At 39.0% G+C, this 121,896-nt stretch overlaps 1 protein-coding gene and 1 non-coding gene across 2 annotated transcripts; one reads left to right on the forward strand and one right to left on the reverse strand.

Moving 5' to 3' along the window:
* The first annotated feature begins 25,909 nt into the window (after positions 1 to 25,909).
* On the forward strand, positions 25,910 to 105,872 carry GALNT1 (polypeptide N-acetylgalactosaminyltransferase 1). Its single transcript, XM_047828111.1, has 12 exons — positions 25,910 to 25,964; positions 41,730 to 41,989; positions 50,358 to 50,532; positions 79,642 to 79,808; positions 85,197 to 85,404; positions 89,376 to 89,546; positions 92,005 to 92,122; positions 93,852 to 94,032; positions 94,903 to 95,042; positions 99,668 to 99,766; positions 100,453 to 100,587; positions 103,667 to 105,872. Exons 2-12 carry the CDS (start codon positions 41,851 to 41,853, stop codon positions 103,811 to 103,813), a joined length of 1,680 nt encoding a protein of 559 aa, XP_047684067.1. The 5' UTR covers positions 25,910 to 25,964; positions 41,730 to 41,850; the 3' UTR covers positions 103,814 to 105,872.
* LOC125149758 (U2 spliceosomal RNA) lies at positions 29,063 to 29,253 on the reverse strand. The gene has a single exon (XR_007146052.1). It is a non-coding gene; the product is annotated as a U2 spliceosomal RNA (small nuclear RNA).
* Positions 105,873 to 121,896: the final 16,024 nt, after the last annotated feature.

Consider the following 121,896-nt stretch of genomic DNA (forward strand, 5'->3'; position numbering starts at 1 on the left):
TTCTACCTCTTTTCTTTCTTCAAGTCATAGGAAATGAAGACCCACGCCTGGCAGGGGCAATGTCAGTCCAAATTCAGAGATTCTTTCTTATAAGAACTTCCCAATTCTACCCTATCAGTGGACAGAATAAAAGCTTTTTAAAAATAAATCTCCAGACTAATCACAGTAAAGAGCAATATACATATAACTGTATGTACAATGCTTTATGTCCTAGAAAATTCTTCTCATTACAAACCCCAGTTTCCAGATAATCCAGTTACCTAGTTTGATCAAAACCAAGTTTGGGGTGCCAGGGTGGTTCTGTCGGTTAAGCGTCCAACTTTAGCTCAGGTCATGATCTCACGGTTTTTGGGTTCAGGCCCTGCGTCAGGCTCTGTGCTCCCTGCTCAGAGCCTGGAGCCTGCTTCAGAATCTGTGTCTCCCTCTCTCTCTGCCCCTACCATGCTCATACTCAGTCTCTCTCTCTCAATAATAAATAAATGTTAAAAAAACAAAAACAAAAATACCAAGTTCTCCTTTGAAAATTTCTTTACGTGACCATCTTTTCATGGACTGACTTAACCAGTGGTGTTTTGTTTTACTTTAAATTCTTTTTTAATGTTTATTTTTGAAAGGGGGGAGGGAGGGAGACGGAGACAATCTGAAGCAGGCTCCAGGCTTCGAGCTGTCAGCACAGAGCCCTACACAGGACAGGGCTCAAACCCACCAGCTGTGAGATCATGACCTGAACTGAAGTCTGACACTTAACCAACTGAGCCACCCAGGCATCCCTGTTTTACTTTAAATCTCATCCTCATTTACTCTTCTTATTGTGTGTCTTTAACAAATTGATCTTTGGGGCGCCTGGGTGGCTCAGTTGGTTAAGCATCTGACTTCGGCTCACTCAGGTCATGATCTCACGGTTGGTGAGTTTGAGCCCCGTGTTGGGCTCTGTGCTTGACAGCTCAGAGCCTGGAGTCTGCTTCGTATTCTGTGTCTCCCTCTCTGTCTCTGCTTCAACCCCCCCTAGCACTCTGTCTCTCTCAAAAATAAATAAACAACAACAACAAAAAAAACCTAAAAAGTTGATCTTTGGTATAGTAGTGCTTTAGGGGATATCTATATAATAAGCTTAGAGTGAAATGAATTTTTATACAAAAAAGTTCATGTCAAAGTGCTATCAGTTTATGCAGAATATATGGAATAAAATGAGATTAATAAAGCATTGCTCCTATAGCCCATCTCCTGGTATGTGGAAATAGCTTTGTTTTTCAGACCTCTTCTTTGAAATGGTGTTTTTATTTTACCTGGAGCCCATTACTACCATTGGGCCTCTTCTCTGTTTGCTCTGTCAGATTTTGTGTTCATTGTATGAGTTGAAACCATTTTATTTTCCATAGTAGATTATTGGATTAATTATAGCTCTTTTTTTTTTTTTTTTTTTTTTTTTTTTTAAAGAGAGCGTGTGTGCTTATGCTTGCTGGGGAGGGGCAGAGGGAGAGAGAATCTTAAGCAGGTTCAATGCTCAGTGTGGAGCCCAGTGAGGGCGGGACTCAGTCCCACGTTCCTGGGATCAAGACCTGAGCCGAAATCTGGGGCACCTGGGTGGCTCAATCGGTTAAGTCTCCAACTTCAGCTCAGGTCATGATCTCACGGTTTGTGAGTTTGAGCCCCACATCGGGCTCTGGGCTCACAACTTGGAGCCTGGATGGAGCCTGCTTCAGATTCTTTGTCTCCCTCTCTCTCTTTCTACCCCTCTCCCATTCATTCTCTCTGTCAAAAATAAATTGAAAAAAAAAGACCTGAGCTGAAACCAAGAGTCAGATGCTCAATCACCTGAGCCCCCCTTGCTGCCCCTATAGCCACCTACATTTTATTTTATTTTATTATTTTTTTTTCAATATATGAAATTTATTGTCAAATTGGTTTCCATACAACACCCAGTGCTCATCCCAAAAGCCACCTACATTTTAATTTTAATTCTTTACTGTCTTGATATCATAATACTATTGGGACTGTCCCCCCTAAAAGTTTTCCTGTAGGAGAATTATAGTTGGCCCGTGAACAATGGATTTGAACTGTGGGGGTCCACTTATGTGTGAATTTTCTTCAAAAAACACAGTACTGTAAATGTGTTTTCCTTAAGATTTTAACATTTTCTTTTTTCTAGCTTACATTGTTGTAAGAATACAATATATAATACATGTACAAAATATGTGTTAATAGACTGTTTCTGTTATTGGTCCATAGTTAAGTGTTTGCGGAATCAAGTTATATGCTGATTTTTGACTGTGTGGGGGATGGTACCTCTAATTCCCATGCTGTTCAAGAGTCAACTGTATTTTCAAAAGTGGGGGGTAGGAAAGACAGATTATCAGAAGCATTTTGGAGAAAGCAGTGACTAGGAGACAAAGAGAATTATTTTTTTATACTGATTATGATGAGCTCTGTGCTTAGTATTAATTCCTTTAGATTCTTGGCTTTGAATGACATATGTTATAATAATGATATCCCAAATAATATTTAGTATTTTTTATGTTTAAAAGTGAAATTAGCTCCTAGGATTTGAATTGTCTTCCATGTACAATTGTTGTTTTTCAAAGACATAGAATGTAGTTCTAAAAGTCATTCTGAAACAAATGGAACATTGGTCACCTCAGTTCTGTTTTTTGGAGGTGTACTTTTACAGAATAATAGAGTGTTAGAATTTCAGGGAATAGAGCAACTATATAATGTAAGTCCAGTGCAAAATGAAAATGTGGGGCCCTCACTAAAAAACTGTTCAGTACTTCAAGACAGTGATGGCAGAGCATTAAACCCAGTGCCAGGGCCCTTTTGGTGCCTGTGTGATGGCATAGGTCATGGGTCCATGAAACGCACTGCAAGGAACTCTGAGAATTCATTTAGTGCTGAGGCGCCTGCATGGCTCAGTCGGTTAAGCGTCTGAATCTTGGTTTCAGCTCAGGTCATGATCTCATGGTTTGTGAGTTTGAGCCCCACATCGGGTTCTGCACTGACAGTGTGTAGCCTGCTTGGGATTCTCTGTGCCTCTCCCACTCTGTCTCTTTCTCTCTCTCAAAACAAAACAAAAACCACTTTAAAATTATTATTAGTTATTCTCAGTGGTCATAAAAATAATGACAAGAATTGAAATAAATCCCAAAGAATTTTATCTGGAACTGTTTGCTAATTCTCCATCCGACAAGGATTTTTGTTTTTAAAATCTATTTTGCCCTGGTGCAGAATTTGTTGGCTTAGATTTAAATTTCTTTGTTTTCTTATAAATTCTTTGAGAGCTCTGATGGGCCTTGAAAGGACCCACAGGAAGGGGAGTGAAAAGAAGCAAAGGGGCTTTATAATCGACAATGTAGATTAACAAACTCTTTATAACTGAGAGTGGTGCTCGTGTCAGTGTGGCCGAAGTCCTGTTGCTCATAGGACACACGGAAGAATAGGCAGCATGTGTTTGTTGTGGAAAATCTGTGTACATCCTTTGTCACTATAGTTTTAGCCATTAATCACAGTTTCTGTTTTGCTTTTGCAGGATCACGTTAATTGTGGCTGCTGATAGAAATAAATGGAAGCAACCAGCTATTTACGCATGATTCATGGTTAAATCACTTTAAAATGTGAATATTGACCCTGTGATAGCTACTTTTGGGGTGTATTTTTGTATGTTATTAGCTGACAAGATTTTGTGTGATGTATTTTGGTTTTTGTGTGTGGTTTTTGTTTTGTTTTTGTTTTTGCTAAATACCATTTATTTAGATACTTAGATATTTATTAAGGCTTATATTCTCCCGAGGAAGAGTTATCTGGTGTTGTCCTTGACTCCATAAACAGTTCAGAGAAAGTGACACATTCTAATGTTCTAAATACAAGTCTAAATAATACAGCTTAAACTTTAACTCACAGGGTCTTTTGGAGTAAATCATTTTCATTTTATGTTTTAACTCACAGACGATAAAATGAAAATAAGACCTGGTCTTCTAGCATTGTAGGCTCAGATGAATGCAGTAGGTAGCCAACTGAAGAGAACTTTTAGAAGAGTTTATGAGGAAACAAGCTTGTTCATAGCATGTGAGAATTAAGAACATGGTAAGGTTAAGGGATTGGTAATGTAAATAGCTACCATGTGGTAGTTCTGCCTCCACATAACAAATCAGTTCAGCTGATGAGCAACAAACAGTAAGAATAGACACGCTTCTAAGTGAAATAATTTCACTGTTTTGCTTTCTGTGTGAAGTTGCCCCCTAGAACACTAAATCCACTTTACTTAACCTTCAGTTTTCAACTGACTTTTACAACAGTCCAGTATCTGTCTAATGAGGATTTGCTTCTCTGCAAGCTGAGACCTATGATGTAGATACTGGCCACCTCCTACACCATTAGGGTAAACCAAACAGGACGTATTCCTGTTTGAGAATGTTGCCCTTTGCAAAAAGGCTTTCGAATTTATTAAGTACTTTAGAGATGACATTCAATAATGTTAATGTGACAAACATTTATGGAATATGTGTGATGTAAAAGGCACAGTGGTGGACTGAGTGGGTGATAGAAAGATAAGCCATAATTCCCACTTTTAAGAGATTAGACATAAAAATAGCTGTAGTTAGAATAACAACTGTGATTCAGTGACTTAGTCATGGTTTGATAGTTATTAAGCACCTACCACTATGAATCAGGCACTGTGCTCGATGCTGCATTCAGAAGTGCCTTCAAGGACTCACCATCAAATGGGTGGACTTGGCATGCAAAAATACAACTGATGACATCAGTACAGGTGGTACAGAGGGGGAAGTCTGCGGAGGTGAGAACCCATTCTTTTGAGTCCCAGCAGTGCGTCAGCAGGCACAGCCGTAGGTCCAGGGAATGTGAGAGCTCTGCCTTCATGGACCTTTGGCCCGAATCTTGTGTGAGTTTAACAAGTGAGGACAAGCAGAGGCCATATGAAACAGTGGGAACAGCACGTGTGGAGACATGGAAGCGAGAGGCAGCAGGGCTTATTTGGGGAACTAGGAGTTGTTGGATGTGACTGAAGGGCAGGGCACCTGAAGAAGGTGCAGAGCAGAACTGAAGTGTGGTCGGGGTATGGTGGACAGAATCCCAAAGGCTCTGCTTGAGATGCTGTTCTGGCTGGCTGCTGGCCCTTCTTTCCAGTCTCCTCCTCCTCCATGACGCTGTCTCAGAGAAGCCTCTCCTGATCACCCAGTGTAAAGGACCTGCCTAGTCACCTACCAACATGCTCCTTCCTCTTTATTTATAGAGCATTCCTTATTAGCTGACACTTTTTGTTTATTTTTGCTTATTGTCTATATTCCAACACATCATTACATTCAATGAGAGCAGGAACCTGGTCTGTCCTGTTGATTGCTGTGTCCTCAGCACCTAGAACCTAGCATAAAGCTGGTATTTAACAAATGTTTGTGGAGCAAATGTAGGTATGGATTTTTTTTTACTATGAATTTTGTTGTATTGAAGACCTCAAAACAAAATTTTGTTTTGTGGGTTATGTCTATTAATATTTATGATATTAAAGATAAAAACCTAGACACTTCAAAAAACATTAATTCATTTAAAATAATAAGCCCATTACCTGTTAACATAAATACATTTTTATGAAAATAACTGCTTTCAAAACAAAATTAGTGAGGAATGTGTCCTTGTTTTATATTTGTGTAAATCTCATTGATGTCTGGCTTCTCATAGCTAGATTCTTGCATCTTCTTTTGCCTTCCTTCTGTTGTGATATCACATGTCGTGTATCCTCTGGACCTCAACTACTCATGACAGAACAAGAGGAAACAGACAAATAATAACTTGGTTTACAAATAGTTTAAGGAGACCTTGCAGCCTCCTTAAAAGGATGTTGAGGACCCTGGCGTTGGTTCCTGCTGCGACAGGTGGATGGTTTTGAATCTTTTTAGTGGCAGGAGTACATTTTCAGACATCTTCTACCAAGTTCCAGTGTATAAAACACATAAAGGTACATATGTATTGGAGGTTAGGGAGGAGGAGGTCCCTGGGGCCCTGCTTTTCCTTTCTCATTTCCTTGGCCTTGCTGCTGAATTGACCATGGGTTTGATGCCTCCAGCATGAGAATACTGTGTGTGAGAGAGTGAGGCAGGTGAGCATGCTGTGCAGATTTTGCACTCTACCATAGCGTAGCTGTCAGTGACTTCTTTCATGGCTCTTTATATCATAGCAGGCATCGGAATACTTGTATTAATATGTTATCGAGGCCATTTTCCTTTAAGTGTGTTATCATTGGTTTGTTTTCATAAAAAGATTTAATTGGGGTGCCTGGATGACTCGGTCAGTTTAGCATCCAACTCTTGATTTCAGCTCAGGACATGATCTCATGGTTCATGAGGTCTAGTCCTGCTGCTAGCCAGCGCTGAGCCTGCTGGAGATTCCCTATTGCCCTCCCTCTCAGCCCCTCCCCCGCTTGTGCTGTCTCAAAAACAAACAAGAACAAACACAGTTAAAAAAGATAAATGAGGGGCGCCTGGGTGGCGCAGTCGGTTAAGCGTCCGACTTCAGCCAGGTCACGATCTCGCGGTCCGGGAGTTCGAGCCCCGCGTCGGGCTCTGGGCTGATGGCTCAGAGCCTGGAGCCTGTTTCCGATTCTGTGTCTCCCTCTGTCTCTGCCCCTCCCCCGTTCATGCTCTGTCTCTTTCTGTCCCAAAAATAAATAAAACGTTGAAAAAAAAAATTAAAAAAAAAAAAAAGATAAATGAAAAGATGTAATTGCAAGGCGCCTGGGTGGCTCAATTGGGTAAGCCTTTGACTTTTTTTTTAATGTTTTAATGTTTATTTATTTTGGAGAGAGAGACAGAGCGCAAGCAAGGGAAGGGCAGAGAGAGAGACGGAGACACAGAATCCAAAGCAGGCTTCAGGCTCTGAGCCGTCAGCACAGAGCCCAACGCAGGGCTCAAACTCATGAGCTGTGAGATCATGACCTGAGCTGAAGTCAGGCGCTTAACGGACTGAGCCACCCAGGCTCCCAGGTAAGCCTCTGACTCTTGAACTTGACTTAGATCATGAGCTCAAGGTTTGTGAGATTGAGCCCTGCTTCAGGCTCCGCAGCCAAAAAAAAAAAAAAGCCTTCTTGGGATTCTCTTTCTCCCTCTCTCTCTGCTCCTCCCCCACTCTCTCTCTCTCTCTCTCTCTCTCTCTCATTCTCTCTCTCAAATAAATAAAAAGATTTAATTGCAACCAGAGACTTAATTTTGTTTCAGAGGTTTACTTTTCCAGCTTTGTAAGAAAATTTAACTGAAATTTGCAGCAACCTTGTAGAAGTATTTATGTCATCAGACATCATCTAACTCAGGTTTTTTAGACAATTTTCTGTCTTTCATGTCTGAGAATATGTAAAATAAAATATAGTCAAGGCCCAGTACATAACCAAGATGAAAGTAAGGAGCTAGAGGAAGTCTAATTCTAGTTGCCAAATAGAGGAAGAATTCTCACTGTCTGGAAAACGGAGTAGAAAGTAGCTAGCAGAGGACAGGAGGTTGGACGGTGCTGAAGCATTCTTACCTCTAGCTGATTTTAGTATGTTACTATTGTCTGTCTCAGGCAGCATTCTCAAGACAGTCTGTTTGTTACATGGAACCATTTCTTTTTTTTTTTTCAACTTTTTTTTTTTTTGGGGGGGGGGACAGAGAGAGACAGAGCATGAACGGGGGAGGGGCAGAGAGAGAGGGAGACACAGAATCGGAAACAGGCTCCAGGCTCTGAGCCATCAGCCCAGAGCCTGACGCGGGGCTCGAACTCCTGGACTGCGAGATCATGACCTGGCTGAAGTCGGACGCTTAACCGACTGTGCCACCCAGGCGCCCCTACCATTTCTAATTTTTTGTCTTGAAAAAGGGTCACAAGTTTCCTATAAAGCTTCTGCTGTTGCATGTAAATCTTGTCTTTAAGTTTTATAGGTTCTGTCCTTAGGGAGTCTTCTTTGCCATACAACATAAAGTGGCTGTGCTGGAACATTTGTTCATTACATTATTACGTTATTTATTACCTGCATCATTAAAAAAGATTGTTGTATATAATTATGACACAGTGTTTGTAATATAACCTCTAGCTTTATTGTCTACCTTATAAGACACGGAAGGAAAAATTGAGTAATACAGAGAAAAGCAATGACAATAATTATAGGACTTAAAAGTACGGTCTTGGATTTGGAGCTAAATATTTTAAGGCATGATTTAATAACTCAACTTCATACATGATTCTTCTTATGAAAAGAGAAAATCCTGTTTTAAGTAGTTTAAATAGGGTAGTAGAGCTCCATAAAAGATAGAATGAAATATAATGGGACTAATTGCCTTCTAGATTAGGTTCAGCATTCGTAAGAACCGCCTAATAGTGATAATTAAATTCTAAATATCTTTAGAAATATAAAAGATAGTGCACATTTAACTATTTTTTCAGTAAATATTTAAGTGCCTACTTTGATCCCAATCATAAGTTTATTTTTATTTTTCTAACATTTTTTTAAAAGTTCAAGTAATCTCTACACCTATTGTGGGGCTCGAACCCACCACCCTGAGATCACGAGTCGCATACTTGGGGCACCTGGTAGAGCATGCGACTCTTGGTCTCAGGGTTGTGAGTTCAAGCCCTCCACTGGGCATAAAGCCTACTTAAAAAAAAAAAAAAAAAAAAGTCGTATGTTCTTCTGACTCAGCTAGCCAGGCACCGTCATAAATTTATTTTTAAATTCCATTTATTTGAGTTTTAGTTTTTGAATAGGTAATGTCATAACTTTTTGAGCATCATCTCCAATTATTGATATTAAAATGTGTTCCTATTTCATTGAGGTGTGTGGAGTCATATAATATTAACAGGCCTATAGATTGCTTGCCATCCTACTTCACATCAAGAGAAGAAAACTCATAGTTTCTTATGATTTTGTTTAAAAAAATAATTGGTATAATCTTGTGTGGAAATACTAGGTGCCTTACCTTTGATCCTTCTACCTGACCAATTTCTTCTTTCTTACCATTGCTCTTAACTGCCTTCTGTGATACAGGTCAGTTTTACTTATGTTTTTTTGTTTGCTGTCTGTGCACCTCTCCTTCCACATAGAGTTTTTGAATGCATTAATCTTTGTTTAGTTTACTGATATAAGCCAAGTGCATAGAACAGTGTTTGGCAGATATTTGTTAATTGAATGAATTATTTTTCCTTTGGCTTTTAGAAGTAGAGATACATTTCTTCTAGGGAAAAATACTCAGGTAGCAGACTATTCAAATATTTAGAGGCTTCAGTTTCTGGAAATGTGGCAGACTACAGATTTTTTTTTTAAAAGTTTCCCTTTGTATAAGATTAAAAATACTGGACCAGATATTCAAAATAGTTTTTAAAATGCATAGTTGAGCTGACAAACAGGTAAGGAAACGCCTCAGTGGTCAAAAACAAGAAATCTTGAATCCAGAGAAGTAGACTAATGTTGACACTGGCTGCTATGCTGGGGCTTCTGGTATCTGTCTATCCCTGGAAGCCTAGAGCTTTGAATTTTGCAGGGTGACAATGGGGTACTAGGTAGAGTGTAGGGATCAAGCAAGATGAGAAGATGCACAGTCTGTGTATAAAGCTGAAACTCCATGAAAGGTGTTGGTGGGTAACTTGGAAAAAAAATTAGACACTTGTCCCACAGTGAGGGGTGGGGCAAGTAGGAGTAGGGGAAGGAGGGTTACTTGTCTCAGCCTGTCTTTCATCGGAGAGGGGAGTCTTCCTTGAGAAATGGTAACTGCAAGTCCACTCTCATTGGGTTTGGACTTGGAGATCCTACTGCTTGAATGGAGCAAAAAAACAAAAACAAAAATCCAAGCCACAATAAAAAAAAAAAGGGATACTTGACCGCAGTTAAAAAAAAAAAAAAGCTACCTAGGAATAAATATAACATATTGTCATATAAATATGACAAGTTATATAGAAAGTTATAAAAGTTACATTAGAAGACCTAAATAAATTTGGGGGCCAGCTATGTTCATAGGGAGAAAAACTATGTGTTATAAACATATCAATTAATCTGTCATTAATGTATAAATTCATTGCTATTTCAATAAAAACCCTGCAGGGTATGGCTTTATTTGTTTTTGTGGGACTTGACAAATTAATTCTAAAATTTATTTGGAAAAGCAAACTACCAGGAATAGCCAAGATATTTTCTGAAGACCACTTGTCTTGCTAGATTTTAAGACTACTGTGAAACTATAGTAATTGAGATCATGTAGTAATAGGGCAAGGATAGACACTGGGGAATGGAGGAAAATTGAGGTGAAATACAGAACTGTACATACTTGGAAATCTGATACATAACGGAGCTAGTGTTACAAATCAAATAAGGAAATGGAATACTCTGTAAGTGGTGTTGGTATTATTTATCCACATTGGGGGAAAAAAAGATTTCAACCTCACACCATATTAAAAAAAACTAATTCCAGATGGATTAAAAATGTAATTGTGAAATGATAAACGTAAGCTTTCAGAATAAAATATTAGAGAATTTTATGACCTCAGACTTTCTTTTTTTTTTTTATTTAAAAAAAAAATTTTTTTTAAACATTTATTTATTTTTGAGACAGAGAGAGAGCATGAACGGGGGGAGGGCCAGAGAGAGAGGGAGACACAGAATCTGAAGCAGGCTCCAGGCTCTGAGCTGTCAGCACAGAGCCTGATGCAGGGCTCGAACTCATGGACCGTGAGATCATGACCTGAGCGAAGTCGGATGCTCAACCGACTGAGCCACCCAGGCGCCCCTGACCTCAGACTTTCTTAAGAAGATGCTAAAAGGAAAACAGTTGCAGGAAAAGGTTAATAAATGTGGCTGTATTAAAGTTACGATCTTTTATTTCTTCTTTACAACAGAGTGTAGAGACTAGTCACAAGTACAGAAGTAGAAGATATTTTTTGAAGAGGTTTCTAATACATACAATTGACAAATTTTTATCACAGTGATATACACACGTATGTATATATATCCACACACATATATGACAGTGAGAAAGGTAAATGGACAATAGAAAAGAAAAGCCATTTCGTAGAAGAAAAATGTTAGGCATTAAATATTTGTCAACCAGGAAATGCACAGGAAAACTATATCGAATATAAAACTTGGACAATATCAGGTATGCCACTGCAGTGCTCTGTGGCAGAAGTCAACAAACTGTAAAGCTCCAGATAGTAAATATTTTAGGCTTTGCAGGCCATACAGTCTTTGTTGCAGTTCCTCAGCTTTGGTGTTATAGTGCAAAAGCATCCATAAACCATTCATAAAGAAATAGAATGGGTGTGGTTGTGTTCGCATAAAATTTTGTTTATAAAAATAGCAATTTGCCAACCCTCTGCTCTATGGCACCAAAGAACAGTTAGTCAGCTATTAATACAGCAATGTGGACAAATCGTAAAAACGTGCTGGAGTAAAAAGGTAGCAAAAGACTGTATTCTATTATGATTCCATTTCTGTAAACTCTGGAGGTAGATGATAAAGGCTACAGATTTATGGGTTTTATCATGATTACTGGAACTTGGCTGATTTTGAATTCCGGTCTTTAGAAATTCTGTGTGACTTTGGCCAAATTACCCAACCTTTTAAAGTGTCTGTTTTCTTATCTGTAAGGTGAAGAGCATAACAGTACCTAGCTCACTGCTCAGTGGGAGGCTTATGTAACATAGTGCCTCTGAGAGTGCTTAGCTCTCAGTAAGTGCAGTAGCCTTTGCTGTGCTTTCATTCTCCTTCTTTAACTTCTCTACCCCCATTAAAGGAAGGAGTAGTCTTTCTAGCTTTAGGAACTGTAGATTTTTTTTTTTTTTTTATCCGTAGCCTTCCACTACATATGGCTAATGGGATTAGTAGTAAGGTTTGAGTAGTGTTTCATTTCTTTTACTTAGCACAGTTTAGGAGACCCTCTGGTGTTTTTTAGTGTCATGTTTAAATCACCAAACTCCCTGCAGCTTGCTAAATATTGACAAAAACAGCTTCCAGTGTCACTTAACCTTCCTCTGTAGCATTTCGTCTTGTGGAGAACTCCTTTCTGAGAACTTGGTTCTTTTTTGGTTTTATGTGTCACTCTCCAGATTCTTCTTTGACCTCTTAGACCTTCCGGTTCTCTAAATGTGGATGTTCTGCTTACTCCTAAAACATGACTCTTGAGCTTCCTCAGCTGAAACATGAAGATAAACCCACTTGAAAGGTTTGTTGTTAGTCTGAAATTTTCTCATGCACAGTCATCTATAAAGGAACCCTCTACCCATAGATTCTTTTATGCTGAGGTGGAGTCTTGTATGAAGACAGACAGAACTAATGAGTTCTATTAGTATAGAACTCTCTTCTATTTGAGAGTAGCAGGGATACATGGATGTAATGTACATGGCACATCGCAGGCAGTCTGACAGTTTTCCGCTCAGTCTTTTGTCTGTGGCTGCTATTCTCTGTGCCTTCTTTCTGACCACCTGGAATCCTTTATCACAGGTATTCATGGTGACTGTGTCCTCCCTAAGGACAGTGACATTGTCTAACTCTTTGCTCTCCCAGGGTCTAATAAAATGTGTGGCATATAGTAAGTGTGCATTATTAAATTGAAGTTAAGTGAATGAGTGTATTCATGCCTTGATATTGTTCACAAAATGCTAATGTTTGTAGTATTTGGCTTGCCACAGTGGAATGTTAAATCCATTCGTAATTCTAACTTAGCTTTGAGCTATCTAGAACAAGCTTAAAAGTTATTTTTTTTTGTATTTCAAAAAATTCTAAATATATAAAAGAAATAGTAAAATGAATCTCCTTAAACCTGTATCCATCTTCCATATTCAACTAAGGTTAAGATTTGCCACATGTGCTTTACTTCTCAATCCCTGCTACTCTTGACCCCCAAGCCCAAGTATTTTAAAGTAATTCAAGACATCATGTCATTTTACCCGTAACATTCTTCAGTATGGATCTTTAATAATGAGAATGTTCTCAAATCTAGCCTTATTGCTGTTGTTACTCCTGATAAAACTAACATTAATTCCCTAATGTCATCTTATACCCAGATTTCCCCAGTGATCTTTAAAATGTCTGAGTTGGTTTGTAGAGTCGAAAGTCAAACAAATCCACACGTTACGATTGGTTTTTGTGAAAAAACTCTTCTGTGGAGAAATAAAACGATACCTAATTTTTATTATTTCTCTCTCCTTCTCCTTTGCTCTTTTTAAAATAACTCTCCCTCCAGATTAAGGTTCTTTATCATAAAACCATAAACTTTGCTGTATCAGGTAACTCTTTCATCTTCTCCTTTAAGACTACTTTGCTGTTCTTTTTTTGGTAATCAAGCACTTCATGTATATAGGGCAGTACTACAGTTAACAGCACAGCAAAATGCAAAACTGAAAGTTATAGTTAAATTTAACTGTTCTCTGCAGTGGTGTTAGGACTTCTCATTAAAGCTGTAAAATTATTTTATATTCATTAAAAAGTATATGCTCTCGAGGCGCCAGGGTGGCTCATTTGGTTAAGCGTCTGACTTCGGCTCAGGTCGTGATCTCACCATTCGTGAGTTTGAGGCCTGCGTTGGGCTCTGAGCTGACAGCTGGGAGCCTGGAGCCTGCTTCAGATTCTGTCTCCCTTTCTCTCTGCCCCTCCCCCGTTCACGCTCTGTCTCTCTCTGTCTCTTAAAACTGAATAAAAGTTGGGCGCCTGGGTGGCTTGGTCGGTTAAGCATCCGACTTCGGCTCAGGTCATGATCTCACAGTCCGTGAGTTCGAGCCCCGCGTCGGGCTCTGTGCTGACAGCTCAGAGCCTGGAGCCTGTTTCAGATTCTGTGTCTCCCTCTCTCTCTGCTCCTCCCCTGTTCATGCTCTGTCTCTCTCTGTCTCGAAAATAAATAAACGTTAAAAAAATTTTTTTTAAAAAACTGAATAAAAGTTAAAAAAAATTTTAAATAAAAAAAAAGTATATGCTCTTTGATAATGTTTAAATGTATCTTAACTATTTTAATTATTTTTGAACTTATAGTTAAGGAAGCTAAATCCAGGCTGGAACATAGTAGGTATGTTTGAAAAACGCTGGTCATGTGTGAACTTAATTCTTAAATTCTCTAAAGCTAAAGTAGAGAAATGTCATCTGCAAAAAAAACCTATCTTAGTTACATTTTTATTAGTGATAAAAACATGTGCAACTGTTAAGTGTTAAGTAGGAAGCAAAGAGAACCCTAGTGTTCAGAGGTTTTAGTAGAATTGGGAGAATTCAGTGGAACTGAAAAAAATAATGCAGAAGAAGTGTTTTGAGCTATTGATGTGAATATAGCAGGATTCTTTCAGGGATTTTTTTTTCCAGTAATTTTCCTGTTAACTTTGTACTACATTCTTAAATGTAAACATACTGATCTCAGAGGTTGTTGTCTTGTTTTGTTTTGTTTCTTGGTTCTGAGATCAGGAAGCAAATCCTATTATCTGCCCCCAAAGGACTGAAAAAAATTCCAAGAAAAGGCACTTGGGATGCTGGGGCCTAGTATGGATCTCAGCTAGTGTCAGTGCAGAAGCCATCTGAGACTGGGGGAAAACCACATTGAGGGAGTGAGGTGGGGAATAGCTATTCACAGAAACACAAGGCAGGGGGCCAGAAAGTTGAATAAAATCAGCAGCAGAGAATGCAGAACAACCACTAACGTTATAAGCTAAGAAGCAAATTTAAGTGGCATTAGAGAGAAACCAAATAAGTGAGAAATCAAATTAGGGAAAAAAAACCCACGCAAAAACGAATGTACCAAATTGCTGACTAGGTAAGGAAAGAAGATGAAGGGTATGTTTTGCATTGTGTGGTACTTGTGGTAAGTCATGACCACTTAGATTATCGTCTTTCTGTAACAGGCCAATAAGTACACAAGGACTTTGTTGTTGTTTTCTTTTGTTCTTTTTCATGTGGTTACCTAAATATTTCAGACCATTATCTTGCACCAAAATCTAAAATCTACCTTCATTCCAAACTTGTGTTTTCGTCTGGTCTGTTGAGCAAATTTAAAAAGCTTTTAGATCTGAAAAGGTCACTTAAGTTAGTAACGTCACACAGTGTTTTGGATGAAGTAGTTCTGAAAAGAACCTTCCTGTTTGCAGTTGTAAGAGACAGCTAAATTTTATCTGAAGGTACCGTTGTCCTGTGATATTTTTGCTTCTCAGATGATCCAGTTGTGGAAGCAGAAAACTGTGGCACCAGCTCTGGGGAATGCATGGAGAAGGAAAAATAGGGAAAAGGGAATGACAACAGAGATTTCCATTTAGTCTGCAAATTGTTTTTGGTGTTTCTCATCCCTAGCCCGAGCCAAGAGACTGTGGGATTGTTTTGTTATCCAAACTGGCGGTAGCAGTGCTGGTGGCAATAGCATAGTAGCGGTCTGCGCTCTCCAAGTGTGGTTGGCCCGTGTCTGTCGAATTCTTTATCCACTCTGGTTGGCCACCTCATAAAGTATACATGTTGCCTTTGTAGTTTTTCTTGGTCTGTGGGCCAGCAGTTGTCTGTGGTTAACATTTGAGAATCTCTATTTCAAATCTGAGGGATAAAAGATTTTTTTAATAAAAAATTAAAAACAGAAAAGTACAGTAGCACAATCTGCCTTATCTTCACACTTTCCCCCTGTTTTCTTCTGTGTCAGTTAGCCTAGCCGTAGGTTTGGTTGCATTTAAAAGATCCCTGCAACCTTTCTTCCCTCTGGAAAAAGTGCTTTAAAAGGGACTTTTTTCCTCTCTGGCTGTGGCAGTTGTTTGGTTCAAGGACCGGACATCTCACTTCTGCTTTCCAGTCCTTACCTCGTAGCTTTCTTTTTTTCTCAAGGTCATCATCTCACAGTTGCGGCTCCATCCTTCATGTCCCTATTCCAGGCAGGAGAATAAATGAAGGAGTAAGGGCAAAGGGTCCCTGTCCCCGTGAAGTCCTCATCCTTTCAGTATCTTTCCCATAGTCCCACCCGGTGATTGCTGATTTTATCTTGTTGGCTACCTTCAGCTTGCTGGCAGGCCAAGAGAGGTAAATTGCCACTGTTATCAATACAGCAGTTTGATGTATAAGACGGAGGAAGAAAATTGGTATTTGGTGAGAAACTAGCAGTCTGCCACAATTTAGATCTTTTGTATAAAAAAAGTTCCAGTATTATTGAAGCCCTTCCTTCCCTCCTCAGAAATACCCATAATGTGAATTTGGCATATTGTATTCCTGCATGTTATGCTGTTTTTACAATATATGTTTGTGTCCATGGGATGTTTTATTTTAATATGCTTTAAAACTGTGTATATAAATGGAACATACTATACATACATTGCTTTTTTTATTCAATAGTGTTTACCAATATTGATGCACATGGTTCTAGTTTAATTTTAATTGCTATATATTATTCTGTCACAGTTTATTCATTTTCCTCTTGCTGTACATCTAGGTTGTTACCTCTCCCCCCCCCCCCCCCCCCCCCTTATAAACCATGCTGTAGTCTTTGTTCATGTCTCCTTGTAAGTATGTGAGAGAGAGTTTCTCCCGGGTATATACCTGAAGTGGAATTACTGAATAATGGGGTAGTGTTTTCTTCAGGTATTCTGGATAATGCCGGACTGCTCTCCAGAGTGGCTGTGCCTCATTACACTTAGAACAACATTGTATGAGTGTCCCATTTATTCCTTATTAACATTTGTGTTTTGCCAGTTTGATGAGGTCACATTCATTTCTCTGAATACTATTGAAGTTGAGCATATTTTCATGTTCATTGGCTTTTTATGGTTCCTTGCCTGTGATTTACCCATTACCATGGCAATTTTCATTCCACCTTGTTGCTTGTTTTAAGTTGAAGGTTTTTTTTTTTAAGTTTATTTATTTTTATGTATTAAAAAAAATTTTTTTTAAGTGTATTTATTTTGAGGCAGGGGGTGGGGGAGAGAATCCCAAGCAGGCTCCACGCTATCAGCACAGAGCCCAATGTGGGGCTTGATCACATGAACTGTGAGATCATGACCCGAGCTGAGATCAAGAGTTGGATGCTTAAGCAATTGAGCCACCCAGGTGCCCCTGTTTATTTATTTATTCATTTGAGAGAGAGAGAGAGAGAGAGAATGAATGAATCCCAAGCAGGCTCCATGCTGTCAGCAGAGAGCCCACACATGATCTGAGCCTAAACCAAGAGTTGGACTCTTAACTGACTGAGCCACCAGGTGCCCTGGAGAAATTATTAATACATTCTTATATTAATCTTTTCTTATAATTTCTCTTGTGGATATTTCCCCCCTAGTCTTTGGCTTATCATTTAACTGTCTATGATGATATCTTTGGTTATATTTAAAAAATTAATTTTCGTGTAGTAGAAATTACTTTTTCCTTTTGTGGTTTGTGCTTTTGGGGATTGTTTAAGAAATTCTTCATACCCAAAGATACAAAGATACTTATATTTTATTTAAAAATTTTAGAACTGTATATCCTCAAATCTTTAATTCACCTAGAATTAGGGTTTTTTTTAATGATGTGAGGTGGGAGTTTTATTTTTACACGTGGATGAACATTTATTAAACAGTCTATCTTTTTCACACCGGTGTATAGTGACACCTGTTGTGTATCAAGTTTGTATGATCATTTGGGTCTGATTCTGTACTCTTCATTCTCTTCTATGGTCCTTTAATCTGTCTCTGCCCATGTATCACACTGACTTAACTACTGCAGCTTGATATATGGTAGAGTTCTCTCATCCTGTTCAAACTTTTATTTGCTTCCATGGCTTTGCTCTCCCATGTGATTTTACCCTGCTTTTAAAGTTCTATATATAAAAAAAAAACGTATTGAGATTTTGATGGGAACTGTATTAAATGTATAGATTAATATTGAGAGGATTTATTTCTTTAATAAACCATCCATATTTGAGCATGCTATTTTTATTTTTTAAAGAGACTTTCTAAGCAATTTTCTAGTTATTATCAGCAAAAATAGTTTATTGAATTTTGCATGTTGAACTTGTATCCAGCAGGCTTGCCAAAGTTCTCATTAGTTCTAAATGTCTTTATTTGCTTGGATTTCTCTATCATTTCTCTCTCCCTCTCTCTGTCTCTGTTTTTTTCTTCTGCTTTCCAATTCTTAAATCTTTTGTTTCATATTCTTGTTTTACTCTTCTGGGTATGACTTCTAGTATGTCGTTGAGAGGAAGAAGTGATAGAAGACATTTTTATCCTTTTACTAACTTTAAAGAGAATGCTTCCAGGACTTTACCAGTAACTGTTTTGTTTACTGTAGATTTGGGGCAGATATTCTTTATCAGGTTAACAAAGTTTATTCTTCATTTCAGTCTCCTGGGATTTCTTTTGTTTGTTTTAAATACCATGAATGGGTACTAGGTTGTACTATTTCCTGTAAAATGTAAGTCTCTTGCAACTATGTAGTTCCACTTACTCCCACCTCTATTGTTTGCTCTAATTTTTGCATATATTACATCTTCATACTTACAGATCTGGTGTCACTTCCCTTCTGCCTGAAGAACTTCCTTTATATCATTGCATGTAGTGCAGGTCTGCAAGAGACGAGTTGTTTTGGCTTCTCTTTACCTGAAAATTGTTTTGTGTAATAAGAAGTCAACTGTTATTTTTTCCTCTGTGTATAATATGTCTTTTTCCTCTGGTTGCTTTCAGGATTTTCTCTGTATCTTTAGTGTTCAGCACTTTTTTTTTTTTTTATTATAAGGTGTTTTTTTTTTAAGTTTATTCACTTATTTTGAGAGAAAAAGAGAGAGCATGAGTGAGGGAGAAGCAGAGAGAGAGTGAAAGAGGGAGAGAGAGAATCCCAGGCAGGCTCTGCGCTGTCAGTACAGAGCCCGACTCAGGGCTTGAACCCACGAAACCACCCAGGTGCCCCTAGTGTTCAGCACTTTGAATATGATGTGCTGTAGTTGGGATTTTCCTTGTATTTATCTTGCTTAGGGTTCACTGGACTTAGATTTGAAATTTTATGTTTTCTCCAAATTGTGTACATTTTCAGCTGTTATTTTTGCATATACTTTTCTGTATAATTTTCTATAGGATTTTTGTATAATCTCCTTTTGCGACTCTGATTTCATATATACTAAACTCTGTGATATTGTACCATAATTCACTGAAGCTTTGTTCATTAAAAGATTGTTCTTTCTTCTCAGATCTTCAGATTGGATCAGATTGGATACTTGCTTTTTTTTGTTTTTTGTTTTTTAGAGAGAGACTGGGCAGTGGAGTGGCAGAGGGGGGGGGGGGGGTGGGGGGGGAGAATCCTAAGCAGGCTCTTTGTTGTCAGTGCAGAGCCCAGTGTGGGGCCCGATCCCACAAACGTGAGATCATGAACTGATCAGGAGTCAGACACTTCACCAACTGAGCCATCCGCGTACCCCAGATACTTGCTTTTTGATGTATCTTTAAATTGATCCTTTACAAGCATACCTCATTTTATTGCACTTTGCAGGTGCTGTGTTTTACACACTGAAGGTCTGTGGCAGCCCTGTGTTGAACAAGTGTATTGGCACCATTTTCCAATGGCATCTGTTCACTTTGTGTCTCTGGGTCATATTTTGGTAATTCTTTAAGTATTTCAAACTTTTTCGTTATATTATTATGTTTGTTATGGTGACCTTGAACCAGTGAGCTTTGATGTTACTATCATAATTGTTCCAGGGTGCCATAGACTGTACTCATGGAAGACAGTGAACTTAGTTGGTAAATGTTGTGTGTGTTCTGACTGCTTCACCTCTCTCCCTTTCTCGGGCCTCCCTATTCACCAAGACACAAAAGAAATGAAGTTAGGACAATTTTAACCCTACAGTGGCCTCTCAGTGTTCAAGTAAAAGGAAGCGTCACCTGTCTCTTACTTTAAATCAAAAGCTAGAAATGATTAAGCTTAGTGAGGAAAACATGTTGAAAACTGAGATAGGCTGAAAGCTAGGTGTATTCCACCAAACAGCCAAGTTGTGAATGCAAAGGCAGAGTCCTTGAAGGAAATTAAAAGTGCAACTCCAGTGGAGAATGAGAAGAAAGCCAAACACCCTTATTGCTGATACAGAGGAAGTTTTAGTGGTATGAATATTATGTCAAGCCAGCCACAACATTCCCTTAAGTCAGAGCCTAATCCAGAGCAAGACCCTAACTCTCTTCAATTCTGTGAAGGCTGAGAGAGGTGAGGAAGCTGCAGAAGAAAAGTTTGAGGCTGGCAGAGGTTCATGAGGTTTAAGGAAATAAGCCGTCTCTACAAAAGTACAAGGTGAAGCAGCAGGTACTGGTGTAGAAGCTGCAGCAGTTGATCCAGAAGATGTAGCGAAGCTAATGAAGGTGGCCACGCCAAACAACCGATTTTCAGTGTAGATGAGACAGCCTTCTATTGAATGAGAATGCCATCTAGGAATTTTATAGCTAGAGAGAAGTCAGTGCCTGGTTTCAAAGCTTCAAAGGACAGCCTGACTACCTTATTGGGGGCTAACACGGCCGGTGACTTTAAGTTGAAACCAGTGTTCGTTGACCATTCTGAAAATTCTAGGGCCATTAAGAATTATGCTGCCTGTGCTCTAGAAATGGAACAACAAAGCTTGGATGGCAGCACATCTGTTTACAGCATGGTTTACTGAATATTTTAAGCCCACTGCTGAGACCTACTGCTCAGGAAAAAAAACCTTTCAAAATATTACTGCTCATTGACAATGCGCCTGGTCACCCAAGAGCTCTGATGGAGATGTACAATGAGATTAATGTTGTTTTCATGTCTGTGACCACAACATCCATTTTTAGCTCATGGATCAAAGAATATTTTTTTACTTCTAAGTCTAATTATTTAAGAAATACGTTTTGGGGCACCTCGGTGACTCAGTCGGTTAAGCATCTTGTCTCTTTCTGCTCAGGTCATGATCTCTGGGTTCGTGAGATTGAGCCCTGTGTTGGGCTCTGTGCTGATGGTGTGGAGCCTCCTTGGGATACAGAATGTTTTAAATGTGTTTTTGTGTTTTTTTTTTTTTTAATTTTTTTTCAACGTTTTTATTTTATTTTTGGGACAGAGAGAGACAGAGCATGAACGGAGGAGGGGCAGAGAGAGAGGGAGACACAGAAGTGGAAACAGGCTCCAGGCTCTGAGCCATCAGCCCAGAGCCTGATGCGGGGCTCGAACTCCCGGACCGCGAGATCATGACCTGGCTGAAGTCGGACGCTTAACCGACTGCGCCACCCAGGCGCCCCTAAATGTGTTTTTGTGATGTATAATTCTGTTTTCTCCTAAAGAGTGTTGATTCTTTCTTGTTCTAGCAGGCTGGCTGGACTTAAATTCCAAACTCTGTTTCTTCTGCATTGGGCAGTACACCTGATACCTTGCTCAGTTCTTTCATCCATTTTAGCTGTTGCTCTTTTGGGAGACCTCTGGAGTCTCCTGTGTTGTGTGTTCAGGGCTCAGCTAAGGATTGTGGCGGAGTTTACATATATTAACATATCTAGGATTTTCTTCCTCACTTTCTAATTGCTCTACTAGCCCCAGACTTCATTAGTTGTTGCCAAGAGCCAGTGAATGACTTTCCTCTAGTTTGACCTACTCTATGCTATGCAGGCTTGTATCTGCCCGTAGGCAAGCAGCAATATAAAGGCAAATCTCAGTTCTCCTATTTCAAGGATTGGCTTCTCTTTTCTGTCTTTTGGTTGCTATCCAGTGCTTCTCTAATTGCTTTAATTTCTTTTTTTTAATGAATTACAGTTAACATACAGTGTAATATTAGTGTTACGTATACAATATAGTGATTCAACACTTCTATACAACACGGGGTGCTCATCACAAGTGCAGTCCTTAATCCCGATAACCTATTTAACCTATCCAGTGCTTTTCAATAGTGGTTTTTACATTTTGGCCAGAGTTTATAATTGTTGTTTGTGGGAAGGTTAGTCCAGTATAAGCTATTTCACCTTTCTGTGTGTCTTTCACGCTTTCTTTTTTTTTAAAGACTTTTTTAAGATCAGTTTTAGGTTTACAATAAAATTGAGGGGAAGGTATAGAGATTTCCCATATGCCTCCTGCCTTCACATGCTCATAGCTCCCCTGTTATCAGCATTACTCACCATAGTGGTACATGTTTTCACCAAGGATAAACTTGCACTGACATATCATAACCACCCTAAGAGTTCACTTTTCGTGGTATACACTGTATGGGTTTGAACCAATGTATAAGGACATTATGTACAATAGACAGGATTTTCACTGCCTAAAAATCCTCTCTGATCTGTCTATCTCAACCCCCACCCCTGCAACCATCGATCTTTTTTTGTCTCCATAGTTTTGCTTTTTCTAGAATGTTATATAGTTGAGATCATACAGTGCGTGATTGGTTTCTTTCACTTGGCAATATACATTTAAGATTCCTTCATGCCTTTTCATGGCTTGATAGCTCATTTATATATATATATATATATATATATATATATATATATATATATGTGTGTGTGTGTGTATGTGTATATATATATGTATATATATGTATATCATGGGTATATATATGTGTGTGTATATATATATATGTATATATATATATACATATATATATATATAGTTTATTTTGAGAGAGAGCACGTGCGTGCAAGGTAAGGGCAGAGAGAGGAGAGAGAGAGAGAATCCCTGACACAGGGCTTGATCCCGTGAACCGTGAGTTCGTGACCTGAGCCAAAATCAAGAATTGGGTGCTTAACCGGCAGCCACCCAGTTGCCCCTCCTGTTTTATTTTTAATTGATTGATATTCTTTCTTTCAACTTTGGTTTTTAAGTTGTACATTCTGTTTTTACTTTACTAATTGTTACCTTTAAATTTTCAATAATGTTTAATCTTAAAACGTCTAAAATTAATCACCTATCTTTATCCTGTACCTGAACATAACAACCTTAAAATGCTTTAATTTTAGCTACCTTTTTTCTTACACAGTATTGCTTTCTGGTTTTTCACTTATTTAACAAATGATGATTGAACTCTTATGTGCTAGGTATTATTACAGATGTTATAGTAAAATCATTAAACAGAATTTCTACCCTCATGAAGTTTGTGACACAAGTAATAAATTAATCAATATATATTTTGCTGTAAATTAGTGTTTGGTGCTAGAATGGAAAGTAGAGCCTAAATGTCCATCAACTGATGAATGGATAAAGAAATTGTGGTTTATATACACAATGGAGTACTACAGGGCAATGAGAAAGAACGAAATATGACCCTTTGTAGCAACGTGGATGGAACTGGAGAGTGTGATGCTAAGTGAAATAAGCCATACAGAGAAAGATACCATATGGTTTCACTCTTATGTGGATCCTGAGAAACTTAACAGAAGCCCATGGGGGAGGGGAAGGAAAAAAAAAAAAAAGGTTAGAGTGGGAGAGAGCCAAAGCATAAGAGACTCTTAAAAACTGAGAACAAACTGAGGGTTGATGGGGGGTGGGAGGGAGGGGGGAGTGGGTGATGGGTATTGAGGAGGGCACCTTTTGGGATGAGCACTGGGTGTTGTATGGAAACCAATTTGACAATAAATTTCATATATTGAAAAAAAAGAATGGAAAGTAAAACATTAGAAAAGGATAAAGAATGACATTGGGGCAGAAATGCTTTATCACATATTCCTTTCTGCTGTCTTCAGACATTTTATAAGATTTTTAGGGCTCAGGTGTGAAAAAGTAATTATCATGCTGGAGGAGCTTGCAGGCTAATGAGAGAGTCCCAGGAAGAAGACACAGATACGGGACCCACTGGCACACCAGGGGTGAATCTTTACACTTGGCAAATTTCCCAAGGAGGGTGTGTGGAGTGACAGTCAGCCTGGGGACAGATCCAAGGCAGAGTGGGAGGAACTAGTAAAGAAGACTGCAGAGGATGATCAGAAAAGGAGGAGAACAAGGAATGACCCCGGGAGACAAGAAAAGAAGATGTTTTAGAAATTATGAATGATTCGGAGAAAGAGACCTGTTTTGGTAGTTAGAATACTAGAGTAACTTGATCAAACTGTTTCACTGAAGCGAAGTCAGACCACACTGGGTTGAGGAGTTGAGAAATTAGAGAATAAAGACAACATGCACAGAGATGATAATCTGGGGGAGGAGGGCAGATTATGGAGCCCAGGGCTATGGTTGGTATTTGGGCAGAAATACACCTTTGGAGACTTTGGGGACTTCATAGCCAGAAAATAGGATGAGCCCCTGGCCTGGAGGAAGTTCCTGCCAGATCCTTCCCAAAAACTACTTCCCACTATCTGAGGGGTTTGTCGTTGTTGATGGTGGCCGTGTTCTATTTCCTAGTATCTTGAGTTCATGGTGGGAGGAAAGGTGTACATTTTCTGAAACGGCAGTGTTCTGAGGTAATGACTTGGCATTTGTATAAAAGGGATAAAAACATGGGAACACTATGGTCAACATTGCTCTTCGAACTCCTTAGCTTGCTAATCAAGATTTTTCTTGTTCTGAACATACTCCTTCAGCCATGTCTTCCAGTTTTTCTTTGCTGTCCCCTAGACATCCCCTGTATTTTCCTGCCTCTCTTATTTTAGCTCAGACCGTTTTGTCTCCTTGAAATATCCTTCTTCCCTTTCCTAACTCAAACTGGTTCCTCCATCATTCTCCCCCACCAGTTTCTCTCCTTTGTGCACTACAGCCCCTTGTGACGTGGGACCTGTTGCAAATATGTAAAAGCATTTTATAAACCGTGAAGTGCCACGCAGACTTACCTTGTTCTCTCTCCCCCGTGAACTGCAAGCTCATTGAGGACAGGCACTGAGCCTTTTTCATATTCATATGCATCAGACTACTTATGTGCCTTGCACTTATTTGATATTTATTAAAGTTTGAATGAATTAGGGACATGTGAGTCTGTGGTAGATTAAATAATGCTGTGTCTAAGATGAGCATGTTATACACCAAGTTCTGTTTTGTAGCTATTAAATTTATGCTGAAATTCTGCTTCTTTGCAATCTCCTGTAAAAGTAGACTCCTTAATTTGGACCCTTCACTGATTCGCATCTTGTTTTTTTCTTCATAGCATACGTACCTGTGTAAATCAATAACTGTAGGTTGCGGCGTGGTGTATTGGGGTGCTTTCAACTGTAGTAGCAGAGTACCCGGTTAAACAATGAGGGTTTTATCATCTCAGGTAACAGTAAGTCCAGACATAGATTTCAGGGTTGGTCTGTTCAGTGGCTCTGTGATATTGTCAGGTTCCTATGTGCTTTCCATATTTTAACTTTGTCACCCTAAACATGTTGATGTTGGCTTCCCTCATGAGTCAAGATGGCTGCTATAAATACACTTCTAAATATACTATACACACAATATCCAAAGGTAGAAAAGTATAGTTTCTCCTTCAACATCTTTGAGAGAGGATAACTTTTCCTGAATGCACCCAACAGATTTCCTCTCAGGTGCTCTTGGTTGGGATTTGGTCACTTGCACCAGCAAGAGGAATAGAACAGCCATGGCTGGCTTGAATGAAACGAAAATACAAGAATAGGTAGTCTCGCAGAGAATGATCAGTTGAATTCAGTTGGTAGTCTAATGCAGTGAAAAACATGGTGGGTTGGGGTGGGATGAGGAATAAACAGGACCTGCTCCAGGCGCTATTTGTCTTTGGACTTCCCACCTGGTAAGTTAATATCCTGTTAGATTTCTAAGAGGAGGAATGACTCTTTTATAGTCTTTCCACTGAGCTTGAGGTTGGATCTCAGTGATATTTTATTCATTGACTCACTCATGCACTAGACATTAACTAAATACCTACTGTGTGCAAGGTTTGGAGAAATACCTATTATGTGCCTGTGCTCAGCATTGGGGACGTAGCTGAATAAGCATGGTTTTTGCCCTCAGATGCGGCTGACCTAAAGTCAGTGGAATAGCATGGCTGAAGTAATAAGGGGGGAGGATAGAGTTATTCTGTAATAATCTGATTTTAGGAAATTTATTTTTCAACAGGACATGTGGGACATGTGGATTTGGGATATGAATTCATTTGAAAAACCACTTTGGGGTAAGTTGATAGCTGGGAGTGAATGACTTCAGGGTTTCACTTCCCTTACCTTGGGGTTTGCTTTTACAGCTATGTAGGTTTCACACTTGTGTTGATTGGACTTTATGCCTCATATATACATAAGTTAATGGTTTGTACTAAAATCCAAGTTTAGTTATTTCAGAAATGTAACCATCAAGCATAGTCCTGGTACTAATTAGTGCATTCATATTTCATTAGGGAGGTCATTTTGAAGACTAGATGAATGTAAAGTTTAGAAATAAAAGGTTCTTATTATTTAGGTTTAACCTGCTTGAGCTCACCCAATAATCGTGTCAAGTGGGCTGGAAATCACTCATAGAATCAGTGTTGAAGATTCAGGGTTGAGAGTGCTTAGGTTCTTCAGTCGGTTAAGCATGAGACTCTTGATTTCAGCTCAGGTCATGATCTTGTGGGTCATGGGTTTAAGCCCCGCATCAGGCTGTGCACTGAGAGTGCAGAGTCTGCTTGGGATTCTCTCCTCTCCCCCTTTCTCTCTGCCCCTCCCCAGTCACATAACACTCACGAATAACACTCACGAGGCGTGCACGTGTGCTCTCTCAAAATAAATAAACAAAAAAAGATTCAGGGTTAAAGTTTATCTCTGAGCTTTGCAGTACTGTGGCCATTTGAATAATCATTATATCAGTACAAATATAAAAGCTTCCTGATTTTTTGTTTTCTCTAAGAAGGTGCCTCTAGAAATACTATTCAATATTTACCGAGCGTGTACTATAATATTTAAGTGTTGTACATGACCTCATTTAATTTAGTGAAATGGAATTATAAGGTGGGCATGTTTTTCTCAGAGGAATAAAGAGCTCCTGGTTTATGCAAATAAGGAATAACATTGCTAGGATTGTTTGTTTTAAAAAATTTTTTTTTTCAACGTTTATTTATTTTTTTTGGGACAGAGAGAGACAGAGCATGAACGGGGGAGGGGCAGAGAGAGAGGCAGACACAGAATCAGAAACAGGCTCCAGGCTCTGAGCCATCAGCCCAGAGCCCGACGCGGGGCTCGAACTCACGGACCGTGAGATCGTGACCTGGCTGAAGTCGGACGCTTAACCGACTGCGCCACCCAGGCGCCCCTAGGATTGTTTGTTTTATTTATTTGCTTATTTCATTTATTTATTTATTGAGAGGGAGAGAGAGAGTGAGCATGAGCAGGGGAGGGGCCTGATGTGGGGCTCTAACTCAGGAACCCTGAGATCATGGCTTGAGGCAAAATCACCAGTTGGCCACTAAATGACTGATCCACCCAGGAGCCCCTGCTAGGATTGTTTAACTAGTAAGTGTTGGAATTGAAATTTGAACCCAAATTTGAGTTTTAGCATTTGGCCTAATAGACACTTCTTTTTTCATATGCTGATTGTGTTGCGGGTTCCCAAGGCCTTCCCCAGGTTTAGTGATTGGCTAGGAGGACTCATAGGATTCAGCATATAGTTATAATAACAGCTAACATTACAGTGAAAGGATACAGAGCAGTATTGGCAAAGGGAAAAAGTACATAGGGTGAAGTCTGGAGGAAACAAGGCACAAGCCTTCAAGAACCTCTCCCAGTGGAGTCACATAAGCTGTGCTCCATTAATAAATTGTGACAACATATGTGAAGTGTTATCAGTTGGGGAAACTCATTAGACTCAATGTCACTCTATTTATTCTGGGCTGGTCATGGAGGCACCCTCTGCCTAGCATGTACCAAAATTTCAGTCTCCCAGAAGAAAATCAGGTGTTTTGCACAAACCATATTGTTTGTACAAACAGTTAGACACAGACACTTATCACTTGAGCTAAGTGTTTTAACAGTATAGGGAACTGTTTGTCATTCAAATTCCCAGTTGCCAACCAAGGGCCAACTTTGCAAGCCAACCTTTCTAAGGATAAGAATCTTACGCCTGCCTTGTTAACTTTTCTCCTGTACATTGATTTATTCATTTAAGTAGATTATGATCATTTAGCTTCTGAAAAATAATGAGAGAAGTGGGTATTGTGTCAAACCAAATGCTTTAATGGTGTTTGTTTTGTGTGTGTGTGTGTGTGTGGGGGGGGGGGTGTCCCATGAATGACTGTCCATTAGTTTGGTTTGCTAGAAGGACTCCCCCAATATAACGTTGTCCTCATGGCTAAGGTTTATTATAACAAAGGATACAGTACAGGAACAGCAGGAAAAAGATACATACAGGTGAATGCCAGGAAGATCAGGCACAAACGTCCATGTCTTTCCTCTGTGAGGATCCCAAGGACATGACTTTCTGTGGCCAGCCCTGGTAACTAAAATTTAGGACCCGACCAGACACCAGGTGCACATCATAAATCTTGGTGATTACTTTAAACAATGCTGACAGCCTGATACATCCTGACCCATTGCCTTTAACATCCTTACCCAGTGACTGTGAAAATTCCAGGAGTTTAGTTCTCAGAGTTTGGCCAGGGGTTATTGCCATGGCTCCAGGAATGCCCCAGAGATTAGCATGGACTGAGTGAAACAGACCTGGTATGTTAACTCTTTCCTCACAGTATCCTATGTGGAATAATGTTGCATTTGTTGAATGTACCGTTTAAATGCTGATATATTCTTCAGTACATGATATTCTAAACTTAGAAAAAACAATTGATAGTAAATAGTTGCTAAATTTCACTTCTTTAGAATTCTTTTCATTTCTTCTAGATTCTTTTCTTTTAAGGATATATAATAATGGTGACTTCTAGATTTACCATTTTTGTTTACAACTATTTGTGCCATATATGTTATATTAAATAATAGTACAGAAGGGTGTCTGGGCGCTCAGTCAATTGAGCATCCAACTTCAGTTCATGGGTCGTGAGTTGAAGTCCCACGTCGGGCTCCCTATCATCAGTGCCAAGCCCTCTTCAGATATCTTTCCCCCTCTCTCTTTGCCCCTCCCCTGCTTACGCTCTCTCAAAAATAAATGAACATTTATTTAAAAAAAAAAAGATGGTACAGAAATATGAACTTTAAACAGTTCAATTCAGATATTACAAAATTAACCTTTGCTTTATGAAGATCTTCCTTGTGAACATGGTAAGGTCTCTTTTTTTTGACGTTGTCCCCCGAGCGGGGGTGCACCGTTCCTGGAAGTACTGCAATACCAGGTCGATGCGTGGAGTGGACGGAGCAAGCTCCTATTCCATCTCCCAGCTCCAAAAATCCATTTAATATATTGTCCTCGGATAGAGGACGTATCAGATATTAAACTGATAAGAACAGATACTACACTTGATCTTAGCCAAAAGGCCGAGAAGCGATCGGTAAGGTCTCTTTAATGGAATTTGCAGGTGCACAGAAAAACCATTTTTGCTGGAAAAGAATAACCCATACTTTAAAAACTGGCTGATTGCAGGATTTGAAACCAATCCGTTACTTAATCTATTGCTATTTGAAACCTGTTTTGTGTTATGCAAAAAAGACAAAATGGATGGGGAAAGTTCCATGCTTGAAAGTGAGAGGTTCTGAGTTAACTAAATGAAATAGGTTTCTTTATTGCAGAACTTCATAGAACCTTTAGGGCAGTCAGTAGTAGTATGAATCTCCCAGGGCGTATAGAGTATATAACATTTTCCTAACTTATTTGACCATGGAATTTCTTTAGTGACAACTTGCAGGTATGAGTCGTGCAGTAACAGTAAGAAAAGTAAGAAGCCATTAAACGGTTTTAGGTAAAGGAAAGACAGAAACAAAACAACTACAGAAAAAAAATTAAAGAAAACCTTGTTGCAGAAAAGTTTAGTATCTTGCACTGCCTTCTGATAAAACCTGTTCAGAAACTTCCCTATCTGTCTGTCTTTTTCCTGTCAGGTTTCCTGAGTTGATGTTTGTCTTTTGTGATGTGAATGGCGTATCTCTTAGATTGGTGTTTGACAGCATGATAAGTTTCCAGGGTGTGATTTGTTTCAGGCTAGTACCATCTGCAGTACCTGACATGGTATCAAGAACATGGTTGGCCAAGACTCAGTAAGTATCAGAGAGTATAGAATTGACTCTAAAATACCGAAACTTTTTTTTTTTTTTTTTTTTTTTAAGGAACAACAGTATAGTAGACATAAAAGTTGGACGCTATACATTTATTTTAACAATGATGTCATTTTATAAGACATTTTTGGGTTTTTCTTTTCTTTTTTTCTTCTTTTTTTAATGTTTATTTATTATTGAGAGACACAGCATGGGCATGGGAGGGGCAGAGAGAGGAGGAGACACAGAATCCGAAGCAGGCTCCAGGCTCCGAGCTGTCAGCACAGAGCCCGACACGGGGCTCGAACTCACAAACTGCGAGATCATGACCTGAGCCAAAGTTGGACACTGAACTGACTGAGCCACCCAAGCGCCCCTGAAATTTTTATTTTAAATGGCTCTTAAGTTGAACTCATCACCAACTTCTTTTTTATGACTTGTATCATTATTTATTTACTATTATTTTTAAAAATTATATCCAAGTTAGTTAGTGTATAGTGCCATAATGTTTTCAGTAGATTCCAGTGATTCGTCCCTTATGTATAACACCCAGTGTCTATCCCAACAAGTGTCTTCCTTAATGCCCTTTACCCATTTAGCCCATCCTTCCACCAACAGCCCTTCCAGCAACCCTCAGTTTGTTCTCTGTGTTTAAGAGTCTCCTATGTTTTGTCCTCCTCCCTGTTGTTATATTATTTTTGCTTCCCTTCCCTTATGTTCATCTGTTTTGTATCTTTAATTCCTCATATGAATGACATCATATGATTGTGTTTCTCTGACTTATTTCGCTTAGCATAGTACTCTCGTTCTATCCACGTTGTTGCAAATGATGAGATTTCATTCTTTTTGATTGCTGAGTAACACTCCATTGTATGTATATACCACATCTTGTTTATCCATTCATCAGTTAATGGACATTTGGGCTCTTTCCATGATTTGACTATTGTTGATAGCACTGCTATAACAGTGCCCCTTTGAAACAGCACACCTATATCCCTTGGATAAATACCTAGTAGTACAATTGCTGGGTTGTGGGGTAGTTCTGTTTTTATGACTTGTATCATTTTTAATTTGTTTTCTCAGAACAGTAGAATTGATCCACCGTAGACATGTAAATTCTTTTAACTACTAGATTTTTTTTTTTCAGTATGTGGAATGGTTTTTTTTGTTCATGGGAGTTAAATGGTTGTCATAGCTAAGGAAGGCCAGTGGGTCAAGGCCCTCCTTAAGAAGTGGTACAAGGTGAGAAGGCTTCTTTAGCATCTATTAAGAATTATTATAAAGCTGTAATAAGTAAGACAGCAATGTGGTGTAGGGGTAGACGAAACAGTGGAACAGAACGTAGAAACCTGGAAATCAGGTTTATGACAAAGTTTGCATTGCACACCTTTAGTAAGGGGATGAACTTTCCATACATTGTACTGGGACAGTTGGTTATCCACATGGCAGAAAGTGACATTGAATCTCTACTTAAACCTGAAAGGTAAAACTTAAAAATTTTTAGACATTAGAACAGTATCTTTAATGATCTCTAGATAGAGAAGAATTTCTTAAGACATACAAAATGTGAACCACAAAAGACACCTCTTATTAAGAAGATAAGGTATAAACTGGGAAAATATTCTTGCAGTGCATGTAATCGACACAAGATTAGAATCCAGACTGCAACAAACATCTTTACAGACTAACAGAAAAAAGAAAACAACCCAGGGGTGCCCAACTCTTTATCTCAGCTCAAGTCTTGATCTCCAGATTGTGAGTTCGAGCCCCATGTTGTGCTCTGTGCTGGGCATGGAGCCTACTTTAAAAAAAAAAAAAAAAAAAAAAAAAAAGACAAAACAACCCACTGAATGGAATAGTGGACTAGACTTTGTAGGCACATTAGAGAAGAGGAAATGGAATGACCAGTGGAAATGGAATGACCAGTAATGGCAGAGACCGTGGGGAGATGCAACTACATTAAGATACCAACTACACGCACCAGATTGTCAAAAAATAAGAAAGTCTGATATCAGTAAGTGTTGCCAGGGATATAACACATCCAGAGCTCTCATTTTGCTTACTATTTTGCTTCAACCACCTGGGAAAACAAATTGGTCATATTTAGTCATATTGAAAATATGCGTACCCTATGACCTAATACCCTTATGTATGGACTCTAGATCAGGGGTTGGTGACAACTCATGAGTTAAAAATGGTTATTAACATTTCTAAATGATGAAAAAAAATTGTGTAATTTGTAATGTGAAGATTATATAAAATTCAAATTTCAGTCACCATAAATAAAGTTCTGTTGGAATACTATCATGCTTATTTATATATCATTATGGCTGCTTCTGTGGTGTGGCACCAGAGTTGAATGGTTACACCAGAGATCTTCTGTCTAGTAAAGCCTAAAATGCTTACCACCTTACTCTTTGCAGAAGTAGTTTAGGACCCCCTGCCCTAAATAAATACTTGTGTGTGTGTGTGTGTGTGTGTGTGTGTGTGTGTGTGTGTGTGTGCGCGCGCGCCAGGAAACATGTTTAGGAATGTTCATAACTACTGTTTTTGATAATAGAAACCTAGAAAGAATCACATGTTCGTTAACTATCGAATGGATAAGCCGTGGTATGCTAAGCCAGTAGAGTACTGTTCAGTAGTGTAATGGACTGTAATCATATGCAACATATGGATGGGTCTCAGAACTCAGTATTTAAAAAAAAACACAAGTCTCAGATTTTTCCATGTATAAGCAGTTCAGAAACAGACAAATAAATGTAAAAAGGCATTGCTAAGGATACCTGCGAGGTAAAACTATCAGGAAAAGAGAGAATGGTAAGTTTGGAATAGAGGTTGCCTTGGAGGAGCTGGGGAATAGATAGTATTAGAGAGGGCACTTTAAAGATTATGCTCTTCTTCCTTTTTAAAGTCTCATTTTAAGTGTTTTTATTTTTGAGAGAGAGAGAGAGAGAGAGAGAGAGAGAGAGAGAGAGCGAGCGAGCACACACGAGCAGAGAAGGGGCAGAGAGAGAGGGAGACAGAATCCCAAGCAGGCTCTGCACAAGTAGTGCAGAGTCCCGTGCGGGGCTCAAACTCACGAACCGTGAGATACGACTTGAGCTGAAATCGAGAATGACACTTAATTGACTGAGCCACCTAGGCTCCCCAGATTATGTTCTTATTCTTAAACTGGGTGGTGGGTATACATGTGTGTTGTATTGTGATACTTTATTTCAGTGCTGTGTTTTATACATACTTTGATATTTGATAAGTTTTTGTGATTTGGAGCATTAAAAGGTATCTTTTCAAATAGTGTAATTTGCCTCATAATGTACAGTTATTTATAACTACCAGAAGGGAACCTCATCAGTGGGCCAGAATCTGCTTGATTTCACCTATAGGTCACTTCCTCTCGCCACACCGCCCGCCCGCGCCCCCCCCCCCCCCCCCCCCCCCCCGCCAACATCCCAGGTGTTCTGGTTGTGTCAGGAACCGATTTCAAACTCTTAAGCAGAAAAGGTGATTAGTAGAAGGATTGCTGATGTTTCTAGAAGCCAAGGAAGAGTCAGGGACTTGGTCTCCATCAGGACCCTCTGCCTCTTGTTCTGTATGCCTCTGCTTGGGCTCATTCTCTTGGGCTACAGGTGGGCTTTCTCCATGTGTTGGGCATTGTGGTTGACTGCAGAACTACATGCATAGCCTCAAGCTCTGTGACTTAAGAAGCCAAGGAAAGAGATCTTGTGGTTGGCCTGGCCAGATCATTTGACTGTGGCCAAGGGGCTGGGTCTATTACCAGAAGAAACCTTTGGGAGAAGGCAAGGAGAGCAAGGGTCAGAATCATGAACCTGGAAGCCCTCTCAGTTTGCATTTATTTTATGTCTGTTCTTTAAGTGTAAATCAGTATGTGGCATTCAACATAGCTTGGTGAATATCGAAGCTATTTTGAAATGACAAGACATTTGTTATTGCCTAGGACTTGATATTCAGTGGTTGGGGGGGGAGGGGTGTTAGAAATGTCTGTTGTGCGTATTACTCAAAATCAAAATACAGCATTACCACAGAGATCTCTCTTGCTATCCCCTTTATAGTCATACCCATTTCTTTCTTTTCCCCCTAATAAGGACATTTAAAGATATTAAAATGTTTGAGTCAAAATAGACATTATGAACTTGCTTTAAGACATTTGCTATATTCCAAATGACTGGGAGGACACTTGGCCCATTGGTGGTATTGTTTAACTGGGATTAGTAGTGTTTAAGTGGTTTTGTATCTTTTACTTTTTTGTGTTTGCCAAATTCCTTGCATTGAGCATATATTAGTTTATAATATTTTAATAAAAATATTAACTTTTAAAGGTATTGCTACAGGTTAAGTCAGTTTATTACCTTGGAAACTGAGATTCCATTCAGGATACTAGTAAATTTTATAGGAGTCTATACTGTGAGAACCCCAAATGATAAACTTGTTCCCCAACCTGTAAACTTGTTAACACCTGGGAAACAGAGAAAGAGAATATCCAAATTCGTATGGAATGTGGACATCATTTTATACAGAATTTTTAGACTGGTTCTTAACTAGTCTTTGTTCAATACTCAGAATGAGAGTATGCTAATACCTAAAAATTGGTTTGCATTTTTGTCTGGTGAATGAGCCTTCTTAGTGCCAAATTTTAGTCAGTAATCACTTGACAACTCAAAGACAGTGGGAGAAATGTTGGCCTAAACACTGCTTCCCAGGAAGCAGAAACCATAAAATTAAAAACTAAAGAACCAGAGGCCATACTTACCTTAGGCAGTAGGTAATAGGCCAGAATAGCTGCTCTTTGTTTTGACAACTTTGGCTTCAGTTATTATCTATTCACAGATTTACTTTTGTTACTGGTATAAGGTAGGATCTAAATTTATTTTTTACCATATGGAAAGCCATTTGTCCCTGTACCAGTTTTCTACTCTGATTTGTAGTAGCACCTGTCCAGTTTTCCACACATGTACAGGTTTGTTTTGGAGAACTACATGGTTTTGGATTCTTTTGTTTTGTTATAAATCCAGTCTCCAACAGCTTACTTTGTGTTTGGATTAGAATTATATTAAATTTATAGATTAATTTGGGGAAAAGACTTGTTTTTCTTTACTGAACATAGTATATCTATCCATTAGTCAGGTGTTCTCTTATATCTCTCAATAAAGCGCCACATTTTTTTTATGTCTTACACATATTTTTTTAAGTTCATCCTCAAATACCTTAGGGTTTTTATAGCTATTTTGAATGTAATTTGTTTTCTCTTGCATATTTTAATTAGTTTTACTATACAAGAAGTTGATTGATGTTACATGTTCATCTTGTATTCAGCAACCTTGATGAAACCATGATTAGCTCTAATGGCTTATCTATTGATTTCTTTTAGAGTTTTGGTGTAGAAATCATGCTGTCTGCAGATAGTTTTGTCTCCCCCCCTGCTCATCTTTTTTCCTTTTCTTGTCTTATTGCTTAGATTCTAGTATGGTGTCAAATTGAAGTAAAGATGCATAAGTCATGTTACAGAAATGCATGAAAAGTTCTGTCATTAAATATGTTTACTATGGGTTGAAGAATTTTCTTTCTAGGCCTATTTTGTTGTTGAAATCTTATAATTGATGAATAATGAATTATCTCCAAAGTTAATGACTCCAAACAACAGACATTTATCGTATTTGCTTTGGGTCAGGAATGCAGGAGCAGCTTAGCAGGGTGGTGTTGATTCAGGATCTTTCTGGATGTTGCAGTCAATGTCAGCAGGAGCTACAGCCATCTGAAGGGCTAATTGGGACTGCTTCCAAAGGGTTCACTTCCGTGCCTGGTGGTCTGTTGGTAGGAGGCTTCAGTTTCTTTCTATGTGACCCTCTTTATATGGATGCTTGAGTATCCTTCTGACATTAGTGCTGGCTTTTCCCAGAGTGTGATCTGAGAGAAAGCTAGGAGGAAATGTGTTTTATGACTAGCCTTGAAACCACACACCATTACTTCCACCATATTCTGTTGGTTAGAAGCAAGTCACTAAGTCCAGCCCCACTCTAGGAGGGAAATTACAGTCCACAGAAATTATTTTTCATCTTAATTTTTTAAAAGTCTGTCTGCCCTAACAAAGTTGCATAAGATCAAAGGCTTCTCTCTGTATATCTTTACCTTAGACACCTCCTTTGAGCCTCAAACTTTTGTATCCTAGCTGTGGTTAATATCTCTTCTTGAAGGTATCAGGGTTACCTCGTACTTAACATGTCCAAAGTCAAACTTGAGTTTCTTCCCATCTTGCTTCTCCTTCTTTTCCTCTTTTGTTGGTCCCTGTTTTCTGTGACTGGCACCATCCTGCATCCAGTTGCATAAGCTAGTATTTCCTCCTGTCTAATTCATCCTTAAATCCCATTGAATTTGTTTCTGAATACCTCTTGAATCTGCCCACTTTTATCCAGCTTCCAGCTTTATCTTAATCACAGGTTTCCTCTTCTTTTGTCTTTGATCCTCTGACCTTTCAGTGTTGGGCTCCTTTCTGCTACAGACCCCTTGCTACTCACCGCCTCAAATTTTTCATCTCAAATCATGTCTTCCTCAGGGAAGCCTTTTTGACAGTCAGATATTTGTTTATATTGCTGTGTACCTCCCCTCAAAAAGTTACCACCATTGAAACTTTATGTATATGTGACTGTTTGATTAATGCTTGCTTTCCTGGAGCCAACTCTAAATTTCATAAGGGTAGGGAGTGTGCATTTTGTCTATTTTTGTATTCCCTACATTTGACACATTCCCTATATTTACCGAATTTGTGTGCATTGAATGAATTAATAAGCGAATGAATATGTTTGATTATAGCTCTGAGAAATAGAGTAAATGGAATATATAACCAGTAAATAAAATAATTTAGCTTTCCCTTACTATGTTAGAGGATAACTATCATGTTTTTAAGTCTTTAGTGTTTCTGACAAGTTCCAGCTACAAATTAAGTGAATAGATCTGTCGAAAGGGCCCATCTCTCCTACCTCTGTTGGGTCAGTATGATGCCAAGCTAGTGATCCGAGGTGCCTGAGAATACTGTGTTCTTGTTAGAGGAGAGAGATACACTGCGATGTACCCAGAAGTCAAAAGCTTTAGGTCTAAGAGAATGAAACTTCCATTTTTTTGTAAAGGTACTATTGAGCCGAGACTCTCTTCTTAGGCTTGAAACTTCTGGAGAGCCTTGATTAGAAGTATGAACTGTAGGAGAGAATAATTAGTTCTAGGGGCGCCTGGGTGGCTCAGTCGGTTAAGTGTCTGACTCTTGGTTTCGGCTCAGGTCATAATCTCACAGTTTGTGGGTTCAAGCCTTGTGTCAGGCCCTGCACTGACAGTGCAGAGCTTGCTTGGGATTCTCTCTCTCTCTCCCTTTCTCTCTGCACTTCCTGTGCATGTGTGTGTGCACACTCTCTCTCTCTCTCTCTGTCTCTCTCTCTCAAAACATTATAAACTTTAAAAAGAATAATTATTTAGCCCTAGAAAATGCTGATGAATCTTTGGAGGAACTTGACAGTATGACATAGAGTAGGATCAGAAGTTTGCTGATACATGCTTTCAACAATAGCCAAATTATGGAAAGAGCTTAAATGTCCATCAGCTGATGAATGGATAAAGAAGATGTGGTTTGTATATACAATGGAATACTACTTGGCAATGAGAAAGAATGAAATTATGCCATTTTGCAGCAATGTGGATGGAACTGGAAGGTATTATGCTGAGTGAAATAAGTCAGAGAAGGACAGATACCATGTTTTCACTCATAGGTAGATCTTGAGAAACTTAACAGAAGACCATGGGGGAAGCGAAGGGGAAAAAATAGTTACAGAGAAGGGAGGCAATCCATAAGAGACTCAAATACAGAGAACAAACTGAGGGGGGATATGGGGGTGGGGGAGAGTGGAAAATGGGTGATGGGCATTGAGGAGGGCACTTGTTGGGATGAGCCCTGGGTGTTGTATGTCAGTGATGAAGCATGGGAATCTACCCCAAAAACCAAGAGCACACTTTACACACTGTATATTATCCAATTTGACAATAAATTATATTTAATATATATATATATATATAAATAATTAAATAAAAAGAACTCTGCTGATATAATTGATCACTGTACTTTGATATTAATTATGATTTTATAACTTAAAAAAATTAGGTATTCAAATACATTTCAAATGGAAAGTTTTAATTTATCATTGTTGGGACAAAAACTGTGAGCTTTAAGTGACTTCCAAGATAAATTCTGGTGTGTGTCATTTGAGGAAATGTACACCGTTTGTCTGCTTCTGAAATTGGCATTGTTTCTTTGAAGTATTCCCCCCATATTTATCTTTCTTTTTTTTAAGGGAATTGAGGTTGAATTCAGCTTGCCCTTTTAGATGTAGTTTTATGAGTTTGGACAAATGGACAGAGTCATCTGACCACCACCACAAGCAAGATCCTGGAATGTTTTCATTATCACAAGTTCCTTCATGCCCCTTTTGAGGCAGTTCTCTCCTTCCTCCACAGCCCCTGGCAACCGCTGATTGATTTCTGTGTCCATAGTTTTGCCTTTGCTGGATTGCCCTATAAATGGAATCATGCAGTATACAGTATGCAGCATTTTTGTGACTTCTTTCACTTAGCATAATGCTTTTGAGATTCACCCAAATGATTGCATATATATCAAGAGTTTGTTCTTTTTTTGGGGCGCCTGGGTGGCGCAGTCGGTTAAGCGTCCGACTTCAGCCAGGTCACGATCTCGCGGTCCGTGAGTTCGAGCCCCGCGTCAGGCTCTGGGCTGATGGCTCAGAGCCTGGAGCCTGTTTCCGATTTTGTGTCTCCCTCTTTCTCTGCCCCTCCCCCGTTCATGCTCTGTCTCTCTCTGTCCCAAAAATAAATAAACGTTGAAAAAAAAAATTTAAAAAAAAAGAGTTTGTTCTTTTTAGTTGCTAGGTTAGTATTTCACTGGTGTGGTACAGTTTGTTTATCCATTTACCAGGTGATGGGCATTCGGATTGTGTCCAGATTTTGATGATTACGATTAAGCTGCTGTAAAGATTTATGTACAGGTCTTTGTGTAGACATATGTTTTCCTTTCTCTTAAGTAAATAGCTAGGGACGGAATTGCCAGATTCTTATAGGAAGAAACTGCCAGTTTTCCAGAGAGGCTGTACCCTTGTGCATTCCCCTGGCAGCATTATTACAGTTGCAGTTGCAGCAATTCCTAGCTAGCACTTGGTAATTTTCTTCTTCCCTTTAGCCATATATATTGGCACATAGTGGTGTTTCATTGTGGTCTCAATTAGCAGTTCCCTAAAAGCTAATGATATTGAACATCTTTTCACGTGCTCATTTACCATCTGTATTGCTTTTTTGATGATAAAATTGATGAAACCTTTTGCCTATTTTACTGGATTGTTTTGTGTCTTTTTAAGTTTATTTATTTTGAGAGAGGGAGGGAAGAAGGGAGAGAGAGAGCGAGCACGCAGAAGCAGGGGAGGAGCAGAGAAAGAGAGAGGAAGAGAGAATACCAAGCAGGCTCTGCACTGTCAGTGCGGAGCCCAGTGTGGGGCTTGAACTCATGAACCACCAAATCATGACCTGAGCCAAAACCAAGAGTCAGATGCTTAACCGACTGAGCCACCCAGGTGTCCCTGGATTGGGTTTTCTTTTCTTTTCTTTTCCTTTCTTTTCTTTTCTTTTTTCTTTTCTTTTCTTTCTTTCTTTCTTTCTTTCTTTCTTTCTTTCTTTTTTTTTTTTTACTGTATTTTAAGAGTTCTTCTATTCTGGATATAAGTCATTTATCAGATATGTAATTTGTAAATGTCTTCTCCCAGTCTGTGACTTGTTTTTTTATTTTTTTAACTGTCTTTTGGAGAAGATTTTGATTGTGAAGTCCAAGATACCATCTTATGATTTGTACTTTTTTTGTTCTGTTCTGAGGAAACTTTGCCTCACCCAGGGTCTCAAAGAATTTTTGTCTCTCCTTTATCCTCCTTTCTCCCTACACCTCCTGCTTCATCCATACCCCTCTTCTCCCAAACACATACATACCCACTTCATCTTCAATTTTCTAATCTAATTGTGCTGCCTTGGAAAAATTAAATAGGAATGGATACAAAGTAATAGAGATTTACACTGGAGTATTGTGGGCTATAAGCCTTTAAAAAAATAACAATCAGATTTTCGAGAATAGAAAGCTACATTTGAATCCCAGATACTGTACTAGCAGTCAGATTGTTTGCTTTGCCAGTGACCAAAAGAGACAGCTTTTCATGTAAAGTAGCTCAAAATAAAAATTTGTATCTATCTAGCTTCTCTGGAGAAAACTGTTGCTTTACGATGCTGTGCACTATAGTGCTTCTGGTCCCCCCCCCCCCCAACCCTAGTCACCCTAGTTATCAGTACTTGCTCACCGCATGGGACACAGTATCAGATATTAATTGAATAAGTACAATTTTGAGGCAAGCATATGACAGTAACATACATCCCTGTTCACTGTGCAATCAGGGAATGTTGGTTTGATGAAGGAGGAATGTCAAGAAAACAAAGGTCTCAGAGCACAAATAATACTTTACATTTGTAAGTATCACTTAGTATTTTTTTGGGTGCTTTTCAGGTCGCTGTCTAGCAACCTTGTGAAGTAGGCAAGAACTATTATATATCTTTTTTATAGATAAACTCTCTGGCCTGTCCTGAATTGCTCAGGTAATAAGTACCACTGTTGCCCACCATGGCATGTAAAATTGCCCTTTAAGAAGCTGCTATGTTGCCCATCAGCCCAATCCTTCAGAACATCTGCTCATTTGGCTTTTTTCGTGAGGCACATGTGCAAAGTGTGTTTCTTCTATCCACTTCATCTGAATGCACTTGGCTTGTCTCCCTCCTGATCAGCAGTGACATAGGCCTTTGAGCTTCCATGTCAGCTGCTTATCAGAATGATTCCTGACCTCTCTGAGGTCCCTCACACTGCTCCAGAGCTCCCCAAGATGAGCTCCTTAGTAACAGAAATGTTACTAGTTAGACTATCCCAAATGACTTTCCAAACTGGATGACAGTTCCTTCCGTCATTTTCTTTGGTGTTTTAACAGATTGAGGGGTGGGGTGGGGGGAATAGAAACTAAAGATCAGAGAAGTCTGTAAAATTACTGTCAAGAGCCAGGACTAGGTCTCGGATCTTAAACTCTTTTCTTCTCCATTATACTTGCTGTGAGTGTTTCTGAATGGCTGGTGACTGTAGTGTTTTTAGAATGGGATTCAATGGAACAGAGGGATAAGAATTAGCCCAATAAACTGCTATCGTTCAATACTGGGAGACCTCCTATTAGTCCTTAGGACCTGGAAACCTGAATGGACTGAGAATCACTGGTTTCTTAAACTCCTGTGGCAGTTAATGGCTTAGCATTTAACATAGCAGTTGAATAGAAGGCAGTTCAGCCCTGTGTGTTTCATGGATATGAGATAGTGGCACACTATTGTTTTAATTTGCGTTTTCCTAATACTGAATTGAGCGCTTTTCCACATTTATAGGCTATTCAGGTTTCCTTTCTGCCTAGTGCTTGTGTGTATTCTTCACCCATTTTTCTTTTGGATTGTTATACATTGATTTGTAGGAGTTATTTGTACACTCTTGGCACTATTAATTTTTATGTATTTTACAAGTGTTTTTTAAGTCAAATTTTTAAACTTATTCTGAATAGTAAAATTTCATGTGCATGTTAAATTAATCTTACAGCTCATTTTTAAGGTTCTGATATTTTAAGTTATCTTTTTTCTTTTTGTCTCTATAGGTTATGAACGTGATTTCTGATGAAACTGGATTGGAATAGTTTTCATGATCTTTGCATATTTATATATATATATATATATATATATATATATTTTAAAATTTTGCATTTGACTTAAAGTGCCATGAGAAAATTTGCATATTGCAAGGTGGTCCTAGCCACCTCCTTGATTTGGGTACTCTTGGATATGTTCCTGCTGCTTTACTTCAGTGAATGCAACAAATGTGATGAAAAAAAGGAGCGAGGACTTCCTGCTGGGGATGGTGAGTGACGTTTTACACTGATACATCTGTTTCAATAAGTATGTCACTAGTTTGTTCACTAATTTGGATACTATAAAATTTTCATTTTTTTAGATTAATAGTAATTCCTGACTTCCTAAATATGATGATTATGTTACCAACAGTTTTCCAGTGGGTTCCTCCAACAGTTAAAAACAAGATTCAAGTCTCAGTATAGAGTTGCTGAATTCAATATTTGTGTTCACTGTTACTTGTAGTTAATTTTCTGCAAACTGTATTACCAAGTAATGTGGAGAAACTAATATTAATGGTTTTGAAACTAATAACTAATAGTTGGAACCAACAAAATGGTATGGCATTAGTGTAATGACATAAATGCTGAATAGAGTGTTAAAATTTCATTGTTGGGTATTAAAAGATGTTTTTTCCTGCCTTCCCATCTCATTGCTGAGGGAAATCATTCTAGATGGAGGTGGTCTGGAGAGTTCTTTTTGTTAATGCTATAAATAGCTCCAGTTAGCACTTTTGAGAGGACTTTTGTAAAGATGAGGCTGTATAATAAAGACCACAGTGAGACTGCAGTATCTGGTATGGAAAAGAAAGGAAACACAAATATGAAGGACCTAGATTTGAAGTCCTGACATTTTGGGCAGTGGACACCTGGAAAATTCAGTTTTGAATACCTGTGTTCAAACCAACAAACAAGTGCTGCTTTTTATTTTTTAGCATAATGAAAATGACTTTGCATTATGAGTCAATAATTCAGCTGTTCTGAGCTCTGAACTCTCTATGATTAGTTATAGAAAATCTGGCTATGCAGTAATTCTACTATTTTTAGGAATTCTATGTGAATGATTACTGTTTTAACATCAGTTTTATTTGAATATGTAATCACAGTTAAATTTTTTGTATTTTTATAATGAGAGCACCTGGTCCCCTAAAATTTATAATCTAAAAATATTTGTTTGTATTGGTTAACTGTGCCTACTTACTGTAATTTTTATAGATGGGTTTGTATAACAAGTTCTGTTCATTTCTTCTTGGGAAATTTACCTAAAATTAGATTCAGTTGCTTGCACTGGCTCTAGTAATACCTAGGCTATAATCCCTCCCTGACTTTTTAATTTTCACTTTCCCCTTAAGTTTTGTTTTTTTTTTTTAATCTTTATTTATTTTTGAGAGACCAAGTGTGAGCAGGGGAGAGGCAGAGAGAGAGACACACACACAGAATCTAAAGCAGGCTCCAGGCTCCAAGCTGTTAGCACAGAGCCTGATGTGGGCCTCTAACCCACGAACTGTGAGATCATAACCTGAGCTGAAGTTGGACACTTAACCGACCGAGTCACCCAGGCGCCCCTCCCCTTAAGTTTTAATCAAATATACTTTAATTCAAAGTCAGCTTATTAATTTGTTGACTTTACTGGTTTACTCTGTGGCTCTGCTGTTTAGTACCTTTGTTGGTTGACTCCTTAACTGTTGTTAGAACTGTAACTCTGTCTAGATTTAACTCAGAGGGCAGGTATTACCATCTACCAGTAAGTTGGATATTCTTTTCCCAAATAGAACAGATTAACTTTCCCCTCACCCTGCTTTAATTTGTTGCCATTTATAGCGGAAGCTCATGGTGTTCTATTTTAAACACAGAGCCGTAAAAGTTAGAAAGAATAGGACGTTTAGTGTGTGAAGATCCACTTGGTGAATATTTTTAAAACTCTGATATGTGCTGGGCAGTATATATATGCTACACAGTCCAATAACAAAAAATAAGGCAAAATTCCTCCCTTTGAGGAACTCACAGTTCAAGAGGAGAGAAAGAATAAGTAAAATACTGATAGAATAAATAGCATTCTAGAGATGTGCACAAGAGCAGAAAGTACTGGTAACATCTCGGGGTGTCTGAGAAGGTTCAATAGGGAAATAATGCTCATGTTGAGAAGTGTCATGGTGAGCAGGTGTTTTTTACGTTTGATAAATAAGCAAAGGAAAGAAGCATGTGCAAGATATGCAAGTGAGAGAATAGAGTTGATGGATAGAGAATGTGAGGAAGGAGCACAGATGAAGCTTGGGAGGTTAGCAGAAGCCACATTCCCAAAGGCCTTTTATGGCATCCTAAGGATTTTGGATTTCTTCCTGTAGGCAGTGGCATGCCGTTGAAGGATTTTAAACAAGGGAGTATGTAACCTGATGGGACCCAGACTTTCGGAAGAAAGCCTCGGTGGGCATGTGGCTGAGTATTAGAAGAGAATAAGGCAGCAGCTAGTCGAAGCTGTCATGAAAGTTTAGAGAAGTTCTTAGAGCCTACACTAAAGTGATACTGAGTTAGAAAGGAAAAATATATATACATAAGAAATACATAAACAGTGGAATTTATGTAACTTGAGCCACTGAATGTAGGTAGTAATGAAAGAAGAGTTTAAGATACTTCTCAGGTTTCCCTGTTCGATGAATTGATAGGAGGTGGACCCCCAGAGGTGGAGCAGCTTTGATGGAAGGTGAAAGGATGAGCTGGGTTGGGAGTATTTAACTTGGAAAATTCTGGTAGAGACGTTCTGCAGGAGAGAGCAGTCGAGGCGCAGAATGTAGGTGGTAGCATAAGCCTGGTCTGTGCAGAGGACTGCATCAGGAGCATATGTAGACTCAGAAGGGACAGACCCAGTGTTGAAGAGCATCGTGGAGGTCAGTAAAGAGTCATCTCAGGAAGTTAGAGGTGGAAGGGGAAGCCAGAGGGAGAGTGCTCATGAAAACCCTGGAGTGTTGTCAAGAGATTTTATCTGCGATGAAGAGGAAGTGTTTCTATATGTTTCTATATGAGGTTTGTTTTGACCCTGGCAGATGCCATCTGATTGCCAATAGGTTTGATGTACCCCTGAAGAGTAGAGATGTGTAGCTTATTCTTTAGGAAGCTTCAGCACAGAAAAAGGGGTGGTGCATGGGGTGCCTGGCTGGCTCAGTTGATGGAGCATGTGACTTGATCTTGGGGTTGTGAGTTTGAACTCTACATTGGGTGTAGAGATTATTCAAAAATAAAATCTTAACGGAAAAGACAAAAAAGAGAAGGGTAGCGCAGTAGTTAAAGGAATGGAGGCAAAGTTTTATGTTTGTGTGTATTTTTTATGTACATTGAGGGGGAGGTTAAAATATAAGGGACAAAACTAATACCTGAAAAAGCAGGTTCTTAGCAGATGAAACTATGTGGTGTCAAAACCATAAGAAGAGGATTGTATTTGAAGAAATTGCCAAGGTTAATACAGTTTTGAAAACAACGGTGGCATGAGCATCAAAGATAAGAAGTAGCTTTTATACAAAGTACAAAGGTACTAGGTAAAGGAGAAATGGTCTGGGAGTAACGGTGTGGAGATGTGAGATCTCATCCGAACCTTGTGAGACACAGAGAATGACCAGTTCTCCCAGAAGAGGTTTGTGAGGGTGGTGGGCTCTGGGGAGGGCAAATTTGAGTGAAATCTGGTAGAAGGGCCTATGTGTTGTGGAGAAAGAGAATGAAGAGGCTTTACATTGGTGGGGGGTAGAGGGGATCAGGCTGTTTCACACGACTGAGGAGGAGGGAAGCATGAGAGAATGGCTGAGCAGTAAGCCAGGAGGTGAGGAAACTGTAGGAAGGGAGATGGGGTGAGAGGCTGAGGGTTCCAGACGGGGCTTCAAAGCTAGCATACTTATTGGTTTATATACTGTAAGAAAGCAGAAACATTTCAGCTATCATTGTAAGCTACATCCCAATCAGAGTTGTTAAAATGTGGAAAAAATATTTTGGAATACATAAAAAAGATAATGCCTAAAAACAGTAGAGATGATAATTGTGTAGGGCGCCTGGGTGGCTCAGTTGGTTAAGTGTCCCACTCTTGATTTCGGCTCTGGTCATGATCTCACAGATAGTGGGATCAAGCTCCTCCTCAGACTTTGCGCTGACGCACAGATTCTCCCTCTCTCTCTGCCTCACCCGTGCCTGTGTGTGCTCTCTCTCTCTCTCTCCCTCTCAAAATAAATAAATAAACATTTTTTAAAAAGATGATAATTGTGTAATAAGAGAAAATCATTTAGGAGAAGTGGTTTTAGCCTTTTATTTGTATTTTTCCCCAAAAGGGTATCATAACTTTATACCTCTTTATTCTACTTATTTGAGAAAAATACAAGTTAAAATTTGTAAGATTTATTAAAATACATTCAAAGGTAGGTCCTATGGCTTGTGTATATTAATCTGGTTTGGTGGCATTCAGAGTGAATCTAGTTTTCTTGGTAATTAAGTTTTTAAAACATGATACTTTTTGGTTGGCTCATAAGACCAAGAGTTGTGAGTTTGAGCCCCACATTGGGAGTAGAGATTATTTAAAATAAAACATGAGACTTTATTGTTTTATAAGTGAGGTTTACCTGAAATGTCAAATACATTTGTTCTCACATAATACTGTGGATTTAAAACACCTTAGTCTCTCCCTTGTCAGAGTTGATTTGATTTTTAGAAATGATCTGCATGTAAAATTTTATGCCAAGGAAGATTTTCTTTCAGTTCTGAAAATGATATCCAAATCCCATTTCAGTTGGTTTTAAACAAAAATTTCACTGAACTTTTAATTTACATAAAAGACTGGTAAGTAGAGTGCATGGAAAGTTAATGCTTATCATTTAATCTGCAAGTGCATTAGTAGGAAAAATATATTCATTATCCACATGCACTTTATCCTGAGCTCTTTGCCAAAGAAAACTAGTTTACTAGTCCATTTAATTATTTAGGATATTATAATCTCTAAATTAGAGTATTGTGGTGGATTCTGTAAGTCATCTAGTAGTCATATAATTTTTGGTAATTTCTATTATAGCTTGGAAATTTCATGTGTACCAGTAGGTTGAGTTACTTAATGTGGACACTGTACTAGATATTCAGGTTATTAATAAGTACCAGGTGGTCAAATTAGTAACATGTCACAATAGCAGGATTGTGTATGTTGTAGAGTTTTGTCTGCTTCTTTAAGATCTTAAGGCCAGAGTTTTACTTCACAGTGATTGGGCAAGATTTTAACTTTCTGGTCATATAGTCTCTTAAGCTATAAGCAATCAAGCTTATACTTACTAGTCCTCACAGAAGTAATATCTAGAGTCCTCCTTCATGCTCCCACAACCCCCAGGGAAAATGTCAAATATAAACAAAAGTAGAGAAATAGAACTCCCATATACCCACCATCTGGCATCAGCAGTTTTCATTTCAGAGCTGGTCTGGTGGCATGGATGTGTGGATACCTCTTTCTCTCTGTCCTCCCTTTCAATATTTTTGTTGTTGATGATGAAGAAAAAATTGGGTGTTCCCCCCCCCAGTTTCCCACAGTTAGGATTTGCATCCCTTTAACACTTTTTGTCATGTCCTTTGGTGTCTTACATTTTCTGTGAATTGATAGGTAGGTCCGAAGGCTTGATCAAATTCAGGATCTCCCTCTTTCCCCCACCACCTCACCCCAGCAAAAATATATTGTAGGTGGTATTCTGTATAACTTAATACTCTTACTTTTTTTTTTTTTAACTTTTTTAAAATTTATTTTTGAGAGAGAGAGAGAGAGAGAGAGAGCGAGTGAGCGAGCATGAGTGGGGGAGGAGCAGAGAGAGAGGGAGACATAGAATCCAAAGCAGGCTCCAGACTGTGAGCTGTCAGCACAGAGCCTGACACGGGGCTCGAACCCACGACCATGAGATCATGACTTGAGCTGAAGTCAGACGCTTAACCAACTGAGCCACCCAGGCACCCCATGCATAACTTAACACTCTTAATTTAAAAGCCAAACAGCATGAAAATGTTTTTTTCCATTTTAACTTTAAAGCATCGTCTTATACTAAAATAGGGTTCTGATAACGAAAGATATTTATGATCAGAGCCACTAAATGTCTCCCACCTACTCTTTGTGTTAACTATGCTCTCCATGCACACAGTATAATTGCCACATCCAGAACTCTGCTGCTTTCTCTTGACCCCTGAATATCCCAATCCCCAAATCTGTTGGTTGCTTTTTTTTTTTTCAGAGACAGACTCAATTAGAATTGACTCTAATAAGAGTTTTATAACTTGTGATTTTTAAATATTTAAAATCATATATGGGGATTATACATCTGTACTTGTATTATAGTTTTTATTACACTTGTAATTGGGAAATCTTGAAATTGTATCAACCCTGATATTTAAAGAGCTTAGTTACTTGGCAAACATTAGACAGGCTTTGTTTTTAAAAATTGTTTTACATGAGTTTCCTATAATTTTCCTATAATTGAAGTTATTTGCTAATATATTTTTAAAGTTTATTAATTTTGAGAGAGAGAGAGAGAGAGAGAGAGAGAGAGATTGAGCTGGGGGAGGGGTAGAGAGGGGGGGAGGAAGGGGGAGAGAGAGAGAGAGGAAATATGAATGAATGAATGAATGAATGAATGAATCCCAAGCTGGCTCTGCACTGTCAGCATGGAGCCTGATGTGGCGCTTGAACTCTTGGACTGTGAGATCATGACCTGAGCCAAAACCAAGAGTTTGTCACTTAACCAGCTGAGCCATCCAGGTGCCCCTATTTCCTAATATTTTAATGCCCTCCCCAAATCACAGTTCATTCTGAGAACAAGAGCAAAATTATCTTATACCATTTTTTTTTCTTGATGGTTGTCTAAGACGGGTGTTTTTATATTCTATACAGAGTTGTTGAAGACATAGTAATTTCATATTCTCTGGCTCTGGTGTTGGTAGGTTGCTTTGTACCACGATCTGAAACAATCTACAGGTCAGCTTTACCAACTAGTCCTATTCTTGGGCAGATGAAGCCTGGCTGAAGAGAGATGGCTTGTCTACTGCCTTGATGTCTCTATTTTTGTGCAGACTTTTTGGAGGTGCCTAAAATGTAAACAATGGGAGAATAAAATTTTCAATTTTAAAAATAAACAAGTAATGTACGAAACAGGTATTCAAGAAAATTTTTGTAATGTTTATTTTTGAGAGAGAGGGAGAGCGCACTGCACACATGAGTCGGGGAGGGAGCAAAGAGAGAGGGAGACAGAATCTGAAGCAGGCTCCAGGTTCCGAAATGTCAGCACAGAGCCTGATGCAGTGCTCAAATTCACAAATTGTGAGATCATGAACTGAGCTGAGGTTGGACGCTTAACCGACAGAGCCACGCAGGTGCCCTCAAAACAGGTATTTTTATCCCATTCTTGGTCTCACCCCATTCTCTACCAATCCCTTTTATTTTTTTAAAGTTTTTGCCCCATCCCTTTTAGATGAGAAGTTTAATACACTTTTTTCCAAGTTTAATATATCTGGGAACTTGTTTTTCTTGGAACATTTTTTAACATGTCAAAAGTATAAAACAAGGAATATTTCGAAACTGCACATCTAGAATATTACCCTTTTTATGTTATCACGAGATAACATGACTTAGAATGATCTTTCATGATACTCCACCTTGCTTGATGCTTATTCTGATGTCTATTATCATTTCTAGGGTTTCATTTTGGCTTATCTAAGAGCCCTAGATGAAATGATGTGGCAGTCAGGAGTAGCAGATGATCGATGCAGATAGATTTGGAAAAGCTGCACGCAAAAGAAGCTGTTGTAGCTGGGACTTGAAAGACAAGTAGGGGTTTGGTATTGTAGAAATTGGAATGGGGAGATGCCATGGGAGGGGACCGGTGTGAGCAAAGGCACCAACACAGGAAAACATGAAGCACTTATGAAGGAAAGTAGTTGCTGTTTGACTGAAGGATGATGACACACTGGAGTGGACATGGGGGGTGGCATGGTGGAGGGCTGAATAAGTGTTAGGTTTGGGAAATTTGGATAAATTTTCTGTTAAAGAGGGGCGCCTGGGTGGTTCAGTTGGTTAAGTGTCCAACTTTGGCTCAGGTCCTGATCTCGTGGTTTGTGAGTTCGAGCCCCATGTCAGGCTCTGTGCTGATAGCTCAGAGCCTGGAGGCTGCTTTGGATTCTGTGTCTCCCTCTTTCTCTGCCTACCCCCACCCCCACTCATGCTCTGTCTCTCTCTTTCTCTCTCAAAAATAAACATTAAAAAAAAATCTTTTTTAATTCCCTATTAAAGGGTTAGACTTTAGGAGATCATGGGAATACCACAATGAAGGTCATGCTTTAGAGAGGTTAATGTGGTGACAATATTTGAGATGGGAACGCCAAGGCTGCGTGCGATTCAGGTGAGTGAGTAGTGCAGGGTGTGGAGGTCTTGAGTGAGGACACTTGTGTGGAAGAGGAGGACAGGGCAGCCCCTAGAAGGTGTCACAGATGTAGAGGACGGGCTCAGAAATGGCTCTGGGTGCTGAGGGCACAGTTTAAACTCATGTTATTAAACAAATATTTACATTTGCTGTAAAATTGTTAATTAAGTTTCCTCCTTATTCTTAGTTCTAGAGCCAGTACAAAAGCCTCATGAAGGTCCTGGAGAAATGGGGAAACCAGTTGTCATTCCTAAAGAGGATCAAGAAAAGATGAAAGAGATGTTTAAAATCAATCAGTTCAATTTAATGGCAAGTGAGATGATTGCACTCAACAGATCGTTACCAGATGTTAGGTTAGAAGGGTAAGTACCTAGTGTGGTCCTGTTGGCATTTAATGAAAAGTGTGCTCTCAAGTCCCAGTAAGTTGCACTTCAGTGTTGACTATTCTGAAAGTGAATGTTATATCACTGTTATTACTTATCCCATTTAACTTACTAAATGTTGATGAAAATAGTACTGATCATTAGGCTATATATTTTAGGCTTTAGATTAGAAGTGTATTTTAAACTTATCAAAATGTTCCTATAATCAGCTTTTTAAAAAAGATTCTTTTAAGTTGTAACTTAAAACAGTAACGTATGTAGTCATAGGTGTACATATTAGTGAATTTTTACATATACATATACACCTGTCTCATCATTATCCAAATCAAGATATGTGTGTTAAATGAATATACCATAATTTATTTACACATTGATAGACATTTGGGTTGTTTCCACCCTTTGACTATTGCGAACAAAGCAGTTGTGACATTCTTATGCGTGTCTTTTGGAGGACTTAGACTCTTGTTTCTATTTGGTATGTCTAGGGGAAAGGAGTAGGGTATACATATATCTAGCATTAGTATGCGCTGCCAAACATTTTTCCAGGACAATTGTGCCACTTTGCATTCCCACCCCCAATATAAGAGGCCCAGTTGCTGCGTGTGAAAGGTACACAAGATATCTGGGCTAGGGGACAACAGGCCCAGTGAAGAGCAAAGGAACTATGCAGAAAACACACGGAACAAGTGGGCAGATACATGTACCTCCTGAGACCCTACCACCTTGCCCTCTGTGGCTCCCATTGATGCCAATAGCCAGGCCTTCCCTCTCCCTCTCCAGGCAAGAGATTGGAGGATCATTCGTAACACAATAGGACTAAACACAGAGAGGAGGAGGAAAACTGATATTAAGCATCTTTCAGAGCTAATAAGCACCTTTTTGGTTCCCTATTTTTATAACAAATAGGTAACCAAGGAATATTAGACGATCACAAGAAACCCTCAAACATGGAAAGTATAGTCCCCAAAAAGAGAAGTAAGCAATTTGGGAGAAGCAAAAACTATTCAGGTAGAAGAAAACTTAAAAAAAAATAATCCCAAAGAAATAAAATATTACAACCGTAAAACAAGAGTAGGATACTATTCAAAAGATACGCTAGGAGAGCCAAAAAGAGTTTTGGGGAGTTTATTTCAACTTTTTTTTTTTTTGGGGGGGGGGGACAGAGAGAGACAGAGCATGAATGGGGGAGGGGCAAGGAGAGAGGGAGACACAGAATCGGAAACAGGTTCCAGGCTCCGAGCCGTCAGCCCAGAGCCTGACGCGGGGCTCGAACCCACGGACCGCGAGATCGTGAGCTGGCTGAAGTCGGACGCTTAACCGACTGCGCCACCCAGGCGCCCCGAGTTTTTGGGAGTTTAAAAAGAAAGAAAGAAAAAGGCAGAACTCAATAGCAGCTCAGCAGCAACCCTAGAAACAAAGGAGCAACATTCTAGAGGAAAATAATTTCCAACTTAGAATCTGTATCTGTCCAAACTTGCAGTCAAACACACAGGTTAAAAAGGGACATTTTTGGAAATCCAAAAAGGTCTCATAACACTGAGCTGCCACACATCCTTTCTTGGGAAGTTACTGGAGATTATGCTTCACCAAGTGAGGACTCAAACCAGGGAAAAGATGGACACAGGATATAGAAGACAGGAGATGTGACATAAAATTAATGTGGTGAGAATCCCTTGAGGATGGTGAAGGGAGAGCCCTGGATGAGAGTTGTGTAGGCCAAGAGGCGGCCCACCCAGATGGAAGGAGGCCAGGATACGCAGGCCCTGGAGAGACTTCAAGAAGATGGGGGATGGTACCGCTGAATGTCTCTAGAAGAGATTTAAATCTGACAATTGATGGAGAGTTTGGGATGCAGTTAATATTGTGCATATAAAAATTAAACCGGGGTGGGGGGGATTGAGAGTATCTATATGTTCATCCAGCAGATTCATTGTAAATCTTAGGTTTTCACAAGCTATTTACTCTCCTGAACAATTTAAGAACAATTTTCTTACTAAAGAAAGCCAGACTCTTCAGGGAAGCCTGCAGTTAAAATTTGAATGATGTCTATGTTAAAAAAGACTCAATTATTTTTGTTTTGGCAGAGTTATTTTTGTAATTGTATTAATTCCCCTATGTACATTACCACTCTTAACACATTTTGTTAAGCATTTACGTTTTGAACAGTGTTTAAACGGTGTGATACACATGCTTGTGCACTGAATTTTGGGCTTGTTGAAGACTGCTCAGATTCGAAAGTCTTACTTTGCACAAGCTGCTAATACATAGTCCTTCTTGCCAGACATTTGGGCCCCGTGGGAGTGGGCCACTTGGGAAGCCGGCACAAAGTCACTACTGCAACTGAATAGCCTTTTTACACCTTCTTGCTCCATCTCTGTGCAAGTGTCCTTTAAAGTTGTTGTTTGTTTAACTTTTATTGTGGGAAGTTTCAAATGTATACAGAAGGAGACAGTAGTATAATGAATCCTCATGTGTTCATCACCTTGCTTCAATAATCCCTAATAGTCTCGTCTCAATGCCCTTTTATATGTCCCCCCAACAGTCTCTGTCTCCTGGTATTTACACCTCTATGTATTTTCTTCCTGCACTGCACTAGCATTGGTCTGTATGACCAGTAGAACACAGTACAGTGATGGAGTGTCGCTTTCAGGATTAGGTTATAAAATGCATTGTGGTTTCCAGTTTGGTTTTTTATTCTCACTTGGATTATTAGCTCTGAGATTAGCCAGTTGACTTGACATGAGCACCCCTGTGGTAAAGCCCATTTGGTTTGTGGCCTTTTGTGGATAACCAGCTGAGTGCTCTTAGAAGCAGATTCTCCTATTCCAGGCAAAGGCATATCATTTGTAAATATTTCATTATGTATCTCTGAAAGATAAGGACTTACAGAGAAAGGAAGGAAGGTAGGAAGGTCATGATACCATTTTTATACCTGAAAAAATAATTAACAGTGACTCCTTAATAACATGAAATACTTAGGTAGTGTTCAGATTTCCCTAGTTATGCCATACTTCTATTTTTTTTTTTTTTTTTTTGTAGTATTTGTATCAGGATCCCAATAAGGTCCATACATTGCAACTGGCGAACAGGTCTCTTAATTAAGTCTTTCTTAGTCTCCGTAAGTTTCCTCTCCATCTTTTTTCTCCTTAGAGTTTTGTTATTGGAAGACCAGGCTGAATGTCTTGTATCTTTCCTCAGCCTGCATTTTCTGGACTGTGTCACTGTGGTGTCGTTGGCTCTTCCTCTGTTCCCTCTCTTCACTGTGGATTGGTAGCTTAAAGGCATTTTGTACCAGTATCCTTCAAGTCAACTAAATTGTGTGCTTGTGGTAGGAAAGGTGTGCACTCTGGTCAGTCATGTGCATCTCCATTGGACAGGTGCGTTCTGTGTCCCATCTGTCTGTTTTTTTCTTTTGGAACTCCCATTAGCCAGGCTCTGGGCTACTCGAATTGATTCTTTTAGTCTTTTATATTTTCATCTGGTCTTTTTTCTCCTTCCGGTGAAAAATCCTAGACTATCTTTGAGCTATTCTCTTGAATTTATTTGTTAAATTTTTTATTACTAAGTCTTTGCCATTGTTATCTGGCATTTTAAAAATGTAGGCACAAAATCCTGCACTTTACCATTTTTATACATGTAAGAATTTGTGAGATATTTAGTATAACAATAGCATTTTAATCTTTCTAGTTTTTAATTTTTTTCAGTTTATTTATTTTGAGAGAGAGAGAGAATGAGCAGGGGAGGGGCAGAGAGCCAGGGAGACAGAATCCGAAGCAGGCTCTGTGCTCTCAGCACAGAGCCCATTGTGGGGCTCAAACCCACGAACCGTGAGATTATGACCTGAGCTGAAATCAAGAGTTGGATGCTTAACCGACTGAGCCACCCAGGTGCTTCAGCCTTTCTATTTTTTAAAGTAAATTTAACTTTGGTTTAAAAAATAATCAGTTCCATGAGGCGGGCTGCTGTTAAAGGTCTTCAGAAAAATTGCCGGGGCCAGGATAATTGATTTGGCTTTGAATCCAGGTCATCTGGCTCTTACTTCTCTTTTCTCTTTTCCTAATTGCTGAAAGCTACTTTTTTTCATTTTCTTAACCATTCCTTCTAATGCTAGGTGAAATTATGGAAACTGATTAAAGTAATGTATTTGGTAGAATTCTGTTGATTTTCTTACATCAGATAAGCTCCTCTAGATAACGGGATGAATTTGTGGAGGTTGCTTTGCTTATAATTTTTTAAGATTTTGTATTTTCCAGGTGCTTTATAAATAATTGGCATTTCTGGGGTGCCTGGGTGGCTCAGTCGGTTAAGCGTCTGACTTCGGCTCAGGTCATGATCTCACAGTTTGTGGGTTCGAGCCCTATGTCGGGCTCTGTGCTGACAGCTCAGGGCCTGGAGCCTGCTTCAGATTCTGTGTCTCCCTCTTTCTCTGCCCCTCCCCTGCTCCTGCTCTGTCTCTTTCAAAAATAAATAAACATTAAAAAAAATTTTTTTAATAATTGGCATTTTTTTCTTTTCTTTATTTATTTTTGAGAGAGACAGAGTGCAAGAGGGGGAGGGGCAGAGAACGAGGGAGACACAGGATCCAAAGCAGGCTCCAGGCTCTGAGCTGTCAGCACAGAGCCCAACATGGGGCTCAAACTCATAAACTTGAGATCATGACCTGAGCTGAAGTTGGTTGCTTAACCGACTGAGCCACCCAGGTGCCCCAAATAATTGGTATTTCTAAGGCTGATAGATATTTTGTTTCACTTAGATAAAATTTTGTTGTGAATATTCTAGCATAAATACTACTTTTTTCTACCTGTCTTCTAATTTGGTTTCTACCTGCTTCGTGAAATGTAAATTTTTCTGTTATAGAAATTTAGCAAATTCCCTGATGTTTTTTATCTTTTGCCTCAGAGAGACCTGATAAATTATAGTTTAAAAACATGCTTCAAAATATTTGTCTTGAAACTTTTTATATGTATTTTTTATTTTGTATTTGCCATCTTTTACTAGGGATCTCAGAAATTTTATTTTTGTGAAAAACTAACCTTCTGTTTCCTTTAATTATTTCTCAAAAATAAAATCATCTAAACATCCAGAAAGCTATAGGAGGTAACAAACCTTTGTATCAACCACCAGCTTTATTGAAGCTTCAGCTGCCATATTTTCTTTATATTTTGCTTTTAGCAATAAAACTTTATGGCTATAGTTGAATCTCTTTGTATCCTCCTCCTCAGTTCCAGGCCACTTCTCTCTAACAGTCATTCTGATTTTTCCATTTATCCTTACTGTTCATGTTTTAAAAGTACTTTCATATGTCTATATATATAAATAATATATAGTGTACTTACATATTTTTAACTTAACAAATGATAGTACAGCATATGGATATGCACATATCGTTCTGCAACTTTTTAAAAATTGTTTTCGTTCAAGCATTGATTTTGAGATTTATTCATGTCAGTACATGTAATTCTGGATGATTTATTTTAACTTCTTTGTAGAAGTCCATTGTATGAATATGCCATAATTTATCTATTATTGTTTTACTTTATGTGTACATATTTTGCAGTTATGTCTCTGTAAACATCCTTTTACATGTATTCCTTTCTGTAGATGTAACAGTTTTCTGTAGAATAGTGCTTTTCAAATTATAATTCATGACCCTTTACTTACTAATGGATTGTGAAATCAGTCGTGAATACCTGTTAGCATTTTAGTTAGTGAAATAGAAGACATCGGAGTGTGTTTTCGTGTAGTAACATTTTTCATTAATCGTTGTTTCAGGATGTGTGCACTAGATTAACATAAAATGTATTTGTTACTGTGGGTTATGGTCAGAAGTGTTTGACAGTTGAAGTGAAATTATTGTGCTGAGAGGCATGTGCTCTTTTATTTCAGTTGATTTTTTAAAAATATTGCTCCCTCACTGTTTTCACCAGTTTACATTTTCCAGCTATAGAGAATGAGAGACTTCCTTTCTGCACATACTCATGCAGAGGATAATAGTGGCATGGACTGGGCTAGCACAGGTGGAGAAGTTTGAAAATTCTGATTGCATCTTTAAGATAGAACCTATCAGAATGCTGGTGGGTTGGGTATGGAGTAAAAGAGAAAAGGAGGAGTAAGAATTTGGGTCTGAGCAGCCGTCTGAATTGCAGAGATACTTGCCAAGATAGAGGGGGAAAATAGAAATATGGGATTGGTTGAGATAGCAGTCAGAGTGGATGAGATGAAAAGGAGGCGAGGTTAAGTGACTGCTGTTTCAGCTTTTGAAGAGTGAGAAGAGGAAGATCTAGCCAAAGGGTACGAAAACATGAGGTACGAGGTGGGAAAGCATATGGAAGTCAAGCAAATGTTTGAAGGAGTAAGTGGTCAACTGTGGTAAATGCTGCTGAGATGTGAGGAGGAGGAGGTCTGTAAATGGCCCAGTGGATTTCAGGGTGTGGAGACTGTTGGAACTTTGTTTCTGTGGAGTGATAGGAATGAGACCCTCATTTAAAAGAATGAGGAAGAACTTCCAGTTTCTGTAATGGCAGCCTCAGTGTTTTGAATCACCTCTTCAGTTGAGGACAATGAGAAAGTTAGGAAAAAATATATATATTTTTTTATATATAAGTCGTTTGCTTGAAAGCATCCGGATGTTAGATGGCAGAGCTTAGAAGGCAGTGAAGAATTATGGAGCCAAGGGATGCCTTGGTGGCTCAGTTGGTTAAGTGTCTGACTTCATTCAGCTCAGGTCATGATCTCACAGTTCGTGAGTTTGAGCCCTGTTTCAGGCTCTGTGCTGACAGCTCAGAGCCTGGAGCCTGCTTCAGATTCCGTGTCTCCCTTTCTTTCTGCCCCTCCCTTCTTGCACTTTGGCTCTCTCTCTCAAAAATAAACAAACATTATTAAAAAAAAAAAAAAAAAAGAGTTACGGAGCCAAAATATGGGAGAAGACAAAAACTCAGAAACAAGCCTGGAACTTTTACCAGGGGGCCCTCTACTGACTCCAGAAAGTGTATACTGAGAAACTAAATAGTGCTTTTGATAGCCTTTTGGTGCTGGGACATAAAACCTATAGTCCAGAGCCTAATGTGTGTGTGTGGTAAGGGGAGAGTCAGATAGCCCTTCCTGCATGCTTTAGTTTTAGGTTCCTAGAAATAGTGATGAAATTCAAGTAGATCAGCCCTGGCAGTGACTGAAGCCCAAGTTTAAACCATCTTAACCCAGGAAACTGAATTAAGATGATTAAGATTTACTGGTGCCTCTGGCTCCCCCTAGATTCAAATGTAAATCCTCTCCATAGAAAGCTATTAGGCCAGTGAATTTTTATTTTTATTTTTTTAAGTTTATTTATTTATGTTTGAGAGAGGAAGAGAGTATGCAAGTGGGGGAGGGGTGGAGGGAGAGAGAGAGAATCCCTAGCAGGCTCTGTACTGTCAGGACAGAGCCAGATGTGGGGCTCGAACCCACGAACCATGACATCATGACCTGAGCCAAAGTCAGCCAATTAAGCCACCCAGGTGCCCCAGGCCAGTAAATTGTTAAATGGTATTTCATGTACCGTGCCTGGCTTCACTAGACACCTGAGGAAATAAGGCAACATGAAAAAAAACAAAAAACTAACAATAGACAGTGGAAATAGACCCAGGTAAGGGAATTAACAGGCACAGACTTTAAAATGATTGTACATAATATTAATGTGTTCAAGGAGATTTTTTAAAAAGATTGAGAATTTCAGCAGGGAACTAGAATCTATTAGAAAATAACCAAGTGGAAATTTTAGAATTGGGAAAGTACAATAATAAAAAGTAAAAACATAATGGATGGGTTTAATAGCAGATGAGATCTAGCTAAAGAGAAAATTAGTGACTGAATTATAGATCAGAAGTAAATATCCAGAGTGAAGCATGGAAGATAGAAAACAGAGATAGAATGAGAAGTGTAGAATTGTCAACAAATTGTAGTCAAAGTAAGAAAGAGAATAGAGCAGTAGCAGTATTCAAAAGTACAATGGCTAAGAATTTTCTAAAACTGATGCTAAAACGGTAAGGCACAGTATCAATAATTTTGATGAATTTTCAGCAGGATGCTGGCCACATCATAATATTGCAAGCCAGAGCTAGAGAAAAGAATTGTAAAAACAAGCAAAGGGGCGGAGGGGACGGTGAAGATTACCTTCAAAGATACAACAGTTGGGGCGCCTGGGTGGCTCAGTCAGTTGGGCGGCTGACTTCGGCTCAGGTCATGATCTCACGGTCTGTGGGTTCGAGCCCCGCGTCGGGCTCTGTGCTGACCGCTCAGAGCCTGAAGCCTGTTTCGGATTCTGTGTCTCCCTCTCTCTCTGACCCTCCCCCGTTCATGCTCTGTGTCTCTCTGTCTCAAAAATAAATAAACGTTAAAAAAAAAAAAAAAGATACAACAGTTGAGTCTGACAGCTGACCTCTCTGCTGACTTTTCAAGAGAAACAATAAGCCAAAAGATGATAACATGGTGCCTTTTATAGTCTGAGAGATAACTTTAAGCCTAAAATTCTATATCCAGCCAAGATACCAAGTATCTTTCAAAAATAAAAACCTGTAAGATAAACAAAACTGAGATAATTCAATACCTACACTAAAATATAGTAAAGAGTGTTCTCTAAGCAAAAAAAAAAAAGAAAGAAAAAAAATCCCACTGGAGTGATCAGGTATAGAAATGAAGGAAGAGCAGTGGAAGTGGTAAATTTGTAGATGAATTAATGTCAACATATAATGGTTTTTTGGGTGTGTGTGTGTATGTGTGTTGTCAAGTCATGGGTAAAAATGCCAGTTAATATTAGACTTTAATAAATAAATCAAGGTTGTGTATTGCAATTTTTAAGGTTACCACCAGAAGAAGGTAAATGTTAGTAGAATGGAGGAAGTAGAAATTTAAAAAATTTAAATTCAGGGGCACCTGGCTGGCTCAGCTGGTAGAGCATGTGACTCTTGATCTCATGGTCATGAGTTCAAGCCCCATGGTGGGCATAGAGCCCACTTAAAAAAAAAAAAAAAATTCAAAAGAGGGAAAGAAAGGAGAGAAAAGGGCAACTATTTCTATTTATGTAAGATCATGGATTTAAACGCAAATGTATAATTAAATGTAGTGAAGATTTTAAAGGATTTTAGATTAAGAAAAGTGACGACTATATATATTATTGTAAGAGGCAGACATTAAAAAAAAAAAAGGATATAGGAACATGTAGGGTAAAGAATAGAACAAAACATACCTGATCTATATTACTGTCAGGTAAATAGAGGAGACTTCAAGGCAAAAAGCTTAACTGCATTAAGAAGAAAATATTTTATCCTAGTTGACAGTGTAAATACGGAGTATCAGAACTTGTGAGGTACAGCTAATTCCATGTCCAGGTAAAAATAGATACATTTAAATGCAGTTAATGTTTTTAAAAAGATAGAATATAAATGAACTATCATAAGAAATTAGAAAAAGGACAGCAAATTAACTTAAAAAAAATGGAGGAATAGAATCTAAAGTTAATAAGCAAATTTACAATAGAGGAACAACAAATCCAGAAGTTGGTTCTTTGAAAATGCTAATAAAATTGACCAGTCAAGAAAATAAGAAGAGGGACAAATAATCCGTATAAGGTATGAAAAAGGTAACATTACCATAGATGCTGACCTCAAAAGATAATATATTTCAAAGAGCAGAGCTTAATACAGCAGAATGTAAACATAGAGTATGGAGTCAACAAAGCCAAATGTTATTTCAAAAGATCAAAAATCAAAAAACCCTTGTTTTTAATTTAAAATATTTATTTATTTTGAGAGAAAGAGATCATGCGTGAGCAGAGGAAGGACAGAAAGAGGGAATCCCAAGCAAGATCTGTACTGTGAGTGCAGAGCCCAACAGGGGGCTCGATCTCACAAACCACGAGATCATGACCTGAGCCAAAATCGAGTCAGACGCTTAACCAACTGAGCCATCCAGGCACCCCTCAAAAAACCCATTCCTAAATAACAACTATCATGAATGGAAAAGAGGACAATTACCACACATCCTGCAGACATTTAAAAAATTGTAAGGAGATAGTATAATCCCCCAGGTATCCCAAAATCATCATAATCTTGATATGAAAATCTGACGAGGGCTTGATAACAAAGGAATATTATAGGCCAGTCTCATTGATACAGATAAACATAGATATAGTATTCTAAATAAAATGTTAATCAGCTAAATCTGGCAATATGTAAAATTAATACATTAAAACCAAATTGGCTTATGCCAGCATGCAAGGTTGATTTAATATTTGAAAATCATTTAAAGTCACCACATTAACAGGAATAAAGGAAAGAAGTCATGTTATTTCAGGAGATCTAGAAAAAGGATTTGGTCAAAATGTGTCACTGGTTCTGACATAAATTCTAGCAAACTAGGAATGAAAGGGAACCTCCTTAATCTGATAAAACGTATCTACTGAAACCAAAATGAAACAAAGCCTCTCAATAGTGAAAGTGTTCAGTTTGAGACCTGGAACATGACATAGGTGTGTATTGTTACTTCTGTTCAATGTTACGCAGGAGGTTTTAGCCAAAATAAGGTGGGTAAGCAAAAGAAATAATAGTTATAAGTACTAGAAAAGAAAAATTAAAACCTACTATTTGAAATTGACATGGTAATATATAATGAAAATTCATAAAAATTACAGTCAAAGGATTAGAATCAATAAGTGTTTAGCTATGTTGATTGTTTTAAGGTTGATGCTTATAAAGAAAATCAGTTGTATTTCTAGGTCACTTTTCTAACAAAAGGCAATAAATTTTTTAAAAATACCACTTACAGTGCAGTCAGAAAATATCAGATATCAGAAACTCTCTTCAAAGAAAATTCTAAAATGTTATTGAGAGAAATTAAAAACCCAAATAATGGAGAAATGCCTGTGTCTGTGGATGGACAGTTCAATGTTATAAAAATATTGACTTTCTCCAAATTGATTTACAGATTCAGTGCATTTCTAGTCATCACATGTGTGTGTGTGTGTGTGTGTGTGTGTGTGTGTGTGTGTGTGTGTATGTGTGTGTGTGTGATTTGACAAATTGGTTCTCAAATGTAACTGGAAGTGCAAAGACCCAGAAGAGCCAGACGTTTTTGTAGAAAAATAAAGTTGGGGGGTTTGCGGTAACAGTTATCAAAATTACTCAGAAAAGTATAGTAATTAAGGTAGTGTGGTATTTTTGGAAGGATAGACAGATGGGTGAAACAAAATGGAGTTTAAAACCAGTCCCATACTACGTGAACACTTGGTTTAGGGCAAAAATGGTACTGCATAGTAGTAGAAGAATGATCTTCTAAAGACAAAAATAAGAAGTGCTGGGATTTAAGGACAAAACTGAAACTCACTCTTTCTCACACCATACAGAAAATCATTTTCGTGTGTTTTTCAGATACAAATGTGAAGGCAAAGCAATGAAGTAGATCACATAGAATATTATTATGGGCTTGAAAGAGGGGAAGGTTTCTTTTTTTTTTTTTTTAATTTTTTTTTCAACGTTTTTTATTTATTTTTGGGACAGAGAGAGACAGAGCATGAACGGGGGAGGGGCAGAGAGAGAGGGAGACACAGAATCGGAAACAGGCTCCAGGCTCTGAGCCATCAGCCCAGAGCCCGACGTGGGGCTCGAACTCACGGACCGCGAGATCGTGACCTGGCTGAAGTCGGACGCTTAACCGACTGCGCCACCCAGGCGCCCCGAGGGGAAGGTTTCTTAAACAAGGCAAAAAAACACCCAAAAATGTAGGAAAAGTTTAATAAATGGGACTGCATTAAAGACTTCCTGTTCATTAAAAAAAAAAAGTGAAAAGAAAAATACATTGAAAAGACAAGTTACAGAAGATCCAGCAAAATGCTCAGATCCAGAATATATGAGTAACTCCTATGTATCAGTAAAAGAAGACAGACAATCCAGTAGAAAAGTGGGTGAGAGACTTGAAGAGATAATCCAAACTACCAATCAATATATCACAAGATGCTCAACTTCGTTAGTAACCAGGAAGACACAAGACTAATGAAATAAATACCATTTCATACTCTCATACACTATGGTGGCAGTATAAATTGTTATACCCACATTGAAAGCCATGTCAGTATCTACTAACATGAATATTAACATACTTAATGACCTAAGCAGATCCCCACCTGGATATAGCAAATGTGTGCACATATTCATCAAAAGACAGTGACAAAATTGTATTTGTTTTTTTAATGTTTTATTTATTTTTGAGACAGTGCAAGCAGGGAAGGGGCAGAGAAAGGGGGACAGAGGATCTGAAGCGGGCTCTGTACTGACAGCAGCAAGCCTGATGTGGGGCTTGAACTCATGAAATACAAGATCATGACTTGAGCTGAAGTCAGACACTCAACCGACTGAACCACCTGGGCACCCCAAGGACAAAATGGTTAATGGTAGTATTTTTATATTGGCTCCAAACTGAAAATAATCTAAGTGCATATCAGCAGTGGAATGTGGTAGATTGGTACAATGGAGTACTCTACAGCAGGAAATGAACAAAAGCCACAACATGGATGAATCTCACCCTTAGAGTCACACAACAATATATATGGAATTATGCTGTCGCTAGGAAGGTCAAAAATACGCAAGACGAAATGATGATGTTAAGTGTTAGGGCAGTTATTGATCACCTTTGGAGAGGAAAGAAAAGGTAATGGGAACAAGAGGACCTTGTGACATCCTGGCCATGTTATCGCTCTGCCCTGTCATGGTTGCATGGGTGGTTGCTGTGTGACAACTCATTCAGCCCTAAATTTATGTTTTGTGTTCTCTGTTACACTTCACATAAAATCAACTTGAAAAAAAGAGTAGGGGAAACAAAGTGGGGTGGGGAGCAGGGGAGGCGGCAAGCGTAGCAGTGACTTTGAGTTGTCATTGGAGAAGGGAGAGAAGTGGAGGTGTTGCCTGGGGAGATGGTGTGATGGGGAGGCATTTTCTCTGTCTTTTTAAGACGTGATGTATAGTACAGTATGTTTGTGTGTTTTGATGGGAATGATCCCATTGAGGGAAAATTTGAGAGGGCAGTATTATAGCAAGAACATCTAACTCGAGGGAGTGAGAAGATTGTACTTGGCTTCAGACAGCAACAGGGATAGTTCAGGCCTTGTGTAATGGGGAAAAGGCACAATGTGCATGATCACACATGCCTACAGGATGGTGTGTTCGTGGGAGTATGGAAATTCTCCCCTGACAACTTCTGGGTTTTCGGTGAAATTGCCACCTGTGAGTAGGAGGAGGTACGGAGGAGATTGGGTATCTGTGGACATGTGAAACAGGTTGAAGGAGGTGACTAGGAAATGGAAGGAAGAATCCTGCACAATGCAGAGCACCTGCTTGAGGTTTGTGGTTATAAATTGAAAATGAGGTCATTTAGCATGCTTAATAAGTTTTCTTTAGCCATATTCAGCAGCTCAAGTGAGATGCAAAACCAGCAGAAAGTTGGATTTAGCTATGATTGGGATATTCCAGCAAGTGAGATAAAAGAATAGGGAGATACAAGGTGGCGATAATAATAAAGGGTCTGGGATCTAAGCAGAGTAGAGGAACTGGAAAACATGAACAGGAGAACAGAAAGTAAAAAGAGGGTCTGGAACACCTGGCTGGCTCAGTCAGTTAAGGGTCCTACTCTTGATTTCAGATTGGGTCATGATCTCACGTTTCATGGGATTGAGCCCTGAGCTGGGCTCTCTGCTGACAATGCAGAGCCTGCTTGGGATTTTCTCTACCCCCCTCTCTCTGCCCCTCCCCTGCTCATGCTCGCTCAATCTCTCTCTCTCTCTCTCTCTCTCTCTCTCTCTCTCTCTCTCTCTCTCAAAATAAATAAACTTAGAAAAAAAAAAAAGTGGGAGGGTCTGGAATGGAGACTCCCCCCGCCTCCCTGTGAAGGAAGCTAAAGATCTGGGATTATTGGAGTAACTGAGTTGGAAGAGTTAGGATTGGGGACAGGGTGGGAAATGGTGACCAGAGATTGTAGTGCTTCAAATGGAGGTGATCATTAATGGAGGATCTAGGGGGATAGCATGAAAAAAGTACATGGGTGATATGTCCTGGAGGACAGTTTCACTGGAAGAGAGCAGAGTAAAGATCTGAGAAGGCAGGGTGTTAAAAAATTGACTACATAGATGCTAGGATGACCAAAAACGTGTTGACAAGACTTAGCAATGGAACTGATAGGGAAGGTGATAGATGGCGGTAACAAGGATGGGGTGGCAACTTCTGACAGCACCTTTTTTATTTTTTTATTTTTTATTTATTTTTTAATGTTCATTTATTTTTGAGACAGAGACAGAGCATGAACGGGGGAGGGTCAGAGAGAGAGGGAGACACAGAATCTGAAGCAGGCTCCAGGTTCTGAGCTGTCAGCACAGAGCCCAACGCGGGGCTCGAACTCACGGACCGTGAGATCATGACCCGAGCTGAAGTCAGACGTCAACCAACTGAGCCACCCAGGCGCCTCTGACAGCACCTCAGCACCTTTTTTTAAAGGACTTGAGGCTTCTTAGGGAAGAGAGAAAAGCAGTAGTCTTGAATCAGCAGTAAGGAACAAGGAAGATATCTTCCCCCACCTCCAGACTCAGTGGTATGTGAGATAGAGAAGAGATGCAGCCTCATCTTGAAACACAACTCTGGGGGCGCCTGGGTGGCTCAGTCGGTTGGACGTCCGACTTCAGCTCAGGTCATGATCCTACGGTCCGTGAGTTCGAGCCCTGCGTTGGGCTCTGTGCTGACAGCTCAGAGCCTGGAGCCTGCTTCGGATTCTGTGTCTCCCTCTCTCTCTGCCCCTCCCCCGTTCATGCTCTGTCTCTCTCTGTCTCTCAAAAATGAATAAACGTTAAAAAAAAAAAAAGAAAGACAACTCTGGAAGCAGTGTTCTTGGTGATATTTTAATCAGTGCTAGAAAATGAAGGGAGTATTCAGAAAACTGTGAATTTAGGATTGTGATTATAGCGGATTTTACTGGTGACAACACCATCAATTCCCCAAAGCACCATGGAAAGGTTTGCAGGTATTAACTTGGAAAAAAAGAACAGCCAGTTATTTTACCTGCAAAATGGGTTTATTTGGTAGTAGCAGAGAATTGCAGTTCAGGACAGGCTACGGCAAAACCATAGGCAAATGCAATGATCAGAGGAGAAGACCTTCTTTTATGGAGGTGGGAGAGGAAATTGGGAGGAGTTGTTTTGAATGAAAGCTAATTAGAGAAAAGCAGGAGTTGGGGGTGATGATGGTTTCTCATTTGCTGAGGTGCAGCTAGGGAATCAATTTCTTGTAGAAGATGCAGTGTATGTCTTTTCCTGTCGAGACCTGTAGTTGGTGATCCTTTCTTATTGACCATTCTTCTGTTGGGGCCTGTAATTGACATTCTTATAATCTAGGCTGGGTGGACTGGCTTCTCAGCCTGGCCTCCTGACTCTGTTTCAGTGAGGTTTCTCTTCATTAATTTTCACACAGGTCAGGAGCTTTAGTTAGCCCAATAGCAATTAAACTTTGGGTAATTCACAGTGACCGGAAGCCCTGTGTTTTCTCTTACTTGTTCACAGCATTATCTTATAGTTTTAAAACATTTTCACTAGGTATATAATGTATAGTTATTCTCATATCTATTATTTTTTGTTACTTTTCTCCTTTTTCTTTAGATAATCTTGCTAGTGGTGTGCAGTTTTTTAATTTCCAAAGAAGAAGTAGGTTTTTCTTTCGTTTATCTGATTTTTAAAAAATTTTTTTTATTAAAAAAATTTTTTTTCACATTTATTCATTTTTGAGGTGAGAAGACAGAGTATGACTGGGGGAGGGGTAGAGAGATCAGAAGCAGACTCTGGGCTCCAAGCTGTCAGTACAGAGCCTGACTCGGGGCTCAAACTCACGGATTGCAAGATCAAGACCTGAGCTGAAGTCGGATGCTTAACCAGCTGAGCCACCCAGGTGCCCCTAAATTGTTTTCTGTGTAATTATCTCTTCTTCTGTGTTTCATGTTCAGTCTGTTCCCTCGCTTGTTTAATTAATTTTTTTTTAAGTTTATTTATTTTTGAGACAGAGACTGAGCATGAATGGGGGGAGGGTCAGAGAGAGAGGGAGACACAGAATCTGAAACAGGCTCCAGGCTCTGAGCTGTCAGCACAGAGCCGGATGCGAGGCTCGAACTCACAGACCGCAAGATCACGACCTGAACTGAAGTCAGACGCTTAACCAATTGAGCCACCCAGGTGCCCCAATGCTTCTTTAATTAAATGCTTAAACTATTACTTAAAAATATTGTTGCTTTCTAGTAATTATTAAAGACTCTATATCTATGAATCACTTCAGTATAGCCTGTTAGTTTTATTTATAGTATTTTCATTCTTATTTATTCCTAAGTAGTTTGTAGTTTCCATTTGATTTTTGCTTAACTCGGGATTACCTAGAAATACATTAAAACATTTCTAGGTACATTTCTTTTTGCCTTTTGATTTCCTCTTTTTTTTAATTAGTGATTCCTAGATTAATTTTGTCATGGTCAGAGAACATGGTCTGTATATGAACATGATCTATTTCAAATGTGTTAAAGCCTCATTTGTAATCTAGAAAGTGTTCAGTTTTTTAAAATTGTTTCTTCTGTAGTTGAAAATAATATTGTTTGGTTGGTTGCTACTTCTGGGTTTTTTGTGTTTCAGAGTGCATGCTCTATTAGGTTCTGATTACATTGTCTTTAAAAAAAAAAACACCTCCCACTATGATTATGGATTTGACAATTTCTCTAATTCATTCTTTTATTTTTCAAGGCTGCATCATTGGCTGAATTTATGGCAATGCATAGTATATTGTTGTTTTTAAATCCAGTGTTCACTATATCTTTATTAATTTTTTTACCCTGGTTTTGATATCACTGTACAACTTTTAGTCTGTGTAACATTTTCCTAATATGACTACTATTTTTTCTTTTTCTTTCAGCTATCTGTGTGATTTTATTTTAGGTGTATCTCTACTAAATGGCTGGATGTATATTTTTAATTCATTATAATAATTTTTTTAAATTTTATTTAAATTCCAGTTAGTTAACATACAGCACAATATTGGTTTCAGGCCTAATAAGTTTTTAATAGGTGAGTTTGATGCATCTACATTTATTGTGACTTGATATATTTGGGCTTCTTTTAGGTTGAACCATATGACATTGATATTCAACCATTTTTGACCTACGAAAATGAGTTTCATAAAGTTCAACTAATAAATCTTGTTTACCATCCTTTTCATTTTTTCCTCCTTTCCTGTTTCGCTAATGGGTACCATTTCAGTTGATAAAATTTTTAAGTATTCATGTTTTTCTCTCTTTTGTTTGGAAGCTGTACATTTTATTTTTATTCCTTTAGTAGTAAGACCCAGGTACATTGTAATTGTCAATTACATTGTTGTACAATTACATTGTTTGGATTTATCTTTATCTACGTGCTCGGTGCTCATAGCATACTTGTGATCTAAGCGTTCGTATTCTTCAATTCCAGGACATTTCTGGCTGTAATCTCAAATATTGCCATGTCACCATTCCCTCAGCCCGTTCTTCTGGAATTACTCATGTGCATAGACTAGAGCTTCTCAAATTGTACTCTTACTTTTCTCTCCCTTTGTGCTTTTTTGAATTATACCTGAATAAATTTCTCATTAATATCCTGATAGTGGCAAAGTCCAGGTCTCACTCTGCCATTTACTCGCTGTGTGGCTTTGGACGAGTCAGTGACCTTTCCATACCTCAGGATCATCATCTATACAGTAAGAAAATAACAGGGGTTGTCGTGAGGACTTGCAGTGCTGTGAATACTTTGTGGCACCTGGATATGGAGAAGGCCTGTGTTCCGGGAGGGAGCTCTAGGTCCTCCTGTGTGAGTCTCATGAAAGCTGACCGCGAGCATGCTTCCTCCATCCTTTTTACGAATCTCCATCTGGCTTCTGAGGTGTGTTTACAATGGAATGTGAAATGAGAAACATGAGATTAATGTTTAGCTGTCTGTGCACTACAGTGAACCAAGCTGGCCAGCAGATCTTCTTCAGGCCAGTTTGCAGAGGTGGAAGAGTAAGCAGTGTGGATGGCCCCTAGAGTGCAGCATTTCCACCCCCTTTTCTGAACCCTAAGAAGCCCTGCTTGTTCTAAGTCATAGGCTTAGCCAGTGGTATAGCTGGCAGTGTACAAACCATCCTGTGCCTGCCAGGAACCGTTACTGTCTTATAGGATCTCCAAGGACACGTTTCCTACAGGAAACTGGGGGAAAGAATAGCATTGTTCGAGAGTCAAGAAGACTTAAAAACAAAGAATAACTTTTGTAGTGTGTGATCTTAGGGCACGAGGTTTGAGGCAAATTCCAAGTCACCTAATGTGGCAATTCCATCCTATAAAATTGGTCTCAGATGTTTAAAAAGTAATAATGATGCCATCTAGTGAGTGTTTAGTATGGACCAGGCACTACACACATGGTCATATTTGAGCAATTGAGCAAAATACTAACATACCCAGTTTACAGGCAGGGAAACTTGGACTTAGGGAGATTAAATGATTTGTGCAAAGTATGGCTAATAAGTGATCCAAGTGAAATCTGTCATTGATAAAACATGTCATCTTAATCACTGTGCCCTGCCATCACTTTTATGGCTGGATCTTCATTGAACTTGTCTGAATGAGAGTACACAGAAGAGAAATTATAGAACATTGCCGAACACTGCCAGACAGGTGGCCAGCCATCTTAAGAAATACTGACTTGTCATTGGTAAATGGCAGTGACAGGCTGAATTTAGTGGATGATGAAGAATACTTTAAAAACGATAGCCAAAAGGGACAGAGAGAAGAGAATTGGATTATGTGCATATGCACCTTGATTTAGAGTAAAACTACTCCCTTTCCCTAAGCCTCAGTTTTCTCATCTGTAAAATTGGGAGAAGGCCTCTGTCTTAAGGTTGTAAGGATAAAGTGGGGCAATGCATAAAAACTCTTAGTAATTTTTCAGGCCCTAAAAGGGTTAAAATAAGTATAATGGGACTGTAACAGTTGCAAAATAATATAAATAGTAATTATCATGGGACTTCTACATTCCTGAATTGTTAGGTGTTTGTGTGAATTGATTCTCTGGTAAGCCCAGTCTTGCTGAGATGAACACTGTGCTAAGTAAATTTAATAATCTATTTCCCAAAACACTGCTGAGTCACTCAGGCGGGCCCTCAAACGAGCTCTCAGACCACACAGTGAAATTCAAGCATTAGAGTTTATTCAGTATTTCTTTCACTTCTAACAAGAGTGCTTGTTATTTAGGCCATCGTTTAATTACTGTTGTACACAGAGACCTAAATGAAACCACTTGTGTTTTCGCTCGTTTAAAAACAAGGGATTTTCAATCAACTCCAGCTCCACCTCAGTATATAACTTACTCCCATTAAAGGCATCATCAGTCTACTGTGGTAGTGATGATATAGTTTCAAAGACCTGCCCGTCTCCCCTCGTCCTTTCTCAGTCTGTGCTCTCTGACAGACAAAGCAGTAAACTAAGGAAGAGAAAGACATAGGATATGAAAGCCAGGAGATGCATTGTGCAGAGGGCTCACAGAATCCACAGACAGGTGGCAGGGGGAGAGCCCAGATGACAGTGGTGTAGGCACAGAGGCAGCCAGCCTGGAAAATTCCAGGGGAGCTTGTTTTAAGATTTCAGTGATATTATAGTTAATGCTTCTGAACATCTTAAGAGACTATTTAGATAATTTGTAGAGTCTGTGTTTGAATTAATGACAAATACATAGAAAACTAAGGAAAGGGGAAAAATAATCCAGGGTGAAGTGGAAGGGAATGTTGTACAGAAAAGGGAAAGTATTCACAATATATTAATCAGCTATAAATAGCATTTTGTATAGTCCTTATATGAACATTAAAGAACAGGGAACCAAATTTCGAATGTAACTATATTGGGAGACTGAGGAGTAGCAAGTGTATGTGTTAGGATGGGGATAGGAGGAAATAAGCCCTATATTCTATAGTAAGTCAATATGTAATATCTAGAACTGAAAATCAAATCAAAATTCAGATATAGTATTTAGAATTATGGAGGTAAATACCAAGAGAAAGCAGTGAAAGAATTGCGTGTGGCTTGTTTTATGGGAAAGGAGAAAATGGCAGACAGGTGAGAGAACGGCTTTTTTTTTTTTTTTTTTTTTTTGAGAGAACAACTTTTTAAAACAAGCTTTGCAAAGCTGTTTATTCTTTAAGCTATGTACATGGCCTTGGATCAAAATAAAAACTAAATAATGGTGCGCAGGTAATTTTGATCTCTACGGACATCCCACCTCCCAGGAGACTCGCTGCTCCGGTGTAGTGCTGCTCAAACTCAGACTTGCTAGGATGGCAGAGGAGGGAGAAAGGAAAAAAACAAAACAGAACAGGAGTCAAGACCTTTCGGACACTCCTTTCTTGTTCCTCAGACCAAAACAGAGAGCTTCTCTTGGGGCTCTTCCTTAGTGCACCCGTTGTGCACTCCAGTTTTGGAGCTGGCTTTGAGTGCAGGCTGGCTAATGCCAGAGGACAAAAGTAGCAAACTCCCCACTGGTTTGGTGAAGTTTCGAATTCTGGTCTCCTTCCCTGGTTGACCTGCTGCTGCTACCATTTACATTTCAGAGTCCCCTCAGGAAGCTGCTCCGTGCACTGTATCCAGGAGTTACAGTGCCCTTCACTGGGAGAGACAGGGGGGGGAGTGACTTACTCCATCTTTCCTGTAACAAGAAAATACACCCGTTTGAAGTGTAAAATTCAGTTATATTTTCAGCACGTTTGCAGAGTTATGCAAGCATTATAACTTTAGAACATTTCTATCACCCCCAAAAGATCTCTGGTGTCCATTTGTATTCACTCTGCCTTCCCACACTCAGCCACAGTTATTCAGTTGTATGGACACAACACAGTTCATTTGTCCTGTCACCAGTTGATGAGCATTTGGGTTGTTTTCACTTTCTGGCTACTACGAATGTGTTGCTAAGAACATTTGTGTAGAAGATAGGCGTACAAGAAGGTATACAGGTACATGTGTAGATATATGTTTTCATTTTTCTTGTAGATTCCTAATTGCTAGGTTATGTGGTAACCTTATTTTTCACTAAGAAATTGTCAAACTTTTTTCCACAGTGGCTGCACCATGAACCTTCCCACCAGCAAAATGTATGAGAGTTCTAGTTTATTCACATCCTCACCAACACCTCTTTTTACCTGTCTTTATTATTATAGCCATTCTACTGGGTGTGAAGTGGTATCTCATTGTGGTTTTAATTTGCATTTCCTTATGACCAATGATATTGGGAATATCTTCATGTACTTATTAGCCATTCTTATGTCCTTTTTTTTTTCATGTTTATTTATTTATTTTGAGAGTGAGAGAGACAGAGCAGGAGCAGAGGAGGAGCAGAGAAAGACGGGGCTGAAGCATGCTCTGTGCTGTCAGTGCAAAGCCTGACGCAGGGCTAGACCCCAGGAACAGTGAGATGTGAGATCATGACCTGAGCTTAAATCAAGAGCCAGGTGCTTAAACCCACTGAGCCACCTGATTGCCCTGGCCATTCTTACATCTCTAATGAAATTTCTCTTTAAGTGTTTTGCCCGTGTTTTATCAGATTGTCATCCTGTTGCTGAGTTGTAAGAGCCATTTATATATTCTGGATACAAATATGATTTCTAAATATTTTCTCCCAGTTTGTGGTTTGTCTTTTCATTTCCTTAGTTGTACCTTTTGAGGAAGTCAGATTGATTAGTTGTTTCTTTCATGAAGCATGCTTTTAGTATCATATCATGCTTAATAGTACAAGACTAAAATCTTTCCCCTGAGATCAGAAGCAAGGAAAGGATGTGTGCTCTCTGCTTCTGTTCAACATTGTACTTGAAGGCAGGCCAGAACTCAGATACATGTACTGGGTGCAGAAGGAGAGCCCCAAGAGTAACCTACTCCTTCTGTTCTGAGGAATGAGAAAGGGATCTCTTAGGGGTTAATGGAGAAACACCCCTATTTTTGTCTCTTTTTCTTTCCCCTACTCTACTATCCCAGTTCCTAGGCAGTATTGCTGGGGCAGCACAGCCATGGGGGCAACGGCCTGACAAGCAGCTGACTCTGAGGGAGGGGAATCTCTTGGAGCAGAACAGCTGTGGTCTCCAGATCATGGGTAGAATCCTCCATGCTTCTCTCTTCCTGTCTCCCACTGCTGGGCCTAGAGCACAGACACAGGCACAGGCAGTGCCCAGCAGAGTCAGACAAGTAATGCTTCAGTTCTCTAGCTGTGTTGGAACATTCCACGTAAAAGAGGTCTGTTCTCCCCCAGGAGATGTGTAGATTCAATACAGTTCCACTCAAAATCCCAGCAGGGGATTTAAACATTCATTTGGAAAGGCAAAGAAAATAGCAAAAATAATTTTTTAAAAGAGTAAAATTGGAGGAAATACAGTACCCAATTTAAAGACTTACTATAAAGCCACAGTAATCAAGACAGTGCTGTTGGCAAAGAAACCTATAGATTAGTGGAACAGAATACATAGTTCAGAAATAGACCCACAGGGATATAGCTATTTGGTTTTTGACAAAGGTGTTAAAGCCATTCAGTAAAGATCATCTTTTCAACAAAGGATGTTGGAACAATTAGATATCCATATGCAAAAATGTGAATCTCACATTTCAGGTGTTTATGAAAATTAACTCAAATTGGATCCTAAATCTAAATCTAAAACCTAAAAGTTTAGGGGGCACCTGAGTGGCTCGGTCAGTTGAGCTTAGGCTTAGACTCAACTTAGACTTTGGCTTAGGTCATGATCTAGCCATTTGTGAGTTCTAGCCCCACATCAGGCTTGCTGTTGTCGGCACAGAGCCCGCTTTGGATCCTTTGTCCCTGTCTCTCCCCCCCTCCCCACCCCCCGCTTGCTTTCTCTCAAAAATCATTAAACATTTTTTAAAATGTAAAATCTAAATGTTTATAATTTTTAGGGAGAATATTCAGGACCTGGCATGAGGCATAGAGTATTTAGACATGAAGCCAAAAGCATAACTTCATAGGAGTGCCTGGGTGTCCTATTTGGCTAAACATCTGACTCTTGATTTTGGCTCAGGTCATGATCTCATGGTTCTTAGAATCGATCCCTGCATTGGGCTGTGCGCTGACACTGGAGCCTGCTTAGGATTCTCACTTTCCTCTCTCTCTGCCCCTCCCCCTACTCATGCTTATTTATGCACACCTTCTCTCTAAATAAACATTAAAAAAATTAAACCAAAAAGCATAATTTCACAAAATAAAAAATTGATCAGGTGAACTTCATCAAATTTTAAAACTTTGATTCTGATGAAAAGAGAGTGAAAGAAAAAGCTACAGACTGGAAGAAAATATTGGCAAACTATACCTCCAACACAAGACTTGTATCTAAAATACATGAAGAACTCTCAAACATGTAACCCAGTTAAAAAAAATGAATGTGATAAAGTGTCAGAAGATTTGACTTACCCAGGATGCTATATGGATGGCAAGTGAACGTGGAAAGACATTAGTCATTGGGGAAATGCCAGTTAAAACCATAATGAGGTACCACTGTATGCCTATTTAAATGGCTCCAATAAAAAAATATAGTAAGCACTGACAAAGATCCAGGGCAGTTGGAACTCTCATACATTTCTGGTGAGAATGCAAAGTGATACAGTATCTCTGGAAAACAATTTGGCAGTTTAAAAATTACACTTACAAAGTTATACTTACCATGTAACCCAGCAAGCCCAGCCCTGGATATCTACCCTAAAGAAATGAAAACATGATCACACAAAAATTGATACATGAATGTGTTTAGCAGCTCTCTTCATAATAGCCCCAAACTGGAAAGTGCCGGTGAATGAAAACACTGATTGGAATGGAATACTGCTCAGTAAAAAATAACAGACTTTTGATACATATAATTTGAATGAATCTCAAAGACGTGCTGAGTGAAAGAAACCTGTCTCCAAGATTACATGCTGTATAATTCCATTTATATGATATTTGTGAAAAGACAAAACTATAGCAATGAAGAGCCGATATGGATTGCTAGGGGTTAGGTGTAGGGGAGGGTGAGACTATAAAAGGGTAACAAAAGGGGTTCTTTGGAGGTAAAATTGTTCTATTTCCTGAAAGTGGTGGTTTTATGAAACTATTGTATTTGTTAAAACTCAGAGAACTTAATTACCTCCTTTTGTGGGGGGGGGGGGTCTTTAAAAAAATGACACTCTTGGTAGGTTTGTGGAACAATTGAAACTAACATATTGCTGATGAAAGTGTAAGTTATTACATCCTCTTTGGAAAATCATTTTATGGTATCTGCTAAAGCTGAGCCTATATATACTTTATTGCCCCAAAATACAAAAATGCATACATGTAGTCACCAAAAGACATATACATGAGTGATTTTCATAGTTATATTTATTTCTAATTTTTTAAATGTTTGTTTCTTTTGAGAGAGAGAGAGAGAAAGAGAGAGACAAAACACAAGCAGGGGAGGCACAGAGAGAGGGACACACAGATTTCGAAACAGGCTCCAAACTCTGAGCTGTCAGCACAGAGCCCAACATGGGGCTTGAACTCGTGAACCGCGAGATCGTGACCTGAGCTGAAGTCGGATACTTAACCAACTGAGCCACCCAGACACCCCAGCATTGTTTATAATAGCCCAGACTGGAAAGTACCTCAATGTCCATCAGTGTTAGAATGAATATATATATATATATGTATGTATATATGTATGTATACATATATATATATTCATTCTATATATAGATAGATATATATAGAATATATATATCTATATATCTATATATCTATCTATATATAGAATATATAGATATATATAGAATATATTCATATATATTCATTCTAATATATGTATAATTATATATTATTTATATATAATATATAATTATATATATATATAATTTATATGTCCTTTAAAAGAATACTGTGCAGCAATAAAACTGTTACCCATAACAATATGGATGATACACAAACAATGTCGAAGGAAAGGATTAAGGCACAAAAGAATATGCTGTGTATCAGTACTTCTTAAAGTGTGATGCTGGGACTTTTGGAGGCCCTTCAGATTCTTTCAGGGAGCCCGCAAGGTCAAAAAGTTTTCATAATAATACCAAGACAATTATTGACCCTTTTTGTCTTACTCAGCTCAGCTGGTGCACAGTGGAGTTTGAGAGGCTATATGGATCAGGGTCAAGCTGGGAAACTGAAATCATGCAATAATTTGAACAGAGAAAGTTTAATATAATTGTTAACTATAGTGGGATTGACTGCAGGGAGGCAAAGACAATTGTAAAGTATATCATGGGTTGAGAGTACCAAGGAATGTAAAATCTTGGAAGGGAGCCCCCTCCCTAATGCTGGGGTTCAGACCTCATTGGAGAATGTGTAATAACTGGTTACTGGATAGAGGGAAATCTTACCTGTTACTCCTGGTGAGACCTGGCACATGGTACCCTCCAGAGTGGGGGCTGGTAGGCAGGCCTAATAAGCAGGAAATACACTTTGAAGTGCATTGAGGCAGGAAACCAGAGCCAGAACTGGCAAACAGGAACCTCCCCCCTTTAGGGGTGCAGGAAGCCAAAACTGAGAAGCGAGCTGCTAAGGTGTCTGGGAGACTCGCTGAGAATCTGCCTGAGGGGGTAGGTGCTGTTGAAACTCAGTGGAGACAGCGCATCTGGGCGTCCACCACACATTCCACTGGCAGCCACAAAGTGGGAAGGAGAAGAAAAATGAAAGCGCATGGGAACCAGGAAGGGAAGTCCTTACTTCCTGCAGTGTCCCTCCAACACCCTCTGTTTGTATGTGTGCCATGCACAGCTTCTGTATGCCTCTTGCCAGCTGCAAAGGAGAAATGCTTATAGGAGCCAGCTACATTGCCACAGAGTAGGCAGTGGAGGGTATATTGGGAGCGAAGAGACCATAAATCCATAATGGGCACACTCTGTGATAGTAATGAATCATCTCTCTGATAGCTAGTGTAATACGTGTTTGTAGATGCTTATGTTTTAAAATTTTCTGTTTTAGTTTACACTGTAAGTGTCAATAGCTATAACCTATATAAAAGCACTTTGGGATCATCAGTTTTTAAACACATAAAGGGATTATGAAAAAAAGCTTGAGAACCACTGCTCTATATTATTCTTTTCAAATAAAGTTCAAAAAACAAAACAAAAAAAACCCCAAAAAAACAGAACTCCTCTGTAATGCTAAAGGTCCAGCAGAGTGGTGACCTTGTGAAGGGGACAAAGGAAACCTGTGGGATGTTGGTCACAGTCGCGTTCATCTGGGTGCTGGCTACTTGATGCATTTGCTTGGTGGAAATTCATTCAGCCGCATACTTGTGATCTGTTTGCTTTTGTGTATGTATGTTATATTTCAGTAAAAAATTAAACCTCTTTTCCCTCTCTCCCCATCCCCACACCCTGTTGTTAAACCTGCTTGTAACTATTTAAGTAGCACAACCCTACACTGGCTAATTTTCATTCCTAAGGATGAAAGATTCTGTTGGGACAGCGTGGAAGAAAGCTGCTTGTGGCCTTCCTGCCCATCCTCAGCTCTGTGTGTCCCGCCCCCAGAAGGATCCCCCACTCTCACCTCCACGGGGACAGGTCGTCCCTCCATGGGAACAGTTTAACTAGAAGGCTGAAAGGACCTTTGGTTTTCTTCGAGAGCCTTATGTCTAGTTTGGGGTGGGGGTTACGTGTTCTGATATCAGTTATGTTGACTTTTTCATATTTTCTCTATATTTTCTATGTTGCTTTGAGAGAACATTTATGAATTTGCTGTGTTCTCTGAATTATTAAATTTAACTGTTTGATTTAGGAAATTATTTTCCCTTTGGTCCAGATCCTAATATTTGTTTGGCTTTCTGATTCTTACATCCTCTTGTGAATGATTTCCATTTTAGTCTCTATTTCTAGTGTTCTTTGAAGTCTTCCTTTCCATACACTTCCAGAATTGAATTCTTTACTGTATCTTCCAAGAAATCTGGCTTCTTACTTTTCTTCTGCAGAATTTGCTTTCTCAGGATTTTCTCTTCTTCCTGTCTGCTTGCTAGCCATGCATACTGTTTATACACTGTGCATTTTGCCTAATTATCTTCTGGGTCTTGATTTTGCTCTTTTGTTGTTTTGTAAGCCAACAACTTTGTAGTCATCTTGGCTGTTTCCTGTGTCCCAATTCTACAATAATGAGTAAAGATTAATTTGAGAAAAGAGATCATATATGACTTAATATAATTCAGTTAAATAATATTAGAAACACTTTTTCTGAGCCCCCTTTACTCATATACAGGCCATTCCTGATTTCAGAGTCCTGTGCCGGTAGTCTGTGAGTCAGGTGTTCAGGATGAACACCATGAGAACATGAGTGTCTTGACTTGCTCACCTGTGATGTATCTGAAGCATAGTACCGAGTATGTATATAATCTAGCCACCATTTATAACATAACAGTTTTGATGGGAATCTGTTGGCAAAAGTGTTATTTGGAATGCTAAGGGCACAATATCCTTCCCATGGCCTGTACACCTGGTTGTCTGGGCCTCACCAATGCTGCCTGGACTTGGAAGGAGCTGTAGACAGGGCGGCAGGCTGTGTGGTGGCCTCCTGGTGGGTCTTGGAATGAACCTAAGGTGAGGGGTGTGGAATGTGGTGTGGAAATGAGGCTGTGGGCCAATGGACAGGAGTAAGGTTATAAGTAATAGGTGACGGAGACCACATTGTGAAGGGGGACTTGGAGAATGGTCAAGAGGATGGTAGGGGCTGAAGAGGGATTTAATGAAGGACAATGGATGCTATCTGTTTGTCCTTTTCTCCTTGGAGAGAGAGGGAGTAGTGTTGATGGGGCCCCCACAATGAATGCTCCTCCTCCTCCTTTCAGTCCCTATCCCTTGTCATCTCTTTTCCCTTCCATTTTCCTTTTCTTCCAGCTGCCAGCCAGCCGCCCTAGTGTGGGACTTTGAGTAAGTAGGTCATCATGACTGCTTCAGAAGAGGGGTTTCGCTGGTATTTTTCTTCTTTCCCCTTCTTTCCTTTCTCCACTCCTACTGGCAGGTGATAACAGATGAGATTGGAGAGACCACAAGGTTTGAGGAGCTTGTAAGAGAACAGGAAACAAAGGTGGAAATAGAAGGCTGGAGTGATGGTTGCAGATTGCAAACCAAACCAAAAGAGTTACACGTGCATTTTTTAGGAGAGCTCATGTTCTAAGCTGCATCCCTTGGTGTCTGCTTGCTAACTGCTGTTATAGTCCTCTGTGGTTTAGTAGTTTCATCCAGCTAACAAGACTGGAGGGAGAGGGCGTGTTGCCTAAAAAAGTGCTGGAAACATATGATTAATATGTTGGTTTTGTGTGCATATACTTTGGGTGTGTTTGGGCTTCTTGGTGATTGCATTTCTAGACCTGGTCTTTACTACACAAGATGCATATTGGTATTTTAGCATAGAGGAAGGGGGGTCACACGTTTTGGTTGAGCAGAGCATGGACTTTGGAGTCCTCAGTCAGGCCCTGCTGCTTCCTCATTATGTCTGTCCTCATCTTCTCCTGTGTGAAATGTGTCCTCAGATACTTCTAAGAATTATTAGGAAGCTTCTCTGCCGATACAAAATAGTACTCAGTAAATATGAGTTCTCTTGTGGAAAGTGGTTTTTTTTGTTGTTGTTGTTGTTTAGATTATTAAACTGCATAGATTCCAGTGATTCCATTTTTTTTTGTCTTAATTGGATTCTTGAGACACATTCAGTTTCAGATTGATGATGCTGCCTTAATACATTGTCCATTAAATTGAATCAACAGAAAACACTGACCAGGAAGAGGTGCCTAATTTTAAGTATACAGTTAACATCTTTAAGATAATTTACATCTAAAAATATAACTTTAAATAGGTACTTAAATAAACCAAAACTTAAATGAACAGTTCCCAAGAGTCCCACCACTAGAGCAAACTGTCTTTATTGTTCTGATACCCCTCCTACTCCAGGTGCATTGAGTATTATGCTATTTTAACAGTCACTTTTTATAAAGGCATTTGCTTTGTCTCTAGGTGTAAAACAAAGGTGTATCCAGATAATCTTCCTACAACAAGTGTGGTGATTGTTTTCCACAATGAGGCTTGGAGCACACTTCTGCGAACTGTCCATAGTGTCATTAATCGCTCACCAAGACACATGCTAGAAGAAATTGTTCTAGTAGATGATGCCAGTGAAAGAGGTAAATTTTAAATTTTAATGCCATAATATGCTACAGCTTTTATCATTAATGGTTAAGAAACGTCGCTATCATTTTTAACCTAACAGTTTTATACAGACTTCTAATTTATCCTAAAAATGTTTGTGGCATTTGGACTCATTCACATATGCAAAAAATTACACCCTTGTGAAAGAAACTTAAGATATTACCTTAATTAGCATTTAATTTGTATTACAACTTAATCCTTGTTTTAAAAAGAAATAATGCTATATCATACAAACATTTATGCAGAACTACTGAAAAAACCCACATAATTTTATTAGAATTTTCCCTTTGGGAAGTTGCGGCCGTGAGTCCATAGAGAGAGACTTGACCTCCTTAGAGCCAGTATGGAGAAATTGAGTTCCATGTGTCATAGGGAAGCACCTCTGGCAAGGAAAATGGAGTCTTGGCTGGGCAAGCCTTAGTTCTCCAGATTCTTCTTAGATTTCCCCATTTTCTCCATTCCTAAGTTCAAGAATGATCTATAGCTGGTTATATAAAAGGCTGAGGAAGGAATTTATGAGAAAGTGATATGTAATATGACTCTGATCTCATAATAAATCTATACAGTGACTCTTGCCCAAATACTCTTCTAGGGATCTCAGAGTTTTTCACAAGCTTAGAATCTCTCAAACTGTCTCATGAAGTCCTTGTTTGGGAAAGGTGTATTAATTTAAAGTACCTTGAGCCAACATCGTTTATTTTGAATTCTTCATGGAGATTTCACACCACAAGGTAGCATAGAGAAGGCTCTGCTAAGTCCCATCTGTAGAGAAACCTGTTAAACTCAGACATACCTGGCATTTCCCAGGCTTTTTCCCCCCACAGCACTATTGAGGATCATTGGTGTCCTGTATTCGTTCCCCTAATATTCCAAAAATTTGGAAGGAACTACAGAAAATGTCTCCTCCTTGACCAGCCATAGACTTCCTGACCATTATTTCAGCCTCTTTTGCTGCTTCCGTCTTTCTTGCCTAATATCACTGCATCTACTAAGATGGTTTATCTAAGTATTTTACCTTCTCCTTCCATGACTGTTCTAAATATGTAAATTTAATCACAATCACTTCATGTCTTAATTATGGGGAGTAATTTGCACATTAATAGCAATTTAAATCTCACCACTTTGCCAGATTATAGAAGTACAAATGAAGAATAATATATGGTCCTACCTTCTTGAGTACCTTGTAGCTTGCCTCCTTGATGTAATTAAGGAGACAGTTTATAAACACACAAAGCATTTGAATAATAGCATAATATGTAATGTAATTAATGTCAACATGTGAGCTGTTGGAAATTAAGAATACCACACTTAAATAGTTACTGTTGACAATAGAAGTGTAAATCCTCATGTGGATAATTGTTTGCCAGGAGTTAATCCTTTAAGAAAATAAGCTTAAGTTCATTTCAGCAGCAGTATATATATGAACGTCGATTCTGCAAGTGACTTACGTTTGTTTTACTTATGTTGATATTTGCTAAATTAAATACTCAAGGAGAGATCTTTTTCCTCAGATGAAATGAGTTATTTTTCCATTTCCTCCTTTGTATTCTCTAATATTCTGTTGAGTGCCTGAGAGGGCTGTGTGAATAGTACATTTTTGTAGGAAGTGGTTTAATCAAAGACACATGTGCCCACAAATCTAAAGTGACAAAGTCACATATACCAACTATATTTTCCATTCCTCATGTAGGCCCTTCTTAGTCACCCAGCCTGTATAAAACTGTAAGAGAAAACATGGGCAGAGGTCTACCTCACTGCTCCACCCGGGGCTCTTAGTCACCATGCAGGGTCCCTGAGTACCATCCCAGAGCCCTGGGTCATGGGCTGGTTCTCCCGTATCTTCCTGCCTGGAAAGCCTCAGGTGTGTAGCTCGCCATTTCTGATATTTGGGAACCACTAGGTATTGTGTTTTTGTGGTTATCGTTGTTTGTAGTCCTTCTATCCAGATTGAGAATTATCTAGGTTAATTTTCTTTGGTTCTCTTTTTTAGGTGGTAACTGTTAGGCCCAGGAACTAGAGCAAACTCTGTTTTTATGTAATTCTGTAAGTCTGCCTTTTCTATTCATGAGACACATCCAAGGCACCCTCACTCCTCACCTGGACTATTGACACAGACTAGCTGGTCCCGTCTCCCCTCAGACGCCCTTGCCCTTCCCATCCGTTCTCCACGCTGTATGCATGGTGAGCTTTTAAACACATGGCTGTGATCCTGGCACTTCTGACTAAAACTGTTCCTCTGAGGCCTGTATGCCCCGGCCTCTGCCTGCATCTCTACTCACTTCCCAAACCACTCCCTGCCCACCCCATCCCCACAGCTCAGCTCAGATGTTTACTCAGAATCATGGTATATTTAGAGAGGCCTTCCTTGAACTCCGGAGACCAGGTTGTGTCCCTCCTAACATGTTTGGGAACACTGCACTCCTCCACGGCTGTCATCAGTTTTAACTGTTTCTCCATGTGCTTAACGACCATCTCCCCTGCCAGACTGTACACTCCATCAGGGCTGTGTGCTCACCTCCCTGTTCTCAGTGCCCACAGCACTTATTACATAAACAGTCCAGAATTTAATGAGTGAATGAAAGAATAATCTACCAATTAATCCTCGCCCTTACTTCTTGTCTGTGCGGACTTCTAATTGGGTCGTGTAGCATGCATGGTTTGCTTATGGCCTCAGGATACCCAATTGCGCAGTTAACCTGCTGAGTTGTCAGTAGCCCCATTTATTGCATATGAAGCAGGTGCTGTAATTATCCCTGTTTTACTGATGAGGCTTAGCATAAACCTAACGCTTGACCTCTTAACTGCTACGTACGTCATGTCTCATAACTTCACTGCTTACAGGGTCTGTCATGAAGGCAGAGTCAGGATGAGTCTTTAATTCACGTCAAAAGTTATGTAATTGTCATCTCAGAAGGTTATCTTAAGACCTAGAACTGATACCATGTTCCTAATCTGAGATGACTGTTGCTTTTCTCATTTTACACAAAAGGAAGCAGAGGTTCTTATTTAGTAGGGGTTAGGAGTCAGATTTACTAGACTCTAAATTCCTTGTTCTTTCTATTGCTCTGTAGAGTTCTGCCTAAGATTTCTTCGATGTTGCTGGAAGCAATGAAACTTCCTCCGAAACACTCGCTGGCAGCCTCATGCCCCCTGATGGAGAGATGCCTGGGGGCCCATTTATAGGCTAATAGCTATAAAGATATTCTAATAAACAAGATTCTCATTTATTTTTAGATGACATGGAGGCTTCGACCCATAATCACTTAACCCTCTGTGTCTTCATTTTTTGTAGAATTAGGCTTGAATAAGTAGTTTCTAATCCCCCACCCAGCCCTGGGTCCCTAATTCTATATCATCTGTTAGGAGGACACCTATTTCTTAGCCTTATTGCATGAAGGCCACAAAGATGCCAAGAAAATTTGTGGAATAGCAACTTTTTTGAGCTGCCAGACCAGAGAATCATGCATTTTTCATTTTATTTATAGACAGGACAGAGTATTTTAGCTTTCAGAGACGTGGGACTTGGGAATTAGATTGCTTTGATTCTTAAGAAGACTTTAAGCTGTCTGATATTTTTGGGTAAGCTTATCGGGAGACATCTTGTGTATGACACACCCAGCCTCAATTGGTTGAAGCCCTAGAATATATCCCACACCCTAACACATGGGAGTCCATCAAACTCTGGACATAAAGTAATTTAAATTTATGTTAGCTCAGGTGATCGTACTGTCCTGAGTTGTTCTCTCTGTAGTTCCCTTCTGGGATTTCTTGTTGTGGATGAGAAAATGGGCTTTGAAGTCAGGCAGACCTGGGTTTGAATCTTGGCTCCAACCCTCAACAAGCTGTGTCACTTTGATTGGTTCATTTTATATTCTGAGCCTTGAATTTTTGTGTCTAAGTTATGGGTAATGACATTCTCATAGGGTTACTGTTTCAAGGATTAAATGGTATTAAATTGGTGCAAAGAGCCTGGCACTATGCTAAACAGACACAAAATGATAGCTGCTATTGCAGAATCTTCCTCTTCCCCGGGATTGGTACTGTCCTCACCTTGTTATTCAGAATGGAGTTCTATTTTTTTGACCCTAAGATTTGCTTCATAAAATCACAGTGGTGACTCAGTACGAGTTCTACTCCCAGTATTTTACAGATACTGTTTTTAGCCCAGATACTTTAGGAAATATATGAGCAGAAATGGAATCAGTATTCCATAGTGGGATAGATAGGCCTTTCTCTTTCATAATTTTCATGTCCCTGATTATTTCATTTTTGAGTCGTTCTAGTTCAGACAGGCGAGAACCATGTCATCCCTGTTTTTCTTTCCCTTTGTGTGGCATAGGAAGCCCTTTGGATGCCCATGTTTACTCTTTTAAGAGCCCCTTAATGCATACACTCTGATCTCCGGGACCTACCCCTTACTAGAGTCCTGTGGGACAGAACTAGTCCTCGGAGTCCCAGGAGTTCTGTCTCAGGATTTTCCTTCCCTAAAAAGATTATCCTCATACCTATCCTGTCGTTGGAATGTTGGAAAGACATTTGACCAAACCACCATCAATAGCTTCTCTGGCATAAATTCCATGAACTAACCTGATTTGAAAAAATTATTTCTCTTTGCTTTGAGGAAGCTGAGACTTCCCTGCTTTTTAAAGTGTTATGTATTTTGGAGGCAGGACTTCCTTGGCTTAGGGGCACAACCTCTATTTGAACACTCCAGGATAGTTGCTGGTTTCATGTAGCCACTTCCTCATCCTTTCTGATTTCTCCTTTTCCTTCATTTGTGATTCCCCCTTAAGACCTTTGTTACTTAGACCTACTTGTCGGCTAAGGAATTCTGGTCTTGCAGTTATAGTACAGCATTTCTCTTCTGAGCTTGACCTCACTCCATGCTTCCCAATACAAGAACCATAGTCAGAGACTGTAGTAATCAATAAGACAGTTGGTTTCTGCCTTTGACGACATCCCACAATTGCCTGAATTCTAACAGCTGTGACGTATTCTGTTCCTTCTCTCTATTGAGGTCTGGATTTAATGCTCTTGAACTACTTTCTTTCTGTTCCTGAGACTTAAGCATGGTTGGAGAAAGAAGAATTGAGCCAAGAGAGGTATTAGGGAACCGTGGTGACCTGCCTGTCTTTGACTGAGCTTGCACCCAAAGGTTCTCTCCTAAGTCTTCATGCAGGAAGGTAGGGCAGCTCTAAGATGAGCTCTTAGGAAAGAAAAAGCCTCCCTGCTGTGAAATGGGTTTGTGAGTCAGGGGGCCTCCCTGAAAGTGTTCGGGAAATACTGCACATCAGAATTGCTTTACATCTGGGTAGCACCGGGTTGGTCTTTTCATGTGATGTTTTGTTTTGTTAATTTTTCAGACTTTCTGAAAAGACCTCTAGAGAGTTATGTGAAAAAATTAAAAGTACCAGTTCATGTAATTCGAATGGAACAACGTTCTGGATTGATCAGAGCTAGATTAAAAGGAGCTGCTGTGTCTAAAGGCCAGGTGATCACCTTCTTAGATGCTCACTGTGAATGTACAGTGGGATGGCTGGAGCCTCTCTTAGCCAGGATCAAACATGACAGGTAATTTTCCAGAGTCTATAAACTTGTTTTCAGTGTGTTTGTCCTAAACAGTATGGTAAGCTGCAGAATTCTGTATATTTAAATAAATGTAAAAATAATTTCCTCTAAAGTTTGCTTTAAAATACCCGTGAAGAACACTGTAAACTAAAAGTGAAGGCAACCGTGAAGAAATGTTTACAGTCTTGTTGATGAGGCTGCATCAGGAAGCAGGTTGTTCAGATGTGCACCTCATGCTCTATTTATTAATTGGGAGCAGAACAGAAGGCTGTGAACTCAGGAGAGGTAGGATAAAACCCTTGATCGCCCCTGCTGCCTAAGGCTAAACTGGGGCAGGCAGGTCACCTCTCCTTCTCCACTTCCTTACTGAGACTACAGCACTCAGCCTGTAGCACAGTAGGAAGTAGGAGGGGGGTGGGGAGATAAGCATCGTAGCCCAAGGTGCTTAATTGTATATGGAAAAGTGCTATAATCTCTGAGGATGCAGGAAGAGCAGTGAGAGCAATGCACACATTTTTCAGAGTGACCTACTGCCGGTCCCTGGCACAGTTCTTGTATACCAGGAGGGAAGCTAACTTCAGTCTGCTAGACTCAGATTAGTTGAATTTCTTCTTGCCTTTGCAGTTTGAGCCTGGGCCAGCTCCACATAAAGGTTTGACTTTAGGAAGGGGAACTCAGTACAAGTTAAGTGAAGCACGGCACAAGCCACTGCATCTGTTCTGTTTGTTAGCAAATGCTGAGCCTACATCTCACCCTTTCAGAGATGAATAAATAGGGAAAAACCAGCGCTGGGACAGCGAGAAGGTACAGCAGCTTTAGGGAGGAGAACACTGCCGGAAGAAGGAAGAGGATATCTCTGTGAATTGTTGTCTTTGAGGAGATGACTGACTTGGGAAATACTGGCTTGCGTAAAGAGCACACATAAGCAAGAGCCTGGCCCCAGGGAGAGAAAGCAGGGTGAGGAGCTGACAAACTAAAGAGGCGTTGACTGAAATGGCGGTCACAACTTCTAGTTGGGGCTGTGTGGTGGCTTAGGTGTCCTGAGAACATTTCCATCTGAAAGAGTTTGAATGCTGGATAGGTTATAAAACGCATTTCTAAATGCATCGCTGAGCTGGCACTGAAGTCAGAAGTTTTGCAGATCTCAAAAGTGAGGCAAGAGAGTGGTCCAAACACTAAAGCCAGCTCTCACTTGGAGAATTCCTGCCAAACTCAGAGGACACAGAGCATCTCTGCCTTTAGATAGACAAACGACAGGAAGATAGGAGACCGGGCCTAGGCCCTGCCTGAGGTGGGAAGATGAAGAGCAAACACCGGTGTAAAGCTAAGATCTTGTGCCCCCGTGTGAGTGAGAAAGAGAAACCCCACCGCACCCAAGAACACTTGCCTGTTTCAACCTTGGTGTGGGGTGGCGGTGGGGAAACAGAATTTGTAAACAGAGTATATAGAAAAGGAGAGAACTCTTTGTGAGAGTAGTAGAACTCTAACATGAAAGACAGGGAAGTATGTGGAAAATTATCCAAATCCACTCATGAACACTAACCCAAAATTCTCAAAATACCAGAAAACTGAGTCTACTAGGAGTAAAAAAAATAACTATAGCATATATTTTTATTTTTATATGAAAAACATGTAAAAGAACATATCATGACTAATTGGTTTAGTTTAATATTACAAAATCAGTTCACATAATACACCGTCATTAACATTTGTAAAACTATGATTAAAACCCTATGATTAAAAATCTGTGATCTCTTCAGTAGATACAGAAAAACGTGTTCATTTATGATTAAAATGAACATCACTTATGATTAAAAGTACTTAGTGAACTATTACAGAGTGGAAATTTACTAATCTGAGAAAGGATGGCTTAAAAAAAAAAAAAAAGCCTTAGCTAACAAACATCAGATTAATGGAAAAAAGTTGAAAAATTTTTTAAAAATATACAGAACATCCTTATGATGCCCTGAATTAACTACTGTCATTCAGTATTAATAGAAGCCTTAGGTTTTGCAATAATATAAGAAGGGTGTACAGATTGGAAACGGAAAAAAAACAAGTGCTGTCAATTGCAGATGATGTGTTCTTAATGGAAAACAAAATCTTACACAAAACAGAGATGATAACAGTTTAGCAGTGTTGTCAAATATAAGATCTCCATAGAAAAGCCTTCTCCACACCAGCAAGGAATAGTTAGAAAATAAATTGTAAAAAGAAAAAAAGAAAAGATCCTTTCTATAATAGCAGAGGAAATAATAAGCTATAATCAGGAATATGTTTAACAAAATATGCCTAAAATAGAACATTTAAAATTTACTGGAAAATACGTGGAGAGAAGGATAATAGTCATGGATAGAAAGGTAAAAATATCAGTTCTCCCCACACTGATCTAGAAATTCAGTGCACTTCCAGTTGTAATCTCAACAGAATTTTCTTGGAGGAACTAGCTGATTGTAACATTTATGTAGAAATGCATACTTTAAAAAAATAGGTGAGATATTCTTGAAGAAGATGAAGTATCAACAGGGCTGGCTCTACCAGATATCAAGACTTATTTTGAGGCTATATTAATTGTGGCAGTGACATATTTGTTTTAAATTTTTTAAATGTTTATTTATTGTTGAGAGAGAGAGAAAGAGTGCGAGCAGGGGAGGGGCAGAGAGAGAGGGAGACACAGAATCTGAAACAGGCTTCAGGCTCTGAGCTGTCAGCACAGAGCCTGATGTGGGGCTCAAACTCACGAAGCAAGATCATGACCTGAGCTGACGTCGGACACCCACCCGAGCCACCCAGGTGCCCCTGGCAGTGACATTGATGCAGAAGCTCACAAATAAATTCGTGAAACAGTAATGTCTAGAAACCATCCCATGTTTACACAACAACTTGACTTATGACAGAGGAGGCGTTGGTAAGTACAGCAGAAGGAAAAAAGACCATCAGATAGTGTTGGAATAACTGGTTATCCATGAGGAAAATAAATGAAGTTGGATACTTACTGTTTATCATACCAAAATCAATTCCATGAGGATTAAAGACTTAAATATGAAAAGTAAAAATATAATTCTCTTTGAAGACAGCATAGGAGAATACCTTTATAATTTTGGACTGGGAATGATTTCTTAAATAAGACAGGAAAGATGGGGATGCTGAGGATGTTACATACTCTAGAATGTGGCTGCCAAAGGCTGTGAGCAGTGCACCCTTTCCTAGGAAAGAGCTGTGGTCATGTGGAAGTTTTTTCAGATTCATAAAAACTCACAAAACCAATAGAAAAAATTTTAAATATCTGTGATCAGACAGTTTGTATGAAGAAATACAAAACTGGAAGTTTACTCCTAAAGCAAAAGCAAAATACTGGTTATATGAACATGTTTACTTAGTAACTGAATAACAAAAAAACTGTAAGGAACACACATATCCAAGAGTTTTCATTTTAAGAGTAATCATTTTAAAATGATTATGTAGTCATTAAAAGTGTTATTTTTGAAAACTGGAAATACTTGGAATTTTGTTTTTTTAAGTTTATTTGTTTTGAGAGAGAGAAGGGAGCAGTGGAGGAGCAGAGAGAGAGGGGGAGAGGTAAAGAGAGAATCCCAAGTAGGCTTTTCACTGTCAGCACGGAGCCTGATGAGGGGCTCAATCCCACAAACTGTGAGATCATGACCTGAGCTGAGATCAAGAGTCAGATGCTTAACTGACTGAGCCACCCTTGTGCCCCTGGATTGTTTTTATATGTGGCAGTTATGTAAAAGTATGAATTAAAAAGGGATGAAAGGTTATCAATGGCTACAAGTGAGTGTGATAAATGATTATGCTAACTTAGTAGGATGTAGCAGGAAATTTTTTTATCATTGCTTTTAACATTATAGAATGTATTTTTATTTTAAACACACTTAGCATATAATTATAGTTGTTATACTGAGCCTCAAAAAGGAAAGTTGTGAAGATTTTTTTGTTTGCTTTTATGATTTTAGGAAAACAGTGGTATGTCCTATCATTGATGTGATCAGCGATGATACTTTTGAGTACATGGCAGGCTCTGATATGACCTATGGTGGCTTCAACTGGAAGCTCAATTTTCGATGGTATCCTGTTCCCCAAAGAGAAATGGACAGAAGGAAAGGTGATCGGACTCTTCCTGTCAGGTAATTGATTTGTCAAACATTTTCCCTAAAGTGTTATCAATGGGGGATAGCGAAGTTTTGGGAATCCTATCAAAAGGATTTTAAGTGTATTTTGAGAAACATGAGGCACATACTTCATATAATGTATACCATACATACATGAGGTGTATACCATATATGTAGTTAAGAGCCATCTTTCACGTGTATTAGTATTTTAAAGAGGGCTTTTTACTCTGATCATTTAACAAATTTGGAATTTTTCTTTATATAAGCCTACATATATAGATTTTTTCATTTATATAAATCTATATAAATAGTGCACCTGAAAAGTGATGGTAACATGCATGTTTTTTCATTCCTGTATGAACAACATTTTGTAAATCTGTCAGATTTATGCTTAGATTCAATTGTTTAGGATAATAATATTTAGCTTTAAATTAAACTGTCCCTTAATTAATTGTAAGTGTTGGTATGTGAAAATATTACCTAAAAGTGGGTCGTTGCACCAAAAAATAAGATTGTAAATTCCAACTTGTACCATTCAGATGATAGTTACTGACTTGATAAGGTTAGAAAAGCTTGTTTCAGATATAAAAATAACTAGACTTGACAGAAGTATAAAAAAGGATTTCCATGGACACATTCTGATTTTTCGTTTGTTTTATATTTGGTCATCTGTAGATTTTTTTTCAGAAAGGGATAAGAATCTTTATGCTGTTCAGAACCTTGAAATTGAGACCTTGAGCTCTGGGAGCCATCCTGGGATTTGTCCAGCAGCACCAGCCTGCTGCTTCTGTAGTGGTTGAAAGCCCCTTCAGAACCAACCACGCCTTAGCTTTCTCCCTTCCCGGCCTTCTCAGGCCTGCTTTCCCTTGAATTCAAGTCCTGTTTTGGCCAAGCTGAGGAGAATTTCATTAATTCTGTGCTTTGTCTCCTGCCCTGCCAGAGTCTTTTTCTAGCAAAGAGTACTTTTCCACTCTTTTGCTGATAGTTCAAGAAATCACCATCTAGGGGCGCCTGGGTGGCGCAGTTGGTTAAGCGTCCGACTTCAGCCAGGTCACGATCTCGCGGTCTGTGAGTTCGAGCCCCTCGTCGGGCTCTGGGCGGATGGCTCGGAGCCTGGAGCCTGTTTCTGATTCTGTGTCTCCCTCTCTCTCTGCCCCTCCCCCGTTCATGCTCTGTCTCTCTCTGTCCCAAAGGTAAATAAACGTTGAAAAAAAAAAAAAAATTAAAAAAAAAGAAATCACCATCTAAATCAGGGGTTCTGAAACATTTTGTAGACAGTAGGCTTCTTTGAAAAGTCTGATAAAAGCTGTGAGTCTTCTCTAATAGGGGGAAAATACACATGTGCAAACAGAAGACTGAGCATACAATTCCAGGAAATGCAGAGATAGCTCAAAACCCAGGGCAAGAAACCTGGGTACTAAATGGTAACTCTGTGGGTGTTGGCCTGTTTCCTCTGCCTCCTAAGATAGTAGGCTTTTCTCATTCTTTTTCTCTTCTAAAATCAAAGTATATTCTAACTTTTATGTGGAAACGACTGTTTCTACTGGAAAGGCAAATGCTGCCACTCTTTACAGCCTAGAATCCATAGATTTCAGGACATGGAATCACAGGTGACAATTCATCATGAAATATGATGGCCATAGTTTCCTTTTTCCCTGGAACTTAATTATTTTCTTCTAGTTGAAGTCCATTTTTCTTCATACACATCTTTGGGAATCAAATGGTCGATGGGTATTTGTTTATTTACATCCTCCTTCATTATCATTTCTTTGCTTAACTCCAGTCATTTCCACCCACTCTGCATACCTGGGTCACGGGCTGATGAATTGGGCTCCTCTTCTGCACAGAGTGTGCCATACTTGATCAGGATGACAGTCCCTTTAGGAGTGCATGGATTTCATTGTGTACTTCATTCCTTTCCTTAAAGGTTTCTGTTAGGTGTAGGAAAAGAGTCTCGTTGTTTTTGTCCTATTTAATCTATATCTTTTGCAATATTTGCCACACTTTAAAACCTCCTGTGTGAGAGTTAACTAACATGAATCTAGTTGATTATATAGTCAGTGTAGTTGCTGGGAACTGTGGGAAGATACACAGTCAGATGGAGAGAATTATGAGAACTAGCCTCAATTTAAGGAGTTTCAGGTGACTAAGCTTAGTCAGGACTTGAGGACCAGGAAAGGTACTAAAAACAGGAGTGGCCTTGGGACTGGGCAGAGAAGGCTGTCAGGGCACAGGCTGTGACAAGAGTAGGTCCACCGGTCAGCACAGTGGGTGTAGGTCTGCCTGAAGACCAAATAGCAGATCATAAAAACATGGAAAGTCCTTAGGGGCCTATGAATGTTTCTGAAGAGCGTGAGAATAAGCATTTATTCTGTCATTGTATACAGTTAATATAACTACTTTTAAAAACAAAAATTGATTGTAAATTTTAAATTCTTACAACTGACCGTATAGAGTTATGATTGGATTTCAGAACACCTACAATGGCAGGAGGCCTGTTTTCAATAGACAGAGATTACTTCCAGGAGATTGGAACATATGATGCTGGAATGGATATTTGGGGAGGAGAAAACCTAGAGATTTCCTTTAGGGTAAGTTCCCTTTGCAAAAAATAATCTTTTACTTAACCTCAAATATAGGTATGCGTTAATTATTCATGTTATGTATCTCTAAATAAAAAATAAAAATTGAATTTACTCTGAGTTTCATCAGACTCCAGAACCTCACTTCATAAAAAGTTAGGTGTTACTATTAAGGGTTCCTTTTATAAACTATATTTTAAGCAAATAATTCAGTTATCTTAATAGTTAAAGTATAAAACTTACACAAGATCCCCTAGTTGTTTTGAATTTCTGTTACTTACAAGGAAGTAATTCAAGCTCTAAAAATAAAAAACAATATGTAGTTTCTATATGCTACTATGGTACTTGACTGCCAAAAACGTAATTTTACTTTCTGTAATATGCTTTGTCCTTCTGTTGTGAAAATTGTTCTCTCTTATATAAAACTTGGTCACTTTACTGGCTTTACATTTTTCAATAAAAAGAAAAAGACAGGAGTTCTGAAATTGCTGTAATTTAACCCAGTCAACCTTATATAAAACACTTAACCATTTCACATTCACTAAAATCACCCCATTAAGTGACATTGTGTATTTCTGAAAATGATTAACTTGAGACACCTGGCGTATAGTGGAAACCACATTGAACTGCCCTGTAATCTAAGCCAGCTAGCTCATTTTGTTTCGAGTGGATCACTTTGCTCCCCTAGAAAAGGAGAGGTCTGGACTCTAGATCATCTGGGAGATCCTATCCAGCTGTATCACTTTGTGATCCTGGGAGAACTTTAAAGTAGAGACACTGAATATTTAACAAAATCAGAACTTCTCAAAATCTGTTTTAAGTGTAAATAGCAGATTTTTGACTTACAGAAGAATGTATTTTGAAAGGAGCAGAAGGATAATTTCATTAAACTAAGAATGTGAACCCAAACTTGATGTTTCTTTTACCCTTTTGTTTTTATTCTCATGAAGATGACAGAGTGTGCTGTCATTGTCCCAGTGAATAATTCATGAGAGATCCAGTTTCAGTTTCTAGTCGGTTTAATGTACAGGCTATGACAGGTCTGGAGAAGGAGGAGTAGATAGGACTCTGGCTGTATATTGCATGGTCAAAAGTGTTTGACCATGAGCCATGTGTATACTACACACAAAATCTAACCAATTTCATGAAACAATACGTCCTTGTTAGTGAGTGCTGGTTGCCATTCCTCAGAGTTGAACTTACTATCATTTTATGAGTCCTGGCCTGCAGTTAGAAAAACATTACTGTGGGGGCACCTGGGTGGCTCAGTCGGCTAAGCATCCAACTCTTGATTTCAACTCAGGTCAGGATCTCATGATTCGTGAGTTGGAGCCCTGCGTCCTGCTCCATGCAGTCCGAGTGGAGCCTGCTTGGGATGCTTCGCCTCCGTCCCTCTGTCCCCCGCCCCCTGCTCATGTGTGCGCACATGTGTATGTGCTTTCTCTCGAAATAAATAAACTTAAAAAAATAATACTCTAGACCTTATATCTTTTCTGCATTCAGCCTTTAACATATCTTTTCTAAATTTAACCTTCAACTTCTGGTTTGATCAGAACCAAAAATTACAGAAAAGTATCCTTCTGAGGAAGCACTGGCTTTGTGACCATATAGCAGGAGCTCCACTGTGAGGATGTATAGCCGTGATTCTGTGAAGTTTTAACTGTGAACATCCAGAGATGTGAACAGTTTTTAAAAAAACATCAGGGTCTTATGTGGTCTTCTTTTCTGTTGTTTTCAGATCTGGCAGTGTGGAGGAACTTTGGAGATTGTTACCTGCTCACATGTCGGACATGTATTTCGGAAAGCCACACCTTACACATTTCCTGGAGGCACAGGACAGATTATCAATAAAAATAACAGGCGACTTGCAGAAGTGTGGATGGATGAGTTCAAGAATTTCTTCTATATAATTTCTCCAGGTTAGCATTATTTTGCATTAGAAATACAAGAGTATAACTTTATTATTCCTGATCTTAATGCCTCTGAGAGATAAGAAGGGGTAGAAAAGCCTTGAGTAGGGGCAGAGCACCAACCTCACGGGGTTGTCGTAAGGAATAAATGAAATCACACCCAGTGCCAGAGTGCTTAACAAAGTGCCTAATATAGTAACACAATGAGTTATCCAGGTCAGTATCGCACATGTTACTGTTAGCCCAGGTGTCGTCAGTGTTCTGTATCTATTTTTAACCTAATTGTGTTGTTTAACTTTTATATGAAGATTGGAGTCTCTCGGGGCCAGTGCAGAGCACTGTAGCATGCCTCTAGGGACTTCTGTCCAGGAACAACTCTGCTATTCAGAATTTTGTGGGAATAGTTGTTCCCTAAGCTCTATATCTTCCTGATGTTGCCACTGCAGCCCCCTTTTCTAATTACCATAAGACTGGCCAGTCAGCTTGCACAGGTCAGTGAGTTGTGGGAGAGAAACCTGACTGGAAACAGTTGGACTGCTTAATACTTGGGCAAAATAGATCTTGATTCTTGTTTTTGCCTAAACATATATATTCAAGCTTTCTGATCCCATAATAACTTATGTTTGTGTGTAATATTACTAGCATTGTATTTCATTCTCACAATGAAAATCTAATTTTTCTTTAAAAAAACCACATAAGTATATTTCCTTGTTTTATATTTTGAACAATGGATTCATGGTATATCACTTGTGTAGTCATATCACCAAAATGATACCGCTTTTCCCATTTGCCTGACTTGTTAATAAATGCATTATTTACATAGAAATATGTTACCTAATAGAACATGAGTAATTCAGAGTCGATTATTTCTTTCAACAGGTGTTACAAAGGTAGATTATGGAGATATATCATCAAGACTTGGCCTAAGACACAAACTACAATGCAGACCTTTCTCTTGGTACCTAGAGAATATTTATCCTGATTCCCAAATTCCACGTCACTATTTCTCTTTGGGAGAGGTAAAATATATATATTCTGTGTGGTTGTTGTGTTCTCATTTATCAAAAACGATAGAGCTTAAACATCCAACAAGGGAATCCCTCCATATTAAAATTAAATAACTTCAAGTGTGAGACAGTTCTTGTTAACACAGTCTACCTCATAACTTGAAATTTTATTAATTTTTCATGTTATTAAAATAAGAATGTTCCACCCTTAACCTTTCAGAGGTGGACTCTTATTTCAATATATTAGTGTCTTCAGTAGACTTCTTTAACAAAATGTCCCATGAAGTTGAAAGCATATACTCCTGGTGTTAATTAGCCTGAATCAAAGCTTAACAAACATCAAAGTAAAGATAAATTGTAAAGAAGGGACAAAGAAAGTTGAAAGACCATATATAATAGAAGTCACAGCAGCAAATGATATGTGTGGTCAGGGCCACAGCGAGGCCCCATCCCAGGATTCAATCTCATGATATTTGGGAAAAGTAACCCCTGACTCCATAGGAGGCTGTCCCTTCTTCAGCCATTTCATTCATTCAATAAATATTTGAGTACCTACCGTATGATAGGCACTATTTTATGTACAAGGATTGTAGCCGTGAATAAAGTCTCTGCTCTTGCAAATCTTACAATCTGTGGAGGAAACCAGGTTTTTAAAGTATACAGTATGGCAGGTGGTGCTAAGGGCAAAGGGGAAAGAGAATGGCTGGTGGGCCTGAGTAGTGGTACTGTTTGGGTAGTTGAAAAAGGCCCCTCATATAAGAGTTTTGATTTTTGAGCAGAGATTTAGAGGAAGTGAATGAGCAAGCCATATGAATTCCTGGGGAAAGAGTGTTCTGGGCTCAGGGAAAAACAGGTACAAAGGCCCTAAGACACAAGTGTACTTGGTGTGTTCCAGAAACAGCAGAGAGGACAGTTGTCTGGAATGAAGTGAACAGGGGGACTGGGAGGGTAGTAGAAGATGAGGTCGAGACAAACTGAAGGTCAAGTCACATGGAGCTGGTAGGCCACAGTAAGTACTTTGGATTTTATTCTGAGTGAGATGGGAAGTCAGAGAGAGACAAGCAAACTTTCACTGGGAGAAGGTCAGATTGTCTGTGGGAACAAGAGTAGAGCTGGGGTGAAAGGAAAGGCGTAATGAAGGACTATGGTAAGATTTCAGCCTGAGAAACTGGGGCAGGGAAGTTGGCAATGAGATGGGAAGGCTTGTGGAGAAGGTAACAGCAGGCATTCAGCAGTGTAGTTTGGGACCTGTTAAATTGGATCCAGGTAAAAATACAGGGTAGGTACTTGCATTTACAAATCTGTAGTTTGGATGAGAGATTGGGGGTGGAGATCTAAAGGTAGGAGTTGTCAATATATAGGTAATTTTTAAAACCACAAAACTGTATGAGATCACCGTGGTAGGAGTGAGTGTAGACTGAGAAGAGGGGAGGATTGAGAACAAAGCAATAGAAAACTCCACAATTTAGAAATTTTGAAACAAGAATGAATTAGCCAAAAAGATTGAGAAAGAGTGACCATTGAAATAGGAGAACTAAGAGTGTGTGTCCCAGAGACTATGTGAAGGATGTGTTTAAAGAAGGAGGGAGTGGTTGGGGCACCTGGGTGGCTAAGTCGATTGAGAGTCCGACTCTTGGTTTCAGCTCAGGTCATGATCTCACAGTTTGCGAGTTCGAGCCCCAACTCAGGCTCTGCACTGACAGCATGGTGTCTGCCTGGAATTCTTCTCTCCCTCTCTCTCTCTCTCTTCCCCTCCTCCCTTTCAAAATGAATAAATAAACTTAAAAACAAAGAGGAAGTGGTTGACTGCTGAGTAAGCCTAGTACAGAGAACTGACCACTGGACTGGTAAGGGAGAAGTTGTTGGTGGGCTCCATCTCACTGTGTCAACAGGGTTCCCATGGAGGTTGGTGGGGACAAAATCCTTGATGGCTTCAAGGAAGAAGAGGAAGTGGAGATCATGAGTCTGGGCAAGTCTTGCAAGAAATTTTGTTGTAAAGAGAGCAGAGAAATAGTGGCTGAAGGGGAATATGGAGCTAAAGAAAGGGTTTTTTGTGTTTATTTTTGCTAAATCAGAACTGTGCTGATGCAACTGACCAAAAGAGAAAATGTGAAGATGTTAGAAAAGAGTACTAATGGCAGTCACCTGTAATAGATGTTGTTTAGATGTAATAGATGGTCATGGTGGGCAGGATGAGAAGGCAGGGTGTCCACTGAAGTAGGAAGGAAGTGGAGGGAGTGGGGACAAATGCAAGGTCAGTCGTGATTGGAGGGTAGAGACGGGTAGTCTGTGGTGGGAAGTTCTCTGATTCTTCCATGTCCTCTTTGAACACAAGATCATCAGTTGAGAGTGGAGAGAGTGTATTGGTGGTGTTAGGGGCTTAGGGAATAAGGACAAGATGAACGTAGAAGAGCAGGATATGGGACAATATATCACAGCAGCAGATATATCACAGAGGGGAGCCCGGTGCTGATGGTGGTGAGTCGGAGTGAAACCATTCAGCCCGTGCCAGCACGAGTACAGGCTACCGTTTGTCCTTAGTAGTTACTGAGGCTACTTCAGGGGAGACCTGAGCTCCCTATGTGTGAACTCTGTAGTAATTTAAGAAATTCATCCTCAAACAGGTGAGGAGTAGGCTGTTTCTTGATTCATTAATGCGACTCTGTTCCCTTTGCTGTAGCCTCATTCCGGTCCAGAATAGCAGTTGTTCCTATAACTTGCCTTCAGAATAGAGGGAATGAGTTGGGTTTTTTTTTCCTTGAACTGACCCAATTTTGGATAACACCTAGGCATTGTTAGCTGGGCCAGAATCCAGGCATATTACAAAGAGCCACTTGTCTAACCCACAGTAGATGATTGCCAAGGCAAGTTTGTTCTTTACCTGCTTCTTGCCAGCTGGCTTTCTGTAAAAGGAACAGATTTTACCCACTGTGGCTTGTCACACTGTCTTTTTAACTAAGCAGATGGTCTTAAGCTTGTTTGCCCTCAGTATCAGGCCACACTAGGCAGATTAAAGCTCTGACTTCTGGTGCTGGGGTCATTCTTAAGCACCCACCCCAGTGCAGCTGGGGGTCTCATGCTGGGACCATAGCTCCACCTGGTTGAGCTTTCCTATGCTAGAAACTGGAATTTAGCCTTTCAGGGATCTTTTGTCATGCTTCAAAGGGTCTAGAGAAGCCTGAGATCATAGAATTTTAGAGTAGAAAGGGGAATGAGAAGGTGTGAATTTGGAGTCTCTGCCTTTACTAAGTCTGACTTTCATGGCTCCTGTAGGACCTGAAACTGAATAAATGAGTTTCAGACCTGTTAATCCAGGAGATAAATACACTAAACAACAACCACAGATAACAAGTAAGTCAGATCTTTCACAGTTTAGCCAGTCTTAAGGACTAACCAGTGTCTTCCCCAGACAGATCTAATGATCCTAAGATTTAGTGAGTATGAACTCCATGTCAGCTCTATGTCTTGGTCTGAGTGCTTTACAAACATTAACTCATTTTATCCTCATATCAACACTATGAGATAGAGGTACTATTATCCCCACTTAACCATAAGTAAATTGAGGCATAAGTAAATGGTTTAAACACAAAATGGAAGAGACAGGATTTGAACATAGGCAGTATGGCTTGAGAATTTGTGCTCTTAACCATTCACACCCATACTCTTTATCATATCCAACCAATATTTCTCTTATCGCAGTGAGGGAAAGAGTGAATCCAGATTCCATTATATTGGAATCGAGAAGTCCTTAAACTGCCCGTGTTGTTTTGCCCAGTGGAAATGCCAAGATCCTAGAGGAGATTATAGCAAAAACTAAGAAACCTGGGCTATAGGTTCCTGCCTGTTTCCCAGGAATGGATGTGCTCAATAGCAAGAAGTAAAAGAAAAAAATATAATAACGTACTCAATAGCCACATATGGCTAGGGTAGGCTAGCCACATGTGGTAATATTGGATGGCACAAGTATAGAACATTTCCATCATTACAGAAAGTTCTATTAGTGCTAATTAACACAGATAGCAACACAGGAAGTTGTCTATTTTGCTGTCATTCCACACATTTCTCCCTGCCAGGCCCTAAGTTGGGGTTTCCACATTTGCTTGTCAAACCCGGTGTTTTAAAAGCTCATAACTACTGTATACCCTGTGTAATCTCAAACAATTTAGGTACATCCTAAAACAACTTTCATAGGGATGTACTGTATCATATTCCCAAACCATCCCATCAGTAGTTATTTTCCTGCTAGGTTAAGGAGGACATCAAGATCATATTTATGTTCAGGAGTATCTACTCCAATGATGCAAAGCTCCCTTCTTTTCCTGTGTCAAGTCTTTAAGGGTCCCTGATAATTTAGAATCTCAGTTGCCATTAGACATCTTGATGTTTACCAAATATTTTACCCAACAAGAGGACATCTCTTATTTCTCTTTCCAAGGCAGTCATCAAGATGGAACTTGGAATGTGAGTAAACTGGAAGGAATTGATAGTGTATTGAAGCCACTGAGCATTCTGCCATCAGTCTACACTGTGTATATGTATGTGGTAGAGAGTTTCGATTGACTTTAATGTCCATATGGATCTATATGTATGTCTTGTTTATCTAACACCTTGTATTTTCTTTATTCACTGTCCCATAGATAAGAAATGTGGAAACAAATCAGTGTCTAGATAACATGGCTAGAAAAGAGAATGAAAAAGTTGGAATTTTTAACTGTCACGGTATGGGAGGTAACCAGGTGAGTATTTTAGTAAAGCTTTAAAAGGAATAATTTTGGGGGCACCTGGATGGTTCAGTTGGTTAAGCGTCTGACTTCAGCTCAGGCCATATTCTCATGGTCTGTGAGTTTGAGCCCCGTGTCAGGCTCAGAGCCTGGTGCCTGCTTCAGATTCTGTGTTGCCCTCTCTCTCTGCCCCTGTTTCCCTCATGCTCTGTCTCTGTCTCTGAAAAATGAATAAATGTTAGAAATAAATAAAAGGAATAATTTTTGGATTTGTTTGAAGCTTTTATCTCATGATGTCATTCAGGAAATATTTTTCTACCTATGAAGAGACAATTCTAAAAACCTCTAGGAGAAGGGAGCCTTCAGTCTAATGATTGTTTTTAAATGAAACATTTATAAAAGGCCCCTTGTGAGAACCGTATTTACATTGCTTTGCGTGAGATTTATTTTGCCCTTTATAGTCGAACAGCTTTTGATAGCCCTTGACAATACACTCAGTGTATACAGAGAGCTCACGGTCATTTTTTCTTTCCTGTATGTAACATTTGTGGTAGCTTTTTCGGAATCATTTATTCTCCTAATACTACGTTAATAAAGTTCAGAAATCAAATATCTTGAGATACTTGTTTTTTTTCTCTGCCAGATTACTGGCTAGTTTCTTTTATTGTTAAAGCTTATATGTGTGCATTTTTGTTTTTCAGGTTTTCTCTTATACTGCCAACAAAGAAATTAGAACAGATGACCTTTGCTTGGATGTCTCCAAACTTAATGGCCCAGTCACAATGCTCAAATGCCACCACCTAAAAGGCAACCAGCTTTGGGAGTATGACCCAGTGGTAAGTTTTCCACTTGCATAGAGGAATGAAATTATGTGTGTTTTGAAGCTAAAAAAATTCTTTATGGCAAAAAGAATGAATTCTTGTAAAGTTTGAAGATGGATCAAATTGTTCTTACATCTAAAAACCTACAGGTGGGAAAAACAAACATGTTTTAATCTCCCCAATAATTAATCTTGCCCCCCATTTCTTGGGTTCTTGTTGCCACTATAGCCAGTCTTCTGTGTGTATGTCCTCAAGCTCTGTAGTCGTCTAGTGTGGGGGAAATGGAGACATGAGTAGGCTGTTTAAATTAGTGAATTAAACACTTAGGTAAAGGTGAGCTTTAAATAAATTCTCTGGCTCATAATGATTTTTCTGTGACATACTATGTAACAAAGCTTTTTACCTTTGCTTTCCTCTGGAACCTCTTCCTGTCACCACACGCTGTGTGCTGTCCTCACACACGGGTGCAGAAAAGATCACTCAGAGCTCCCCCAGTAAGCCTCACTCCGGCGCTTTGCATCTGGCTAACCTGCTTGTGCTTTTGCTTTAAGGTTCTGGAACCAGCACTGGAATCTTCAGTAGGTCTTTCTCTGGTTCTTTTTCTTCTGCACAAGCACTGGTTTTCTTTTTTTCTCTTAGGAGAGACTTTTGCTCCTACCTTACTTTCTACATACCATCATGTGTTACATGTATTAGCAGCAAGCGAGGGGCTGGCTGACACTCCTGCCTCTGGTTCTCCAACCGTGGCTCTAGCCTCAGCCTGACACTATGGAAATAGCTCCTGGCTGCAAAGCCAGGAGCATTCCTGTCTTTTTCTTAACTTCTTTATTAGCATCATGACTTTATTAGCAGTTAAGACTTTGGCTGTCTTTTCTCCCTATACCAGGTCATATGCAAACCCTGGTCTCCTTTAATCATCAACTCTCCTCTTCCTGGAACATACCCTGTACTTTCACACTTCGTTTCACAGACTCTGCTGTGTCTTATGGGCTAGAACTTCATCCCATAGTGACCATCTGCAAGGGAGGCTGGTTAAACAGGCGTTGGTTTTCCAGTCTGTAAGGTGTGATGGGGACAGGAAGTGAGAGTGGATGTTCATAGCCTGTGTATGATCTACGCAATCTGCCACACCTGTTGTTCCAAAAGTAAAATGTGTGCTTAGAAGTTTAAGGAGCCAAAGTAGGTTTAAGGTATTTAGAAAGAACCAGTTGTGAATGTAGTTTTAAAACTTCTGGAGCCCTTTGCATGGTGTCTTCTCTGAGGTAAAATTTTAGTTTTGCAGGCTGGGTTCTATCAGATAAAGTTAGTTCAGTATTCACAAGATAAAGTTCAGTGTTCACAGTGTTTATTAGGGAGCACCCTTTGGATCAATGCCTGTGAAAAGGACAAAGCAGAATTGGGCAAAGGGAGGAGTCACGCTACGATGCAGGTCCCACAGCTTGAGCCAACTGCATGGGGAGCTCCGGAACAGCCTGTCGGCGGTGTCCTGCCTCCATCAGTCTCAACCACAGCAATCTGGAAAAATAAAATATTCATGTCAATGATTTACAATCTAAACCTAAAATCATGAAACCGAAGGCTCCAAAGGAACCATAGAAATAAAACCCAGGACCTTGTTTTATACACGTAGAGACACTGAAGCCCAGAATGGAACTTGCCCCAGGGTCACAGAGCAGGTAAAATGATGGAACCGGGTCTCAGACAGACCTGGCACTCTTGATCCAGGATTCTTTGCATAATACCATAGGTCTTTGATTAGATTTATATATTCTTACATCTTAGAGTCTTATTTATATTCTATATCACATTCCATTTATGACACCAGACGCTTCTGCTTTGATGCATGGCTCTGTCCTTTCGAAATGCAGATTTTGACCTAGTTACACTAGAGATTAGGGGCAGGAGCCAGCAAATTACCTTTCCTAGGTTGCAAGTAGACTCTGCAATGATAATTATAACTTTTATTCTCTGCTTAAAAGGTTACAGTTAGTTATCTGTCACCTGTTTATCTAGTTGCCTTAATTAAGCTTTTTCTGGGGGTGCCGGGGTGGCTCAGTCGGTTGAGGGTCTGACTTCGGCTCAGGTCATGATCTCACAGTTCATGGGTTTGAGCCCCGTGTCAGGCTCTGTGCTGATAGCTCAGAGCCTGGAGCCTGCTTTGGATTCTGTGTCTCCCTCTCTCTGCCCCTTCCCTGCTCATGCTCTATCTCTGTCTCTCAAAGGTGAATAAACGTTAAAAAAACAAAAAACTCTCCTGTGTGGAGAGTAGTCAGTGCTGACAGTCCCTGAAAATGAAATGTTCCAGATAAAAGAATTACATTACAGTAGAGGGATGAGTAAGAGTCCGATAAATGTGTTAGTAAACATATTTCACACTTTCTTACAGTTGTATACATTTACAGGATAATGGTTAACTCACGTTCCTACACAGCTGTTAGCTGTGTGACCATGCTGGTGACCAGCGTGCAGTAACAGACACACAAACTGACCTAGGCTAATCACTCTGATAACTCTGTCCTGACATTTTGAAATTATTCTAAATATCAACATGACAGTATTGAGTCTGGAGTACAAATGAGTACATAGAAAGTTACATAGCACCATCTGTCACCCATTTATTAATGGCTGCTTTAAGATGATCTCTTAAGATTTTGAGTCTTCAAAAGGACCTGAATTTTAAGGACATGAGGTTTGGAATCATAGAATTAATTTGAACAGCCTTATCACAGGGAAATGAAGCAATTTTGAAATAGCTTTTGAAAATAGGTTGAGGATCCTAAATTAGGAACCACTAATCTGATTTTTTTTCTTTCTTTTTTTTTTTTTTAAGGAAGCTGAAGCACACAAAGTGAAATTTCTCAGTGTTAGAGCTTGTGCAGAATTGGGAGTAGCTAGCATTATGGTCATGTTCGTTTAAATTCATTGTAGCTCACTGCACCCCAGTGCCTTTCTCCCTCCCACATAGCTCTTAAGGTGGTCTTAATGTAGACACCTTTTCTACGGGGCAGTTTAATACTCATCAGAAACGATGGCTGAGATGTTTGAGTTTTTTTCTGTCACGTTCATGTTAAGATTTCTTTTCTGTCTCTTGCAGAAATTAACCCTGCAGCATGTGAACAGTAATCAGTGCCTGGATAAAGCCACAGAAGAGGACAGCCAGGTGCCCAGCATAAGAGACTGCAATGGAAGCCGGTCCCAGCAGTGGCTTCTTCGAAACGTCACCCTTCCAGAAATATTCTGAGACCAAATTTACAAAAAAGGAAAAAGAAGAAAAAAAAAATAAGGATTGACTGGGCTACCTCAGCATACATTTCTGCCACATTCTTAAGTAGCAAAAAAGGAAAAGTGCTTTCCTCCTGTGGGGATGTAAGGTTTATCAGCCATTGAAACTTAGACTCCTCTCGCTTTTCACTAGCTGTGAACCAGCCTTCTTGTCCAAGGACGTGAAACTACAGAGTAGCAAGACTGCGCACACTGATGTTTACACGATGGAAAGAGTCTTTCATCAAGAATCATTGTAAAGAATATTCAGGCAGTGAAGCAGTCAACAAACGTGCTTTCCGGGGAGCTGCACCTTTCATGGTTTGCTTGCACATCAGTAACTTTCACTGAATGTGCTGTCCTAATGAAGAGATTTCTAAGATTTTTTTTCTGATTAGGACTGGTAACCAGTATATTAAATATTGATGGAAAATTAGTGAAAAAGAACTGGAACCAGTTTCAGAATCATGAAAACATTTTTACAATTTAAGAAAAAACTATATTAAACAGGGTTTAAAGGAAATTAAAACAACTATGAGAAGTACAATTTGTTATAGTATAGTATCAAATTTCTATATAGATTTTATACCTCAGTGGGGAAAAATAACGGATTCCAGTGACATTTTGTTTTCATCTGTGATAGTCATGGATGCTTTTTTCCTTGGGGTGCTGAAATTGAGCTAAAAAAAAAAATGGCTCTTTGAACGTAGTTTTAATTGCTTTCTTCAATTTTGTTTTATTTGGTTTATGGGCTGTTTAAATTGTAATTTTTAATTGCCTTCAAAGAATGAAGATTTAACAATGTCTGGTCTCACTGAACAGGTTAGATCTCTCAGTTGCTCTTGGGTCAACTGGCTATTGACTTTCACACACACAAAATTTCCTATTAGAGTTTGAACTTCTTAACTTGATTCAGCTGATTATGCTTAATACCCAAGATTCATACTACTGTACTACAGATTTGTTTTCACAGCAATAAATCTTCAGTTCTTTATGATTCCACTCAACAAAAGGCCTGCAGAAGTGATTATTTGGGTATTTGGAGAGGATCCATTTGATGATTTTTTGAAAAACTTTTTTCACTCCATACTCAGATGTGCTTTATTGTCAGGTGCATATTTAGATTAGATTCTTGTAATGGTGATCTTTTTTTTTTAATTTGAAAATGTTTGACTTTTTTTTTAATGAGTTAACCAAAGAAGTGCAGCTACTCTTATATATTAGTCCTGCATTTCTTCCCTAAATTCTATTTAGATTAAATCAGTTTTTTCCTCTAATTTTTAATACCACAGTATAACTTCAGAATCGATTAAAAGTTGAGTATAACAATTAGTGTTTTAATTTCATAGACGATCTCATTGTGACATCTTTCCTGATATGTAAAGCAGTCCATTGGCAAAAGTGCTTGTATTTTCTTATTTGTAAGAATATATTTAGTGATATTCTTTTCTTTGATTATCAAAGACTCTCACTGCAGGCAGTGCTAGTTCTTGTGCCTAAGAATGTTTCTGAAAGTTGCATCACTAATGGCTACTTGCCAACTTGAGTGTATAGAAAGTTTCTCATCTCCTATTCAGGTTAATCAGCATCAAACACATATGGATGGTTTAGAGTGAGACTGTAGTACAGAATGCATACATTTTGTCCCCAGGAAATTTGCAGTGAAGCAGGTGCTGGATGGGTTGTTTTTGTTTTGTTTGTGTGTGTGTGTGTATGTGTGTGTGTGTGTGTTTCCTACTCCATGAGCTCTGTTAATTCTGTCTTCAGTAGGCCTAATGTTCGAATAAACCAGATGTCTAATAAATTATTTTCATGCTCAGAATTTCAGGTTTTTGTACTCTAGTATAGCTTGGTCTTATTCCTTATTGTAAGAAAGCTTAAATAGCAATGTGATTCAAGGTTTTGTTTTGTTTTTTAAGAGGGGGATGCGAGTGATTTAATTCATGGGTACTTTTAGAACCTGATAATAATCCCGTTGCCTTTATTTTTCTAATTAAAGAATTCGTAAATACTTTGAAAATATAAAATATTCCTGAATAGTTGTGCCTTACATTGGTTTTATTTGAAGTTAAAATGGATCCCTATTCATTACAGCTATTTGTAGATCAGGCCGTATGCTAATCACTCTAAGTCAAATTGGGAAGAAAAGAATGAATCAAAAAGAAAGCAGAGGATGAAAAGAGGGGATTATTTGACCAGTGAAGAATTCACCAATGTGACAAGAATAATCTGAATCTTCAAATTTATTCACCTTCTTCCCATCCCAACCCATTTTAATGTCTTTCTGTTCTGATTGGCACCCTGAAAATATAAGTGAAGGACATGAAATACATGTCCTCATTTCCCTATTCTACATTTAGCTGAGAAACAGAAGTTCCTCTGTAAAGATCTGGTGCTCTCCCCATCTTTCAAGAAGCACACCAAGAGTAAACTGAACTCAGAATTACATGTTCTTTTAAGGAGAAAGAAAATCAGAAGGTAGGGTTTCTTAGGTGGTAACTGTGAGCAGAGGTATACAAAGAATGAACCATTTTTTTACTCTGGAAAATGAGATGTTTTCAATTATGCAACACTTCTCCCATTGTCTGACTTCCTGAAGATAAAGAATTTGCTTGATCTACCAAAAACTAATAATTTTGCAGGAAATGAGGCAAAACTCTGCTGTATTGACTATACATAGCAACAATTAAAAATTAAAATTTAAAATTACCATCTGTGATCACATCAAATAAGTCAAATATCTAGAATGTTAACAAGAGATATTGCTGAAACTATATAGAACACTGCAATAAATATGTTCATGAATTGAAAGGCTGCATAATATCAAGATCTGTTTCCCACAAATTGATTTACAGAAATCAATTCAAATTTCAGTGAAAAAACAATCCTTCCGCTGAGGCTTTCTTGTAGAAATTTGCAGATATATATGGAAATCCAACAGACCCAGAACAACCAAGATAGTCCTGAAGGAGGGGGCAAATGTTGGAAGACTTAACACTACTCAATTTCATGACTTGCTTTAAAATTACAGTAATTAAGAGAGTGGTACTACGGTTCAGGACTAATAGATCAGTGGATAGAAGAGAATTGGGAAGCAGACTCGTACATGTATATGGTCATTGGCTTTTCAACAAAAAAACACAAGCAACTCCATGGAGAAACTTTCTGAATATTGATACTTTCACACAATGCACAATGTTTTCAGCGTGGATCACAGGACCTAAATGTGAAGGACAAAACAATAAATCTTCTAGAAGAAAACAATATCTTCGTGACTCTTGGGATAGGCAAAGATGTCTTAGGACACAAAATAAACTCCATAAAAGAAAACTGATTTGATTTCACCAAAATTACATTCTTCTCATCAAAAAGATAAAGTGAAAAACCATGCTGCAGCCAAGCACAAAATAGTTGCAGTACACATAACAAAGGATTTGTATGCAGAAAAACAACTTTTAAAAGCCACTGCAAAAGCAACACAATATAAAAGTTAATAAGTGACTTGAATATACACTGCACAGAAGCTATCCAAATGCGCAATTAGCATAGGGAAGGGTGTTCAGCATCAGCCATGAGGGAAGGAAGAATGCAACCACCAGGAAATAACTGTTGCACACTTGCCCAGAGGGTGAGAAGGTGTAGAAACTGGCAAAAGTGTAAGTATGATCACCTGAGGAAACAGCTTCCCAGTTTCTTATAAATGTAAATGTATGCCTACTCTGATTTCACTTCTAGAGATAAAACCCAAGAGAAGTGAGGGGATATGCCCACATTAAGATGCATACAAGAATATTCAAAGCAGATGTAAAATAACCCTCAAACTAGAAACTACACCAATACCAATCAGCATGATAATGGATAATCAAATAGTTATTGAAATACTAGTCTACAATTTTAAAAAAAGGAATTACTGATACAATAGGGATAAATAGAAAAAGTATTGAACAAAGAATGCTAGACATACTACTTTTATATGAAGCTCAAGAATAGGCCAAATAAACCTAAGGTGCTTACCTTTGGGTGAGTATAGACTTGGAAGTGGCATGAGAAGACTTTCTGGAATGATGGAAGTAGTCTATAAATTGATTTAGATGATGCAAATTATTTAGATAATTTAAAGTTTTACTGAGCTATATACTTAGGATATATGCATTCTGCCATCTGTATACCTCAATAAAGTGCTGGGGGGAAATAAAATACCCTGCTGGTATCAGAGTTTTCTAAATAGCCTTCCACTGCTACACAATACCCAAAGACTGGCTAAATTGCAACAAACATATTCAACTGAACTCACAAGAAAATACGGGAAAACCCTACGGTCCGGTGAGGCAGGGGGGAAGATAAGTACACAAGTCACAGAGGTAATGGTTAAATGTGAAAGCCTTTCCTCTCCTAAGAACAAAATAGAATAACCAGGGCTTAGGGAATGATAGTTCCTAGGCCTTGGCCCTGAACAAAGCTGGGGAATTAAACTAAAGATCCCTACATAAAATTGGAAAATTCAGAGAGCTCTATAAGTAAAAGGATGCATAAAGAAGTCTGCCTTGTAAAGGAAACCAAAGGGTAAAATCTGACAGACTCTGCCCTTTTTCTAGGTAGTAAATGGTGGCAAGGATGATGCCACCACTGTGATCATAAGGCCTAGTTTTTAGATTTTGTTTTCAAGTAATCTCTACACCCAACATGGGGCTTGAACTCAACCCCAAGATCAAGAGCGGCACGCTCCACCAACTGAACCAGCCAGGCACCCCAAGGCCTGCTTTTAAATAGATCAAGAGTTTAAAACCACAGTTACAAAGTCTGCAGATCAAGAAAATAGAGTGAATCTAGATTTACGGCACTTGCTGGAAACAATGAGAATACAGTATTTCTTTGGGTGGGGGGAGGGGGGAAACATTAATCCAGGCCCCTATATGCTCACAAGTTAATTATGAAATTATTAAAAAGAGAAAATGAGCCACCAAGGTATTACCAAAACAAAGTTCTGGCAAAGTGATGAAAGCTTGTGTCAGATTAAACCTGCCAATAAATTAATAGTCCTGGACAATAATTTTTTAAACGTTTTAAAGCCTTGGGAAATGAACAAAGGACACAAAATGTAGAGGACTCAACCCTTATTAAAAAGGACCTTCTATATAAGGTAACATATGTATGTCTTTTCCCCCAAGAACATTTCCAATGTACACAACACACTAGAGGTAGTGGTCATACAGATAGAAATTGTTGTCTTAGACCGTATTTATGAGCAGAGTGGCTGGAGATTGGAGAATATCTAAAAAAGGGAGTCACAGAGGAGCCCCCAAATCTGCATATGAATTTCCTCAACTGCTGGAATGATTTGAATGTGCGCAGGATGAGACTCCAAGAAGTCCACAGAAAAAGCTTCCCATTTGGAGGGGCTTGATCAACACTTTAGACTTTACGAGCATACCTTTGGAGATTCTGCAGGCTCAATTCCAGACTACTGCAATAAAGCAAATATCGCAATAAAACAAGTCAAATCAATTTTTTTTGGCTTCCCAGTACATATAAAGGTAATGTGTACACCATATTGTAATCTGTTGAGTGTGTGATAGTATTTCGTCTAAAAACATGAACCATGTACATTCATAATTTAAAAATATTGCTAAAAAATGCTAAACCATTCTCTGAAATTTGAGTAAGTTGTGATCACTGATCACAGATCACCATAACAAATATAATAAAAACGAAAAAGTTTGGAATATTGTAACCATTACCAAAAAGTGACACACAGACATGAAGTGAGCAAATGCCACTTGAAAAATGGTGCCAGTAGAGGTGCTCAGTGGGTTGCCACAAACCTTCAATTTGTAGAAAACACAGTGTCCATGAAACAATAAAATGAAGTTCAATAAAACAAAGTATGCCTATGTATTGAAACCCAAGGCCCTGTGTAGGAATAAAGACCATTTCTTAAGGACTTGGGGCTATTCCTAGGGCCAAGGACAAAATGCAGAAAGACCATACCTAACAAAATATAAAACCAGGCCTCTGCAACATCAAGTTGATCTGCCAACAATCTGCTAACTTGGATAAACAGTCTTCAGAGGAAGAGGACATAATACAGAACTGTTTGGTGCACCAATCACAATGTTGAGTTGTCCAGTATAGCATGAAAAGTAATGAGGAAACAAGAAAGTAGATTTTTTTAAATAGTCAACAAAAAGACTCACTGATGACCTAGATGATGGAATTAGATAAGTTCATCAATAAAAGTGGGGTTTCTTTTAAGATAAAAATTGATATCATCAAAATGTGGAAAATTTCAGAAGAAATTTAGAAACTGGACAGGAGAAAAGAATCTTAAAATTGAATAATATTTTAAAAATCAATTTAATGTGACACATTAGGAAAAAAGATCAGTGAACTTGAACACAAGTCAATAAAGAATTTCCAAACTAGGGGCACCTCGGTGGCTCAGTCAGTTAAGCGTTCGACTTCAGCTCAGGTCATGATCTTGTAGTTGGTGGGTTTGAGCCCCACATCGGGCTCTGTGCTGATAGCTCAGAGCCTGGAGCCTGCTTCAGATTCTGTGTCTCCCTCTCTCTGTCCCTCCCTCATTCGCACTCTGTGTCTGTCTCTCTCAAAAATAAACATTAAAAAAAATTTTCCAAACTAAACCACAGATGGAGAAAAAGATTGAGGGAGGGAAAAACAGCCTTGAGGATAAAATACATGCATTTGAAACCTAAAAAGAGAGAAAACAACGAAAACTCTGAGAAATAATTTGTTTCATGCCCCCCTCCTCCCTTCCATGATTACTGCCAATCTCACTGCAAATTCTGCCTTTGTCTACACATGGCATTATACTTTCTGTGTCTCTGTGTTTCTCCTTTTTATAAAGATACCAGTTATATTGGATTTGGGACTAACTCTAATTCAGTATGTCCTCCTCTTTCCTAACTACATCTGCAAAAACACTGTTATGGGTTGAATTACGTCACCCAACAAAGATATGATAAAGCCCTAACCCTGAGTACCTCAGAATGTGACTTTATTTAGAAATAGGGTTTTTTACAGAAGTAATCAAGTTATCAGGAAATCATAAGGGTGAGCCCCAATCCAATATGATTGATGTCCTTATAAAAAGGGGAAATTTGGACACAGAAAGACAGAAAAAATGGTGAGAAGACATGGGTAGAACCATCTATACGTCAAGGAATATCTGAAGCTACCAGAAGCTAGGAGATAGGCATACAACAGATTATCCCTCAGCCCTTAGAGGCAATCTTCCCTGCCAAAACCCGGATTCTGGACTTTGGGCCTCCAGAACTCAAGAACAGTAAAGTTCTGTTTAAGCAACTCAATGTGTGGCACTGTGTTATGGCAGCCTCAGGAAAATAATAGACTATTTCAAATGAGGTCCTATTTTGAAGTATTTCTGAGTAGACACGAATTTGGGGGAAACACTATCCAAACCAGTGCATCCACTTAACCATTTAAAGAAGAATTAACACCAGTCCTTTACAAACTCTTTCACAAAAGAGGAGGAATATCTCAATTCATTCTATGGTGCCAGTACCAAAGCCAAAGATAGCACAAGAAAAAAAATAAAGATGAATATCCCTGATTATTATAGATGCAAATATCTTTGACAAAATACTAGTAAACCAATTCCAGAAGTATATTAAAATAATTACAAACCATGATAAAGTTGGATTTATCTAGGAATGCAAGGTTGGTTCAACATATAAAACTCCATGTAATACACTATATTATTTGAATAAAGAACTGCATGACCATTTCAACAGATGCAATAAAGGCATTTAGACAAAACCCAACATGCTTTCCTGATTAAGCAAACTCAATAGAATGGAACTTCCTCAATTCAATAAAGGGTCTCTATGAAAAATCCGTATCTATCATCATATTTAATAAGGAAAGACTGAATGCTTTTCCCTTAAGATCAGGAAGATAACAAGGATGTCCACTCTTGCTGTGTATATTCAGCACTGTACTGGAGGCTCTGGCCAGGGCAACTTTGAGGCAACAAAAGGCATCCACATAGAAAAAGAAGAAATGAAACTATCTCTATTTGCAGATGACATCATTTCATATATTAAAAAATTCTAGGAAGTCCATCAAAAATTATTAGAGGGACGCCTAGGTGGATAAATCGGTTAAGTGTCCGACTTTGGCTCAGGTCATGATCTTGTGGTTGGTGAGTTCGAGCCCTACGTGGGGCTCTGTGCTGACAGCTCAGAGCCTGGAGCCTGCTTCAGATTCTGTGTCTCCCTCTCTCTCTGTCCCTCCCCTGTTCATGCTCTGTCTCTCAAAAATGAAAAAACATTTAAAAAAATTATTAGAATAAATGAATTCAGCAAGGTTGTAGAATACAATATCAATACAGAAAAATCAGTTGTATTTCTGTACACCAGCATAAATAATTCAAAAATAAAATTAAGAAAACATTTAAGGGTTGCTTGAGTGGCTCAGTTAAGTGTCTAACTCTTGATTTCTGCTCAAGTTATGATCTCATGGTTCATGAGATCAAGCCCTACATTCTGTGCTATCAGCTCAGAGCCTGTTTCAGATTCTCTCTCTCCCCTTCTCTCTCTCTCAAGATAAACAAACATTTTTAAAAAGAAAACATTTAAAATAGTGTCAAAAAGAATAAAATACTTAGCAACAAATTTGGCAAAAAAGTACAAGACATATGCATTGAAAACTAAAACACATCACTGAAAGAAATTTTAAAAGATCTAAATAAACAGCACAAGTTCATGAATCAAAGTAATATTGTTAAGATGGTAATTTCTCCCAAATTGAGCTACAATTTCAATGTAATGCCTACCAAAATCCCAAGTGTCTTTTTGCAGATATTGACAAACTGATCCTAAAATCCATATGGAAATTCAAGGCGCCCAGAATAGCCAAAACAATCTTGAAAAAGAAGAAAAAAGTTGGAGTACTCAAGCTTCCCAATTTCTTACTACAAGGCTGTAGTTTTCAAGATAGTGTGGTACTGGAATAAGTATAGACCCACAGATCAATAGAATTGAGAGTCCAGAAATAACCCCTATACTTATTCAACAAAAGTGTGAAGAAAATTTAACAGAATACCAATAAATGGTGGTGGGACAACTGGATACCTACATGTAAAAGAAAGGAGACCCCCTATATCATATCACACACAAAAATTAACTCGAAATGGATCAAACACATAAATATAAGAGCTAAAACTGTACCACTGTTAGAAGAAAACATATCCGCCATCTTCATGACGTGATCATTGGGCAATAATCTCTTAGATATAAAACCAAAAGTAACAGCAAAGGTAGAAAAGCAAATATATAAGTAGAACTTGGTCTATTTGTAGACCAAATATATTTATATTATATTTAGACCAAATCTAAAAGATTTGGAGTCCGGTTCAAGACAGCAATGTAGGAAGATCCTGAACTCACCCATCTCTCATGGACACACCAGATCTATAGCTGCAAATCTTGTGGAAAAAAAAGCCTAAAAACTAGTGGAGAAATGCCTTCACATCAGGCAAATGAACACACACACACACACACACACACACACACACACACACACACAATGAAGATGGTAGGAAAGGCTGAGACACAATCTTGCCATAAACCCCATGCCCAGCATTATGACCCACAAATGGGAGGGAACACAGAAGTCAGAGCTTCTCCCTGAGGAACAATGGTTTTGTACCCCGCACTGGGAACCCCAGTTTTTAATACTGGCACCTGAGATACAACCCCAAAACATCTAGCTTTGGAAACCATTGGTGTTCATGCCCATGAGACCCATGGGGCTGTGGTGAACTAAGAAATGGGTCTTAAAATGCCTTTATGTGGACTCACTCACCCCACAACCTAGAACAGAAGTAGTCTTTTGAAAGGAACCTGATTTTAAGATAATGTGATGCCTCTAGCTTTGTTCTTCTTTCTCAAAATTGCTTTAGCTATTCAGAGTCTTTTCATGGTTCCATACAAATTTTAGGATTATTCTATTTCTGAGAAAAATGGCATTGAAATTTTGATAGGGCATAGAATATTTTAATGCTTTGGGTTATATGGGCATTTTAACAATATTAATTCTTCCAGTCCATGAGCATGGAATATCTTTCCACTTATGCATGTCTTCAATTTCTTTCATCCATATCTCATAGTTTTCAGTAAACAAGTCTTTCACCTAAATTTAAGTGTCAATCTGAGGGGCAGGTGCCTGCTAGGATACTCCTTGGGGGACAGAAGCTGGTGGATGCCATCTTTGCACTCTTCCCCTCTGCCATGTTAAAGCTGGTGTGCACTGTCTTTTTTTTTTCCAGGTGGAAGCCCTCTTTGCACTCCCACTCTGCCTTGCTCTAGACAGTAGGTACCATCTTCATGCTCTCCACCTGCTGCACTCCAGAGCATCAGTATCGCTTAGAGGGGAGCTCCTACATGTACCAGTTTTTATGAATGGTGATCTGATTTTTGTAGCTGCCACCCATGGAATGCCCCTTGACTGCCTAGCTGGTGGCCAGGGGAGCTTGTGTTCCTGGGTCCCACAGGACTGTAACAATTGGAGAGACAGTTATTGGCCAACTGCCATCCTGAAGGCACTGCACAGACAACATATTGAATCACACCCACAGTCTTTCTGTAAAAGAGGCCTATGTGCTTGTATTGGAGCACATAGATTAGAGGGGCAGATTTGAGGGGCAGGCTTCTGCTTTGGAACACATCTAGGAGATACATAGGTGACAGGGAATGCAGGCTGGGGAATACTATCTTTTAGCTCTCCCTCTGCTTCACTACCGTTGACTTTTCTCAGAAAGGAGCTTATACACTCATATGGAGCCCTGATTTTTGTGGGACATCTCCAGATGGCATGGCTCTAGTGGTCAGCAGGGATTAAGCTTGCAGTCCCACAGGATTGTATGTATCTGCATTTTAAAAGCTGCTGCTGAGGGTTCTGGCTTCCAAGCAGCCTAAATTTGGGTGGTGACAGATACCTTCCCATTTGGGACACTAACAGGTCTTAGTAGATCCTCAAACACTGGGAACTATTAAAAATAAAATAGGCTTCTTGGACAATCACAGGTTTGACAGGCAACCAAGAGCAAAAACAGGGTTGAATGGTAAGTTTCATCTCCTACACAAGACTAATTCTCCAAGGCGAGGAGAGGTGGCTTATTCACTTAATTCAAAGAAACCAACAGACAGTCTAACAAAATGAGGAGACAGAGAAATATGTTTCAAACAAAGAACAAGACAAAACCTCAGATAAAGTACTAAATGAAATGAAGATAAGCAATCTACCTGATAAAGAGTCCAAAGTAATGGTCATAAAGATGCTTACTGAACTCAGGAGAAGAATGGAAGATGGTACCATGATCAAGTGGGATCTATCCCAGGGATGCAAGGATGATTAAGCATCTATAAATCAATGTGACACACCAAATTAATAAAATGAACATATTATGACCTTAATAGATGCAGAAGAGGTGACAATATTCAACAGCCATTTCTGATAAAAATCACATCAAAATCTCAACAAAGTGGATATAGAGAGAACATACCTCAACAAAAAGCTAACATCATACTCAATGGTGAAAAGCTAAAAGCTTTTCCTCTAAGATGAGGAGCAAGATAAAATACCTAGAAATCAATTCAACAAGGAGGTGAAAGTCTTGTATACTGAAAACTATGAGATATGGATGAAAAAAACTGAAGACACACCTAAATGGAAAGATATTCCATGCTCATGGACTGGAAGAATTATTATTGTTAAAATGCTCATATTACTCAAAACATTCAAATATTCCATGCAACCCCTATCAAGATCCCAATGCCAATGTTCTCAGAATAATCTTCAAATTTGTATGAAACCACAAAAAGACTTTGAATAGCTAAAGCAATTTTGAGAAAGAACAACAAAGCTAGAGGCATCAATCTATCTTATTTCAAATTATACAAAAGGTGCAAACAGAAATTCTAGAGCTGAAAAATATAAATACTAAACTAAAAAATTCAGTAGAGGGATTCAATAGCAGACTTGATCAGGCAAACAAACTTGACAGGTCATTTTAAATTATCAAGTCAAAGAACAAAAAGAAAAAAGAATGAAGAAAAGTAAAGAGAGCCTAAGGGACTTAAGGGATGCCGTCAAAGGGACCAATATTCACATTATGGGAATCCCAGAAGAAAAGAGAGAAATTGGGTCAGAGAATTTATTTGGAGGAATTAGAGCCAAAAACTTCCTAAATCCAAGGAAAGAAACAGGCATACAGATTCCAAAAGCTCAAAGAACTCCAACTAGAATAAGTTCAAAGAGAACTACATCAAGACACATGATAATAAAATTGTCTAGGGGTGCCTGGGTGGCTCAGTCGGTTAAACATCTGACTTCAACTCAGATCATGATCTCAAGGTTCATGAGTTCAAGCCCTGCATCAGGCTCTGTGCTGACAGCTCAGAGTCTGGAGCCCACTTCGGATTCTGTCTCTCTCTCTCTCTCTCTCTCTCTCTCTCTCTCTGCCTCTCCCCCATTCATGCTTGTGCTCTCTCTCTCTCTTATAAATAAACATTAAAAAAATTATCTAAAGTCAAAGACAAAATCTTGAAAGCATCAAGAGAAAAAGTAATTCATCATATACAAAGGATATCAGAGTTTTCAGCAGAAACTTTGAAAGCAAGAAGTGGGATGATATATTCAAAATGCTCAGAGCCTGGAGCAGAAAAAAGTCAACCAAGAATACTTTATCTGGTAACACTGTCCTCCAAAAATGAGGGAGAAATTAAGAGCTTCCAAGATAAACTGCTGAGGGAGTTCATTACCATTAGACCTGCTCTACAAGAAATGATAAAAGGAGTCCTTCGAGTTGAAATGAAAATGGTAAAGAGCAACACCAATCTGTATGAAAAGATAAGGCTGTTCAATAAACGTAAATAAATGAAAAAAACATAGTAACTTCTACAATTGTAATTTTGGTGCATATACTTATTTATTTTTAAATATTTTATTTTGAAGTAATCGCTGCAACAAACATGGAGCTTCAATTCATGACTCCGAGATCAATGGTTGCATGCTCAAGGACTGAACCAACCAGGCACCCATTGGTGCAAAAATTTAATTAACAAAAATAAAAACAGCAATAAATCTATAGCAACAGGTATGCAGTAATGATCAGGTTATGATCTCACAGTTTGTGGGTTCCAGCCCTGCACAAGTCTTTCATGCTGACAGCTTAGAGCCTGCTTGAGATTCTCTCTCTCCCTCTCTCTCTGCCCCTCCCCTGCTTGTGTGCTCTTTCAAAACAAACTTTAAGATAAATAAACTTTAAAACAAACAAACCTTAAAAAATAGGCATACAGTATTTAAAGATGTAATGGTGACATCAATATCATCAAGTAATGGGGTAGAGCTGCAAAGGAGTAGAGTTTTTATATACAATTGAAGTTATTAGTTTAAAACAGACTACAACTCCAGGATATTTAATTGCAATGATAAACCACGAAGAAAATATGTATAGCATATATATATATAGCAGAAAAAAAAAGAAAATACGTATAGCATATATATATGGATATATGGTATATATATATATATGTATATATGTAAGAAAATACGTATAGCATATATATGTGTTTATATGGATATATGGTGTGTGTGTGTATATATATATATGTGATATATATATATATATATATATAATATATGTATATATGGAAAGGAGAAAGGAATCAAAACATACCACTACAAAAAAAAAATCAAACAAAAGAAGGCAGTGAGAGAAGAAAGGAGGGACAATAAAGCTACAGACATACAGAAAACAAAGTGTCAATATTAAGTCCTTCCCTATCAGTTATTAATTTAAATATAAATGTATTGGGGTGCCTGGGTGGCTCAGTCAGTTGAGCGTCCGACTTCAGCTCAGGTCAGGATCTCATGGTTCATGGGTTCAAGCCCCGTATAGGGCTCTGTGCTGACAGCTCAGAGCCTGGAACCTGCTTTGGATTCTGTGTCTGTCTGTCTGTCTGTCTGTCTCTCTCTCTCTCTCTCTAAAAAATAAATAAATGTAAAAAAAATTAATATGAATGTATTAAACTCCTCAAACAAAACACACAGATTGAGTGAATGGATTTTAAAAATATATGATCCATCTATATGCTATCTATAGGAGACTTTAGACCTAAGGATACACATAGGCTAAGAGTGAAAAGGTGGAAAAAGATATTCTGTATGAATTAACCAAAAATAGAATAAGAGTGGCTATACTAAAGTCAGACAATGTTTAAATAAAAAACTGTTATAAAGGACAAAGAAGGAGAGGCGTCTGGGTGTCTCAGTTGATTGCACATCTGACTCTTGATTTCAGCTCAGGTCATGATCCCAGGATTGTGAGATTGAGCCCTGAGTTGGGCTCCACACTGAGCAGAGAACCTGATTCTCGCTCTCACTCTGCCCCTCTCCCTGCTCTAAGAATAAAAAGACAAAAAAAAAAAAAAAAAGATACAATATAATGAAAAAAAGGGATCAATTTTACCAAGAAGCTCTATCAGTTATAAATATCTATGCACCACAGCTCCGGGCGCCTAAATACATGAGGCAAACTTTGATACAATAGGAGGGAGAAGGTTCCAGGGAAGATGGAAAAGTAGGAGAACCTTAGGCTCACCTCCTCCCACAGATACACCTAGATAATACCCACATCACTGCAAATAACCCCCAAAACAACCCAGAACAGACTCCACAGCTAAATATAGAGAAGAGTCCACAATTGAAGAGGGGAAGAAGGGTTAAGATATGATTAGGAACCAAAATGACCAGTGAGATTGTCCATGAGAGGAAGGACACCACAGGCATGGAAAAGGGAGAGGAACAGACCCCACACCAGGGACCCCAGGTATGGGGACCCACACTGGGAAAAGCAATCCCCCCAACATTTCCCTTTCAAAGCCAGAGCAGCTTAATTACCTGAATTTTTACTATCAGTGGGGCTTAACACTTGTAACTTTAAAAATCATCAGCTTTGCTCTGAGAGAGCAGGAGGGAGAGACAAAACAGTCCTCACCCTTAAAGAGACAGCATAACAAATGGCCCACTGAGATACAGCATAGAAGCAGCAGTTTGAAAAATGTCTTGGGTATACCAAGAGATTTATTTCCCAATCTCAGAACAGGCAGGGATCCTTAGATTTCTCCAAGAACAGAAAAGCTGGCCAGTGCCATTTCCCCCTCTGCCCTCCAGTCTAGACACACTGACACCTGTGGGAAAGAACAGGAACACTCTCCAGCTAGATTGCTAACAGCATGCCACTTCCCCATATTCTTCCATGGACTTGCCCCATCCAATCTGCCCTCAGAAGAAATCTGTCTAAAGCAGTGCCACAAATATGGCATTGTGCAAGCAAACCCAACAGTGGCCAGTACCACTCCAAAGTGACTCCTGCCCTAGGCAGAGGGGAAGATAACCACATACAACAGTTCAAGTCAGTCCCAGGAGTGGGCTCTGGCCAGACATATGGTCTGACTGTAGGCCCCACCCACCAACATATCCTCTTAGGAGACAATGCAGGGAGAACACCCTGAGTTTGGAGTGACCACAGCTCTGGCAAACACCTGGTCTGACCCAACTCAAGCCCCAATCAGCCCCAGACTGACCCCTTAAAAATGGAGGGACCAAATCCTGCCAACAATAGACAAAGAGAGCCACTGCAAATGACTGAAATTAAGGCAAAAGTGGCTCAGCCACAACAATAGGGCACATTCAACACACACAGCAGACACTCTTGAAGTGCCAGGTTCTGGTGAACAGGGTACACTACACTGAAGGGCACTACAGGACCTCTTCTTCATAAGGGCACTATTTTCAAAATCAGGAGATGTAGCTAACTTTCCTAACACATAGAAACGGACACAGGGAGTTAGATAAAATGGTGAGACAGAGGAAAATGTCCCAAATGAAAAAACAGGACAAAATCACAGCAAGAAAGCTAAACAAAATGGAGATAAGTAGTATGCCTGATAGAGAATTTAAAGCAATGGTCACAAAGATACTCACTAGACTTGGAAAAAGAGTGGAAGACCTCAGTGAGATCCTCGACACTGAGACTGAAAAGAAAAAAGAACCAGAGATGGAGAAATCAACAACCAAAATTAAACATACACTAGATGGAATACATAGTAAACTACAGGAAGCAGAAGAATGGATCAGTGACCTCAAGGACACAGTAATGGAAAGCAATCAAGCTGAACAGGAGAGAGAGAAAAAAATAAAAAATGAAAATAGACTTAGGTAACTCAGTGATACCACCAAGCATAATAATATTTACATTATAAAGATCCCAGAAGGAGAAGAAAAAGGGGGGCAGAAAATTTATTTGAAGAAATAATAGCTGCTAACTTTCTGAATCTTGGGAAGGAAACAGAAATTCAGATCTAGGAGACACAGAGAGTCCCCCAAAATCAACCCAAGGAGGTCCACACCAAGACATATAGTAATTAAAATGGCAAAAAGTAGTGATAAAGACAGAATTTTAAAAGCAACAAGAGAAAAGAAGCCAGTTACACACAAGGGAAATCTCATAAGTGTATCAGCTGATATTTCAGCAGAAATTTTGGAGACCAGAAGGGAGTGGCATGGTATTTTCAATGCACTGAAAGGAAAAAAAACCTGCAACCAAAAGTACTCTATCCAGCAAGGCTATCATTCAGACTAGAAGAGAGATAAAGAATTTCCTAAACAGGGGCACCTGTGTAGCTCATCCCGTTGAGTGTCTGACTCTTGATTTCGGCTCAGGTCATGATCTCATAGTCATGGGATCAAGCCCCTCATTCACCTTTGTGCCAAGTATGGGGCCTGCTTATGATTCTCTCTCTCTCCTGCTCTCTCTGCTCGTCCCCTCCCCATCCCCCACTGTCTCTCAAAATAAATAAATAACATAAAAAATAATTTCCTAAACAAAAGTTAAAGGAATTCATCACTAAGAAACCAGCCTTACAAGAAATGTTAAAGGGGGATTCTTTGAGTGAAAAGTAAAAACCATAAGCATAAGAAAAGTAGGCAAGGAAAAATTTCACAGGTACATATAAACATAATAAAAGTAGTAGATTAATTATGTATAAAACCAGTACACAGATTAAAGCACAAAAGCAGTAAATCAAGTATAATATAAAAATCAGTCAAGGATCACCTGGGTGGCTCAGGTGGTTAAGCATCCAACACTTGGGATCAAACCCCACATGAGGCTCTGCACTGAGCTGTTTAAAATTCTCTCTCCTCTCTCTGTTCCTATCTCTGGTTTGTGTGCTCAAAAAAAAAAAAAAGTCAAGGGATTCACAAAATAAAAGTATTTAAAGTATGAGACCATATACCTAAAATGTGGAGCTAGCAGGGAAGTTAAAATTTAGTACTTTTAGAATGGGTTCAAACTTAAGTGACCATTAGCTTAATATAGACTGCTATATGCATAAGATGTTATATATAAACCTAATGGTAATCAAAAATCAAAAACCAGTAATATATATGCAAAAAATAAAGACCTAGGAATCCAAGCATATCAGTAAAAAAAGCCACCGAACCACAAGAGAAGACAGCAAGACAAGAAGTATAAAACAACCATGAAACAAGTAATAAAATGGCAGTAAATAGATACCTATCAACAATTACTTTGAATGTAAATGAACTAAATGCTATAGTCAAAAGACATTGGGTAAATGAATGAAGAAAAAGGCAGGACCCATCTATATGCTGCCAACAAGAGACTCATTTCAGACCTAAAGACACATGCAGATTGAAAGTCAAGGGATGGAAAACATTGATCATGCAAATCGAAGTAAATAAGTCAATGTGGCAATATTTGCATCAGACAAAATATACTGTAAAGCAAAGACAAGAGACAAAGAAGGACACTACATAATCATAAAGGGAACAATTCAACAAGAATATAAAACAATTGGGGCACCTGGGTGGCTCAGTCGGTTAAGTGTCCGACTTCAGCTCAGGTCATGATCTCATGGTCCGTGAGTTCGAGCCCCGCGTTGGGGTCTGTGCTGACAGCTCAGAGCCTGGAACCTGCTTCAGATTCTGTGTCTC

Source organism: Prionailurus viverrinus, chromosome D3 (genome assembly GCF_022837055.1).
Source record: "Prionailurus viverrinus isolate Anna chromosome D3, UM_Priviv_1.0, whole genome shotgun sequence".
Taxonomy (NCBI): domain Eukaryota; kingdom Metazoa; phylum Chordata; class Mammalia; order Carnivora; family Felidae; genus Prionailurus; species Prionailurus viverrinus.

What these genes read in the sequence shown, in the direction of transcription:
- GALNT1 (XM_047828111.1), top strand. Translation starts at nt 41,851, where the DNA reads ATGAGAAAATTTGCATATTGCAAGGTGGTCCTAGCCACCTCCTTGATT. An exon ending in CTTCTATATAATTTCTCCAG is followed by an intron (nt 94,033 to 94,902) that starts GTTAGCATTATT and finishes TTCTTTCAACAG; the next exon opens with GTGTTACAAAGGTAGATTAT. An exon ending in ACGGTATGGGAGGTAACCAG is followed by an intron (nt 99,767 to 100,452) that starts GTGAGTATTTTA and finishes TTTGTTTTTCAG; the next exon opens with GTTTTCTCTTATACTGCCAA.